A 117,326-nucleotide genomic window follows, 5' to 3' on the forward strand; every position below is an offset into this window, starting at 1 on the left:
GTGATTCGAGTCGGCTGCTTCGTTATTGCCCGACTCGGCCGTCTTTGGTGACGGCTCGACGGACCGACCGATCCCCGTGTCAGCAGCAGCAGCAGCTGCGTCAATAAAGGACGCACGAAGAAGGGGTAAGGCCGTCTCGTTCACGTATTCCTCTCCTCCTCCTCTTCTTCTTGTTGTTTGTTCCACGGCGCTCGGTTCAATGTCACTTCGCCGGACGAAAGTCGTCGTCCTCGCTCGCTCGCTCCGGCACAGCTCCGACGCCGCCGATGTCGGCACCTGGGCCGCGTTTCGGAGCGCGCTGCGCTAACCGCTGCGCCACCGCTCCCCCCCCTCCCGGGGAACCCCGACGCCGCGCTAACCGCTGCGCCACCGCTCCCCCTTCCCCAGAGGAACCCCGGCGCCGCGCTAACCGCTGCGCCACCGCTCCCCCCCCCCCCGAGGAACCACGACACCGCGCTAACCGCTGCGCCACCGCTCCCCCCCCCCCGAGGAACCCCGGCGCCGCGCTAACCGCTGCGCCACCGCTCCCCCCCCCCTGGGGAACCCCGACACCGCGCTAACCGCTGCGCCACCGCTCCCCCCCCGGGGGAACCCCGGCGCTGCGCTAACCGCTGCGCCACCGCTCCCCCTACCCTGAGGAACCCCGGCGCTGCGCTAACCGCTGCGCCACCGCTCCCCCCCGGGGAACCACATGGTGGGGTGGGTTTTAAATGAAAACTAACAGCGAGCCACGACTCGTCTCAACACCCGGGTGAGTAAATTGAGCCGCTTGTCGAGGTCTACGCGGATGTTGCCTTGACCCCCCCGCCCCCCACCGCGTCTCACGTGTGTCGTGAACGTCGTCATCGGCGGTGCTCGATCCACTGCTGGATGAAGGCCTCGACCCGAAGCTGCCGCCGCCGCCTCCTCTCACGATCTCTGCGAGGCGACGATCCATCTCGAGGCGCGTTCCATTCCTTGGCTGCCACTCCGTCTCCATCCTTGACCATCGCTCACCATCCATCCCTCCCATCGATCACAATCCCTCCCATCCCTCACCATCCATCCCTCCCATCCCTCACCATCCATCCCTCCCATCCCTCACCATCCATCCCTCACCATCCATCCCTCCCATCCCTCCAATCCCTCACCATCCATCCCACCCATCCATCCCTCCCTCCCATCGCTCACCATCCATCGCTCACCATCCATCCCTCCCATCGCTCACCATCCATCCCTCCCATCGCTCACCATCCATCCCTCCCATCGCTCACCATCCATCGCTCACCATCCATCCCTCCCATCGCTCACCATCCATCGCTCACCATCCATCCCTCCCATCGCCCACCATCCATCCAGAATCTGAAGTTCTTTATCCGAGTAAATCGCCCATCGAGCTTGATGCAGCTCTCTTGTCCGAGGGCGACTCGACCAGCAGATCGACACGGCGGCAATATTTACAAATGAGCAAACAAACACGATCTGTAAAAAAACCATGTAAATAACGTAGTTTAAACCAAACGATCTTGCACAAAACAACTATTGCGTACATTCGCATTTGTATTGTTTCCACCGCAACAATGTCCGTTTTAAAGTGAGTGCAGAGATAGATAGCGCAGGAGTTGGTGATCACCAGAGAATGAGAGACGGGGGTTGATTTTAAAACTATGTAGCGCCAGATCGACTTAGAACGCTGCTGAATCAAGTTGCGCACGGAATCTTGGAATCGTCAACAAACGCTCGGGACGGCGCGTCGCAGATTTTTCTCTTCCCTTTATGATTTTGTAATGGTGTTAATCAATGTGGTAGATAAAGTGCAGCAGATCTTTGGGTAGTTCTGGCCCTTTGTAAATGAATGTTGCCCAATGACAACTTTATCTCATCGGCCGCCATCCATCATCCCGTCCCGTTCTGCCCAATTCCGCACGCACCTTCCTGGACAGTTCGAATGATGATGATGATGCTGATGATGATATCATGAAATGCTTTTTTGTGCGTTTAGTTTGGTGTCCTTCCGCCGCACCTCCGATTAGCCGTGGTTGGCCATGTACGTTGCTAAAAAGTTTAACATACGTTGCATAGACTCGCACAGAGACCCATAGACACACACAGAGACCCATAGATACACACAGAGACCCATAGACTCACACAGAGACCCATAGACTCACACAGAGATCCTTAAGTTACACTATGTAACACAATTTTTGTTCCTGGGTAGTAAGTGTTATTTCATAATTTCTTATGCCTAAAAAGTACAGACAATGGCTATTATTCCCCACAAACTTTGCTTTCGTGACCAGGACAGTGATATTTTGAAATGTACCTATTTTCACTGAGAAAACGGGTGCATTTGTGTCTTTTCGTTCACGTAAAGTCAGAAAAAAAACATTAATCAAAATAAACATGTATTTATACGAAAGAAATACAAAAATTACTACAAAAGATTTGGAAGTGAGTAGTTTTTCGAGATTTACGATTATACTGTAAATCACTTTCACGAATCAGCCCCCAAATGTAGTCTCCCATCATGTTCTCGTTATACTGTCCTTGGTAGTGGCGTTCAAAGTCCAGTATATCCTGGTGGAAGCACTCGCCTTGCTCCTCCGAGTACGCTCGCATGTTCTTGAATTTATCAAGATGAGCATCAAGGATATGGACTTTGAGGGACATCCTACAGCCCATTGTGCCGTAGGTCTTCACCAGTCTCAACCAGCTCCACATAGTCTTCGACCTTGTGATTGCCCAGGAAACCACGAACCACTGCGATAAAGCTGTCCCAAGCCGTTTTCTCCTTACGAGTGAGCTTCTTGGGGAATTCATTGCACTCCAGGATCTTCTTCATCTGTGGTCCGACAAAGACACCGGCTTTGACCTTTGCCTCAGACAGCTAGGGGAAGAAGTCTTGAAGGTACTTGAAGGCTGCCGACTCCTTATCTACAGCTCTGACAAATTGTTTAACAAGGCTCAATTGATGTGCAGTGGTGGCATCAGCATCTTCCGGGGGTCCACCAGTGGCTTCCACTTGACGTTGTTCCTCCCCACAGAGAACTCAGTCCGCTGTGGCCAGTCCCACCTGTGGTAGTGCGCCTTGGTGTCCCTGCTGTCCCAAAGGGCAAAAATATCAGGGAAACTTGGTAAAACCGCCTTGGAGACCCATCAGGAATGTCACCATTTTGAAGTCTCCGATGACCTCCCAGCCATACTCATCATACTTCAAGGCGTCTAGCAAGGTCTTGATGCTGTTGTAATCCTCTGAGGTGTAGTATGGGTTTCTCTTCCTCAGCTCCACCTCTGAAATCTGGAATTACGTCTTCCTCGCTCTTTGACTTGCTGCTCTCTTCTAAAGACGGCTGCTCTCTCTCCGCCGGAGTGGGTGCGGGGAGCTCATGGCAGTGTGGCACCGGGGCGATGGATAGCAGGTGCATTCTTGCCAGTCCGACGTTTGGAAGGGTCCACCATGCAGGAGGAGCAGTTGCTTGAGTGGTCAGTGGGTTCCCGCCAAATTCTTGGGATAGTGAACATCATGGCTCTCTTTTCCCCTCTGTACCATCCTACAAAAATACATTTATTTCACCCATGACTAATGTGTAAAAGATTATCGCAACATTTGCATACATGATATATTTTTTCAATAACATTGAAAATTGTACAAAAAAATTATAAACTTTTACAATAGAAATTTTTTTCACAAATTTCATAACATAACATTCTGAGCAACAATTGTCCATCTTACCTTTCAGAGTTTTTTTGGCATTGCTCGCCTACAGGGCATGCCGAAATATGTCTTGTAGGCCTCACACAGCAGATGCTTCCACAGAGTACTTTTTCGCTCTTGTCTTCTCTTCTCTTGATAAATTGGCCGCAGACGTAGCAAAATGCATCTGCCGAATACTTGCAGCCTCTTGATGCTATCTCAGAAAAATGCAGATATGTATCACTTAGGCAGCTGGAACTAAACTGAACTGGTGGGCTTAAGGCCCATGTAATTATACTACTATTTATATTACTGGAAAGTTCTAGAATGTTTTAGAAGTTACTCCAAGTTTACTCCGCACTGAATCTATCTGGAATGTTCTGGAAAATAGGTAAATTTCTAAATATAACTGTCCTGGTCACAAAAGCAAAGTTTGTGGGGAATAATAGCTATTTTCTGTACTTTTTAATTATAAGCAATTGGGCAATAACACTTACTACCAGGAACCAAAAAAAATTGTGACAGTGTTATCAGGGTTGGCTATGTACGGTGCGAAAGAAACTCAACATACGGTACATGCGTATATTGACCGTGTGGAACAGGTGTACGAGTGATTGAATGAAGGTGGACGAACGACCGAATGAATGAACCCAATGTAGGCGGTTGTCGTTCGGTCGCCGTGTGGGTGCGGAGTGCGAAGCGTCGAAGAGGCCATGCAGAATCGGCATCTTTATTTTTCGCCGCCTCGCCTCCAATCAGCCCGCGGTTGGCTACGTCCGCAAGTGCGCGAAAGAGGATCAACGTGTACGTACGCGAAACTGCGCACCTTCTCTCATCCACGCCTACCTTCCGATGCATCGGTGTCATTCCTACGACCACAGATAGACATCTCTTCCCGTGCGTCTTTTTTTTGCTCACACTCCACTTTTGCTTCTTTGTTTCCATATTTTTTTTTTATCGCCAAGTCAAACTTCTGATTTTGATTTGAAGCGACCGCGTGATTTTGTTTTTCTGAGAACATATGGTGAGCCCAGCGTTGGATGTTTTACTGGGTAGCTGGCACCAATTACAAACAACGCCCCTACCCTCCTCCCAAGCCAACACGTTGCACACTCTCGTGTGCATGTCCTTTTAATAGGTGCTCGCAAACAACGTGCTCTGTACGAGTCGAGATGCGCTTGGTTGGTGATGCGCATGGGAATGTGCGGCTTCTACCGTACCCGTTGTGCGGTGTGGTTAAACGTCAGCACCGGGGAGACAAAGGCGGCCGGGCGTGGTGCTGGCCCACCTGCCCCCTCGTGTGCCGTGCCGGCCTTCATAGGTGCTACTCGCTAACAGCACTTGCCCCCAGCAGTCTGTTATGGCTATTCGGGGGATCTTTGTGCCAGGCTTGACTTGCGTACACACAGCTCGTGGCGATCGATGCTCAACCCGGATGGGGACCTCCTCTAGGTCACCTCGGACTGAAATGCGTGCACGCGGTCGTGGCGCTGATAGATAACAGCGCTTAGATAGCTCCTTGCAGGCATCCGCATGCCGTCATTGTGTAGATATTGTGTGACAGCGTGTGTGTTGTGTGGGTCATGTAGCCCGCATGCCCAGCCACCGCATGCTTCTGTTCGGCCGGATCGAGGGGGCTAAACGAGCGCGGCACGAGCTAGAGAAGAGATGGAGTGACGTGGTACGGGAGGACGTGGAGCTGAGTGGACTTGCCGATGAGTGGTATCAGCGGTGTCAAGATCGGCCTCTGTGGAGGAGGCTCTTGAAGGACGCTGCTACTGGGCAGTTGGAGGCAGTCGCCCTCCAGCAATAACGGAGGGTGGAGGAGCGACGCTCACAACAACGAGCGGAGCGCCGGGTGGCTAAAGCACAGCAAGTTGGCACAATAGGGGGGCACAGGTGGTGCATCAGCCAGTCATCCCAGTCAGTCGACCCGTGGCACCTGGGTCTGTCCTGTGACCTCTTGTGTGCCGGTACGTGTGTGTGTGTGCGCGTGCGTGCCGGTACGTGTGTGTGTGTGTGCGCGTGCGTGCCGGTACGTGTGTGTGTGTGCGCGTGCGTGCCGGTACGTGTGTGCGCGTACGAGCGTACTGGCATGTTCGTGTGCTGGCCGTGCCGGCCTTTAATAGGTGCTTTCTAAAAACACTCGTCCCAACAGTCTGTTAAGGCTATACGGGGGACCTTTGTCTTTGTACATTGTGTTCAATTCCCAGTCGGGGACAACGGTGACAAGTTCTGTCCAAATCTTCTCCTGGACTTCCTCTAGGTCGACTCCGCCTTAAACGAACACCACGGTACAAATGCATGAGCGTCTGCACAATAGTGATGCTGGTCAGTGGTTTACGTTGGCTGCGCCGACCTCAAATAGGTGCTCACTGATGGCACTTTGCTCAACACGGCCTAGAATAAGGCTACGGGGGTTGGGGGCGGATCTGTGTGCCCTTCCAGATGAGCCGGAAGTGTGCGCCAATGATTATGAATGTGTGTCTGCCGTGCGATGTTCACGCGCGGTGACGTTCATGCACCACCGTGTTGGGGGCTGCCTTGTTCCCGTTCTTGGCACTGTACAAACGTGTGTGACGTTGTTGCAGTACAATTAAGTGCTGTAGTCCACAGACGTTTTTTTATCGTACTAGTGTAAAGACGACTTGGACGCACTTTTCTTGGGAAGGTTTTCTTTTTCTTGGTTCTTTCGATAAAGTAGAAGGGAAATAATAAAATAAAATAAAACATAATAAAAGGTCTGTCGGAAAGACAGCATCTGATTTCCGACAGACCTGTTCTTCACCTGAGGACGGCTGCTTGCGTTGTGGCCGGAAACGTCGTGAGAATTATTTTATTATGTTTTATTTTTATTATTTCCCTTCTACGTGACTTTACCGAAAGAACCAAGAAGATGAATCCCTGCAGTCACGAAAGCTTTAAATCGAAAGGTTTTCTTTATTAAGGACCCACGTGCTCGAACTTCGGACAGGCGGGGAGACCCCACTGCAACAGCCCCGAGTCTCCCGTGCATCTCCCTTTTATAGGGTCGGAGGCCACGCCCCCATTCCCGAACCTTCTCCCAGGTTCTAGTCGGCCCACTTCACCAGCAGACTCCACCGTCCTCTTCCATCATCTGGTCACGCTCCTATTCTAGATCATTCCCGTAGCCACCAGTCCATTCTTACTGCAGGCTGACTCCCCTGGCATTACCTCCTGTGGCCACTAGTCCAGTCGCACCGTAGGTTTACTCTGCTTTCATTACGCATGCACAGCTGTAGATCTTGAAATGTTTTGTGCGGGTGGCATTTACGCGTTTGCTATGCAGGTGTCATTCCTCACCCGTCTGAATGAGATGGATGTATTTTGAACTTTTTTTGCTCGAGTCCAACACCAGTTACGATTATCTGAACTGGTGCTGGGCCTCCCCTAGGTCGACTCGGCCTCAAATGAAGACCTGGTGCGGTGTGTAAAAACATCGCCGCCGTGATATTGGCCGGCCGTGGTGCTGGCCACCCACTCCCTCGTGTGCGACAGTGACGGCCTTAAAAGGTGCTACTCGCTAACAGCACTTGCCCCAACAGTCCATTAAGGCTCTACGGGGGTTCTTTGTCTTTGTGTCAACCCCACACAGAAGATGCAGGTGACCGTGGTGATACGCGATCCGGGGAGGAGAGGGAAGATGTCCTCGTGATCTGCGACTCCGCGTGGACCATCTGGGACCTCAAGCAGTGCCTCCACTCGCACGCTACTCTGCACGCCACGGTGGTTATGTCCGTCCGCGTCTTTGCATCTTGTCAATCGATGATGAAACCCACCCTCCGTCGTCGTAACAGAATAATGGTGCAGGCCAGGAAAGGCGCGCGAGTTTTTAAACGGCACACGCCAAACACGTACGAAAATCACTCGGCATTTTGGGCCACGGGGGCCTGATGTGCTCTTCCTCGCCTGGTATGCAGGAGGTCGTGGGTTTGCTCCCGACCCCTGACGCTTGCTGTATATTTGGAGTTTATGTATCTATCTCTCTCGTGGCCGCGTGGATTTTTCTCCGGGTCCTCCGGTTTTTCCCTCCACATTTAGAATCAACGTCACGTGTTCAGCGTATTTGGCTGCTATAAATTTCCACGGGGTGAGCCACTTCGTTGAGCTATCATTTGTGACCAGGTCGCTTCTGAAAAAGAGCTGTACAGCTCAGCGGAGTGGGCCTTACCTGGTAAAGTAAAAGATTGTTGAATAGTTTAACAGCCTCAATGTTCCTGTGGAAAAAGTCAGTCTCGCCACCTTGCTGGAGAACATGGAGTGGCGCTCCCCTCTATCGGTGGCCGTGACCCAACAAATTTGGAACGTTGGGCCAGCGTTGACCAACCACGTGCTCCAACCGTCGTTGGCCAGACGTTGCGCGTTTCACTGTCGAGCCGGCGACAGGAATTCCGCGTTCGCCCAGCGGTGCCGGTTTCTCCGTGGGACGAGCGCTCTTGCTTTCGCGCAAAGTGGTGCTCGTTTTGGTGCCCCCCAGAGCGACGATGATGTGCCCGAGTCGACACCCGACTCTCGAGGCGATCCAGCTGTGGCCGAGGCGCCGTGCGTGGAATACGGCACGTTCCCGTGCGATAACGAGGGACGCAAATCGCGTCATCTCTTCTGTTTGCCTTGCCGCACGGCAAGAGCTTGTGTCAATAGCCCAGACAAACCCCAGCAACAACAGACCACGGAATCCGTCATGTCGCTGTGCGCATGGCGATGTGCTCAGGAGCTAAATGCCAATGTGGGGATGTGCCGCTAAGCCATGAGAGTGCTGCTGGAGAGAGTTCGTGTAAGTTTTGCCATTCCTCCTCCGTTGAAATAACCCAGTGGTTTACTGTTTGGTTTCAAGTTTGGGTCGCACGGCTCCACTACTTTGTGTTTGCCGTAGTTTGTTGTCCTTCCCCCGCACCTCCAATTGGGCTACGTACGCTGCAAATGAACTTTGGCATACGTACGTACACACTGCCACTTGTCTTCAGTATAGCTTCACGAGTCCCTGTGTGCCTCTATGGGTCTACCATATGGTCCATGGTTTGGGTTGCGTGGCCCCAATCACACCGCTGTAGCTCGAGTTAATTCTTCCTTTGTGAAGGAGACGTGTCCATCGGCCTGCTGCTGAACCCACGACCTCCTGTATATGTGGCTGATGGTTACACCACCGGCGTCTTGGACGGTGAATGTCAAAGCCAGGAGATGTTGCGGGTCTCGAATGAGATGTTTATTCTGGACGGCCGAATGTCGTAAATAATATGATTTTATTTTTATTACTTACATTATTTTTTTTACCAGGTAAGGCCCACTGAGGTTAATAGCTCTTTTTCGTGGGCGTTGAGCTATCATTTGTGGCCAGGTGGCTTCCGAAAAAGAGCTGTAGAGCTCAGTGGGCCTTACCTGGTAAAATAAAAATTGTTAAGTTTAGAATCGGATGGCGTGTAGTATTTTCATGCTTGGTACACCCGCAGCATTAACCAGGGCTGCCCTGGCTTCGAACCGCAAATCTCTGCCACGTGGGGGGGAGGGGTGAAGGCATTTCTGGCATAGCCTCGTCACCGGGGTGTTGCGGTATCGAGATGAACGGTCAACGTCACAATGGGTGAAATCATCATCTAGCTGCGGATCGAGAATGTCGGGCGCCTCATCGTTTGCTGCGTCGCACTGGAGCAATGTGACTTTCTGTCGACAGGTTCCCGCCTCCCAGAAGCTCGTTTACCGTGGGAACCTCTTGGGTAATCAACAGCTGCTCAGAGACGCCTTGGAAAAGGTGAGGGTGCTAATCTCTCTACGTGTTAACAGCACCTGTTTAAACTCGACTGTTTTTTGTTTTACCAAACTTTTTCCACAGGAACATCAAGGCTATTAAACTATTTTTCTTACTTTTACCAGGCTAAGTCCCCACTGAGCTACAGAACTTTTTTTCAAAATTAACCTGACCACAAATGATGCTAAATGAAGTGGCTTATCACGTGAACATTTATATCGGGCAAATGCTCTTAAACGCATGTTGATTCAAAATTAGGAGGGAAAAACCTGAGGACCTGGAGAAAAATCTACGCGACCACGGGGAGAACACGTAAACTCTAAATATACAACAGGTGTCAGGGTTGGGATCGAATCCACGACCTCCTGTATGCCAGGTGAGGTAGTTAACATCTCCTCGCCACCGTGGCGTTATATGTTACAAAATAAGAGCAGCTCGGGTGGGTACCGCTGGGTGGTTGGAGGTCGGAGCGCTGAGCCGGTGCCACTGAGGGACCCATGTTCAAGTTCAGGCAGCAAACCGCCCGGTGACTTTTAAGCAGGACCTCAACAAGTGCAGCAAGTTGAATGCTTTTTCAGCATTTTAAGGCTTTCGGCTGCCGAATGACCGCACGACAAAAAGTCCCCATCGCAGCACCTCCGGTTGGCACGGTTGGCTACGTACGGTGCATACATACATGCATACACACACATACACGTACGGCAAATGTGGTTCTCCACTTGATTTGTTGTGCTGTATCTCCTGAAACACACCTGTGCCCTGCGGCAGCGGTGGCATTAAACCGGCCAAAGCATAGGACGGGCGGCACTGCCGGCGCTCCTCGTCATGGTCGATTTAATATTTATTTACACATTTTATACGGACGGCACTGCATCGTTCCTTGTCATGGCTGGTAAATGTTTTTTTATTTCTTTATTTAATTAAAAAAATTTACACCTCAATGCGAGCCTGATACAAGGCACGGGTCGCCGAACTAAGGAGGGCGGGGACGGGGGGAACAGAAATTCGGCGAACGGCAGCCCCGAGTTTGACACGACAGGGCCCAGGGGCCGGTGGAAAGGGCCTCCTTCACGATGGCCGCGCTCTCTCCCCGCTTTCTCAGAACGAGGAGCGGCACGTCGTGTTCCTGGTGACGGCTGCCCGGGAAACCGGCGACGTCACCGCCGCCACCACCGCCCCTCCCTCCGGACCCGTCCCACAATCCTGTGCTGCTCCCACGATGCCTCGGGGCGGGGGCGGCACAGCGAGTGCGGTGGCGCAGCAGGCACCAACGACGACGCTCACGTAAGAAGACGAGCAGCGAAGGTGGCGGGAGTTGTCGCCACCGTGCACGCTTCGCTCGCGATTAACCGATTAACCGCAGGCGAATTACCTATTAAACTAAAACTTAAGCAAACTTATTTTTTAGTTTACCAGGTCAGGTCCACTGAGCTATGTAGTTCATTTTCACAAGCAACCTGGCCATCACAACTGATACCTCAACGAAGTATATTACGTGAGAAAAAAATATATACACATATATACACATGCTTTGTGTTGGTTCAAATGCAATACTGGACCACTGATAAGTCCTCCAGTGCAGTTTGGTAATTCGATCCGTAGCTTCTCACTATGTGCTACTACGAGTTACGTGCCAGGTTAAGGCTCACTGAGCTGTACAGCTCTTTTCCAGAAGCGACCTGGCCACAATTGATAGCTCAACGCGAAGTGGCTTATCACGTGGAAATTTACAGCAGCCAAATGCTCTTAAATGCATGATGTTGATTCTAAATCTGGAGGGAAAAACCGGAAGAACCAGAGAAAAATCAATGCGACCACGTGGGGGGGGGGGGGGGGGGGAGACACACAAACACCAAATATACAGCAGGCGTCAGGGTCAAACCCACGACCTCCTGTATACCAAGCAAGGGAGTTAACATTTCTTAGTCACCGTGATGATGATGAGAGAGAGAGAGACACGCAAACTACAAATAGACAGCAGGCGTCAGAGTCGGGATCAAACCCATGACCTCCTGTATACCAGGCGAGGTAGTTAACATTTCGCCACCATGGCGCCTGAATTTATAATCAGGAATTTTCATATACGTTAATGCACATGTATCCCTCGATTTATTAACGGATTGCGATGTAAATCGTCATGGCTTGTCCCATTTAATCCAAAGAATTCGGGATGCGTTCCAACATGACGCCAAAAAGCGCACATCTGGTCCAACACCATGTGAGACTAGGCTCTAAGAAGAGCTGTCTCGGGTGTGGACCAATCAACTTCAAGGACAGTGCATACATTATCAGTCTATGCAAACATGACTCCTCGTAAAGAAAGGTGTCAGTTTTGTTGCCAGATAAAAGGGTAAAAAAACAATTATCATATTTTTTTACTGGCGAATAAGGTACCAATGATGTTTTCCCATGTTAAGGTCGCACACGGTGTTGTTATGAACGAACGAGTTTGAGTGTTTATGTTCACTGTGCTTGTGCACCACTACCAACGAAGCAGCAGCAGCGGCGGCGGCGGCGTCACCAAATAACGTGTCCGGCGTATCACTTAACGAGACTTTGGTAAATGGATATTTGGATGAGACTCTTTAACTAGATACCCACATTAGACGAAGTCGCGTGTGCAATGGCGGAGACGGTGTTCAGAATCGGGATCTTTTTTTTATTGGAGGAATCCGATGAGCTCTGAAGCTCTTTATCACAGATGTTGTTTTGTTGGGCGATATTGCGCGAGATTCTTAACTTTGGTACGGTTTTTATGACTGATGGAAGGTTATGGATGTGGTCCTCCTGTAAGCGTATCGTAATAATCCGTGTACGTCATCGGTTTTTGTTCAGATTCTGTTCCGATTACGTACCTGTACATACGTCATCGGAATGGAATCGGAAAAGGCCATGCAGGAGGGAATGTGGCACACTTTGGCGCCAGCTATCACAGTGCAGCGGTCGTGTTGCTATAGTTCTCTGCGGTGAGTACAGTGACTTTAAAAACAGCGGCGTTACGCCTTTCTAGATATAATTAACGCCGAACCACTCGCGCGTTCCGAGATTCGGCGGCGAACGGGACACCCACCCTGCAACTTGCGGACGTCTCGGAGCGGGAAAGGGTTAAGAAGGAAATACCCAGCGGCATGTCAGCCGCACTAATTGGGGACGGGAGGGGGCCGTGTTCGACCTGCCAAACAACGCACTTTCTCATGTTTAGCGCCACGCTCGCTCGCTTCTCTCACTGCAAGGGCCTCGGCTCAGCAGACACGCGTGAAACTTTCCGCATCGTCATTATTATTACTGGACGACGTCAGACTGCGTGCTACCACGTGGTTGTCTGCTAGAGCCATGAGAAATGTTCGGTAAACTCTATTTTGTCCCACCGAGCTTGACGACGTCGCGTTGGTGTCTCCCGTTGCCCCCCCTTGCGCAGGCCGCCGCAGAGTCCGTTCCGCGGGGTGGCCGGGACCGTGCCGGGTTTTGAGAACCACCCGGCATACAGGCAGCACCTGCACTGGCTTCAGCAGGTCTACGCACGGCAGTACTACCTACGATAGTGAGCATTACCCCACCACGCCTGCCCCTACCACCACCATTAACACTACCACCGCAACCTATGATAGTGAGCATTACCCCACCACGCCTGCCCCTACCACCACCATTAACACTAGCACCGCCAACGATGTCGCTGCCACCACCACCGTCAGCACCAGCATCACCGTCACCACCACTGACATCAAAGCCAAAGAATCCCGTTATGGTTTAACAAGCTGTGGGGGCAAGTGCTTGTAACAAGTACCTATTAAGGCCAACATGGCACACGAGGGGGTGGGTGGCCAGCACCACCGTTACCACCAGCACCACCACCATTACAACCAAACAAAGACAAAGATCGCCTGTATAGCCTTGACAGGCTGTTGGGGCAAATGCTGTTAGCGAGTAATTCCCACCACCGTTACTACCACCGCCATCCAGAATCATAATCGGTCTTTATCCTGGAGATATCCGAAGAGCTATGAAGCTCCCTTCCACAGATGTCGACCGCCACCACCAATTGCATCACTACCTTCACCCACCACCACCACCAACTGCATCACCACCTTCACCCACCACCACCACCACCGTCTCCACTGCCACCTATACGGATTGTCTCTCGTGCTGTGTCCACGTGGTTGAGAGTGATTCGCCAGATTCGTGGGGACTTGAGCTGAACACCGTATCGCTTGCACGCAGTCGTCCCCCATACCAGTGGCTCTCAAAAGGGGGTACGCGGACCCCCGGGGGTAATGTCGCAATCTCCCAGGGGGTAACGTGAGGCGATTTATTAATTGCGTGAAATTCTATCGTACATGAGAGTCATCGGTGAATAAATTGCGTTGTATGAATCTGCCCATATAAAATAACTACGATTAAATTAAATCCATACGGCAACCTAGGACGATATAAAATATATTTTTTAACTCATTGATCATAAACAATGCGGTTTCCAAGAGTAACCAGCAAGTAAGAACAAACTATGTGATGCGTGCAGAGCGCCCGTTTAACTTTTACATTCGCTCACAGCTACTTGGCTAGTTTTAGGATTTACCTCACAAAATAGACAATCGGTTACAATATTGATGTCCATTATTCATACATTGATTTCTCATAACCACGTTGGGTCAGGCAAGGGGGGGCGGTGGTACAATATTAAACAAGGGGGGATCACAGTACAGTAAATCCTTGGATTGCGAGCATAATTCGTTCCGGAAACGTGTTTGTAATCCAAAGCACTCTTATATCAGCTGTGATCACCTTCTTGGTTCTTTCGGTAAAGTCACGTAGAAGGGAAGTAATAAAATAATAAAAATAAAACATAATAAAACAATTCTCACGACGTTTCGGCTACAACGCAAGCAGCCGTCTTCAGGTGAAGAATGAGACAATGCCAAGCTAGGAGCTTATATATAAGCTGCGTTGGAGGTGGAGGAAAGAGCGCCTTAACAAAAGAATGTGCATGTGAAGAGGAATTTAGCATATTCATGGAAAATGCGTAGGAGGTGGGCGGGGGGGTTTCAAAGTCATATTATGCCCATGCATTATGCAGGATCAACAGCACCAAGGGGGGGGTGCAGGGATTAGCAGTAACAAAGGAAAGGAATGTTAATGATATGTAGCTGCAGTTACTCAACCACCACGTAGAAAACTAAAGTATAAACTACATAAAAAACTAAAGTATAAATAGCATAGCACCATCAGTATACTTACTATACTCTACACTAAGCTGAGTTACTAACAGCAAGTAATACATTACAATTCTACGTCGTAAAAATTATATAATATGCTTCCATCTAAACTTTATTCTATTGCATCAACGAGCATATACCGTACTATATACTGCCAACATTAAATTATATACTGTATTGCTGTAAACCAACCTATATCTTATACATTTAATATAACACTATGTATTATTCTACCCACCCTAATGTGTGTCGAAATGGTTTATTACGTCCTTCCAATGATTGCTAAGCCAGAATCCATCTTCTCGGTTAAAATTGTCTCTGTGTTTGTATATGTGGATCGCCTCATGAACGAATCTCTCATGATAGCCAGATGGCTTGCAGAGAACCTCTGTCTTGGAGAAGTCAATGTCATGTGAGCCCACTGAATTGTAACAGTGATCTGCCACGGCTGAGGTGTTTGTCCTACCGTGTTTCAGGTCTGCCTTATGTTCACGGATGCGGTCCGAGACATGTCGTTTGGTTTCTCCAATGTAACTGCTACCACAGAGGCAACTTAGTTTGTAGACGCCAGGGTACGATTGTCGATACCAGGACAATCAAGGGGATTGCCCTGTCCCCAGACGACCTGCTTGTCAGTTTCGATGTGGTTTCCTTGTTCACCAAGGTGCCTGTGCCTGACACCATCGCAATCATTGAAGACTTGGTTCATCAAGGACTGAATGCTGGGGTACCCCCCCTGGTGAGACACTGCTTAACCAATACATACTTCACCTGGAATGGAACCTTCTACAAGCAAATTGAGGGCACCCCAATGGGCTCCCCCCTATCTCCGGTTGTAGCCAACATCTTCATGGAGAAATTTGAGACGGACGCCATCCAGACTGCCACTCTACGCCCGACCTTATGGAAGAGGTACGTAGACGACACTTTTGTCATCTGGCCACATGGCCGGCCTGCTCTAGACCAATTTCTCGACCACATCAATTCCATACACCCAGCCATCAGATTCACCATGGAAGTCGAAAATGATGGCAAGCTACCCTTTTTGGATGTCCTAATCAAAAGGAGACCTGATGGTTCAATGAGCCACTCTGTCTACAGGAAAGCCACCCACACGGATGCTTATCTAAAACCGGATTCCCACCACCATCCATCCCAGAAGAATTCCCTCATCAAGACTCTATATCATAGAGCCCAATGCATCTCCGACCATGAACACATTTCCAGTGAACTCAAACACGTACGCCAAGCTCTTAAGGCTAATGGTTACTCCGACTACACAATCCGCAAAGCCATCACTCCAACCATCAAGAAGGATCCTGTTGAGGAGCCTTTCAAGACCATCACCTTACCCTACATTGCTGGGGTCACAAAAAAGATCTCCAAAATCCTGATTAAACACAAGATCCAGGTCCGATTCAACACAGTACATAAAATCCGTGATCTGGTCCCGTCTGTAAAAGATGTGGTTCCAGACATACAGTACCCTGGCGTCTACAAACTAAGTTGCCTCTGTGGTAGCAGTTACATTGGAGAAACCAAACGACATGTCTCGGACCGCATCCGTGAACATAAGGCAGACCTGAAACACGGTAGGACAAACACCTCAGCCGTGGCAGATCACTGTTACAATTCAGTGGGCTCACATGACATTGACTTCTCCAAGACAGAGGTTCTCTGCAAGCCATCTGGCTATCATGAGAGATTCGTTCATGAGGCGATCCACATATACAAACACAGAGACAATTTTAACCGAGAAGATGGATTCTGGCTTAGCAATCATTGGAAGGACGTAATAAACCATTTCGACACACATTAGGGTGGGTAGAATAATACATAGTGTTATATTAAATGTATAAGATATAGGTTGGTTTACAGCAATACAGTATATAATTTAATGTTGGCAGTATATAGTACGGTATATGCTCGTTGATGCAATAGAATAAAGTTTAGATGGAAGCATATTATATAATTTTTACGACGTAGAATTGTAATGTATTACTTGCTGTTAGTAACTAAGCTTAGTGTAGAGTATAGTAAGTATACTGATGGTGCTATGCTATTTATACTTTAGTTTTTTATGTAGTTTATACTTTAGTTTTCTACGTGGTGGTTGAGTAACTGCAGCTACATATCATTAACATTCCTTTCCTTTGTTACTGCTAATCCCTGCACCCCCCCCTTGGTGCTGTTGATCCTGCATAATGCATGGGCATAATATGACTTTGAAACCCCCCCGCCCACCTCCTACGCATTTTCCATGAATATGCTAAATTCCTCTTCACATGCACATTCTTTTGTTAAGGCGCTCTTTCCTCCACCTCCAACGCAGCTTATATATAAGCTCCTAGCTTGGCATTGTCTCATTCTTCACCTGAAGACGGCTGCTTGCGTTGTAGCCGAAACGTCGTGAGAATTGTTTTATTATGTTTTATTTTTATTATTTTATTACTTCCCTTCTACGTGACTTTACCGAAAGAACCAAGAAGATGAATCCCTGCAGTCACGAAAGCTTTAAATCGAAATAGCTGTGATCACGTGACGCTCGGCAGACAAAGCGTATACACGTGCTACTCGTATTGCAAGACCTCGCTCGTTTATCAAAATAATATTTATTTAAATTTTTTGCTCGTCTTGCAAAACACTCACAGACCAAGTTACTCGCAATCCAAGGTTTTACTGTAGTATCCAAACAAATGTTGAGAACCACTGTCCGAGACATCTATCACTGAGCAGCGTTCTGGATGCCGTGTCGTTCTTGGCGGATGTTTGACGATGCTGGGTCTGTGTCGGTTGGCTGGAGATCGAACGTGGGCCGCTGGGTTTGCACCGCAGCGCGTGCCAAGCATTGTTCCACACCACCCCACCTCCAATCTTGATTATCTGAGGAAAATCTGGAATTGATGTCAATTCCTGACCGCCATTCCCCTACTCTATTTAAAAGAATTTTCTACATTTAAAATTATTTCTTTAGAACTGCTTTTTGTGGTTAGTTGGTTGTTTTTCCCCCCTCCCCGCACTTCCGATTAGCGCCGTTAGCTACGTCCGGTGCGAAAGAAGCTCAACGTACAATCGTACATACGGTTTAAAAATGAATGAATTAATTCTACATTTGAAGCTTTCGTGACTGCAAGGATTCATACTCTTTGGTTTTTTCGGTAAAGTCACATAGGTGAAAAATAAAACAAAATAAATGAAAACAACTAAATTAAATCACGACGTTTCGATTGCAACACAAGCAATCATCATCAGCAATCGAAACGTCGTGATTTAATTTAGTTGTTTTCATTTATTTAATTAAATTTTTTACCTACGTGACTTTACCATAAAACCAAAGAGAATGAATTAATTGGCTGAGAATATCTTGATATATATAGAGAACTGCAGAGCCAGGGCAATTGTTGGTCGCAAGGGCTTACCGCGTCACTGCTGCCTTCCCGCTCGTCCGTGGTTCCTGCTCTCGCCCCCCGAGTCGTCCATCTCTTCCTTCGAGAGCGAGCGAATACTGTGCACCTTACAAGTTGAAGTTCGCATTGTTCTTATTACCGCACCACCGATGAGTTCGTGTGCGTTGGAGTGTCACTAACGTGTGAGATGTTGTCCAGTGGCATGGTCCAGGGTTCACCGGCCGTCAGCCACGACCCCTCGGCCAATGGGGACGCGGGAGACGTTGCCGCCCCCGACAGGGCGGCCAATCGAAATGCGGTGGGCGGAGCCATGCTGGGAGGCATCGTCCAGGTGGGCGGAGTCGACGTCGGCCGGCCGGCCAATGGCAACGTGGCGGCTCGAGAGGGCGCCCAGGCGGCGGCCAATGAGAACGACGCGGCGGGGCGACCGGCCGAAGTGGGCGGGGCCGACGTGGGAGGAGCCAATCGGATCGCCGCTGCGGAGGGGGCGCCGGTCGGCGGTGCCAACGCGCGCGGGGCATTGGTCGCGGGCGCCAACGTGGTGGGGGGGGCCAACGTGGTGGGGGGGGGCATTATTGGAGGGGCCATGGGGGGCGGGGCCATGGGGGGTGGAGGAGGAGGGGGAGGAGGGGCGGTGCTCGGGGGAGCTCTGGTGGGAGGAGCCATGGGCGAAGACGATGGAATGGGCCGTGCCGATTGGCTGGACTGGCTGCACTCGCTGGCGTGCGGAGCGGCGCTCTTCGCGATCCTCTACCAGTACTCGTCGCTGGGCCGCATGCTCGTCGTCATGGTCACCGTGCTGCTGCTCTACCTGTGAGTGGTCACGTGACCTGCTCGCGTGGTCTGCCCTCCTCGGCGGATTTTTGTGAGGTCCTTTGAACTTTCACGGTTCTGCAGGTGTTTGCGATTCTATGAAATGCCGCTATTCGGCATCTCCATTCTGATTCGTCGGTGGAAATTTGAGTGAACGATTCAGATTGTACGTAATTATTTTTGTCCCCATTGTACCATCTCATTTCTACTTAAATCCGTAACGAGAAAAACACCCACAATAACATGAAAAAAATAGTGTAGGGCGGAAGATGGTGCAATTCTTCTGGAAATGCCGATGGATTTCTGCAAAACGCACCAAGGCCGAGTGCTTTTCACCCACGTTTGCGTGTTGCTTTGCAACTCGTTTACACTGCATACATCCTGTCTGTTCGTACCACGCCATCTCGTTCGTGCTGTCCGCAGGCACATACAGTTAAATAAGCAAAAAAGTGAAAATATATCGGGATAAAACATTTCCCTTGGTTGTCCTTACCTCCGATTTAGCACAGTTGGCTACGTATGGTGCTAAAGAAGTTCAACATACAGTAAATATATATTGCTAAATGTATCGCAATTTTTAAAATGTCCCGTTTTTCACGATTTGCAGGCACCATGCTGCCATCTTCCCCTTCCGCCGCGCCGCCCCGGCCAACGTCCCCGCAAACCCAAGACACCAAATCGCCGCCGGCGCCGCTGACAATCGGAACGACGTCGTCGCTCGGCCGGCTCCCGCCGGCGCCGCCGCTGACGACGCCGCCGGCGGCCCTGCGGACAGAGCCAGAGAGACCCCCGCGGCTGTCGACGGCGGCGGGGACGCAGCGCTGCCGCCACCGCCGCCACCGCCGCCACCGGCGGGCGCACACGGCTGGACCCGCGCCATCTCCGTCTCTGTTTGCTCCTTCTTCTTCTCGTTTTTCGCGTCGCTGCTGCCCGAGGGCCCACAGCAGGATGGTCGGAACTGAACACCACCACCTCCTCCACGCCCTCCTCCAGCTCCTCTTGTTGCTGCTGCAGTAGCAAGTTGGGGGGGGTTGTTGCTGTGTTTTTGCGCGCTCACTTTTGAAGAGAAGAGCGGCCGCGCAATAACTTAAAATCATTTTTCCGCCCCCGATTTCTTTGTCGAACGTCGGCTTGTTTTCGTGGTTATCTCAAAATCGGACGGAAAATACCGAAAGGCCTGCGCGGGGGTAAGATGATCGCAGGATGGCCCAGTGTGTCACGCGTCCAGGTAACAGTTAAGATCGCACAAAATGCGACACGTTTTGCGAAAATACGCAAGTGACTTAACGATGCAATAATAGACGAGGACGTTTTTGTTGGCAAAAGTTGTTTTTGTTATTTATTTTCGGCGAACGCCCATGCAAATGTAATATCACCGGGGGTTATATTTAAAGGAAGACGCAACCCAGCAATGAACTGGGAAGCTACTAATGGTCATTATCGAAGCGATATTGATCCAGTGAAGTTTGACCGAGCATGTGGTTTTTTTGTTGTTGTAAAAATAGAACAAATTTGTAACACCCATACTTCCAGCGCCCCCCAGCTTCAGAAATACGCGTTGCCATTCTGGAGCTGACGGTTGGTCGTCGTTAACGCGATCCATTTTTTTTGTTATTTCGTCACCTTCGATTAACACGGTTGGCCACGTACGGTGCGAAAGAAGTTCAACATACGTACATCATTCGACCCGTGATGGCCGGTCTGCTACAAATGGCCTACGACGTGCATTGCTGTAAAAAGAAAAACGGCGAAGAATTTGCCGTTACGTCTTCCTTTATATTGTCGCCCAAGCTAGAACCATGGCTTTCATCCAATCGCGAGACAGAGAGATGTTTTCCAGCAGCGCCCACCCTGTTGGAGCCACACAACCACGGAGTGCGTCAAGTCACGATATTTTGCCGCGGCTCAATTCCGCGCTCTGCATCTTTTTTTGGCCGCCGGTCGTAGATTGCTGGTCGCTGACACGCGTCTGGGAAGCCACATCCATAGTAGCGAGGAGGCATCCTGGACATGGTGTGCTCAAAGTTGATATATTTTCAAGAACTCGGTCCCGGGTCGGCTCCGGCCATAATTACAGGCCCCAGGTTGTGCGCCGCCAAAGGTGGGTGCGGGACGGCGAGAGCGAAATGCACCGAACGGGCCCCCGTGCCGAGGCTGTGCGGACGTAGAAACGCGGCTGATGGAAATCCAGAGATGACATATCTTCCTTCGCGATGTCGGAATTATCGTCGTCGGCCGTGCCCTTTCACTCGCGAGCCGATGACGCACAACAAGACGCAGCTACGGGGCTTCGGCTCGGTCGGCGCGCGTCGTACGAAACTTGCTTTTGTGCGTCTTCCGTGTTGCGTACCCCAGGATTGCCAGGCTCGCGAACGCGAGTCGCTGTGGGCCGCCGCTGCACTGCGCTGCGAGCGCCGGTTTCCGCGCTCGCCAACGTGGCCCTCGCGACGCGCCGGGGTTTCCCCATTCGCTCGGTCGCGCGAATAACTGCCGCCATTGATACGAAGAGGAGAAAAAGATTCGTAGAATCGATGAGATCGATGATAAAATAACGGTTTAGGTTGCTCCTTCTGCGACCGGAGCTTTGGGCGCGCGAGTTGGCTTACGCTGCGCTCCTTTAACCCGGCACTTTGTAAGCGAGGGTTGGTGGCTTGCACACAGACACACTCGCACACAGTCGTGAAACTCCCTAACCGTGGGCATTGAGGTCGCCACCTTCCGGCTTGTATGTACGTATGTTGAACTTCTTTCGCACAGTACGTAGCCAACTGCGCTAATCGGAGGTGCGGGGGGAAGAACAACAAACTAAATGCAAAATGAAGCGGTTCTAAAAAAATTAGTTTTCAATCTTGCTGTACTGCCATCATACCCTGGCTTTTGTAGCACTACAGCAAGTGGGTTGATTTCCATCTATACGTGGATTGAGTGTCACCACCCTCACACGCGCGGCTTTTTCGCCGCGTGTTCCGGTTTCCTCCCACGTGTATGAACTCTCGTTGATGCAGTTGGCCAAAACATCCCGATTTTATGAGACCCCAGAGCTTGGGGAAATTGTGGACGCCCGTTTTGGCTGCCTTCTGGATCATTCTTGACCATTCCTGTCGTCTTTCTGAGAGCGAACTACGACTGAGCGCATTACAAATTATATTATTGTCACCAGGCGCAGGCGAATTAAAAAAAATAACACGTTCTTGGAAATATTTGAACGGTTGTAAAGAAAGTGTTTTCCCGACGTTTGGAGTGATGACGATGATGACGATGTTGTTGTTCCACTGGCCTTCGATATTTCCTGAAGAAAGTCGATTGGCTGACACAAGGGGATATTTATTTCCGAAAATTGACGGGATGAAAACGAGGTACCCCGAGAAATGTCATGGTTTTTTTGAGGCTCTCCAATATCCAAAGCCCCGCCCCAAGGTAAATATCTGCAGAAATTCGGCCACGAAAAAGTCAGATTGAAATTAATCCCTGATTTTAAAAACACAAAAAACGGGTGTTATTTTCAGCTAACCACTTAATAATAATAATTGACATGTATTTGTAAGGCGCCTTCCACTAATGTCTCAGGGCGCCTTTGTTCACGAGATAAAATAGACCACTTTTTCAAAATGACCAGGATATATATATGTATTATATACACATCTCTGCGTGCACGTGATTTGTTTTCGGCAAATTGTATAAACTTACAATGCAGGGAATGATTGGGATATGGGTGCCACGGTGGCTAGGAGATGTTAACTATTTCGCCTGGTATACAGGAGGTCGTCGTGGGTTCAATCCCGACCCTGACGCCTGCTGCTGTATATTTGGAGTTTGCGTGTCTCATCATCATCATCACTGTGGCTAGGAGTTGTTAACTACTTCGCCTGGTATACAGGAGGTCGTCGTGGGTTCAATCCCGACCCTGACGCCTGCTGCTGTATATTTGGAGTTTACGTGTCTCTCTCATCATCATCACTGTGGCTAGCAGATGTTAACTACTTCGCCTGGTATACAGGAGGTCGTGGGTTCAATCCCGACCCTGACGCCCGCTGCTGCTGTATATTTGGAGTTTCCGTATTCCCCCTGTGGATTTTTCTCCGGGCCCTCTGGGTTTTCCCTCCATATTTGGAGTCGACGTGCGTTTACAGAGAGTATTTGGCTGCGAAAAAAGTCCACATGATAGGGCCACTCCGTTGAGCTATATCATTTGTGATTGCCAGGTCGCCTCTGAAAAAATAGCTACATAGCTAGGTGGGCTTTACCTGGTTAAAAAGAGAGATATATATATAGTTGAATAATTTCTTTTAATTTAGTTTAACTTTGTTTTCCGAAGAATAATTTCTCCTCCTTGGAATTTATCATGGCCTAGATCCCTCAGATCCGAACCTCAGGGCCACCCTGAGGGTGTGGGGGGGTAAATGGCCTTCGCACAAAAGACGGCCACACAATAGACCTCCAGGAGCCTCTGGGTGGCCGTGCCTCGTTTTAAATATAAATGGAAAAAATATATAAATGGAAAAATATATACATAAATTACAATTTCTAGCTGCTCCGATGAGCTGAGATGGGAGGTCGGGAGGGTGGACGCACTCGTCCTTTCTGGCAGAACTAAGCCACTGACGGACATTCCACATTGCTCTGGCAGCTGCCAGTCCATCCACAGCATGCCTCCCGTTGACTTGCCACAGAGCGACGGGGTCTGCTCAAATGCAAAACCTCGTGGATAGCTCTGCGTGAAGTCCGCGGTGGTGTTTTGTGTTCGAGTAATCATACTGGGCCTTGCCATAGGTGTGTGGAATGCATACATAACTCGAGCGAATTGATGTCTCGGGTCGGGAGGTGAGGTGAGGTACGGACGGTTTACTAAGTTTACAGGCACTTGCCCTTAACGTTGTGTTCTCTACATAAACAGTATATATACACGCCCTCATCCCTGTAAAAATATCAACGTGTTATGTTACAGCACTCCCGTAGCAATTATAATTTGTTAAAATCTGGCTTTAAGCTCCTACTTACAGTATACTTTGTAATTTTTGTAACCATTATATTTCCTTTTAATGTTCTGATTTAAGTTCAAATCCTGCTGCTATTGGCATCGTTTTCAGATTGAGACTTTTTAGTTTTGTTATTTGGAGTTCTAAGCATGGCGGCAGGGCATCGTCACCCTTGCGTCAAAGGAAGTTGATGTACCAGAACTACTTCCAAGGCCCTGCACCATGCCTCTTGTCCTTACGTTCCTCTCGAAAATAGTGTTTGATACATGCCAATCAAATGTACAGTATATATTTTTAAATTCAGCCAAAGCTTAATTATAGTTTTTTCGTGTGTGTGTGTGGGGGGGGGGAGCGGTAGTGTAGCGGTAAGCGCGCTGCGCTACGAATCTAACGACCCAAGTTCTATTCCCGCTCACGGCCACCACCAGTGACGGGTGTCTGAACCGATCCTGGGCCTCCCCTAGGTCGACTCAGCCTTAAATGAGTACCTGGTGTGGTGTGTAAACATCGCCATTGTGGAGACAAAGGCCGGGCGTGGTGCTGGCCACCCACCCCCTCGTGCGCCGTGCCGGCCTTCATAGGTGCTCGCGAACAGCACTTGCCCCTACAGTCTGTCACAGGATACACGGGGGAATCTCTGTCTTTCTCCCAGAAGGATCTGTGACCGGCTCCAATGGGTTGTGTACAGACATTGCATGATGTGGAGGAGGAACACATTGTGGGGGGGGGGGGGGATAGGAGATGGCGTATTTTTGAAAGGAGGCGGCTGAAAATGCTCTTACACTTGGTCTTTGTTTGTGTGCGGTCATTGATTTGGCTGAGAACAATTCACTCATTGCGCTTGAGAAACCCGGTATGATCACGGGCGGCTAAGTTTCATGTTGATTTTGTTGAACTGGGTGAGAGCGCTCGGTAGACCAGGATAGTCTCATCTACAACATTTTGACCTGGGCCACCAAAAATGGCAAAAACAAATTAAACGAACTGTGGCAATGAAAACGAAGGGGAAAAAAACTTACCTGCGTCTCCATGAGGAATCTAAAATTAGCACGCAAAGTTAAATCGGCTCCGGAGACGTTATAACAGATATAGGGTGGCTTTTGTACTAATGTGTAAACCGTCAAGGATGGACGATTCTAAATGCAACTTATACAGAATGAGCAGTTTCGATTCGAATCCAGGATCTCGGCAGCTCTGTGTCTCTTGACGGTGTTATCCCTCTGACTATGCCTGGTGTCTACCGTGGGGATATTTGTCGTTTTCTGTGAATACGATTTACTGCAGAGAGCAGCAGCCTGGACCTGCACCACCACGATGCTTATCAGACGTTGTTTTAGACCGATGGAGGGTGAAGGTGCAGCCTTGAAATTGCTTGCTCAAGCCACTCCTGGCCAAAGGGCCTCGACTTTAAGGTATTTGTGGCGCCACGGTGGCTAGGAGATGATGACTCCCTCGCCTGGTATGCAGGAGGTCGTGGGTTCGATCCCGACCCTGACGTATGTTGTATAATTGGAGTTTGCGTGTGTGTCTCTCCCTGCAGTTGCGGCTGCTATAAATTTCCACGTGATAAGCCACTTCGTTGAGATATCATTTGCGATCGCGTCTGAAAAAGAGCTATACAGCTCGGTGGGCTTTACCTGGTCAAATAAAATAAAAAAGTTTAGTGTTAATAGTTTATTTGGCCTACTCTCCAACACTGGCCGGTCATCGTCATACTTAACCCCACTGCACGTGACCGGCCTGCCGATCGACCGACCGACTGTGATTCCAGTTATTGTTTTCATTTCTTCTTGAGAAGTTGAAGCAACAACAATATTTTTTCGGGGGGGGGGGGGGGATTTTTTTGTGGTTTTATTTGTTGTCGTTGATTATTGTTGTTGTTGCACTTTTGCTTTGACTTTCTCCTTCTGATGAGCAAGTAGAGTTTCTGGTCTCGGTTGGGTTGAAGGGGCAACGGGGGAGGCTCCCAGAATGCGTTTTGCCCCATTTTTTTTGGCACGATTTAAATGTTTCAATTTAAGTACGAAAATGGCAACGATGCTCATTTATGTCATGCGGCGGCTCGCGCGGAAAGGTCAGGGAAGCGCCGTGCGATGCGTGTGAAAATATGAACACACGCACAACAGGGATCAACCAAGGCAAACAAGATACTACAAAATATATAAACAATTATAGTAAAGAAATACAATTGTGGGAAACAAATGAGGATAATGTTGAGCTGCGTACAGCTGATGTGTACAATAATCATAATAAAACTCACGCCCCGTGAAAAAGCCTCAAAAACAAATTGGCTAAACGACAGTTGTGAAGGGAATGTTATCTTCTAGTGAGAATATAGCCACAGTGCAAGCCTCGCCAACTCGGATATTGTATTTGGGAACGGGCGGAGGGGGGGGAAACTGAGGTGAAAATACAAAATAAAGTATCGCCGCTCGGTTTTCGATGTCCGCGCGTGTCAAGACGGCGCGGGTCTCACCTCGCAAGCTCCGCGCAACTGCGGACAGCCACGCGTCAAATTCCTAAAATAATAATACCATACTATGATAAACAGGTTTTTTGGGGTTTTTCAGAAGCGACCTGGTCACAATTGATAGCTCAAATAAGTGGCTTACCGCGTGGAAATTTACAGCAGCCAAAGACTCTAAACGCAGGTTTCTAAAATGTGGAGAGAGAGAGACACGCACACTTCAAATATACAGCAGGCGTCGGGGTCGGAATCGAACCCACGATCTCTGGGTTGTAAACAAGAGATGAGCACCACCTCCCAATGCTCATTTTGAGCAGGAAATAATTAAGAAGTGGAATTTACACGGCCAAAGCCATAGTTGGTCACCCTCCTGCGGAGAACACAACGACCACTGGGCTACAGTTATAAAGTGAACATTTCAGTGGATTCTAATATTCCATTAATCTATTAACCTTGCTGCCCAATGAGCAGATCACCCAGAGAGTGCAGCACCCTTTCTTGTTAGAGCTCAGAAGCTCAGCAGGTTTTGACCCTGGATATAGTTCATGAGCCCAGACCAGAGATATTCACCTGTCGGAACTGCCTGAGGTGACGCCACTTTAGCGGTTTCAATTTGCTTCACGTGGCCAATAACATTGAATTGTGTGATACCCATTTGATATCAGACGGGTAATCGAGTAACTCGCTGCAGTGGCGAGATGTCAACTACCTCGCCTGGTACACAGGAGGTCGGGTTTCTATCCTGACCCTGATGTGGATTTTTGTCGGGGGGCTTCCGGTTTTTTTTCCGCTCCACGTAGAATCAACATCATTTGGCTACTGCTATAACATCTCCACGTGATGATGATGATGACGATACGTCGCTTCGGTGGTCTAGCATTTGTGATAGCCAGGTCGCTTCTGAAAAAAAGCTGTATAGCAGCTCGGTGAGCCTTACCTGGTAAATTTTTGTTATATAGTTTAAATATTACAGGCAGTTCAACTGCACTGGGGCACACAGGCCAGAGGGGGTGGCAGGTGGGGGGGGGGGGCACTGGGTTATGATGAGGGGAGTCATAAATGATGCATTGCCTCGCACCAGGACCCACCAGCGCCACAAACCCTGTAGCCACGCATAGAAAAAAAACGCGTGTTAAGATTTAAAAAAGGGGTGAAAACACTTGTGGTTTAGAACAAACGTTTCCAGCTGGTTGCTGTTATTCAAGAAACAAAACGTGATTATTACGGTAGTGCAATGCCAAATTGTTTAAGAGTATATTTTGAAATGCATAATTTGCACACTGCTTGGCATTAATAAACAGATTTACGACAAACGTCTTGTGTCGTTTCATCGATGACTTTTGAGGGAGCCGCCGTACGGCTGTCGGAACGATAAAAAATCTCTCGGTGTGTTTTGAAAACATTTTTAGCGAGACCACACCGTGCATTCTACACGGATTTAAGAATTATTCGTTTTAATTTCTCGGTGGGTCGACTGCAAACTTAATTTAGTATTCGTAATTTACTTTTGGGTTAGACCGTGTAGGTACAATACCAATTTTCAACGACGCTACTATATACCCTCCACAACCCAAACCCAATCAAATCAAGTTGTCACCTGGACAAATATTCCTATCGATTTGGTTTTTCATTTTAATTACGGATCCTCGTGATCTCCGATTATCACGGTTGGCTACGTACGGTGGGAAAGACGTTCAACCGACTTGCGTACAGATGTAGGGGTTGTTACGGGGAGAAAGGCGGACAGAAACACAAGGGTGTCTGCACCCACACACGGGTGTCTACATCCACGTCCGCATCGGTTAACCCTGGGGGGCCATGGGTGGTGCTGTGATCCCCCACAGCCCCACCCCTCGGAGAGGATTCCTATAAAAGGCGGGGAGCCAGAGGGCTCGAGGCCAGTGCTTGAAGCTTTACCAGTGAAGATGGAAGACCGGCAGGATAGGCCCTGGGACTCCCCTGGCTCGCTGTCCTTGTCAGGGCCGAGCAGGGCAAGCCAGTGGCGCGGCCCCAAGAGCTCCAGGACCGCTGCTCTTGTAAGAGCACGGCCTGGTTAGCTGGGTGCTGGGATCCGTGCTTGACCAGGGGCGGATCAGATAGCCTCCCATAGCACTCGTAGTGGAGGACTGGGAATAGGACAGTCAGGGAATAGTGCTAGGGGTGTTTCCCGTTTAGTATGGGTGAAGGGGCCGTTACCCCTTCAAGTGTTGTTACCGCCTTTTGGTTAAATAAACGAGTGTGCCTCAACTACGGCGTCTGTCTCGCTGAGAACCCACTACACATACATCACAGCGGTCGTTTAAAGTGCAATATTAGCGAATACCGTGATGGAGGCAGTACTAACACCTTGTCTACGACGGAACTAGATGGGCCATACTAAAAGTTTTTTTTTGGGTTACATCACGTGAATATAAATGTGTCGTTAAACCAACCACCACCACCACCCGACACGGCCGATTTAGTAAGGTTTGTCACGTAGACAAAACGTGCCAATTAGTTACAACTTCAGCACACCGGTCTAAACCCACATTTCAATATTGATGCTGGTTGTAATCACCAGAGTCGTTAACTCATTGTAAATGGTGTGGGTTTACTCTCCAACTCACAACCGGTGTGTTGAAAGGGTTAACGAATTGGCACGTTTTGCTTACGCGACAAACCTTACTAATTGGCTGTGTCGGGTGGTGGCGGGTTTAACGACATATCTACGCGATCTAACCCAACAAAAATCTTTGGTATGGATAATGTTGGTTGCGAAAGCCTACTACGACTACTACTACGTGTTAAAACAACTAGATGGGGCACTTCACTGGTTATGGCCCTTGGGAATCGGTGGCCTCGTTGGAGGCTGAGAGGAGAGGCAAGACTTAAGAGATATCCTGTAAATGAGAGACAATCGCAAGGTTAAGACGTTTTATTGCATCACACATTGCATACGAGGGGGGTGGGGTGGTGTGGGGGAGTAATCCAAATCTAAATCTTTGTTTATCCCGGACAAATCTGATGAGCTCTGAAGCTCTTTTCCACAGATGTGCAGGCAAGGTAGTTAACATCTCCTAGCCACCGCGGCACCCGTGTGTACTTTGTAACGTTAAAACTCCTGCACGTGCACAGGACGAACGCACATGCACCCTTCTTCTTTGCGTGAACGGAATTGAAGTCACCCGAGGTGTGTCGCAATCAAGCGTTGTGCATCATCAGGTACGAAGGTCATTGGAAGGAATCGAATAAACAAAGAAGGGGGCAGGTGGGGGGCTGCCCCCCCCCCCTCCCAAAACTATCACAGCCCTGGGCCTTTATGAATGAAGTGACAGCAGCGGTGGGAAGGTGATGGGAAGGCGGTGGGAGGGGGTGAGGTTCAGTTTTGGCAGGAGCCCGTGTGCTGGAGCGACGAGCCGTTGAGCCGGTAGAACTCGGCCCGCACGATGCCAACGCGGGCAAACTGCCGGTCGCTGGGGTCCACGAACACCCTCGGCTGCCGCCCGTACTCGGACGACGACAGCACGGGCACGTCTCGCGCCATCTCCTGCGCGACAAAGACAAAGGTGCCCCACCGTCGTGGCCCATAAAAAGTGTCTCTTCGCGAGCACCGACAAAGGCCGGCGCAGAGCACCAGGGGGCGACGTGGCCAGCAACCGCGCCCGGCCGCCCTTGTTTCCCAACGCGTCGGATCTTTACACGCTGCACCAGGTACTCGCTTAAGGCTGAGTCAACCTAGGGGAGGCCCAGTGTCGGCGGAGGTGGTAGTGCCAATGGTGGCAGTAGTGGCGGCGATGGCGGTGCTGATGTTGGTGGCGGCGGTGCTGGTGGAGGTGTTGATAGAGCTGATGGTTGTGGTCGTGGTGGTGATGGTGATGATGTTGGCTGTGGTAGTGGCAGTAGTGGTGGTGATGGAGAATGTAGTGATGAGGTGGTGAAGGAGGAGGTGGCGGAGGCCCCACCTCGGCGTGCACGTTGAGGCCCCGCGACTTGGAATGCTGGCGGTCATCCCGGTGGAGGTGTGCGTCGTAGCCGCTCGGCTGGTGGAACAGCACGTCGTACATGCACACGGCCGGCCTCTGCGGACAACCAGGAGCCACGCGGAGCAGTCACACCACAGCAGACGGTCACACCACGGTGGAGAGATGTTAACGACCTCGCCTGGTATACAGGGTGTCTTTGGTCCCATCCCGACACTGACGCCTGTATATTTGGAGTTTGCGTGTCCCTCTTCCAGTGGCCGCGTGGATTTTTCTCCGAGTCCTCCGCTTTTTACCTCTACGCATTTAGAGTATTTGGCTGCTATAAATTTCCACGTGAAAAGCCACTTCGTCGATCTATAATTTGTGGCCAGGCCACTTCTGAAAAAGAGCCAAATAGCTCAGTGGGCCGTCCCTGGTAAAATAAAAGTTGTAGTTTTGGTTTAGTCACGTCCTCGGCATGTCCTTGCAAGAAAGGCACGTCCGTCATAGCAGTCACGCCACAGTTAAGTTCATAAGTCACGCGATCGTTTCATGTCGAGTTGGCTTTGTGTAGCGAGGTGCGAAATCGAGAGGCCAGGATGAGTCTCGGTTGCGAGAGTGAGCTGTGCGCGAAGATGTGGCACAGACCTGGGAAACTTTGGGTATTAGTCCGGCAGTCGGGAGCCGATGATTTGCTCTTTAGTAATTTGCTCTGTGATTTTCGAATTTGGCAAAATTTGGCGAAATTCGAAAATGGTAAAGTAAAAAAAAATCTAATTTGGTAAAATTCGAATTCGGCAAAATTCGTACCCTGACGTCGGCCCGCGATGGCACTACACTTGAGGATGACGTCAGGGGACCTTTAACGTCCACTGTAAAGCAAATGGCTACGCGGGGTTATCATCATGGTCGATACACACCGCAGTAGTATTCACCAGGACGGCCGTTAGATTCCAACCGTGAACCTCTCTGCAACAAGCGGCGTAGGCGCTACAGCTGGTCGCACACATCACACACAAAGCGCTCGCCACAAATGAACCGCAATGCCTCGCGCATCTCGTCAGGGAGCATAAACCATCACGCGAACTCCGCTCATCCTCTCAGCAGTGGCGGCTTTTGGCTCACCATCGGTCTGGAAACGCTCCTCCTTCCGATATTAGGAAGCCACTGGAGCAACAGAAACATCATCTGGATTGAAAACTCATTTCTTGAGAACCGCTTTTGTGAGTGTTTAAGTGTTCGTTGTCTCCCCTCCCGCACCTCCGATTAGCACAGTGGGCGACGTACGGTGCGAATGAAGTTCAACACACAAACATACACACAGCTGGGCCGTGTCACCGCTCAAGGTACCTCCATAGCGCAGAGTGACATCGTGGGAGACAACACAATGAGAGTTAAGGGGCCGTCCATAAATGACGTCACGCGATTTTGGCCGATTTTTTTACCCCCCCTCGTCACACGGGGTCACAAAAAGTCAGACCCACCTAAAATATGACGCCACAAAGCTCTGCCCCCCCCCCCAAAAAAAAAAACACATTTCCATTTTGAACATAAAACATGCTTCAAATCACTTTAAACTATTGTCATTGTAGTGCGTATTTAATGTGGCGATGCACTCTGATGTTGTAGGAGAAAACATTTATTAAAAAGGAGGCGTTGGAAAGCTGAAATGTAGCATAAAATTCACTTGAAAATATTCAACGTCTAACTAAAACTGCAGATGTTCAGAATATTATATTGAAATTCTCTTATAATTATAAAATATTAAAAGTAATTATAACTATGAAAAATACTTGAAACTTTGTAGTAGAACGAAGCAAAATGGAGAGTCCAATTATAACAATCACACATTCATTCCACAGAATGAAAAGCCCTGGTAGAATCATTGGAATCAAAATGTTTAATAGCAATCATTAAAAAAAATTACAAAATGTATGCTTCTCCATTCTCCCATGGAGAAGCATGCAATAAATAAAAGGTGACCTTAGTAAATTTAAAGAATCAAATAGTTAATGAAAATTAATCAAAATTTGTGTTATAATAGTTCTATTTATTTAATATTTATTTAAAGTTGCGCATTTTTGTGTGACGTCACATTTTTCAACCCCCCTCCCCCCCTCGTAACATATGTCTGACCCCCTCCCCCCCTCGATGTGTGACGTCATTTATGGAGGCCCCTAACCAACAGCCACGGTCAGGGCGCTCACCACACCATGGCAGCGGTGACAATTTCACAATTTTGTGATGATGACAGTAACTCTATTTTATTCTCGGTTATTGGAGTAAAAATACATTAATGTCACCCCTGAGCCGCTCAATCACTGCGCCACCGCTCCAGACCCCGAATATTGCTGCTAATTAACCAAAGTCAGAGAAAACTAAATATTGACTTAAAGCTTTCGTGACTGCATTAATTCATATTCTTTGGTTTTAGATAGGTTCAAAGGAAATAACAACGACGACGTTTCGATCACAACACAAGCGATGGCTTGTTGTGATCGAAACGGCGTTATTTCCTTTTAACCTATCTATCGATCACAACACAAGCTATGTTGTGATCGAAACGTCGTTTTTTTGCTATTTTTGTTATTTTCTTTGAACCTATCGACGGGACTTTACCAAAAGACCCAAAGAATACAAAGTCAGAGGCTTTAATTTCTCAGCAAATATTTCCCCGGTAACCTCCCCACCACCACCACCACCTACCCCATCACCAACCCCGGACAAACTCCCTGCCGAGATGAAATCCCTGACTCAACGTCACAGCAAAACTTCCCCGCGCCATCAATCATGAAGTGTCAGTTTCATTCCATGTATTCGGAGGTATAACCTAATAACCGCAACGAACAAAACCATGAACAAGAAACATCTTCAAGTGACTACACGCAACAGAAACACCCACCAACTCCACCATCATCGTGGGTGGGGACTTTCCACGTTCCCGTGCCGGGACCGAGCAGCTCACCTCCTTGGTGGTGTTGAAGTAGCTGCTGCTGCTGCTGTTGCCCGGGTCTTCAGTGTGCGTGGCCACGTTGCCCTGGGTGGTCGTCTGTGTCCGCGGAGCGTCCTTCGCTGCCTCCATTACAACAACAACAACCGCAACAACAACAGCAGCAGCAGCCACCACCAGCCACGATGCTAACCAGTTGTTGTTGTTGTGATCGTCGTCTTTGTTGTTGTTGTTGTTTGCGATGTGCCCGCGGTTGTAAATTCTCTGCTGCGCACGCGGTCGCCAAGGCAGTAGGCGGGGTTTGTTGTGCCGGAAGCGTTGCCTAGCGACCGCCACACAGCGCCCTGATTGGCTCGCTCCGAGTGACGCACGAGGCTGCTGATGAGTGGCTGCGTGTGGAAACCGGTTCGGAGTTTTGTTTGTGTTCAATGGTTCAAGCAAAGTCCGAGCTTGCTGAGGAGTCGATATGTGTGGAAACCGGTTCGGAGTTTTGTTTGTGTTCAATGGTTCAAGCAAAGTCCGAGCTTGCTGAGGAGTCGATATGTGTGGAAACCGGTTCGGAGTTTTGTTTGTGTTCAATGGTTCAAGCAAAGCCCGAGCCTGCTGATGAGCACTAAATGTGGAAACCGGTTCGGAGTTTTGTTTGTGTTCAATGGTTCAAGCAAAGCCCGAGCTTGCTGATGAGTCGTTGCGTGTGGAAACCGGTTCGGAGTTTTGTTTGTGTTCAATGGTTCACGCAAAGCCCGAGCCTACTGATGAGCACTAAATGTGGAAACCGGTTCGGAGTTTTGTTTGTGTTCAATGGTTCACGCAAAGACCGAGCTTGCTGATGAGTCACTGCGTGTGGAAACCGGTTCGGAGTTTTGTTTGTGTTCAATGCTTCACGCAAAGCCCGAGCTTGCTGATGAGTCACTGCGTGTGGAAACCGGTTCGGAGTTGTGTTTGTGTTCAATGGTTCAAGCAAAGCCCCACCATGCTGATGAGTCGATGTGTGTGGAAACCGGTTCGGAGTTTTGTTTGTGTTCAATGTTCAAGCAAAGCCCGAGCCTGCTGATGAGTCGTTGCGTGTGGAAACCGGTTCGGAGTTTTGTTTGTGTTCAATGGTTCAAGCAAAGCCCGAGCTTGCTGATGAGTCACTGCTTGTGGAAACCGGTTCGGAGTTTTGTTTGTGTTCAATGGTTCAAGCAAAGCCCCACCATGCTGATGAGTCGATGTGTGTGGAAACCGGTTCGGAGTTTTGTTTGTGTTCAATGGTTCAAGCAAAGCCCGAGCCTGCTGATGAGCACTAAATGTGGAAACCGGTTCGGAGTTTTGTTTGTGTTCAATGGTTCAAGCAAAGCCCCACCATGCTGATGAGTCACTGAGTGTGGAAACCGGTTCGGAGTTTTGTTTGTGTTCAATGGTTCAAGCAAAGCTCCACCATGCTGATGAGTCGATGTGTGTGGAAACCGGTTCGGAGTTTTGTTTGTGTTCAATGGTTCAAGCAAAGCCCCACCATGCTGATGAGTCACTGAGTGTGGAAACCGGTTCGGAGTTTTGTTTGTGTTCAATGGTTCAAGCAAAGCCCGAGCTTGCTGATGAGTCGCCCAATGTGGAAGCCGGTTCGGAGTTTTGTTTGTGTTCAATGGTTCAAGCAAAGCCCGAGGCTGCTGATGAGTCACTGCGTGTGGAAACCGGTTCGGAGTTTTGTTTGTGTTCAATGGTTCACGCAAAGCCCGAGCCTGTTGATGAGCACTAAATGTGGAAACCGGTTCGGAGTTTTGTTTGTGTTCAATGGTTCAAGCAAAGCCCGAGCCTGCTGATGAGCACTAAATGTGGAAACCGGTTCGGAGTTTTGTTTGTGTTCAATGGTTCAAGCAAAGCCCGAGCCTGTTGATGAGTCGCCCAATGTGGAAACCGGTTCGGAGTTTTGTTTGTGTTCAATGGTTCACGCAAAGCCCGAGCCTGTTGATGAGCACTAAATGTGGAAACCGGTTCGGAGTTTTGTTTGTGTTCAATGGTTCAAGCAAAGCCCGAGCCTGCTGATGAGCACTAAATGTGGAAACCGGTTCGGAGTTTTGTTTGTGTTCAATGGTTCAAGCAAAGCCCGAGCCTGTTGATGAGTCGCCCAATGTGGAAACCGGTTCGGAGTTTTGTTTGTGTTCAATGGTTCACGCAAAGCCCGAGCCTGTTGATGAGCACTAAATGTGGAAACCGGTTCGGAGTTTTGTTTGTGTTCAATGGTTCACGCAAAGCCCGAGCCTGTTGATGAGCACTAAATGTGGAAACCGGTTCGGAGTTTTGTTTGTGTTCAATGGTTCAAGCAAAGCCCGAGCCTGTTGATGAGTCGCCCAATGTGGAAACCGGTTCGGAGTTTTGTTTGTGTTCAATGGTTCACGCAAAGCCCGAGCCTGTTGATGAGCACTAAATGTGGAAACCGGTTCGGAGTTTTGTTTGTGTTCAATGGTTCAAGCAAAGCCCGAGGCTGCTGATGAGTCGCCCAATGTGGAAGCCGGTGTTGGAGATGTCTCACGGATGAGACTCAACACCCCGCCATAGAAAACGTGGAATTTCCACCACTGGTCCGGGGCTTGTGAAGCGATTCGCACTGCTGATCAACGCTCATTAGGGGCCGTCCATAAATGACGTCACGCACTTAGGGGGGGGGGGGCAGACATTTGTGACGATGTGTGACGAGGGGGGGGGGGTGAGAAATGTGACGTCACATCAAAATGCGCAACTTTAAATAAATGTAGACAACACGTTCTACTTAATTAAATAGACTTTTCAATAAATGTTTTCTCCTACAACTTCAGAGTGCAGCGCCACATTAAATACGCACTACAATGACAACAGTTTAAAGCGATTTGAAATGTAAATATGGTTTGTGACGTCATATTTGAGGGGGGGTCTGACTTTTTGTGACGCCGTGTGACGAGGGGGGGGGGGGGTCAAAAATCGTCCAAAATCGCGTGACGTCATTTATGGACGGCCCCTTAGACCTCTGTGACTTTAGCGAAAGAACCAAAGAGAACGAGGAAATCAACTTCAACAACAGTCCTGACTGCTTCTACCAATGATGGCAAGATTACATCACGTGCTCTGACGGTGGGCCATTTGTAGACGTAGTTTCCCCCATTGTAAGGCCACAGTGTCATTAACAAATGTATTGAGATGGTTTGTGCTTTACTGGCAACGCAGCAGAATCGCCAAATGAATTTGATAAATCGTCATAACGTATCATTAAAAAGATACAGCTATCGTGCTGTGACGGTTCCACCTGAAGACGGAAGCTTGTGTTGCCTCCGAAACGTCGTGATTTTTATTTTTATTCTACTTTTATTAATTTAAATTTTTTACCTACGTGACTTTACCGAAAAAACCTAAGAATAATTAAAAAGAATATTATTTCCATTCTACGTGACTTCACCGAAAGAACCAAGAAGATCAATCCCTGCAGTCACGAAAGCTTTAAATCGAAAATTAAAAAGAAGTCAAAGCCGGAACTTAATGCTTGCAGAACCTAACTTCTTAGGGTTGGGGGGGGGGAGTCGCATTGTTTCCAGCCGGATCTTTTTTTTCTTTTGGCTTGGGGTTGTCGCGACGGACTCGTGGTGGGAGGGAGGATGGGGGGAGGGGTGATGGGGGGAGGGGTAATGGGGGGAGGGGGGCGGGGGCAATGGGGGGAGGGGGGCGGGGGTAATGGGGGGAGGGGTAATGGGGGGAGGGGGGCGGGGGTAATGGGGGGAGGGGTAATAGGGAGAGGCGGGGCAAAGCGGGGAGGGGCGGCGAAAAGGGGGGAGGGGCGGAGTAAAAGGGGGGGGGGGGAGATGGGGGGGAAGGGGCGGTGACAGTAGACGGCGGGCCGGCAGTGACGTCACGCGGCGCGCGACACGGCAGCGGCGCGCGCCGGGGCCCGTGCGTCGTCGCGCCTTCTCCTCCTCGCTGCTGCCCCCCCGCCCGCCCCGCCCCCCGCCGTGACCCCTCGTGACCCCGCTCGTCACGATTCATCATCAAGACGGACCGCGTCGTTGTCGTCTTCATCGTCGTCGTCGTCGTCTTCAAATCATCGCCGTCGTCACCGCCTCTGCAGGCAACGTGAGTTCACCCACGGGCCCTCGAGCGAGCGCGCGTGCGACCCGAGCCGATCGTGATCCGGAACCGATTAATCGATTTGGGGCCGCGCTGAATGCGACGAATCGATCGTCGCGCCGTTCGTCCGCGTTCGTGGACTCGCGCGGTCGGTAATCGATGAGGGTTGTGATCGATTGTTGGAGCGGAAATCGCAATGCAAATATCGAATCCTGGAGAAATCCGATGAGCTACGAAGCTTTTTTTTGTTTAAATGCCCATTAGGAGGAGGGGCACGGGTATCAGAAAGTGAGCGAATCACCAAGTAATCAATACATTGAATAGACAGACGTACAGGCGAGGCAGAGCCGTACGAGTTTGTGGAGTGTTGTTGTTTTGTTGTTGTTTACCCGGGTGAGAACCCGCGAGACGAGGATGGTGGTCATCAGCGGAGTTGGCCTGGTAACTTGAATCCAAATTGTCTTGTGGTTGTCAGTGTTTGACTTGCATCACACTGGGATTTTTGCACACAACGTTGTAACACGGTGGGGGGTTTTCTCCTGGAAGATGTGCTGGTTTATCCCAGGATGTTTCTGTTTGCGTGTCGTCGTCGCTTTAAGATGTTCTCTGTTAATATTTAGTTTCTTTGCGGTTGCACCAGACTCAAAGAGCCACATGGCTCACAGGGATCTACCTAATCAATGCAACTTGAATCTACGGTTGCAAGAGTGAGCTGGGGCTCAAAGTGACGAGACGGGCAGACGTGGTGGGTGCCTGCCACACGTCAGACAGAACAAATCAGCGTTGGGAGTCACACCGGCACGGTCACTCTACGGGACACGCGGCAGACGAGAGGGGACAGATCGACACACAAACACACGAGGTGGTAGGTAAACACACGAGGTGGTAGGTGATTGAGACGGTAGGAACTCGGCTCCGGACGAGACGGACAGTCCGTGCGCTACACACGTGACAGCAGGGCCCATCATCACGTGAAGCGGAACGTATGAAGTCGGAATATGAATGTAAACTGGAGGAATCCGATGAGCAAGTAAGCTCTTTTTAATCCCACATGTCCAGTAAGGGGGCACGGGGTCATAACGTCACAACAACAAACAAGACGGTTGAGCACGGACGATAATAAAGGCATTGTAGAGACAAGACGGAACTCACCAATCCAACAACAACAACAGACGAGACGCGGAAGAGTGTTCAGGACGTTACTCACGAGACAGGAAATAACAACAGTGTCTACCTGAGTTGGTTACCAAGGACAAAGATAACAGTGTCTGCCTGAGTTGTTACCAAGGACAAAGATAACAACAGTGTCTACCTGAGTTGATACCTAGGACAAAGATAACAACAGTGTCTACCTGAGTTGATACCTTGGACAAAGATAACAACAGTGTCTACCTGAGTTACCTACTACAAAGATAACAGTGTTTACCTGAGTTGGTTACCTACTACAAAGATAACAGTGTCTACCTGAGTTGTTACCTACTACAAAGATAACAACAGTGTCTACCTGAGTTGTTACCTAGGACAAAGATAACAACAGTGTCTACCTGAGTTGTTACCTACTACAAAGATAACAACAGTGCCTACCTGAGCTGGTTACCAAGGACAAAGATAACAACAGTGCCTACCTGAGTTGGTTACCTAGAACAGAGATAACAACAGCGTCTACCTGAGTTGGTTACCTAGGACAGAGATAACAACAGTGCCTACCTGAGTTGGTTACCTACTACAAAGATAACAACAGTGTCTACCTGAGTTGTTACCTAGGACAAAGATAACAACAGTGTCTACCTGAGTTGTTACCTACTACAAAGATAACAACAGTGCCTACCTGAGCTGGTTACCAAGGACAAAGATAACAACAGTGCCTACCTGAGTTGGTTACCTAGAACAGAGATAACAACAGCGTCTACCTGAGTTGGTTACCTAGGACAGAGATAACAACAGTGCCTACCTGGGTTGGTTACCTACTACAAAGATAACAACAGTGTCTACCTGAGTTGTTACCTACGACAAAGATAACAACAGTGTCTACCTGAGTTGTTACCTACTACAAAGATAACAGTGCCTACCTGAGTTGTTACCTGTACCTAGGACAAATATAACAACAGTGTCTACCTGAGTTGGTTACCAAGGACAAAGATAACAACAGTGCCTACCTGAGTAGGTTACCAAGGAGAAAGTAAGAGAATGGGTGATGTAGTTTTCTGTTAGATACGACTCCGTCAGCCTAGGTTTTTTGGCACTCCCCAACACATTTATTTTCTCCTACATATCCGTCTGCGTTCAGGGTTGTTTTCCTTTCGGTTTTAATGTTCAAGGGGTTTTTTGTTGTTGTTGCTGCTGGGATTGTCTTGTAAAGGCGCTGCGAGGCCTCGGTGTGAATGGCGCCACGACCTACAACGTGTTAAAGAGGGATCACACACCGCAGTCGCTAGCCACGATACACGGACGGTGCAGACATCACGGGCCAGACAGAGCTAAACATCGATTGGGGGGTACGGACGAGACAGGATCGATTGCACGAACGATTTGAGCGGCGTAGTGGATACAATTAATATCAAAATGAAGGGACGCCTCGCACCCCACGGGCGCGACACGTGCGTGCTCACGCTTAGACGTTCGGTGGTCTCATCAGCAGCGAGACCATCGGGGCCGCAGGTTTGGTTGGCTTGCATCGAAGCAATGCTGCTGATTTAGAATGCGGCGCCTCCAGAAGGCTCCGAACTCGTAGCAGTGGTGAGCGCGGCGCGCTACGAACCCGGCGGGTCAGAGTTCGAATCCAGCTCACGGCTAACATAGGTGAGGGGCCGTCCATAAATGACGTCACGCACCTGTGGGGTGGGGGTTTGAGAAATGTGACGTCACATCAAAATGCGCAACTTTAAATAAATATAGGCAACACGTTCTAATTAATTAAATAGACTTTTTAATAAATGTTTTCTCCAACAACATCAGAGTGCAGCGGCACATTAAATACGCACTACAATGACAATAGTTTAAAGCGATTTGAAGCATGTTTTATTTTTTGAAGGGGGCGGGGGCAGAGGTTTGTGACGTCATATTTGAGGGGGAGGGTGTGACTTTTTGTGACGCCGTGTGCCGAGGGGGGGGGGGGGTGAAAAAATCGTCCAAAATCGCGTGACGTCATTTATGGACGGCCCCCGACGACCAGTGATGGGCCTTGCCTAGGTCGACTCAGCCTCGTATGAGTACCTGGTGCGGTGTGTAAACATGATCAGCACTGGGGGATACAAAGGCGGCTGGGCGTGGTTGCTGGTCACCCACCCCCTCGTGTGCAGTGCCCGGCCTTCTTAGGTGCTCACTAACAGCACTTGCCCCAACAGTCTGTTAAGGCTATAGGGGGGATCTTTGTCTTTATCACAGAAGGCTCTGTGACCGTCCCCAATGGGTTGTGTACAAACATTGTATTATGTGTGGAGGAGGAACACATTGTGGATGGGGGGCACATTGTGGGTGGAGGAGGAACACATTATGGGTGGAGGAGGAACACATTGTGGATGGGGGGGGGACACATTGTGGGTGGAGGGGGGACACTTTGTGGGTGGGGGAGGGACACATTGTGGGTGGGGGAGGGACACATTGTGGGTGGGGGAGGGACACATTGTGGGTGGAGGGGGGGACACATTGTGGGTGGAGGAGGGACACATTGTGGGTGGAGGGGGGACACATTGTGGGTGGAGGGGGGACACATTGTGGGTGGGGGAGGGACACATTGTGGGTGGGGGAGGGACACTTTGTGGGTGGAGGAGGGACACATTGTGGGTGGGGGAGGGACACATTGTGGGTGGAGGAGGGACACATTGTGGGTGGGGGAGGGACACATTGTGGGTGGAGGGGGGACACATTGTGGGTGGAGGAGGGACACTTTGTGGGTGGGGGGGGGGGACACTTTGTGGGTGGGGGAGGGACACATTGTGGGTGGAGGGGGGGACACTTTGTGGGTGGGGGAGGGACACTTTGTTGGTGGGGGAGGGACACATTGTGGGTGGGGGAGGGACACATTGTGGGTGGGGGAGGGACACATTGTGGGTGGAGGAGGGACACTGTGGGTGGGGGAGGGACACATTGTGGGTGGAGGGGGGACACTTTGTGGGTGGGGGAGGGACACTTTGTGGGTGGGGGAGGGACACTTTGTGGGTGGGGGAGGGACACATTGTGGGTGGAGGAGGGACACATTGTGGGTGGGGGAGGGACACATTGTGGGTGGAGGAGGGACACATTGTGGGTGGGGGAGGGACACATTGTGGGTGGGGGAGGGACACTTTGTGGGTGGAGGGGGGACACATTGTGGGTGGAGGAGGGACACATTGTGGGTGGAGGAGGGACACATTGTGGGTGGAGGAGGGACACATTGTGGGTGGGGGAGGGACACATTGTGGGTGGGGGAGGGACACTTTGTGGGTGGGGGAGGGACACATTGTGGGTGGGGGAGGGACACATTGTGGGTGGAGGAGGGACACATTGTGGGTGGGGGAGGGACACATTGTGGGTGGAGGGGGGACACATTGTGGGTGGAGGAGGGACACTTTGTGGGTGGGGGGGGGGGACACTTTGTGGGTGGGGGAGGGACACATTGTGGGTGGAGGGGGGACACTTTGTGGGTGGGGGAGGGACACTTTGTGGGTGGGGGAGGGACACATTGTGGGTGGAGGAGGGACACATTGTGGGTGGGGGAGGGACACATTGTGGGTGGAGGAGGGACACATTGTGGGTGGGGGGTGGGACACTTTGTGGGTGGGGGAGGGACACTTTGTGGGTGGAGGAGGGACACATTGTGGGTGGGGGAGGAACACATTGTGGGTGGGGGGGGGACACTTTGTGGGTGGGGGAGGGACACATTGTGGGTGGAGGAGGGACACATTGTGGGTGGGGGAGGGACACATTGTGGGTGGGGGAGGGACACATTGTGGGTGGAGGAGGGACACATTGTGGGTGGAGGAGGGACACATTGTGGGTGGGGGAGGGACACATTGTGGGTGGAGGAGGGACACATTGTGGGTGGAGGAGGGACACATTGTGGGTGGAGGAGGGACACATTGTGGGTGGAGGAGGGACACATTGTGGGTGGGGGAGGGACACATTGTGGGTGGGGGAGGGACACATTGTGGGTGGAGGGGGGACACTTTGTGGGTGGGGGAGGGACACATTGTGGGTGGGGGGGGGACACATTGTGGGTAGGGGGGGACACATTGTGGGTGGGGGAGGGACACTTTGTGGGTGGAGGGGGGGCACATTGTGGGTGGGGGAGGGACACATTGTGGGTGGAGGAGGGACACATTGTGGGTGGAGGAGGGACACATTGTGAGTGGGGGAGGGACACTTTGTGGGTGGGGGAGGGACACATTGTGGGTGGGGGGGGGACACATTGTGGGTGGAGGGGGGACACATTGTGGGTGGAGGGGGGACACATTGTGGGTGGAGGAGGGACACTTTGTGGGTGGGGGAGGGACACTTTGTGGGTGGGGGAGGGACACATTGTGGGTGGAGGGGGGACACATTGTGGGTGGGGGAGGGACACTTTGTGGGTGGAGGAGGGACACTTTGTGGGTGGGGGAGGGACACTTTGTGGGTGGGGGAGGGACACATTGTGGGTGGCGGGGGGACACATTGTGGGTGGAGGGGGGACACATTGTGGGTGGGGGAGGGACACATTGTGGGGTGGGGGGGGGACACTTTGTGGGTGGAGGGGGGGACACATTGTGGGTGGAGGACGGAACCACTTTGTGGGTGGGGGGGGGACACTTTGTGGGGGGGGGGGGAGGGACACTTTGTGGGTGGGGGAGGGGGACACATTGTGGGTGGGGGAGGGGAACATTGTGGGTGGCGGGGGGACACATTGTGGGTGGGGGAGGGACACTTTGGGGTGGGGGAGGGACACATTGTGGGTGGGGGAGGGGACACTTTGTGGGTGGAGGTGGGGGACACTTTGTGGGTGGAGGGGGGACACATTGTGGGTGGGGGAGGGACACATGTGGGTGGGGGAGGGACACTTTGTGGGTGGGGGAGGGACACCTTTGTGGGTGGGGGAGGGAACATTGTGGGTGGAGGAGGGGGACACATTGTGGGTGGAGGAGGGGACACTTTGTGTGGGTGGAGGAGGGACACTTTGTGGGTGGAGGGGGGCCACCTTTGTGGGTGGGGGAGGACACTTTGTGGGTGGAGGAGGGACCACTTTGTGGGTGGAGGGGTGACACTTTGTGGGTGGGGAGGGGACACTTTGTGGGTGGAGGGGGGACACTTTGTGGGTGGGGAGGGGACACTTTGTGGGTGGAGGAGGGACACTTTGTGGGTGGAGGAGGGACACTTTGTGGGTGGAGGAGGGACACTTGTGGATGGTGGGGGGGGTATATTTGGAAGGAGGTGGGCGAAACGAATCTTACACTATTCCTTTAATCTGGTCACGGTGTGGGAAAAGAGCTTTTCAGCTCATCGGATTCCTCCAGGCAATAAACATACACATTCTGACATCGCACAGGTTTGTGTTTTTAAATACTTTATATTAAGTTCGCTTGCTTGCTTAGGACCGTGCAAATCTTTCTGTCGTTTTTTAACCCACTTCCTGTGATCCAATCGAGCTGACATTTTGCACACATACTCCTTGTGCGTGACAATTCATTTTCGTGAAAAAAAATTCCCAAATTTTACACTGTTTAGGGGGAAAAAATTAAATATTTATTACCAATTGTTTAATGCTGCCAGACAATCATCTGACCCATAGGTGGCAACCATCTCAAGCCAGAGGACGAGAGGACTCTAGCCGCCTGGATGCCACGCATATAAAGGATTTATAGTGAAAAACTTTGTTTTTACGGTTTAATTTTTTTCTCTCTCGCGGCCTCGGCGGTGGAGCTGGTGGGTCGAACTTGGCAAACCCGGGTTCGATTCCCGCTCACGGCCAACACCGGTGACGATTATCTGACCCGGTCCTGGGCCTGCCCTAGGTCGACTCGGCCTCAATTGAGTACCTGGTGCCGTGTGCAGTAAACATCGCCACTGGGGAGACAAAGGCGGCCGGGCGTGGTGTTGGCCACCAACCCCATCGTGTGCCGTGCTGGCTTTCACAGGTGCTACTCGCTAACAGCACTTGCCCCTACAGTCTGTCACAGGCTATACGGGGGATCGTTGTCTTTCGGGAGAGAGGCGAGAGTCGCGTGGCTTAGTGAAGAAGGGAAGTTGGTTTTTGGGCAATCGCTGCCTCGCCGGTGATTTTTGTGGTCGCGATCTCAATCATCCTCCTCCTCCCGTCTCTGCCGTATCTCGCCGTGGTCGTGTCGTGTCACCCACTCGTGGCCACGTGCTTGTGGAATCGTCGCGAGCACGACGCGCTGTGCGCTTGAGCTGCTCACGGAGTGAAATCTTCTCGGGGGCCAACGCGGCGGTCACGGAGATTTCTGTGATCGCTCGCGGACGCGGAGCGACTGCAGGAGATTTTTTTGCCGGTTGCGGTGGTGATCGTGGTGGTGATCGCAGGCTCGAGTGATTTACGGTAACGTGCGGCTCTCACAGCGGTAACGGTACACGACTCGGGGGAGTTGAGGCCACCACATGTTGATGGTGATCGTCATGGTGGTGGAAATTCATTACAGCACACTTAATCATGATATTGTTAATACACGGTGTAGTAATCATACTAGCAACCGTGTAGTGTACACCACATGCCGACGATGATGCCAATTCAACACAGTACACTTAATCATCATTATATTCTTGATACGTATGTTGAACTTCTTTTACACCGTACCGAGCCAACCGTGCCAATCGGTGTAACGATAATATTCACAGCCATGTAGAAACACCGCATCGTGACCTGGCAATGTAATCAGTCATCACATTGTTTGAATGTGACATTGCTGCATCATGATAATGATCACAGTGCAATGCTCTTCGTTATAATTATAACCCCGTGATAAACGTTGGGTTATTTACAAGAACAATGTAAGCAATACCGGCATCTCATTTAACGCAGCAGCAGCAGCAGCATCGATTGTATATATTTTTGTTACACATAATACAACATTACTAACAACAGCTGATAGTGGTGCAGTGCCTTACATTTAAATAACAAGTTGTGATCATCGTAGAGTCGCGAGAGAGCTGGGGATGGCTTTGGGAGTCATGTCCGATGATGATGGGTTGGTGGTCGTGGTTATAGGGGGCTAGTTTGTAATAAGTAACAATGGAGTACATCATCACAATCCCTACAACGGCGACAATTTGGTTTAAGCGGCCGTCCATAAATGACGTCACGCACCTAAGGGGGGGGGGGTCAGACATTTGTGACGATGTGTGACGAGGGGGGGAGGTTTGATAAATGTGACGTCACATCAAAATGCGCAGCTTTAAATAAATATGGACAACACGTTCTACTTAATTAAATAGACGTTTTAATAAATGTTTTCTCCTTCAACATCAGAGTGCTGTGCCACATTAAATACGCACTACAATGACAAAAGTTTAAAGCGATTTGAAGCATGTTTTATTTTTTGGGAGGGGGCAGAGCTTTGTGACGTCATATTTCAGGGGGGGGGGTCTCACTTTTTGTGACTCCGTGTGACGAGGGGTGGGGGGGTCAAAAATCATCCAAAATCGCGTGACATCATTTGTGGGCGACCCCTAACGCGTAGGCTTTGACAACCCTGGCTGTCGCCTGATGATGCTGGTTGTTGTTGTTGTAATCACGGGCGAAACGTCACGGTATTCAAATTGTAAGCGGTGTGCTGAACTAGTAACGAATCGGCACGTTCTGTTTACGTGACAAACCTGACTAATTGGCTGTGTCGGGTGGTGGCGGGTTTAACGACACATTTATATTTATGCGATCTAACCCCAAATTTTTTTTTTTATTGATGCTGACAATGCAGTACGGTTTCTTACTTTATGATACGTGTCAACCCATACTGCTTACCCGTATTCTTGTACTGGGAAATGTAGTTTTCAGGTCCATACGGCATACAGTGGGACTTTGTATAGGATGAACGTTGAGATTGATAAGGGCACGGGGTGACCAATAAGGTCGGAATTGGTCTGCAATCAAGTAGGCACTCATAAGGGGTTGACAGGTTTGCTTTATAACAGTAATAATATAACAGCGGTGATGATGCCCTGTTTGGTAATGCTCCAATACACTCATTCGCAGTCGCCATCGTCATCGCGTGGTTCCGCACGTGCCATTGATACAGTTCCATCCACTTATAATCTTTAGCCGCATTCTCTGCTGTTGCTATTGTTAGATCCCATTGTGCCAAGTCTCTGTTGACTCTCTTCCCATCTGGTTCTATGTCTTCACATCTGATCCTGTGTCTTCCCACCATGTCCTATGGCTTGCCTTCTGGCCCTGCGTCGTCCTGTGTAGTTGTATGTCTTCCCGTCTGGCCCTCGGTCTGATAACAATCATTAATTTGGGATTTGCAGTTTCACGTTTTAATTCAAATAAGCGTCGTTAATGAGAATAAAAATTGTTTGGGAAACTGACGGGGCCCAATAAAAAGTGCGTACGACCTCGCTCATGAGCACGATAAAAATAATGTGACGCATTTTTAACGTTGCATTTGAATGAATGCGTTTGCGTCGCAGTGAATTAGTTTTTGATTTCAACTTAGCCGCACGTGGCGGTTTTTGTCCAGTCGCTATAATCAGGAACAAACTGTTGCACCATTCCGTAAACCGCAGCGCACGCAACCGCTCGCGGTTGTCTGTGCACGAGGAACGATTTGGGGAAGTGAAACAAAAGATAATAATGAAGTGGCATCGTGGAGGATGTTGGTAACAATAAATAACGTCTACATCCCATCTTTGTTTGCGCCACATCAAAAATAATTGGGTTATATTTTTTTTTGTGCAGCCTATTGGCCGCACGGCCTTCTAGGAGAGGGCATCTATCAGCAGCATTGCTTCAATACAAGCAAACTCTGGACCTATCTTCGACATTCAGTGTCTTCGTCAGGTTTGCTTGAAGGTAATGCTCTGTGAACTGCCTGACATTTGTAGCAAAGGACTCTTTCTGTAAGAAATGGTTCGTATGTACGTATGTATGTTGATCTTCTTTCGAGCCGTACGTAGGGAGGCGCAAGGATGACAAACTAAACACACAAAGCAGTTCTGAAGTTTGATACGCAGCGGTATAATACACAGCACAAAGATAAACAAATGGCAGGTGACCCAACTTGTACGAATGCAAATTGACGAGAACATTGCCGAGTTATTTCCCCTACTTCTCATTGGAAATTTATTGAGAGAGTAACGTGCATCAGAGGTCGCAAACGGGTTTGGATTCCTTACCCGTACCCGGCCGCACCAGGGTCGCAAACGGGTACCCGTACCCGTACCTGGCCGGATATGGGTAGCCGGGTATCGGGTAGGGTACGGGTATCGGGTACCCGATTGCGACCTCTGGGATGAAGCCATGTTGCAGGCGCAGGTGGGTTGATTCTAGTAACGTGAATTGTGAGAAGAGACAAGACGTTGGGAAATGAGTGACAAACGGTTACTCACCAGTGACTCACGGCCTTCTCACTCATTGGTTGGGGTGAGTCGCGTGCGGCTACCCGTACCCGGCCGCACCAGGGTCGCAAACGGGTACCCATACCCGACTGGGTACGGGTAGCCGGGTATCGGGTAGGGTACGGGTATCGGGTACCCGATTGCGACCTCTGACGTGCATTAAATTTTATCTCGTCACTGTTTACATCACATCCGTTGAAAGCAAGTCAGTCGATGCCTGCAACCCAGCAGTGGATTGATCATGGATGATGATGTCGGACGACATCTCATCCGGATGTTGTACCTGTGGTTAATTCCGATCCCACTCATCGATTCACTCGACATGAAATCCCTCCTCGGGTCAATGAATTCAAGTGTCGTCTGATAAGGATTGGCCCCTCCACCATGCCGAGTGTGGAATTTGGACTGTTGGCCCCCCAAGGCCATAAAGCCCAAGGAGCTACCTCATTACTTGGTTGGGTACCGATAAACTTTGGCTTCTCACTCAACATTTATTGTTACCTAGAGGTATAATAAGATGCACATATTTAGTGTTTTTCATGATATCCACTCTTGTTACTACACCTTGCTTAAACATCCAAAAGGTCAATCCGAAATGTCAAATGTGCAAAGATTTGCCCCGCAACACAAATCATTTACTTTCCACAAAATGTAACCTAATGAATCGACCTTGCAAAGATGATGGGCCGAGACGACTTTTTGACTGGGATTTGAACTCTCATATTTCTGATGTGGGGAGTCGTGTGCTCTTGTAACCTGAGCGCCCCAGCAGCAGTTAAAGTAAACACTGCTGGATCATCATCACGAGAACCTTACTGGTGTATTTTGCACGAGCTGGCATTCGGCCGTGAATTTACGCGAACAAGTTGGGGAGAATCAAGATGTGCGAGTTTCAGTTCCGTTATGCAGGACACGCTATGCGATGTTCACTACCTCGGCTGGTGTACAGGAGCTCGCGGGTTCGATCCCGACCCTAATGCCTGCTTTATATTTGGAGTTTGCGTGTTCTCTCCGTGGCCGCGTGGAATTTTCTCCACGTGCTCCGGTTTTTTCCTCCACTTTAGAAACGTGCTTCGAGTATTTGGCTCCTATAAATATCCACACGATAAGCCACTTCGTTGAGCTATCATTTGTGGCCAGGTCACATCTGACAAAGAGCTATATAGCTCAGTGGGCCTTACCTTGTCAAATAAAATTGTTTATAGTTTTAAAGAATTAAAAAAAAATTTCCCTTTGCATATCACGGCTTTTCTCTCATTTTATTAAGTGATGGGAAGACTATTACGTTTTCAATACGGCAAGAAAAGGAACGTGTCCAAGAGGAAGTCCACCACAGGCATATGCAAGTGCTCGTTATATTGTTAACATTGCAGTACCGTGAGATCAGGCGACAGCTTGGGGTAACCGTCGACGAGTAGTGGATTGATCATTTCTCGTGATAACTAAAGAGAATGCACTACTTTAGGAATGTAATGAGGAGAGGCCAGACCTGTTGAGTTCTCAGAGTTGAGGCTAACTGTCGCATTTGGGCCTGGAAGATTGCCGCGATTAATCGCACAAGTCATAGCGTCGCACGACACAAACTCACAATGGGGCTGCGCTCGCCTTCATCGGTAGCCTTGGTGGAGGTTCCACAGTTCCATGGCAGGGAACTGACCCTCGATGGGGCTACCAACCACTGTTGACTGCCCGCAAAGTGTCGACCGCTTCCTGTAACCCCTGACGGTCAATGACCCAGGGTGACCCTTAACCCGGGGAGACCCCCTCACCGGGATTTGAACTTGCCACCTGTGGGATTGCTTGTCTCGCGCCCTCACCGCAGCGACACCGGGTCGGGTTACCCGTGTTAAGAGCAAAAAAACTCGACACGCTCGTCAATATTATTAATAGAAGCGGTCAATTAGCCATGCTGCCTGACCGGGAGGCTGTGGGAGATTCGGTCAATACATTGAGGTGGCTTGGTTTGGCAGGCTGCACATTCACCGCAGGGCAACTGGCATGGGAGTCGATGCTTTGATGCTTACAAGCCATGTCGTGATATGCTCTTTGGTTCTTTCGGTAAAGTCACGTAGGTATAAAATAAAATAAATCATGAAGTTTCGGGCGCAACACAAGCGTCCATCATCAGGTGATCAGGTGATGACGGATGCTTGTGTTGCGCCCGAAACGTCGTGATTTATTTTATTTTCTACCTATGTGACTTTACCGAAAGAACCAAAGAGTATGATTCCTGCGGTCACGAAAGCTTCGAATTAAGAATGTCGTGATATGTTTGGGGCATTGTATCAGTATGTTCCATCTGCTGCATTGTGGATATTGAAGACGCTGTCATCAATAGCAAGAGCATGGCGTTGTGTTACAGCGTAGCCAAAGTTCAAACGCGGTAATGACAGGATAACCAAAAAGTTTGAAATATATTTATTAATTTAATGGGGAAATCCACATCGAGTGCCAAGACTTATTCAAAAGGGCCTTGCAGTCGAATGTTTTGGCCAATTTTTTTTTGGAAAAGTGTTATTCCATTTGAGTGCCCAGAGGAAAGCAACGTATATTGAGAGGATGGCACGTAGGTGGGTTCATGAATCCGCTTGCTGTACTGCCAGCTGTGCATCCATTTGGGGTTTAGAGAGTTTTACAAACTAACATATACTGGTGGTACATCGGTAGGTGCGCGGTATAACAACAACACAAAGCAAATTTTTCTCCTTAATAATTATTTTTTTCCCACGATTCGCAACCCCGGTCAGAAAATCTTGCGGGATTGTTGATGGTGCGTTAAAAATCAGTTCTTGTGATGTCGACGCAGTCTGATGACGAACGTTAATACGACCGGCTGAACACGAAGCTTCACACAGTTTGTTGCCGTACAGCAGCACCCAGCCCTGATGACGATTGGCTGTCTCCGTGTTCCAAACTCATTTTTGACTCCTCGTGCCCTGGATGTGGTCGGACAGTTCCTCGACTCGTTTCCGGAATAATTTCTTGGCAGACTTTGGCATCAAAAGGTGACCAATCGTGGTGGTGTCACCGCCGCGGCGGTCGATTGGGAAAGCTGCTGCGGAATCGAAGGGCGACTTCTGATGGAGAAGTCTGCAGCTCTCTCAAGGGCAACATCGACATCGTCAGACTTGTTTTTTTATGAGGACCAGGTGTGTTGTTATGCTGCACTGGTGTGCCGCCAATACGTCCAAATGTTGCGTGAGTTACTAACCCCGGTGGCTGCAGAGCGCTGGGTCGCAGCCGGGTGCTGCCACTACACCTGGTTCAATTGCATCTTGCTCAAACAAGACGCCGTCACTCAACTCCTTTATGCAGCCCTGAGCCAATAGTGGAAATTCCACATTCCTTTGGTGGGGAGGAGGGGTTGGTGTGGGGGGTGAGTCGAGCCGCTGCTTGAGACGGCTACTGTTGGGCTACCCACGAAGCGCCGCCCGCTTATTTTGTAAACTCCCCAGGGGTTGTTTGTGAGACGTAATGATCTCGTGTGAATCGTGACGCTCATTTGATCTCCGCTCCTTAAGCAAAGTGCTATTTTAGTTGAATCGATTGGCAGAACGTTTTTTACGCCCCCCCCCCCGAAATCACTCGACGTGAATGACACGGTAAGCGTAACAGTAGCGGTGAAATAGCGACCGGTTCTTGTGTCACTCGCCACTGATGGTCGGCCGACGGCTGGGTTATCCAACGCAGGTCGCCGGGTTCATAGTGCGGCGCGCTGACCGCTTGCGCCACCACAAGCGGTTAGGTGCGGCGAGGTGCACCTCGAAGTTCCCGTGATGCTTTGAAGGCTCAAATAACCGTCTTGAAGCCGTTCGTTTTACAACGTTATTACACAGAAGCAAAAGAATATTAGCATCAGAATATTTACGTATGCTGGAGGAATCCGATGAGCAATGAAGCTATTTTTTTACAGATGTCCAGTGGGGGCACGGGGTTAAGAACGTGACAATGAAAAACAGTGCAAATACACGATAGGAGTGCAAAGTACAGGAAAGGTAAATAAATCACCCAAACACATACACAAATACAACACTAAACCACCCCCATCCTACCAGGCAAAGCCCACTGAGGTATTAACTTACTTTTCAGAAGCGACATGGCCACAAATTATAATTATTGCCCCTGCAAAGAAAGAGGACAACACTGACCTAGTTTCGAAAATGCACGAGAACCCATCCGAAATTGCCAGGGTAGAGGATTACTCCCACTCCGGGCAAAAGAAGTAGTCGGCCTGCGGCATTGTGGGATTTAGAATGACGTCATACGGGATAATCTTATACATCCTAAAGTGTCGGAACATTTACCCAGCAACTGCAGTCCTAGGCCGGTGTTTCTCAAAAGCAGTTCCCCCCACCCCACCGGCCCTCCTGTGTATCTTTCCGCGATTATCAAACATCGGGTGGTGAGTGCAGCGTGCGACGGCTTGATTGTCGCGGCAATAGGAAAGATTCATAATCGCGGCAAGGCAGCGTGCGGTGTTGCCACGTGGGGTTGGGTGTGGTGCTCGCGAGGCTACGAGTTGAGAAACGCCGCTCTACGTCCCTTGGTTACCGCACCGCGCCCGTGTGCGTAAGAAGAATACGGAGCCCGCTTTCATCGGCGTCAGCGGTTCCGCTCGCGGGCGTGGAGGTGTTCGTCGACGAGCCAGACCAGAATTTCGGTACCAAATATGTCGTGTGCTTTGTTGCTGTATGTGGCTCATGAAAAAAAAAACGTTGATTACGTGGTAACTTACTTATTCTATAACATCACACATTTTGTTTAAGGTGTTGGTAAAACTCAAGTTTTGCCGTTGTAGATGTCACCAACAAGTGAAATATTTGGTTTGGGCCCATGGACAAAGTTCTCCCGTATAGCCTGTGACAGACTGTTGGGGCAAGTGTTGTTAGCGAGTAGCACCTATGACGGCCGGCACGGCACACGAGGGGGTGGGTGACCGGCACCACACCCGGCCGCCTTTGTCTCCCCAGTAGTGATGTTTACACACCGTGCCAGGCACTCATTTGAGGCTGAGTCGACCTAGGGGAGGCCCAGGACCGGTTCAGATAATCGTCACCGGTGTTGGCCGGAAGCAGGAATCGAACTCGGGTCGCCAGGTTTGTAGCGTAGCGCTCTAACCGTGACAACCATGCTCGCCACTATGTACCACGAGACGGATGTGGGCGGTTCCTCCTGGCTGTAGCGGATATTACTGATCTGCCACTGACACTGTGATGATGCGACCCGTGTAATAATATACTCGACGCAAGAATACGGGAAGTCGGGTCAATCAATCAATCGGGCCTTTCTTTTCCGTGCCGATATCGCCCTCAGTAAAGTAGTTCATCGGTGCACATTACAGCAGAATGGGGAGCGCTACGGGGGTGGTGGGGGGGGGCACGGAACGACAGGGATGAGAAGGGGAACCCGCCACGACCTCGGCGGCGTTTGAGGGCAAAATCGCCCTTAAACGGATCCGCGTAAGAGGTCGTGCTTGCGCCATGAAGCCACAAGAGTTCAACATGGACAGCTGTGGCCACTGCTAGAAAAGGGTTTTTCTTCTCCCCCCCCCCCCTTCCCGTAACTGTTGCCTATAAATCCCACCGCCGCCTTTCAAAGATTAACGTTGTGCGTTAATTGAAATCGTTGCCGCCTGCATTGATTTTCTGATCGAGTTTAACGGTGTGCGTGATTGGCTTTTGTTGAACAACAATAGAATTTGTTTTTGGTGAAGATTAACCCTTCAGCCTGCGGATGTGGGTGGGGCCTTGTTTTATCGCTGCCATTCGCAGCGCAAAGTCGGCAGGCGCCTTGCAGTTATTTTGCCACGGTATTTATTTCTGCCGTGATTACCGCATCGCGATCTCTTGCGGAGGTGTGGTCGATGAAATTGCGTTGGCGTCAACTGGGGCATTGTGAACGCGGCGATCGAACTTTCAGTTCTGAGCTCCTGCTGGGATTTATTTTTCTTATGAACGAGTTTGGTTCCAGAGGTCTGTTCGTAAGTCGATTTAATCGTAAGTCCAACTTTACTCCTGTAGATTCCAAACATGGTGGACGGTATGTCCACTAAACATGGGGAATGGCTTTAAAAGTTGTATAATCTGCTGTAGATGTAGATGCCACTGGTTTTTTACATTCTGCAGATGTAGATGCCACCACCACCATCTATTGCACAGCCGTTGAACTTACGGCTCTCTGTTCGAACAGGCAACTGCACATACGGACAGGTTTGTTCGTATCTCTGAAAGTTCGTAAGTCGAGTGTTCGTAAGTCGTTTATAGGCTTGACCAAAAAAAACCTCGACGTCCACCCTGACAACAACCACACACCCGCCTGCGCTCATTCAAAATGCCACTTTCTCGTCGTCGTCGTCGTCATCATCATCACGACCCGTGGGCAGATAGCCACGTAGGTGTCCACTGCAACATTTCGTCTTTTCGATTTAAAGCTTTCGTGACTGCAGGGATTCATCTTCTTGGTTCTTTCGGTAAAGTCACGTAGAAGGGAGATAATAAAATAATAAAAATAAAACATAATAAAATAAATATTCAGACACTGTCTTTCCGACAGACCTGTTCTTCACCTGAGGACGGCTGCTTGCGTTGTGGCCGAAACGTCGTGAGAATTGTATTTTATTTTATTGTTTTATTTTTATTATTTTATTATCTCCCTTCTACGTGACTTTACCGAAAGAACCAAGAAGATTTCGTCTTTTGTTTCCACTGTCTTGTAGTAGTGGCCACATCTTTCTGGCACCAATCTCTTATGATGTCTTTGTCAAGCCATTCTCTGTTAGGTCTTCCTCTCTTTGTGGTTCCTTCCATTTTTCCGAACAACACGCTTTTAATTTCACTGTTGTTGTCCATCATACATGTGTCCAAATAGTACCAGTTTTATTCTCATCACTGCCTGCATCATGAGGTCGTCTTCCTCGATGTGCAACCATTTTTCTTACATTCACGTTGGTCACTCTTTGGATCCAAATTCGATGCGGCAGTAATCCTTCTATAGCAATACATTTCTAGTGCCAATATATTAGCTCTGTCAGTGTTTTTTTCAATGTCCAAGTCTCGCAAGCATACAAGCTGTCCTGAACACGCGTGTGTTCTTAAGACGTTCGGTTTGGTCTCGTCGCTGATTTTGCTTGCTTCTCCAGATGTTATTGAATCCTGCCGTTACTCCCTTTTGCCTTTGTGATCCCGGCTATTGTGTCTTTCATGCAGTCGTTGTCCCATGGACACAAATCCCTTCACATTTCTATTTCCGTCCGTCTCATTTGTCGACGCTGCTGCTGCTACTACATCGGCAGTGGTGCACCAGCGTAATTAGCAACAACAACAACAATTAACAACACGGCCGTCGATAACCCACAGCTCACCATGTGCTATGAAGGCAGGGCATTGCCCAACACGTCGCCTCTTACATCACGTTGTTGTTTTTCTTCTGCTAATGCCGCACGGCGTCGTCGGCGAATGCGTCGAGTTTATATTTGTAACCGTCGGCTTTCTTTCTTCGTGCTAAGATTTCAGCTCCTGTCCCAAAAGCGCACATCAATCGGCTAAGTGCTTCAGAAGCTGCACAGCCTCCCCCCCCCTCCATAGCTGGGGACTAGACACACGCACACGCAAAAAAACACGTACGCTCCCAAATCGACCTACATTTTTGGGGGCTATGGCGGCTATGAGATGTTAACTACCTCGCCTGATATACAGGAGGTCGTGGGTTCGATCCCAACCCTGACAATATCTGTATATTTGGAGTTTGCGTGTTCTCCCCATGGTCGCGTGTATTTTTCTCCGGGTCCTCCGGTTTTTCCCTCCGCATTTAGAATCACATCACGCGAGTATTTGGCTGCTATAAATTTCCACACGATGATAAGCCACTTTGTTGAGCTATCGTTTGTGGCCAGGTCGCTTCTGAAAAAATTGTTATAGCTCAGTGGGCCTTATCTGGTCAAATAAAAATAGTAAAACAAAATTGCATAGCTCATAGGAGTAGTGGTAATACACAGTGAGATGCTTCGGATCTAATTGATCAAATTGCACTATAGGGTATATCATAGTGTATTTGAAGCAATATCACACATTCAGAGTATTTGGCTGCTATATATTTCCACACGACAAGCTGCTTCCATGAGCTATCATCTGTGGCCAGGTCGCTTCTGAAAAAGAGCTACGTAGCTCAGTGGGGCTTCACTTAGTAAAATAAAAGTTTGTTGAGTTTTTCATTTCAATAACGACCACGAGGAAACTCGCGCGCCATTCGAACTCTCCGGTGACGTCAGTCACGGGTTACTCGGTTGTAAGTTTCGCGTCTTGTTCATTTCTCCTAAATGTAACTTCGTTCCTGTTTTTCTTGTTGTTTCCATGTAATCGCCTCTTCCCCAAGCTGGTGTTGCAATTAACACCCGCTCGGTTCATTCAGCCACGTGCTCTGTGCGTTGGATATAAAATAACGGTTTTGAGGTTGCTGCTTCTGTGATCGGAGCGTTTGGCGCTAGTTGGCTTACGCTGCGTTCCTGCAACCCTGTCACTTTGTAAGCGAGGGTTGATGGATCACAACAACAACAACCGCCATTCGCCACTAAGTAGGCGGTGACGTCACCACGACGCTTGTGCCAGGCCATGTGCACCTTGAGGCCACGTGAAGTATCGAACGCCCGCCGGCAGGAGGTCACGGGGCAGACCCAGGTGCCACCGGTCGACCGACTGAGATGACCGAGATGACTGGCTGATGCACCACCTGTGCCCCCTACTGTGCCAACTTGCTGTGCTTTAGACACCCAGTACTCCGCTCGTTGTTGTGAGCGTCGCTCCTCCGCGCTCCGTTGTTGTTGGAGGGCGACTGCCTCCAACTGCCCAGTAGCAGCGTCCTTCACGAGCCTCCTCCTCCACTGGTGGGTTGGTGGAACACACACACAAGACACAGTCGTGAAATCTCTCTCCCTACCCGTAGGCCTTGAGGTCGCCACCTCCCCGGCTTGTACGTATGTTGAACTTCTTTTGCACTGTACGTAGCCAACCGTGCTTAATTGGAGGTGCGGGGGAAGGGCTGACAGACTAAATACAAAAAGCAGTTCTAAAGAAATTAGTTTGTCAATATAAATGATTTAAAAGTGCATAGCTCCGGTGACTTCCCTAATATCGGAAGGAAGAGCGTTCCAGACGGCCGCAGAAGCGTATCTGAAAGCGCCGTGCGATGCGGTGACCACCTTTGTTCGACAGTGAGCCGAAAGCCTCTGCTACGAGGATGACCGGAGTTTGCGTGATGGTGGTTTATGCTCCTTGACTGAGGTCGGCAAGGTATCGCTGATTCATTTGTGGCAAGCACTTGGTGTGTAAATGAGCGAGACCTTGCAACGTATTTGTTCGGTAACTGGAAGCCAACGCAGCTTGGCGAGCACTGGGCAGTACGTGTAAGGACTTTACTCACGTGAGCACTGCCACCAGCAAGTGTTGTGCAGTGTGAATGCAGATCGGCTAACGAGTTGACATCAGCAATTGCCAACATTAAAAAGTCCCTTCGGTGCAAAAGTCACATTTTTAATATCTTCTTAAAGTGTTAACAGCTACGCCATATAGTTCTCAGTGTCTGTGGGTCATGCATTCCAGTCCAACCATGGATCGCGGAATGATTAACAAATGTGTTTATCCTGTTCGTGTTGCAAACAGAATAATTTCGGTTCCGTTCCAGGTCTTTTTTAATTTCACTCTGCTCCAGGTCCAGCGTTTGCTTTTGTATTTTACCAGATAAGACCCACTGAGCTGTGGAGCTCTTGTTCAGAAGCGATCACAAATGATAGCTCAACCAAGTGGCTTAACGTGTAGAAATTCGTTGTAGCCAAACACTCTAAACGCATGATTCTAAATGTGGAGGGGAAAAACAAGAGGACGTGGAGAAAAATCCACGCGACCACGATTAGAACATGCAAACTCCAAATATACAGGCGTCAAGTGCCGAGATCGAACCCAAAACCTCCTGCATACCTGGCGAGGTAGTTAACATCTCACCACCATGGCACCTCGTCTAAAGCATACTTCACCTTTTCTTGTTCCAAACAGAATAATTATGTTCTGTTCCATCCCGGGTCTTTTAGAATGTCCAGTCGAGGGTCTACAGCATACTTCACGTATTATTGTTCTAAACAAAAGTATTTAAAGCTTTCGTGGCTGCAGGAATTCATATTCTTTGGGTCTTTCGGTAAAGTCACGTAGATAAGTTCAAAGAAAATAACAATTATTTAGTTCCGTTCCGGGTATTTTTGAAAGTCATTCTGTTCTGATCGAGGGTCTAAAGTATACTTCACCTTATTCCAAACAGAATAATAATGTTTTGTTCCATTCCAGATCTGTTTGAATGTCATTCTGTTCTGGTCCCAGGGTCTCAAAGCATGTTCCGTAACATTCCTCCGAGTTACTCTTAGAGCGGCCCGAATGGGACAAAAATGATTGTTCTTTTACATATTTGTATGTAAATTGTAATTGAACAAGAGGCCGATACAGAGCATACACCACGACATAGCGAGCATGGCCATCGACGGACGGGAGGGCCCCGGTGACACTTGCCGATGGCCCGGGGACGTTTTCTGAAAGACATGTGGTCACACCATTCCTCGGAGAAGTCGAGGACGAACACGAGAACGAGGATGAGAAATGTACCCCGACAATCGGGGCTCCCCGCGGTGGCTAGGAGGATGTTGACCACCTCGCCTGGCATGCAGGATGTCGTGCGTTCGATCTCGATCCCCGACGCCTGCTGTATACAGTAACGTGTCAGACTACGCTGGACCCGCACGTATGCGACCGACCACGATTCATACTAAAACTTTGTGTGACTCGGTACTTTCGCTACACCCACGGGGCGGGAAGCGAGGAGTCAAATCACCCTCCGCCATCACGCGAACGTGGATTTGAGAGCGTGGAACCGTATCGCCCGCACAAGAAAGGAGTCCAAAACTATAGCGTTCTAATATATCGTTAATATAGTATAGTGTTAATAATATAGTGTTAATAACACATTCCTGCCGAGGGAGCTGGTAGGAACGTTGGTTGCTCGGTCAATGGCCAGGGTCAACGGCGGCGTGGTGTATTCCGCAAATATGCCCGATTGTGAGGACGGGCACAAGCCGGCGTGAGTAGGTTAAACGTTGAGTTTTATAAGGGCACCATGGGGTGACCAGCCCCTCCCCACTCATCCCCACCCCTCCCACCCCCCACCCAGCCCCTCCCCACCCTCCCCACCCAGGCCCTCTCCACCCTCCCCTCCCCACCCAGCCCCACCCTCCCCACCCAGCCCCTCCCCACCCTCCCCTCCCCACCCAGCCCCTTCCTGCACAATGGACGGACACAATAATCCCCTGTGGGCTGGTGTAACCAGAGGTTCCTACCTGTAAGATAGTGTTAATAATATAGTGTAACAATCTATATATATAAAATCGCAAATCTGTCTGTCTGTCTGTGTGTGTGTCTGTCTGTCTGTGTGTCGCCGGACCATACGCAGTTTCATTGGACGAAATGTGAGGGATTTGCGAGACACGATTGGTCCGTTTGGTTTTCCACGGCGGTTGCCCCTGGCAACGGGTAGCGACGCATTCGCTGCGGGGTGGACGCCATTTTTAATTCCCGTTAAAAATATGCGCACGCATTAACACGCGACTCTGAGGTAAATTCATCAAAGTTTCACGTCCTCTTCACTCCCCCCCCACCCCAATGTGTGCAATTACTATTATAGGGTCGGTAGATAATAAAATTATAGCGATTAGACAGTAACCCGGGCAACGCCGGGTACTTCTGTTAGTATAGTATAACAATATAGTGTAATAATATAGTGTTAATATTAATATAGTGACCTGGATGCTACCGATGGTTAGTGAATAATTTCCTGTACAGTACTTCACCAAACATTTATGTACATTTTATATCTACACACGTATAGTATATACTAATATAGTAGTTTCTAGTACTATATAGTTTCTAGTAATATATAGTAGCACTAGCAGAAGTACCCGGCGTTGCCCGGGTGAAAAATATATTTCTTAATAACCTTACATATATACACAGATGGGCTGCTACCCCTGCGCCCCCCCCCAGCCACGATCTCCTCGGCCGCTGTGCAGTAATATGTACGGCCTATAGTGTGGTGGGGTGTCGAGGCCTAGTACCATGCAGAGCCTCCGGCCTCGCCTAAATTGCCCACCCGGCTGAGGCTGGGTACTCGGGCCGTTACCCCCCCCCCCCCCGCGCATCAATAATACTGTCTAATCGCTGTAATTTTATTATCTACCGACCCTATAATAGTAATTGCACACATTGGGGTGGGGGGGGGGAGTGAAGAGGACGTGAAACTTTGATGAATTTACCTCAGAGTCGCGTGTTAATGCGTGCGCATATTTTTAACGGGAATTAAAAATGGCGTCCACCCCGCAGCGAATGCGTCGCTACCCGTTCCCAGGGGCAACCGCCGTGGAAAACCAAACGGACCAATCGTGTCTCGCAAATCCCTCACATTTCGTCCAATGAAACTGCGTATGGTCCGGCGACACACAGACAGACAGACACACACACAGACAGACACACACAGACAGACAGATTTGCGATTTTATATATATATAGATTGTATAGCATAAACAAATGGTGCTTTTTCTGGAAGATTTTATTGTTTTTCTAGGTGATGTTTCAATTTGCGTACAGTAAATGTTAAATGTATCTTGTAATTGTATTGTTTGTTGCGGTTGCACCCGAATCAAGAGCCGAATGGCTCGCAGGGTTATTCCAAATAAATGAAACTGAACCCCGAAATACGCGAATTCACGCTTACGGGTGGGGGGGGGGGGGGCGGTACGCGGAACCTAACCCCCGCCGCGTACTCTGAGATCTCGCAGTCTTTGGAGTGTGAGCATACTCTCTCCCCGTGGTCGCCTGGGCCGTACGCTCAAAACCCGACCTTCATTTTGGAGTTCCACAGTAGCGAGATTTTAACTTCCTCGCCAAGTACACAGGAGGTCGTGGGTCCGATCCCGACCCTGACGCTGGTTGTATATTCGGAGTTTGCGGTGTCTCTCTCTTCCCGCGGTCGTGTGGATTTTTCTCCGGGTCCTCCCGTTTTTTCCCCTCCACATTTAGAATCAACAACACCCGTTCAAAGTATTTGGCCGCTGCTATAAATGTCCACGCGATAAGCCACTTCGTTGAGCTATCATTTGCGATAGCCGGGTTGCTTCTGAAAAAGAGCTGTGTATAGCTTAACCTGGTAAATAAAAAAGAGCTTAGTTTGTCCGTTAAAGGAAATAGGGATTTTTAGCATGCGTAACGTGGCCAGGAGAGCGGGGAACGGAGCGAACGGATGTGTGACCACCAAACGCAACCGACGTTGGGGAAACGGATTTGTGTCAGAAGCTTTGGCATGATGTGAGAACAGCGGCAGGCGACGTGCGTACTCGTCGCGACGATGCAAAGCACCGGCAATCTTCGGTTCCAGCGCGACCTCAAGCCGATGCGGCGTTTTCTTATTTTGAAGGTACGCCTTCGTTAAACGTTACCATCCGGCGCTCGGGACGACGCGATTTTTTTAAAAATCCTTTAAATTAAGTTCACTTGCTTGCTTGCTTGCGGGCTTACGACCGTGCACATCTTTCGGTCGTTTTTTTTATCAAATCCTTTATATTAAGTTCACTTGCTTGCTTGCGCGCTTACAACTGTGCAAATCTTTCGGTCGTGTTTTAACCCACTTCCCGTGATCCAATCGAGCTGACATTTTGCTACACAGTCTCGTTGTGCGTGACAATTTATTTTCGTGAAATTTTTTTTCAAAAATGTTCCACTTTTTAGGAAAAAAAATAATGTCATATTTTATTTAAAATACCAATGTTATAAAAATGAAACTCTTACTCAAGAAAAACAGAAATGAATAATAAAATCAAACCGATGCCACGCATATAAAGGATTTATAGTGAAAAACTTTGTTTTTACGGGTTAATTTATTTTGGGTCGAACTCCGGTTAAAATAAAAACCTCAACGCGTCGGCATCCGCGGCCCGTGAATTGTCGAGGGCGAGGTCGATCTTCTGACCCTCGCAACGCTGCCAGCCACCCGGGAGAGGAGGGGGGGGGGGTGCGGGGGAACTGTCGGCGTGGCACGAGTCGGGCGTTGGTGGAGATCTCGTGGGTGGCAACAGCTGCCCGGCAGATGCCGTTGCCATCACGAGCAGCTGAGCATGCGATAGCGAGCTGTTTTTCCTCCCCCGCGTGGTTTAGTTTTCTTTTTCTCTCCCCTCCCTCGTTTCTTACGCGATTGGCGTTAGACCTCCTGGCACGTGCCCTTCCTCCACCGCTTGCTCAGTAAGCCCCCCCCCCCGCCGCGCGCGTGCCCCCCCCCCCTTCCCTCATTTGACTGATTAAAGTGGCTCTTTTATAATTGAAGTCGTCACTTGCTCGGATTTTGATTTAAGCACCTGGACAGGAGGAGGAGTTCTTTTGTTTACAGTTTGTGGAAGTGGACTGCGCTCCCCATTCAAGTGTGAGTCTATGGGTCTCTGTGTGAGTTTATGGGTCTCTGTGTGAGTCTATGGGTCTCTGTGTGAGTCTATGGGTCTCTGTGTGAGTCTATGGGTCTCTGTGTGAGTCTACGGGTCTCTGTGTGAGTCTACGGGTCTCTGTGTGAGTCTACGGGTCTCTGTGTGAGTCTACGGGTCTCTGTGTGAGTCTACGGGTCTCTGTGAGTCTATGGGTCTCTGTGTGAGTCTATGGGTCTCTGTGTGAGTCTATGGGTCTCTGTGTGAGTCTGGGTCTGTGTGTGAGTCTACGGGTCTCTGTGTGAGTCTATGGGTCTCTGTGTGAGTCTGGGTCTGTGTGTGAGTCTACGGGTCTCTGTGTGAGTCTGTTGGTCTCTGTGTGAGTCTGTTGGTCTCTGTGTGAGTCTATGGGTCTCTGTGTGAGTCTACGGATCTCTGTGTGAGTCTACGGGTCTCTGTGTGAGTCTACGGGTCTCTGTGTGTGAGTCTATGGGTCTCTGTGTGAGTCTATGTATGTATGTTGAACTTCTTTTGTACCATACGTAGCCAACCGTGCTAATCGGAGGTGCGGGGGAAGGGACATCAGCTGTGGCATAGCGCTCGCCTTCTTGTAACACTGGTAGAGCTCGTGGATGGGGAGGGGAAATCTGTATTCCCATGACTGGGCCGAGTCTCTCCGTAGTCACTTAAAGAAGCATTGACAAAAAAAACCACTAACGTGTGGCAATTCAGCAAGTAAAGTATCGAATGTGTGACCGCGTTTCAACACTCGCTCAACCGCGTCCCCAGTCATCGCTGCAATTAGTGCGGCTCTCCCCTCGCCTCGGCCTCCTCTCCCGCCCCGAATGTATCCCTCACCCGCAAATTCCACGCGATTCAACAATCCACGCGTACTCAACCGAGTCGCATGGCCACGTAACCAAGTTGTACTATCATGTAACCAAGTTGTGTGCAACCGAGTTGCGTGCAACCGAGTTGCGTGTAATCAAGTTGCACTGTCATGCAACCGAGTTGTGTGCAACCGAGTTTCACGGCCACGTAACCAGGTTGGACCGGCGAGCGAGCGAGCTGCCCGGCACACTTGCCCCGGTGTGTGGGCGCGTCTCTGACGACGCGCGGGTGACCTTGCGGCTCGACGTCGCCTGCCTCGGCGGTTGTCCTCGCCCCAGCGAGCGCGAACTCGAGTCGGCGTGCAGAGCGGACGCGGCACAGTGGGAGCGGTGTCGTGCACCCTCCCGCGCATCGCAGTTATCCCGGGGGCGTGCTCGGCCGATTTAATAAAACGAATATTTTTGACTTGGCTTTGTTTTTCCAATTAAATTCCAACAACTGCGTCTTGGTGATGAGACAAATATACGGCCGAGCAGTTTAACGCCGCGCCTGAAGAGTGGCTTCTGCGGGTGACGTCAGATTAACTTTGTGACGTCAATCACACGGGCTTCTGGGCCGCGTTCGGTGGTCTGGGAAGAGTGCTGCTGCGGCAAAACAACCAATTTTGATTTTCGATTTGAAGCTTTCGTGACTGCAGGGATTCATCTTCTTGGTTGTTTCGGTAAAGTCACGTAGAAGGGAAATAATAAAATAAATAAAATAAAACATAATAAAATACAATTCTCACGACGTTTTGGCCACAATGCAAGCAGCCATCCTCAGGTGAAGAACAGGTCTGTCGGAAAGACAGCGTCTGAATGAACACTACCAAGCTTGGCAGCGTATATATACGCTGCCAAGTTTTACCGAAAGAACCAAGAAGATCAACCAATTTTGGTTGAATCCTCGTAGCCAGGTCGTGGCAATGGCAGCGAAGGCAGAGTTTACGCCGATGGATTTTTCAATCTCGTTATCATCGGGTGACAACGGTTGAAACCCTGCACTCTTGAGAACCTGGTTTAATCGTGGGTGGCAGAACCGTGGATTTGACCCGGCGTTCTCACACGAGGGCCCCAAATGAGCCACCCAGCCACCTGTGAGTGCTTTGTTTTCAACTGTTTGTTGTTGGCACGCAATCGGCAGCCGCGTACTCAAAGGCACGGAAGTCGGGGGGCGGGGGGGGCGGCAGCGGCGAGGGACGATGCACTGCAGCTGAGCGCTTGAGAACGCTGCCCCCAATAAAAATCCGTGCGAGTCGCCGCCGCCGCCGCCGTCTTCGTCTTTGGTAGTATTTACATGCGCTGGGCTGGCACGCGGTGCCACCAGCCTGCTGCCTCCGTGTGCCCACGAAACCCGACCTGATGAGTGAAGAGACTCACGGGGGGGGGTGGAGGGGGGTGCTTCACGATTCCTTGTAATGCCGTCTTGTGCTCTCTCTCTCCCCTCGTAACCGCGGTCATATGTGCGCGTGTTTCTGTGCGTGTTTGTGAGTCGGCCCGCTGGGGGAGCGTGCTGGTGTGTAGCGGTTAGCGCTACTCTGCACCGCCAAGCTCGGCGGCCCGGGTTCGTTTCTCGCTCACGGCAAACACCAGTGAGAATAATCTGAACTGGTCCTGGGCCATTTTCTAGGTCGACTCAGCCTCAAATGAGTACTTTTCGTTGTAAACATCGCCACTAGGGAGACAAAGGCGGCCGGGCGTGGTGCTGGCCACCCACCTCGTGTGCTGGTGCCGGTCTTCATAGGTGCTCGCTAACAGCAATTTCCCCAACAGCCTGTTACAGGCTATACGAGGGATCTTTGTTTTTGTCTCTTGTGTCAGCCCGCTGGGAGAACTTGCTGTCATCTGCATCCTTTGCCCTCTCTACATTCGGTTGGCACGCCGATTGGCACTGTGGTGAGCGGGGGCTTGACTCACGTTTGGAAGATTGTGAGTTTACATCTCAAGCAGGAAGCCGCAGTGGCCAGTCACCCTTCCTGGCTCGATAAAGTGATAGCAACGTGCCTGTAGCCTGACTGCATGTGGGCGTCGCGAGTTTTACTCTCCCTCTCTCTCTTGCCTCTGCTGGGGTGTACGAACGGGCCAGCGGCCATCAACTGTTCTCTAAATATTTTTTAAAATTTCATTCATATTTTTAACAACAACAGCAAGTACGGACGGGCAAAGACCCAGGATGATCGGCGTCCAAACGACCGCCGTAAAAATAAGCGTAGTTACCGGAGCCTTGAGTTACCATCTAAGGCGGGGGTCGGCAACCGGCGGCACCGGAGCCGCATGCGGCGGCTCTTCAAGGACTGCGCAGTGGCGGCTGTTGAAATGTAGAGGGGTGTTTTTTTTGTTACCAAATTCGAAAAAAATGTCTCTTGTTGTTATTTTGGTTGCCGACTCCTGACCATGGGAGTCCAGTTTACTATGTGAGTGCTGTTCACCATGGGAGTCAAGTCTATTATGGAAGTCCAGTTTACCATGGAAGTCCAGTTTACCATGAAAGTCCAGTTTACCATGGAAGTCCAGTTTACCATGAAAGTCCAGTTTACCATGAAAGTCCAGTTTACCATGAAAGTCCAGTTTACCATGAAAGTCCAGTTTACCATGAAAGTCCAGTTTACCATGGAAGTCCAGTTTATCATGAATATTCCAGTTCACCATGAGAGTCCAGTTTACCATGGCCGATAGATGTTCAGTTTACCATGGCCCATGGTCTCCGGTAGTGCATGCGGCTGTTTATAAGGGCTGCTCCGTGACGTTTATCAAGCGCCACCGTCTCCTATTCGCATGAATTGCGGCTCTTGAAATATATATGTATTTTTTTTACCGAATTAGAAAAAAAAAATTCTCGTTCTTGTTATTTTGGTTGACGACCCCTGATCTACGGGAGCGGTATAAGAACAAGTAAATAGCAAGAGTGATAAAGGGACGGATAGGGGAGAGAAATAACATGGAAGAGAAAATTCTGCCTTAAAGGCAGCCTTTAATCAAATTATATTATTTTCTTCTGCAACTCCGATTTGCACCATTGGCTACGTACGGTTCGAAGGGAGTTCCACGTACATATGTACGTGATTGCAAAATGTTCAAGAACCAATTGCGAATGTCAAGGTCTGTTAGACACGACGAGATGGCGTCAGGAGAGAGAACGTTTGTGTGGTTCTTCTGTTCCTCCTCCTACTACATTGAATGAGCGCAGACTTCGAGGTTTACTGTATGGTCTATAGTTTGGGCTGCATGGCCACAATCGCACGAAGTGATTTAGCTCTTGGAGACATATTGCCGAGACACACTGTGTGAGTTTGTTTCGCAGGCTCTCTGGCACACAGTTGAATCTCCGTTAATGAGACTCAAGTACTCAAATGTGCCGCACTGCGATACGAATCCGGCGACCTGAGCTCGATTCCTGGCAACAGTTAACCATCAGCGGTGATTGATATCAGAATTGGACCTGGTCCCACCTTTCCACCAACCCACAGTGCCTGACCAACACGGTGTCGATTTGCAGGGGGGGGGGGGCTGTAAATTTGGCATCGGGCGCGCACCTCGGCAGTATGCGAGACGTGGCGCTGTGACGCTCTGATATTGTAACTGCATTGCCATCGTGTTGAAGGGTCGCCGCATCATCGTGTCTTAGCAGGCCCTGACCGTAACCGTCCGCTCATCTAACGTGAGCGCGCCAGACTTTGTTTTGGACAGCACCCAGCCTCAAAATACGCGTCTAAAATACAGGAGCGATTGAGTTTTATAGAATTGACGTTTTTTTTCTTCTCCTCTTTAAAATCGGTCCGAGCGGTGCTGACGTTATGTCCCCCTTCCGTTGACAGCGCGCGTAGAGAGAGAGGAGGACGCAGAAGGGCCCTGCTCCGGCCTCCCCACCCGGCGGCTGGCACGATGCCAGGCGCCCGGCGCAACCCGTCCACAGAAGCGCACGCCGAAAGCACCGAAGCCGCCGCCGCCGCCGTCACGAGCAGCGGCGTCCCCGCGCCGCTGGCGCCGCGACCTCGCGCCGCCGGCACCCGCGCCGCTGCTACCGCGCCTTATGATCGTGCTGGCGTGGCTGTTAGTCAGTGAGGCGCTGCCGCTGGTGCTGCGCTTGGCGTGCGCGCTCATGGGCAACTCGTGCGTTTGCCGCCAGGTAAGGTGACGCGCGCGTGTGCGCGTAGGTATGTGCGCGTGTGTGTGCAGGTGTGTGCACGTATGTATGCAGGTGTGTGTGTTCGCGCGTGTCTTCGCGTGTGTGCAGGTGTGTGCAGGTGTCTGCTGGTGTGTGCACGTATGTTCGTGCGTGTGTGCTGGTGTGTGCACGCGTGTGCGTGTGTGTGCGTTTTCGCTGCACGCCACCACCCACCGCCGAGAGACCCAAAATACGGGCGGTCCCTTGACTTACGAACACAATTCGTCGCTGACGCCCGTTCGTAAGTCGAACAGTTCGTAAGTCGGAACACAATGATGCGCTCGTACGTAAGTTTCCATACGGCGGCGGTGTTATGAAATGTTATACATTGTGGTCACTCATTCACGTATCGTCCAGGCTCAAGCCCCCTGCTTGGCTCCTAACACCTGACAAGAGGGTGATTTCGGCTCCGGGCACACCAGTGGACGCGCGTGGGTATCCGGCGAGTGCACCAAACGCACCACGGCGTTTGCAGTGGAGCATCGACGAGTAACACAAAAAAAATAATTATAAGAAAAAGGAACTCCATTTTGCATTCTCTGACGTATGAATAAATATACATTCAAGTTTCAAGTTGACGTTTACCCAGCCGAGAACTCAAGACGTTGGGACGAGTCTCATTTGCGGGGGTGACCCCGGGTCGCGGAAACAACAGGAGCAGTGACAACAAAGGGGAACAACTATGAAGCAAATAGAAATGAGACCCAAAAGCAAACCGACGGAGGTGTGCGTGTGTGCGTGTGTGTGTACGTGTGTGCGTGTGTGTGTACGTGTGTGCGTGTGTGTGTGCGTGTGCGTGTGTGCGTGTGTGTGCGTGCGTGCGTGCGTGTGCGTGCGTGTGTGCGTGTGCATGCGTGCGTGTGCGTGTACGTGTGTGTGTGCGCGTGTGTGTGTGCGCGTGTGTGTGTGCGCGTGTGCTTGTGTACGGGGAGCAGTGGCGCAGTGGTTAGCGCGTTTCGCTGCGAAGCCCGGCGACCCGAGTTCGATTCCTGCTCACGGCCATCACCAGTGACGATTATCTGAACCGGTTCTGGGCTTCCCCTAGTTCGACTCAGTGTGTAAACAGCGCCACTGGGGAGACCGAGGCGGCTGGGCGTGGTGCTGGCCACCCACCCCCTCGTGCGCCGTGCCGGCCTTCATAGGTGCTCGCTAACAGCACTTGCCCCTAAAGTCTGTTCAGGCTACACGGGGGATCTTTGTCTTAGTTTTTGTACGTGCGCGCGTATCCAGGAGGAGGTGGACGAGCAGGACGAGGGTAGCGGCCGTGACGGGGGCTCTCCGGGGGCCCGTGCCGGTGGCGGTGGGGGTGGTCGGGGGGCCCCTCCCTCCGCCGCCGCCGGCGTCGCCAACGGGGGCGGGGTGACGCGCTCGCGCTCGCGGGACCTGAGCCGCCCGCCGCGTCGCGGCAGGGGGCCCGGCGACCCGCCGCGCAAGAAGCTCAACGTGGACGGCCTCGTGCTGGAGACGCTCAACCTCATCCGCACGCTCGTGGACAAGTGAGGGCAACCACACCCACACCCCCCACCCCCCCGCCAGACCACCGGCTCAGCGGAACTGAATGTGCGGCCGTAATGTCGTCGTCGTCGTTCAGAACCGCCAACTCATCGCGCGGCGCTTCCCGCGGCCGTCTGGCACGCTGTTTCGTCCGATATTAGGACGCCACTGGGAGCTGTGCACTTTTACATCATTTAGATTGACAAACTCTGTTTAGAACTGCCTTTTGTGTTTAGTTTGTCCTTCCCCCGCACCCCCGATTAGCACGGTTGGCTACGTACGGTGCTGAAGAAGTTCAACATAGTCGAGAAAACGTTGCCCTCCCGACGGGCAGCAGCGACACAAAGACACAACCGTAGACGAGTTTCATCCTCTTTAGGACTCGTCAGAAGAGCACAGTGCAGTCGTGAAAGTTCGCTGCTGCCACGTGCCTCTGGGAGCCCTCTATATGGAGGGGGCTTTCACCTTCAGGCTAGGGCAGTGGTCGGCAACCAAAGTAACAAGAAGAGACATGTTCTTCTAATTCGGTAAAAACGACCCCTCGATATTTAAAGAGCCACGATGCACTGTGGTGGCGAATACGAGACGGTGGGCCCTTGGTAAATAACGTCACGGAGCGGCGGTCCTTGAAGAGCCGTGAGCGGTTCCGGAGCCGCAGGTTGCTGACCCCGGGGCTATGTGGACACCCGCTCACACTTGCCTGCTAATGAAAGAGAAAACCCATCACAGGGCCATTACATCTATTTGTTTTCTGCACTAATGTTTCTGTTCCGATGGGTTTGCCCGTCATTTACAAATTTGAATTCTCGTTGCCTTTGGACAAGTAAGGGCGGGCGCAGCTGACGCGTGTCTTCTGTGTGTGCGCTTGTGTGTTTACAGGTGTGGGAGCGGGGAAAATAGTGTGTCTCTATGTGTATGTGTTTGGATGGAGCAGGAGTGTAGCGGTTAGCGTGCTGTGCTACGAACCCGGTGACCCAAATTGGATTCCCGCTCACGGCCAACACCAGTGACGATTATCCCCTAGGTCTACTTAGTCTCAAATTAGTACCTAGTGCGGTGTGTAAACATTACCTTTAGGGAGACAAAGGCGGTTGGGCGTGGTGCTGGCCACCCACCCCCTCGTGTGCCTTGCCGGCCTTCATAGGTGCTCACTAACAGCACTTGTCCCAGCAGTCTCTTAAGGCTATACGGGGGATCTTTGTCCATGGGCCCAGACAAAATATTTAACTTGTTGGTGGCATCTAAGATGGCAAAACTTGAGTTTTCACAACACCTTAAATAAAATGTGCGATAAAAGTGAGTTACACGATAATGTTATGTAATAAGTAAGTCTTTGCATACGTGTTTGTGGGTTGTGGTGAATGGTGACATATTGTACTACGCTGCACACTTGCTTTGCTTGCGGCCAACATCACTGACATGTGTCTGGACCGATACTGGGCCCTTCCTTAGGTTGACTCGGCATTAAATGAGTACTCTACCAATTCCGTGCACGTTTCCGCACCACTCCAGATGTGTGCCGTGCCAGCCCTATACGGCTGCTCCCTCGTGGCGATGGCCCTGACACTTTACAGACTCGGATATTGCAACCGCTGCACCGTCACGTCGTTGACATTATCTTCTATAATGAGCCAAGAATGTCTGTGTGTCCCGCGCGTGACGTCACTCCACGTCGGCCAGCCCCCCTCATTAATAATCATGAGCGAGTGACGTCACTCCACATGTAGCACGACCCCCTCATTAATAATCATGAGTGGGTCTCGTCACTCCACATGTCGCACCCCTCAACAATAACCATGAGGGAGTGACGTCTCCACATGCCGCACCCCTCCACAATAACCATTAACGGGTGACGTCACTCCACATGGGGCAACCCCCCCTCATTCATAATCATGAGCTGAACATTTTTTCTATTGAATATTTCAGATTTACTGCAATCTACACACGTCCTTGGACGGGCAAAGCAAAAAAAAAGTAAATAATAATTAGTGGGTGACGTCACTCCACATGGGGGCGGGGGGGCGAGGCGCCTCCTCCCCCCTCCTCAGCATCAACTTACAACCCTCACTACAAAGGCAGAACCCTCACTACAAAGGCGATTTCCGTAACGCTGTTGAGACATCAAAGTAAAAAGGACGTCATGATGAATATGGGATTATAACCTTTACATGAAATAAGTCTGTGCCACCGCGGCCTTACAATTTGCACACGAATTGATGCAATGAATATGACGTCGTGGTCTGCTTTTCGCTTGCAAGTTTCAGATTTACTGGGACCGGCAAAAGGCTGGTTATGTATAATAACCATGTTCACCGCCGCTGTGCCATGTGCCATCTTGCAGTGACCAGGAACCCCCGTACTCCATGATGGCCCTGCACGAGCTGGCGGAGCAAGGTGAGGTGTTTCCCCACCGTCGCTCTGTGCACCGTATGTACTTAAATGCATCATTCTCAGACCAATAAAACGTATTGTTGGGTCTAAGAAAGAAGCCCCCCCCATTGCTCACTCAATCCCTGCAGGTAAACATTAGCCTTACGGAGTACCGTTATTTTATATATGAGGTGAAAGGTCATCGAGATTCGCCGTGCGATTATTTGGGATCTATAAAATTAGACATAGGGGGATAATGAAAGAAATCGGAGGGTAAAAATACGGCTTCACTGTGCTCATTTTTATCGAACCCTAACCTACAAATCTCCAACTGGGATTTGAACTGGTGGCATGCTTTATTCATAGCACCACAGAACTCCCCAGCCATTTAGCGAGTCTGTGGTGGTTTTCAAGCCTTGAATTTGTATGGGTGCATGTTGAACTTCTTGCGCGCCGTACATGGCCAACCTTGCTAATCGGAGGTGCGAAATGGGAAGGTCCCGCAGGAAGACGCGGCCCCAACAAAAACCCCTTCGACTCTGTACCTCGCAGATGTGACCCTCCCGGGGATGTGCTCGCTAACAGCACTTGCCCCAAAAGTCTGTTGAGGCTATAGGGAGGAAGCGATGTAGAGCCGGGATGGCTGGGGATCTCTTAGTCTATGTGTGACGTGGGGCAGGGATGGCTGGTGACCTCTTTGTCTGTGTGTTGCTTGATGTAGAGCCGGGATGGCTGGAGCTGGTGCAGTCGCTCATCCGCGTGATTCCTCTGGACGATCCCCTGGGCCCTGCCGTCATCACACTCCTGCTGGACGAGTGCCCTCTCCCCACCAAGGTGTCAGCAGAGACAGTGACGCGATGTCCCCATCCACACATACGAAGGAGACGTCACAGAGATACTAAACTTTAAGCTGAACTCAACTTTTTAATTTACACTGAGCTATGTAGCTCTTTTTCATAACCGACCTGTCCACAAAGATAGTTCCACGAAGTGGCTTGTTACGTGGAAATTTATCGCAGCCAAATGCTCTAAATGCATCTTTACTAAATGTAGACGGAAAAACCGGAGGACCCGGAGAAACCACAGGCATTAAGGGTCGAGATAGAATCCACGACCTCCTGCATACCAGGTGAGGTAGTTAACAACTTGCCGACATGACGCCCCATCTCGCCACCATGACTCCTGATGCGGTTATCTGGGCTTGACCAGCAACCTTACAGAAAGAAGAGAAGACCAATGTGGTCCGCCACCCGGGGGTCCCATGCCGTCTCCCTTGTTAGAGCGCAGAGCCACCGCTGCCACCGCCACCGAGGTCCCGGCTCGCGATACGTGGAGGCCGCACGCGATCGAACTGGTTTAGCCGTCAGAAGTGCGGAGAGTCTACAACCCTCTCCCATCAGTCACCACGGTCGACTCGGCCTCAAATCATGAGTACCCGGTGCGGTGTGTAAATGTCGCCACTGGGGAGGCAAAGGCGGGCGGACGTGGCTTTCGGCCACCCACCCCCTTTGTGAAACCGTGCCGGCCGTCGTGGGTGCTTCTTCTCCCTAACAGCACTTTCACTTGCCCCGAAATGTCCGTTAAGACGATCGTGGGTGATCTTTGTCTTGGCGCAGGAGTCCCTGCTGCGCCTGTCTGAGATCCTGCAGCTGGACGAGCAGGTGGCACGCACGGACCTGTCCAACCCGGCGCGCCACCGCAACACCGCCGCCGTGCTCGGCTGCCTCGCTGAGAAGCTCGCCGGTAAGCGCCCGCCCCCTGACCCCCCGTCCCCACCCGCCCCGCAACGACGCAGCACCGCGCGGGCGCTACCATGCCCACCCTGCCCGCAGCCCTACGCGTCTAGGCCCGGTCGCCTTATAGCAACTGAAGCGGCAACATTCGCTCCACTCTTCCTCCCCTTTAAATCAGTGTTGGTTGAGGGCGATTTGAAGACGTTGCACGCGACTGGCCACTGGCACTTTTTGAGGACTCTTAACGGGTTCCTTGGACATTCCCGAGGCACGCAGAGGAGGGAGTCGCTCTAAAGGCAACGAGGGTGGCAAGGCGGTCAACGCTCGCGCCTCGCATCAAGAGAGGGTGGGGGTGCCTGGGTTTGATTCCCGACTTGGTCACCTTTATATGTTGGAGTTTGTATGTCCTCCACTCCTTCCACTGTGTTCTCTGGTCTGTTGTAGCAACAACAAAAAAACATACAGTCATTGGTTTAAAGCTTTCGTGACTGCAGGGATTCATATTCATGGTTCTTTCGGTAAAGTCACGTAAAAGGGAAACAATAAAATAATAAAAATATAAAACAATACAATTCTCACGACGTTTCGACTGCAACACAAGCAATCATCATCCCTTCTACGTGACTTTACCGAAAGAACCAAGAATACAAAGTCATTGGTGTTTGGCCAAACATCCCAATGTAGCAAGATATCTGCTGCAAATCGTGTCTTTGGACTCAGCACGGCTCTTTTGGGCAAATAAATTATTACTACTGTAGTGTTGTAAAGGACGGACTTAATACACAGTCCCTATCACAAAAAAGGGGTATACGGTCCCCTTACCCGTTACCCTGAGGAGGTACAGCCTCCGGACCTTGTACAGCTCCACACTCACGCTTATCTCATCTTCTAAGGAGGTACAGCCTCCGGACTGGGCAGACTATCTAATCTCCCTGCTAACCTAGCGTCCTCTGGCTGAACCTAGGGGAGGCACACTGACCCACCGCTGGCCCGGCGGGTCCTCGACCTCTGGTCGCTCAGGACCTTCGCCCTCACAAGGGCGGGAAGGCTGGGAGCCAGGGTCCTAGCTATCTCGGACCTAATCTCCCCCGACCACTGGTTACACTGAGCCCTAGCCCTGACAAGGGCTGGAAGGCTTGGTCCAGGGTCCTAGATGTCTTCGGCCGACTTGGGTCTTCGTGTAGCAGAACTGGCCAAGAGCTCTCAGCGCTCTGGCTTTTATACCGGTTCGTGGTCGGGTTGTCCAATCCCCGGCCACCTTGTAGAACCCCCCGATTGGTCCTTCCCAATCTGGCGTTTGGATCCTACCTCACCCCATTTGACCCTGACCATTTGATCGAGCGGGAAAACGTTGTTTACGATCCACTCTCTCACAGCTTGCGAACAGCGAGTAGTTATCACCACTACACTACTATTATAATTATCATCGTAAAATGAGAAAGACACTGGTCTTCACACCGGATTGGCTCTTAAGCGATGACATCACGTTTATCCCGTTATTTAATACTGAAACTGGAGGATGTCTCCACAAATCTGGCTGTCGCATGATGAGGCCAGTTGTAATCACCGGCGAAATGTCACGGTACTGGAATTGTAAATGTTGTGGGTTTACTCTCCATCACACCGGTGTGCTGAACTAGCAACTAATTGGCACGTTTTGGTTACGTGACAAACCTTACCAATTGGCTGTGTCGGGTGGTGGTGGGTTCAACTACACATTTATATTTACGCGATCTAACCCACAAAAAAACCTCATGTCTTGATTTCAAGCTTTCGTGACTGCAGGAATCCATTCTCTCTGGTTCTTTCGGTATAGTCACATAGGTAGAAAATAAAATAAATCACGACGTTTCGGGCGCAACACAAGCGTCCGTCATCAGGTGGGAAAGTGCCCGAAACGTCGTGATTTATTTTATTTTCTACCTACGTGACTTTACCGAAAGAACCAAAGAGTATAAACCTCTTATGGATAATATTGGTCGCGAAACCCTACGACTAACACGTGTGAACCCGACGACAAGGTTAGTTAAAGGAACGGTGTGTGGTAATGTGTGCCATCCTTTGGCAGGCTTCCCTGGGTTTACAAGTGGAACATTAATTATCTGTGTTTTATTGACATGTCCTTGCAGGTCCCACAAGCATCGCGCTGCTGTCTCCGGGAACACTCGGCTACCTGCTCGAGAGCCTGGTAAGCTCCGTATCGTTACGTTGATGCTCTGCAATTGTTCATGTTGCCCCGTTCAACATATAACTATGTATGTACCACAACCTGCCCCAACGCTGGTTTTCCCACCACCGATTTGATCGTTCGCGCAAAATTTATAGAGGTACAGATTGCCGATCGCACCCCCCGTGGTTCGACCATTTGCCGTTGACCGCGACGTTCGTTTCTATTTTACGGATCGCGTATTTGCCAAGTTGCGGCTATTTTCTAGAACGCAAGCCCCTGCCTCAATGGGCAAGGTTTTGCCATGTATATATATAAATTTTAGCTTTTTAGCAGCACAAACAGTCACGTGATAGCGCACGAGTAGACATTCCGCTCTAGTCTCTGGCCGTGATGTAGCAAAATGAGGGGTGAGTTGAAGAGCCACAAATGATAGCTCAACAAAATAGCTTCTGTGGAAATTTATAGCAGCCAAATACTCTTAAACGCATGGCGATTATAAATGTGGAGGGAAAAACCGGAGGACCCGGAGAAAAATCCACGCAACTACCGTGAGAGAGACACGCAAACTCCAAATACATAGGCATCGTCAGGGTCGGGATCGAATTGACGACCTCCCGTATACCAGGTGAGGTAGTTAACATCTCGCCACCGTGGCGCCCCACAGCGTATGCACAGTGGAGGAGCGGCTCAGGTCGTGTTACCGCCGCAGTGTTCGCTGCGACGCACTAACGCTTTCCCGCAAACATCATTCGGTGAACTCTTGGTGGTGACTCAACGGGCGTCCGTCCGGCTACGAGACGGCGTGTCTCCGTCTTCAACCAAGCATCTCTCTCTGTTGTGAAGGCCCCGAGCCATTTGGTGAACTTTCTCATGGTGGGATCCACGTCTATCTGTAGGAAAATCACTGTTGACCTCCCACAAAGTGGTGCATTTTTATCCAGACGGATGATCGGCTGACTCCAACCCCCTGGGTGGGATTTGAACCTGTGACCGTGCGGGTTGGGACGACGTCAACTGAATCCACGGGTCGCCCTCGCAAACGAGACTCATCCTGGCTTCTACGAGTCCGCACCTGGTTCGGCAAAATCAACTTGACTCTGGAACTGTCCACGTCATTCTTCCCGAAAATCTGTGCCAACTCCCATCACCTGTGCGCGCGTCCTCATCATTCAACGCCCCGCTGTCCTCCAGCAGCTTGTTGAAGTGAAGAGCTCGCCAGATCTACACCGTTCACACCACACGCCTGCATCACGGCTACTTGTAGGAGGCGTGCTTAGCAAGCAGGAGTCAGCAGGCATCTCTAAAGTAGTCGTTCAGAGACCAGCACGCAATGCTGGTCGAGTTTGCTGCTGCATATTGCACCGCTGTTGGTAATTTTAAGCTGTAATGAGTGTCACTTGTTTAATAATTTAAGATGCTCCTGCCTACTTACATGAGTGGATATTTATTATTAATAGACTCGAGGTAGTTAAATGTTTTTTTGAAAGACTAATGCTTATGTATTATTTTCATCGCGTTGGGAAAACGTGTGCTATCAAGTATCCAGTGGGGAGGGATTTTCTCGTGCATTCCGTTTTTTTTGGCTGCACAGACAGGTGCCAGTCAGCTGTTGTGCATTTCAGACGAGGAGGGGTTGGTGGACTGCTTTGGTTTCAAAACTCCCCAATGATTTGCACAACAATAACAACAACAATAACAACAACAAAAGTGCACGTTTGTAATGCGCCCCATACCAGAACAAATTCGTCGGAGCGCAGACCATTAGCTATTTTTTGAAACTATAAACATTGTTCATTTTACCAGGCAAGGCCCACAGAGCTATATAGTTATTTTTCAGAAGTGACCTGGCCGCAAAGGATCGCTCAACGAAGTGGCATGGACATCTCTAGGAGCCAAACACTCTAAACGCATGATGTTGTTATCTCCACAGAACCTGCAGTCCCATCCCACGGTGATGCTCTTCTCTCTCATCGCGCTGGAGAAATTCGCTCAAACGAGTGAGTTACCCTCGATTCACGATTACCACATGTTCCTGGCATGTACGTATGTATGTAGAACTTCTTTCGCATCACATGTAGCCAACCGTGCTCATTGAAGGTGCGGGGGAAGGACAACAAACTAAACACAAAAATGATTTCTAAAGAATTGCGTTTTCAATCTAGATTTAGAAGTGTATAGCTCAAGTGGCTTCCTAATATCGGAAGGAAGAGCGTTCCAGACGGCCGCAGAAGTGCATCTGAAATCTCGCGATGCGGTGGCCGTCTTTGTTCGATGGTGAGCCAAAAGCCTCTGCGGCGAGGATGACCGGAGTTTGCGTGATGGTGGTTTATGCTCCCTGACGAGGTCGGCAAGGTCACGTGGTTCATTTGTGGCATGCACTTGGTGTGTAAATGAGCACGACTTTACAATGTATTCGTTCGGTAACCGGAAGCCAACGCAGCTCGGCGAGCATTGGGCAGTACGTGTAAGTACTTTACTCAGGTGAGCACTGAGGCAGTACGTGTAAGTACTGTACTCACGTGAGCACTGGGCAGTACGTGTAAGTACTGTACTCACACTAGCACTGGGCAGTACGTGTAAGTACTGTACTCACACTAGCACTGGGCAGTACGTGTAAGTACTCTACTCACGTGAGCACTTGGCAGTACGTGTAAGTACTCTACTCACGTGAGCACTGGGGCAGTACGTGTAAGTACTCTACTCACGTGAGCACTTGGCAGTACGTGTAAGGACTTGACTCACGTGAGCACTGCGGCACCTCGTGGCATTGGTAGTGGTCACGTTCGTCGAGTCTGTCTGATTCCATATTCACTTGATTTCTGTCCCCGTGTTTGTTTGCCGAGTGGTGGCACTTCCATTGTACGTACGTATACGTACGTTGAACTTCTTTCGCTTCGTATACGGATCCAACCGTGCTAATCGGAGGTTACTGTGGGGGGGGGGGGGGGGGGGGCGGTGGCAGGAAAACAAACTGAACGCACAAAAAGCTTCTTAACTCGGCACCTTGCTCGGGTGAGGAGGGGGAGTTCCCCGTTTCTTTTTTAATGACGGCGTGATCACGTGCGGCAACCTCCCCCCCCCCCCCCCCCCCCCCCCCCGGGCCTGTCCTGTTAGTGAAGCCTGTCCTGTTAGTGACCCATGCCTGCGCGCTGTTGTCGCTCCCCGCCCCTCCCGACCGCCAGCGGAGAACAAGGTGACGGTGGGTCGCTCGCGGATCTCGGAGCAGCTCAAGGTGCTGGAGGCGTGGGTGAACAGCCCCGAGTTCGCGCGGCGCCAGGTCGGCTTCTGTGCCCAGTGGTGCCTCGACAATCTCTGTACGTACCAAGGCCCTCAACACTTCCCTGTCGGATCCTGATACACTTGGTCGATCATCGATTATCAACTTACGGAGTCGATAATCGATTTTCAACTTACTGTCAATCATCGATTATCAGGCGGCTTTGGAGGGGGAAGGACGTGCCGGATTTTAAATAAGTATAACCCGTAAAAACAAAGTTTTTCACTCTAAATCCTTTATATGCGTGGCGGCTAGAGTCCTCTCGTCCTCTGGCTTGAGATGGCTGCCACCTATGGGTCAGATGATTGTCTGCAGTATTAAACAATTGGTAATTAAATATTTAATTTGTTTTCCCTAAACAGTGTAAAATTTTGGAAAAAAATTTTCACGAACATTAATTGTCTCGCACAACGAGTCTGTGTGCAAAATGTCAGCTCGATTGGATCACGGGAAGTGGGTTAAAAAACGACCGAAAGGTTTGCACGGTCGTAAGCAAGCAAGCAAGCAAGCGAACTTAATATAAAGGATTTAAAAATTATGGGGTCCTGTGGAAGGCAAAACGTTCACCTAAAAACCGTCACTGTTAACCGAGGGAGTATTGTATCATAGGACTCACAAATACATATTTTACGGGGCCGCACGCTAACACGCACCTCAGCGGCGTCCAATAATAACGTGGAAACTTTATTGAGGCGAAATATTTGTAACGTATACCGATGTAGACGCCCGGCTGACAGTCATCTGTGAAGAGTCACCGACTCTGCTCAGCTGTGAGGTGGCCATGTTCGTGTCCACGCGACGTCTGCGATTCCTGCGGTATAAATACAGATTCTGATTTTATGTCGCCGCCTCGACGCTTTGCACTCCGCACCCACGCAGCGACCAATTGACACCACCTACTTTGGGTTAATTCACTCATTCATCCGTTCGCTATCATTCAGTCACTCGTGCTCCTGTCCGCAAGGTGAATATACGTAGGTGTGTTGAACTTCATTTTCGCATCGCACGTGGCCAATCGTGCTAATCGGAGGTGCGGGGGGTAGGACAACAAACTTAACACAGAAAAGCAGTTCTAAAGAAATGAGTTTTAAATCTAGATCTAATGAGAAATAATAATCGTTAAAATTTATAAAGCGCATACTCTTTGGTTCGTTCGGTAACGTCACGTAGGTAGAAATATAATTTAAAAAATCACGACGTTTCGATAGCAACACAAGCCATCGCTGCCCTGTGAAAGGCAGCAGACATCGTTGCTGCTCGCAGCAGACATTGCGGCTGTCGCGATTTTCACCTGAAGACGATGGCTTGTATTGCTATCGAAACGTCGTGATTTTTTTATTTCTACCTACGTGACTTTACCAAAAGAACCAAAGAGTATGGATTCCTGCAGTCACGAAAGCTTAAAATCAAGATTTATGAAGCGCCCTTAAACAATTGCTCTCAGGGCATAGCTCCAGTGGCTTCCTAATATCGAAAGAAAGAGCATTCCAGACGGCTACAGAAGCACAGCCGAAAGCGCCGCGCGATGCGTTGACCGTCTTTGTTTGATGGCTCGGCAAAATCCGCTGCGAGAACAACCGGAGTTGGCTTGACGGTTTATGCTCCTTGACGAGATGAAACGCGGCCGGTATTAATTATCGTCCTCGAGTAACCGATGAGTGCGGCTAAGATCCCCACACAGAAAGCAAAGCTGACCTCACTCCTGCCTTGCGCTTTGCGTTCCTTCCTTGGCCACGTCGCTGCACGCGGACGCAGTCGTGAAGGAGGGGCGGCAGTTCACGTACGAGCAGGTGGACCTGAGTGGGATCAGCGCGATGCTCAACAGCAACGACGTGAGCGAGTACCTCAAGATATCGCCACACGGCCTCGAGGTAGGGTTCACTGGGATTCACTCGGCACACATGCAACGCAATGCAACGCACGCACGGAACGTACGCACACGGCGTACGCACGCAACGCATGCACGCACACAACGCATGCACGCACACAACGCATGCACGCACACAACGCACGCACACAACGTGCGCACGCACGGCCTCAAGGTAGACATCGCTGGGGTTCACTCAGCACACACAATGCACAAACACAACACGGTGCGTGCACACAGGGCCTCAAGGTAGGATTCGCTGGTGTTCACTCAGCACACACACAACGCGTGCACGCAACACAATGCGCGCACAGACCGCATCGCATGCACACGATGCATGCACACACGCAACGCACGCAACGCAGACAACGCACGCAACACGCGTGAGCAAAGGAAAAAGAACCAGGAGTGTATTTCCCAAGTCAAGCCGTAGAGCTAAGCAGCTTTTTTCAAGAGCGGCTCGGCCGGTAGACGACATCAAAGCGTTCCACAGTAACATATATATATATTTTTTAAACAATAGCAGTCATTTATTAAATTACATTCACACTTAAACTTTAATGGTTTAAATGAGAACAGGGTAGAGATGCCAAGAGACCAATCTGAGGTGGTTACATTAAATAACAATTTTTATTTTATCAGGTAAGGCCCAGAATCGACCTGACCACAGATGATAGGTTAACAAAGTGGCTTATCACGTGGAAACTTATCACAGCCAAATACTCTAAATTATTATCTCGAGGGAAAAACCGGAGGACCTGGAGAAAAATCTACACGACCACGGGGAGAGACGCATGCAAACTCCAAATATTCAGCAGGCGTCGGGGTCAGGATTGAACCCACGACCTCCGTGCTATCCTCCGATTAGCACAGTTTTACTTCTTTCGCACCGTGCCAATCGGAGGTAGGGAAAATAAATTCACACGTAGCAGGCTTTTGTGACCAATATTATTCATAATAAAGGTTTTTGGGTTGGATTGCGTAAATGTGTCGTAACTCTCTCGACCAGTCGCAGCCAGTCAGTAAGGGATTTGTCACGTAACCAAAACGCCACCTAGTTACTCCTTCAGCCCACCAGTGTGTTGGAGAGTAAATCCACAACATTTACAATTTGAGTACGACATTTCGCTGGTAATTATACATGCAGCATCATCGGGTGATTTGTATGTGGCAATCCCTTGTGTCTTGGTTCGGTTCGTCTCCAAATTTGGTCGGTAATAATAATGTATATATGTGTCTGTGATTACATGTAGGCCTCGCACAGGAAGCCTTTGCTTCCTCGGGAAACTTCGTACGCACGCGTTGCCCCGTGGGGAGCGGTGGCACGCTGCCTTGGCGTGCCGCGTTGCGAACCCGACGACCCGAGTTCGAAGCCCGCTCACGGCCACCGTTAGTGACGAATATCTGAGCAAGGTCCTGGGCATCCGCTATTTCGACTGGGCTTTAAATGAGTAAACGTCGGAGACACAAGGCGGCCGGGCGTGGTTGTTGGCCACCAATCCGCTCGTGTGCTACTCGCGAACGGCACTGGCCCCAAAAGTCTGTTTCAAGCTGTTCGGGGTGTATCTTTGTCTGTGGCAGGCGCGGTGCGACGCGTCGTCGTTTGAGAGCGTGCGCTGCACGTTCTGCGTGGACTCGGGCGTGTGGTACTACGAGGTGATGGTCGTGACGTGCGGCGTCATGCAGATCGGCTGGGCAACGAAGAACAGCAAGTTCCTCAACCACGTGAGCTGCGCACACGCACACACGTAACGGCGGCGCGGAACCTCTATGGAGAGGGAGTGTGTGTGCGTGAGTGTGTGTGCGTGAGTGTGTGTGCGTGAGTGTGTGTAAGATTGTCTGTGAGAGTGTATGTGTGTGTGTGCATGGGTGTGGGGAGCGGTGGTGTAGCAGTTAGCGCCGCTGCGCTACAAACCCAGCGTCTCGAGTTCAATTCCCGCTCACGGCCAACACTAGTGACGATTATCTGAACTGGTCCTGGGCCTCCCCTAGGTCGACTCGGCCTCAAATGAGTACCCGGTGTGATGTGTAAACATCGCCACTGGGGAGACAAAGGCGGTCGGGCGTGGTGTTAGCCACCCACCCCCTCGTGTGCCGTGCCTACCTTCATAGGTGCTCGCTAACAGCACTTGCCCCAATAGTCTGTTAAGTCTATACGGAGGATGTATGTAATATATATTTATACATGTTCTGCTGTGTTTTTCGGTTGTGCCTCTCCAACAATCGTTATATCTTGATTACAAACGGTTTCGTACGTGACTCGAAATTGATCTCAAGTCCCAACAGGATGCATTAACCATGACGCCGCCATTCCTTTTCTCCTTTGAGGCAGCATCATTGGAGGCAAAAATGCGGAATTGTTTGCCTTGAGCCCAGTGTCTCGCTGGCGAGCTGTTGATGAATCGCGGTCCTTGCTGCTGTTGCTGCCGCTGCTGTTGTTGCTGTTGCCGCTGTTGCTGCCACTGCTGCTGTCGCTGCTGTTGCTGCCGCTGCTGCTGTTGTTGTTGCTGCCGCTGCTGTTGTTACTGCCGCTGCTGTTATTGCTGCTGCTGCTGTTGTTGTTGCTGCCGCTGCTGTTGTTGTTGCTGCCGCTGCTGTTGTTACTGCTACTGCTGCCGCTCCTGTCGCTATTGTTGCTGCTGCTGTTGTTGTTGTTGCTCCCGCCGCTGTTGCTGCTACTGTCGCTACTGCTGCTGTTGCTGTTGTTGCTGTTGTTGCCGCTGCTGTGGCTGCTGCTGCCACTGCTGTTGCTGCTGCTGTTGTTGCTGTTGTTGCGGTTGCTGCCGCTGCTGTTGCTGCCTCCGCTGTTGCTAATGTCACTGTTGCTCCCGTTGTTGTTGCTGCTGTTGCTGTTGTTGCTGCTGGCGCTGCTGCTGCTACTGGTACCGCTGCGCCTTCAGGAAGGTTACGGGATCGGAGATGACGAATACTCGTGTGCCTACGACGGGTGCCGTCGCCTCATCTGGTACAACGCCAAGAGCAAGCCCCACGCACACCCCTGCTGGAAGGAAGGTACTAAACTTCAACAAATGTTTTTATTAAAAAAAAAATGTAACCAGGTTAAGGCCCACTGAGCTACATAGCTCTTTTTCAGAAGTGACCTGGCCACAATTGATAGCTCAACAAAGTGGCTTATCTGGAATTTTATCGCATCCAAATACTCTGAATGCACATTCAATCTAAATGTGGAGGGAAAAACCGGAGGACCCGGAGAAAATTCTGCGCCACCACGGGGAGAGAGACACGCAAACCTGCTGCGATATGGAGATGATGCCAGATGGGACCCATCGTGTGCCGCTGTTGTCATCGCAGGAGACACGGTCGGCTTTCTCCTGGACCTCAACAAGAAGCAAATGGTGTTCTCCCTCAACGGCACGCCGCTGCCGCCCGAGAAACAAGTCTTCGGATCGGCATCGTACGTTTACCAAGTGACGCACAACGCTTTGATATAACCGGGACGCAACCACAGAGAAGCAATTGTGGGCGTTCCGCGCAATCCACGCCGGGGCTGTGCCAAGCCGGCGTGGCACGAAGCAAGGGTGGATTTTAGAGCCGGACCGATGCCAGATTTTTGGCTCTGATGCCGATACCGATTGGAGAGTTCTTGTCCACCGATTGCGGATATAGTCGACCGATATTTTGTCAAAAAATGCAACATTTTCTAATCAATTCTAAAACTTATGTTATTAAGCTTTCAATATTTGAGGAACAATTTGCTTAATTTTAAACGCACATTTTTGCAAGGCTGGTTGTTGTAATTACCGGCGAAACATCGTACTAGAATTGTAAATGTCGTGGGTTTACTATCCAACACACCGGTGTGCTGTACAAGTAACGAATTGGCACGTTTAGTTTACGTGAGAAACATTACTAGTTGGCTGTGTCGGATGGTGGCGGGTTTAACGACACATATTAACGCAATCTAACCCGAATAAACCTTTATTATAGAGCTCCCTATCCCGGATCATTTAGCAAACAGCAATACCAACTTGTCAAACGTAGATTTACAGGAGCAAGAATCTATTTTTTTGGTTCATTACGCATGTATAAAGCATCGGGACACATCAGTTGGCATAAATTCCGATACCGATATTTTTTAAAAAGCCGAATATCGGCCGATACATCGGTTAAACTTCAAATCAATACTGCCCAGTGAGCATAATGATATCTTCCACTGAACGAATAATTTCACGAAGCCAAACAACAATGGACTCCGCATCGGTTAAAGCGATGCAACGGTCGGGGCTCCGGTTGATTTTTTTCCACCGCACGAGCCGTGCTGGCGCCGTGCCGAGCAGGCGTGGCACGAAGCACGGGGTTTGTTTTTCTCCGAGACGCGCGTAGCTGACGCGACTGTGTGTTGGCACCTTACAGGCTGACGTCAGATGCATTACGCACACTAGCACACACTAGCACATACACTAGCACACATACACTAGCACACATACACTAGCACGCACACAACAACAACAACAACCGCCATTCGCCACTAAGTGGCGGTGACGTCACCGCGACGCTTGTGCCAGGCCATGTGCACCTTGAGGCCACATGAAGTGTCGAACGCTTCACGTGGCCTCAAGGTGCACGCACACACACACTAGCACACATACACTAACACACTAGCACACATACACTAGCACGCTAGCACACACACACACACACTAGCACACAACAACCGCCATTCGCCACTAAGTGGCGGTGACGTCACACTAGCACACACACACAGGCACACATACACTAGCACGCACACACACACTAGCACACATACACTAGCACACAAACTTATTTTTCTTCTGGGATCCCGCGTAGTCGAGTGATGCCCCTCCAGGTGTAACTTGTCCGTGTTGTGAGGTGGACCTGGCTGGCCATGGGTTCGGAGATGGCTGAATCGGCCAATCCGTGACCTGCAGATCTTGGCACAGTGGGGGCACCAGGATGGTCCACCCTGGAGCTCACACTCGTTGTTGTCTCTGTCTCTGGTGTGTGTGTGTGTGCTTTGCGGCGTGCTCTTCTCAGGGCTATAAACTCTCTTCTTTCAGCCTCAAAATGCTGAGTTCCATTGTTGATTTTGGCCCTCCACGATGGTCTATCAAGAGCATTGATTTCCCAGTTGTTTGGATCTATGTGACTTGGCTTGAGGTGCATTTTAAGGTTGTCACGGAAACACTTCCTTTGACCTCCGGGGGCAACGTGATTCGTCCCTGAGCTGGGAACAGAAGCTTTGCTTAGGAAGCCTCCAGTCATTCATCCCCACAAGGTGACCTGCACATCTGATTTGATACTTCATCATGGTGGCCTCTATGCTGGATGAGTTGGATCGCTCTAGGACACTGATATTAGTTCGTCTTTCTTCCCAGGTGATGTTGAGTATTTTCCTGAGACAGCGTCGAGGAAAGATTTCGAGAGATTTTACGTGTTTACGATAGGTGGTCCAGGTTTCTGCACCCATATAAGAGGTTTGGAATGATCACAGCATTATACACAACCACTTGGGTCTCGGCCGTAATGTCGTGGTCTTCAAAGGCCCTGTTCTTCAGTGTTCCAAAGGCAGCACTAATTCGGGCAATCCGATGTTGGATTTCATAATCGATGAAGACATTGCTAGAGAGATGGCTGCCTAAGTATGGGGAACTGGGAACAATTTCTAGAATTGCATTGTTGGTAGTGATTGTAGTGGGTGGGATCTGTCCTCCCGGAGCTTGTTGGAAAAGGATCTTTGTTTTGCTGGTATTCAATCCTGCTGTAAGCGTCTGTGAACATGTTGACGATGACCTGAATGTCAGCTTCTGAGCAGGTGCTGACTTGGGCATCATCAGGATATTTGAATTCAATAACGGATGTGATTGATGTTTTCGACTTGGCTTTGAAACGGTTGATGTTGAATATGTTCCCGTCCGAGATGTGATATTTATGCCTCTGGGAAGTCAAAGAACACAAACACACATTAGCACACAAACACACACGAGCACACGCACGCTAGGGCACACACAAAAAGACAAACATCCCCCGTATAACCTTAACAGACTGTAGGGACAAGTGCTGTTAGCGAGCACCTATAAAGGCCGGCACGGCACACGAGGGTGTAGGTGGCCAACACCACGCCCGGTCTCCCCAGTGGCGATGTTTACACGTCACACCAGGTACTCATTTGAGGCTGAGTCGACCTAGGGGAGGCCCAGGACCGGTACAGATAATAATCGTCACTGGTGTTTGCTGTGAGCGGGAATCGAACCCGGGTTGCCAGGTTCGTAGCGCAGCGCGTTAACCGCTACACTACCACTCCCCATACACACACATACACTCCTAGCACGCACACACACACACACACTAGCACACACACACTAGCACACACACACATACACACACCCCTAGCACAGACCTGCCCCCCAGCCAGATTTGGATGTTGAAGGCCAGCTTCCGTTCCGGTTCAACTCGGTTAAATTGCCGCTGGCAAACCGCCTGTGCCGTGCTGGTACCCGTGCCGGTTTCTCCACCGTGCTCAGCGCAATCCGTCGTGCGTGCGTTCACGCGGCCATGTCGCGTTCCCCCACCCCCACCCTGTGCCTCCCGACAGGTCGGGGTTCTTTGCGGCCGCGAGCTTCATGTCCTACCAGCAGTGCGAGTTCAACTTCGGCGCGCAGCCGTTCAAGCACCCGCCCGCCGTGCGCTTCTCCACCTTCAACGAGTGCGCCACGCTCAACAGCCAGGACAAACTCATCCTGCCCAGGCACGGCCAACAGGCTTGACCTCTCGCGGAGGTCGTGTCCTCCATCGACCCGTTCGTCCGGCGCGCGGCCAGCCACGCTCTCGAGCGTACTTGTGGTGGTTGTTGCTGCTGCTGCTGCGCCTGTTGACCCCGATCAGCCTCGCCGAGTCTCAAGACAATTTTTTGAGGAGGGTCCTGCCAATTTGTAGTTTTTTTCCAAGCCCCACGGTGGCTAAGGAGATGTTAACTACCTCCGCCTGGTGTGCAGGAGGTCATGGGTTTGATCCCGGACCCCCGTGCCCGCCGCCTCCTGTATATTTGGAGTTTGCGTGTCTCTCTCTCCGTGGTGGTCGCGTGGATTTTTCTCCTGGTCCTCCGGTTTTCCCCTCTGCATTTAGAATCAACATCGCGCGTATTTGGCTGCTGCTATAAATTTCCTCGTGACGATAAGCCACTTCACTGAGCTATAATTTGTGGCCATGTTGCATCTTCATACCTGGTAAAATAAAAATAGTAAAAGAGTGAAGTCACGGACACCACTAAACAGTCTGGCGGCATCGCGGAGCATTGCACGTCGCCATCGGGAAGGCGCCGGCCGTTGCGCTAACCGGAGCATGCGGGCTTCTACCGTGTCGGCGAGGGCTGCCTGCGGCGTTGTCACGACCCCCCCGTGAGCGGCGCTGGCGGTCGTTGATTTTGGCGCTTGCGGTCACTGACTTTGGCGCTCGCAGCCGTAGAATTTGGCGCTCGGAGTCGTAGATTTTGGCACCCGCGGTCGTTGATTTTGGCGCTCGCGGTTGTTGATTTTGTTGCGCGCGCCGCGTGTCCCGCCAGGCACATGAAGCTGGCCCTGCTGCGGCAGCTGAGCATCAAAGAGAACTCGTGCTCGCTGTGCTGCGACAACATGGCCGACACGGAGCTCTTGCCGTGCGGACACCGGTGAGGACGATAGGGGGGTGGGGGAGAAGGGGGGGGGGGAACACGCGATCGCCAGCATGTCCAACACCATCATCACCATCAGCGACACCTTCACCGCGACCGTCATGGTCATAACGATCGTCACGATCGTCGTCATCACCATCAGGGACATCTTCACTGTGACCATCACGGTCGTAATGATCATCATCATCACCAGCAGCGACACCGACACCTTCACCGTGACCGTGACTGTCGTAAGTAGCACCGACACCGTCACCGATGCGGCGATCAGGCCGGTGGCGTCACCGCGTGTGTGTTGTTCGCTTGGCCATGTGCGCAGGGACCTGTGCATGCCGTGCGCCCTGCAGCTCGAGGTGTGCCCGCTGTGCCGCAAGGACATCAAAATGCGCAACGCCGTGCAGCCCTGCTCCTCCTAGCGCCTTGCCTGTCCGGTCGGGGTGAGGGCTGGCACTCGTTCGCTCACGACCACCCGCACTGCCGCTCGCCCGATCACCCAAGCGAGGACCGGCCACTTGGTGCAAGCTTCGCGTGAAGGCTCCCTCGTGTGCCGGGAGGGGTCGGTGCGGAAACGGCTGAGCGATGCCTGAAGGACTCAACTGAAAGTGGCAGCTCCGGGCCGCCTCGTTTCTCAGTCGGCATTGGCGCAAGACGGAGCGGCGGGGCGAGGATGAGGACGCGACACACGGCACGTGGATGCGGGCGGTCGACGCACGTGGGGCCAGTTTTTCCCCCGGCGAGTTGCGTGGAATTTAGCGTTTTGTGCGTGCGCCGAGCGGCGGCTTTTCCGGCCGTTGGCCGATGGGACCCGGCGATCCGGTGGACCGCGTTGGCGCCCGGCAGGAATTGAAGCCAACGCAGGTGGCCCGTGTCGCACCGGTAGCCATCGCTTCCGGTTCCGTGGGACATTCGTCAAATACACACATGATATACGTATATATTACAAAAACAAAAACCAGTGCGATTATTTTCAAGCGGGTCTGCAACTTGTGGCCACCCGAACAGCTTTCCCTTTAGGACCAAATTTTCAAACGCCTGCTTCTCTTCCGGGACACAGTGTGACCCCCGGGACCTTATCCGGAGGGTGCACGAGCACAGATGACGTTCGAATGATGGGCGCGGTGGACTCTTAATGAAGAAAGCCTTAAGTTGTGACTCCCTCCCCCGGTGGAAGCCCGCGTTCTAAAGATGTCACTTATATTTTTGATGCAAATAAGCGGACGAGCGTCGTCACATCGGTGTCGCATGTCCTCTCCGTGTCTATCCGTATTTTGAGTTTTTGTAAACCTTTCGGCCTCTCGCCCGTGTCTTGCGCAATCTCTCAAGCGGTTTTCTGTTTTTTTAAACACATCGTCTGTTCTCACCACTCGCTTGTTGCGTCGAAGATGTTCACAGCCTCTCCGCGCTCACGCCAATCTTCTTGTTTCATTCCAGCCAGTTCCGGCCACCGTTACGCGCCACACAGCCACCAACCGATGTTTCCAATTGGCAGATTCCCCGTTTGCCTTCTCCGAGAATACAGGGTGCTTCAAAATGTCTTGACACTTCTGAGAATTTGCAACCACGCCACAGGAAATGTGCTGCCTCCGGGCTCTGGAGACCACCTGGAGAAGATTCCAGGCACGTGTTGACAATGATGGCGAACAAGTGGAGACTATTTGACTTTTTGAAGCTATTAACATTACATTTGTTATCATGTTTCAGTGTATTATCCGTAATTTGTTCATTAAAAACGATAGTCCCATATAAGTGTTAGCATTTTTCTGAAGCATCCTGTATTGCCGCAAGCGTTCACGTCCCAGTTGTGAAACGTCGAAAGATAAAAATGACTCGGTTTTATTTTTCATGTCGATACCCATAAATTATCACTTGGCTTGCTTCTTTTGTTTACTTTACACGAACAAAAGGTGAAAAAATATATACCGAAAAACTTTTCAAAATGTGGTTCACCTTTGTTCAGCGATCAGGGCAGATGCTAAACCCGATTTTGTTTAGCACGCACGCCGGTGCTAGCTGGTGTCGCTCCAATTTAACCTCTCTAAAAGTTTTGTCTAGAAGGCCTGAAGAGGATTATTACGACGCTTGTTTACCCAGGAAGGAAGTCTTGCCAAGTTTTTTCGCAGTGGTGGGGTTGGGGGGGGTGATGATTGTTGCGTATATTCCCTTTGAGTAATCTGCAGTGTGATTGTTTCACAATTCGGGCAAAATGTTTGACCGTGACCCCCGCCGGTGGCACGATGCGGCCCCCGACTCTTGCGAATTACATCGCGTGATGTTTTTCTTTACTGTTGTTAGTCCTACCGTGAAGCGGACGTCACGTAGTATGTGTTTAGCGTTCATAATAACACCGCCCACGGGGTTACGATCGCTGGATTGGAGCCGTTAACCGAGTGGTGCGATGGGGCGGCGATCGGTGCTTGCCGACACCGGGGCCACGTCCGCCAGCGTCTCCCGATATCGGGAAGAAATGGGCTAAACAACCAGGCCTGAGCCAGCGTGTTTGTCGGTCGCGGAACTACGTTTTTAAATGTCAGCGAGTAAAAAAAACATCGACTGTTGGGCGCGTCTCGTCCGCGGTGTGCTTTGGCTTCGTCAAGCTGTACCCGTACGAGAACAACCACGGAGGGGGGGGGGGACTGCTGCTGCTGCATGTAAAATGCGAAAGTGAACGCGCGTGCCATGGGTGTGCGTTTTGGTTTGTTCACAACAACGGCGGCGGCGCTCGGTCGTCAAGGGGGTCCTCTGTCATCCGTGCAGGGATCCTGATCGCTCCCAGCGGTCGCTCAGGGGTGAGCATTAGGTTATCTGGGTAGGGGGGGGGGGTTAGGTGTCCTCTGAGAGATGGAAACCCCTGGTTTACAAGACGCTCGGTTGGTACGCGAGTGTCCGTTGTGAACACAAGGTTTGGGGTTCAGTCGGGTAGCTTTCTTTTGAGTTTACAATAATTGTTTTTTACATTCGCTTTGGGAATTTGACTCTTGTTCGTTCCACAATGCCATAATTTTACACTGGATGTTCGCAGGCAGCGGTTTCCACGCCCGAGCTCATTTGCAAGACGGAGATGCCTGTTTGGTTCAAAAGTCAGCAGTCCCGACCCATCGGCAGCTTGCTGTGGCTGGGTAGATTTAGCTGAGAGCTGATGGCGTCACAACGTAATTGTTGGGGACATTTACACCTGAACCGTTAATTTAAGAATCCTCTTGTGTTGTTCAACTTAATCGATACCGTTGCACCAGCGATCACGTGTAAGGCCAGAGGTTGAAGCCGGTGTTTAAAAGTACAACATTGCAACAATGTATAAACCGTACACGGAATGAACATCTCTCCGTGATGAAACGACGCTAGAGTGTGCAGCAAAATGCAAATTTTTGATTACGCCAATTTGAAATAATTTCTCAACAGAGATAATCTTTCGCATCGGGCCCTCGCCTGGTTCGATACTGGACGTTGAATAGACTTGCTATCGTTTTTTTTTACAAATGCGTATAACTGTAAATGCAGTCTAGTTGAACACGTGGGCTTTCGCGACCAATATCCATCAAATGTTTTTTTTGTGTGGGTTACATCGCGTAAAATATAAATGTGTCGTTAAACCCACCACCACCCGACACAGCCAATTAGTAAGGTTTGTCACGTGAACAAAACGTGCCAATTACTTACTGGCACAGCACACCAGTGTGTCGGAGAGTAAGCCCACTACAACATTTACTATTGGAGTACAGTGATGTTTCCGCTGGTGATTACAACAACCAGCTTCATCAGGCGATCAGCCAGAAAAAAAGTGAAGAAGTCCTCCTGTTTAGGTCTTTAAGTACATTTAACGGCACATTTATGGTTCACACGATTTCAACCAAAACATCTTTATTATGGAAATGCAGCCTATTCAAAGGGATGGGATTGTACTTGTGAAATGAAAAAAAATGCATCTTAGCCTTATTTATACCGTAATCGTTATCAAAGCAGTGCTGTATTTGGTGTTGGTGTATTTGGCATATGTCCGGCTGTTCATAAATCCACACTAACTAATACGACAACACTTAATACCCGCGGGTTCATTCTTGGAGTGGTCTTAAGGCCCCCCCCCCCCCCCCCCGCAACATCTCTTAAATTTCTTTAGCGTGCTTACTTACCTGCCTTTTTGCGGCCATACAAGTGTTGCCCCCTCTCTCTGCAGCAGCAGCAACAGCAGCAGCGGTATGCAGCAGCAGCAGGTCTGCTTGGCAGGCAAGACTCGCCGTTTTTGAGGCACAGCAATGGGAAGAATTGGAGCACGCGGCGGGAATACGACAGGAGCCGGCAACGTTAAAAAGAAATCCCGATTTCAAAGCAGTAAACAATTCCAGGACACAACAAAATGCAGCTGGAAATTTCCACACCCACCAAACAAAAACTAAGAACGCCGCAGCGTGTTGCAGTTTAATGAACGCACTTTGGGATGCAAGACGCAGTTGGCGTTGCGCCCCTAATGTTCTAAAGGCCGTAACTTGAATTCCCATTCGGAGCCCAAACTCCTCTCGGGGACGCATCCACTTCATACGAATCGACGCGGCCGTTCGCTCCGCATCGCGCTGTGTCGCCTCGACAACCCGAACTTAATCTCTAAGCAGCAGCAGTAGCTGCAGTAGCTGCTGCCCCTCTTTTTCCGATTCTCCTGGGGAAAACGACCCCCGGCCAAATTTGACCGCGTGGTTCACAACCCATTGCCGAGTGCTCGGCTGGCCCCGCGTCGTCGCTCCGCTGGCCAAGCTTAAGTTGCACACGACTCGTGGTTTTAACGTCGCTCCGCTTGAGTTGCACACGACTCGTGGTTTTAACGTCGCTCGCAACTTGTTGCGCCCATCCGCTGCTGCCTCTGGGCCGATCTCGGTGGGAGCGATGACGACGATGACGCCACGTGTTTGTCGGCTGGAGTTGTGAACGTGGGAGGAGGAGAGGAGCAGGCTAAACGTTGGTGGTGTGATGAGTTAAGGAAAACGGTGTTGTGTGTGTATGTGTGTGTGTGTTTTAAGTTATTGATTATTGTCAATGCACAGCCTGTAAAACACAATTGCTCGATGTTGTGATGAGCCAATGCCCGTTCGACCGGTGACCTTAAAGTGTACCAGTGTGCAAAACAAAATGACCACATTTGTGAAGTGCTTTCGGGACAGTTTATCACATTTACGTACGCGAAGGTATTCCCATTGGCGCTGTGCGGAACGTGAACGGGTGGCGTATTTTATTTAGGTCGTTCGCTCGCCATCGCTTATGTGTTGTTTCCTCACTTTCTCGAGGGCTCGTTCAGCATCATTCGGATTTACAAAATAATCCACAGGGTCAATTTCCCCATGATTTGTTGTCCCCTCCCCTCCGCCCCCACCCGCCCCCTTAAAAAGGAGAGTGCAGTAAAATGTTTGATTGTCAAGAAAGCGAGTTTAGACCGACGTTTTAAGTGATGCCGAGAATTCACTCCAGGTAGGGACTGCGCTTACCCAACCCGGTAATGTTGCGGTGAGTTTATGCTGGAGGGAGGGCGAGAGTGGAAAATAGGTTGTTGGATGGAGGGGGTGAGGGTCGGGGAAGTTTCTCTTTGAACCAAACTCATCCACCAGTTCGTCGCTGGTTCGTCACCAAACGCGTGGAGCGTTTTCGCACGTGGCCCGGCACCCATTTTGTCGAGCGCCATGGTCCTCTGCTCCGCCTTTACAACGTCACTTCCTGTGACGTGAAACCCCGTGACCCTGTTTGAATCGCGCGGAGACCGCCCATGATGCTTCGTCTCTCCGCGTGGTTCAACTTCCATCCCACGCCAGTTCCGCGTCTACTGTGACGTTGCATCGTGACGAGGAGGAGGAGGAGGTGAAGAAGCACTCCCTGGAGATGCGGAATAATTTTATTGTTTCACATTTGTGTAGCACAGCAGTGTTGTTTATGTACAACAAATACTGTAACAAAAATTATTTGTGATATTAAAAAACAATGACCAACTATTGTTTCTTGTTTTTTGTACTGCTATTAATTGTTTTACTATTGTACGTAAACACTTTGATTTTGCGTGCATGCGTTTGACGAAAGCGATACATTTTTGACAATTGAAAACACCGCAAAGATCCAGAGGTTTTAACAGCACGCATACATTCTATGGAAATATATCGAAAAAAATCTCATCTCCGGTAAACCACGTTTCAAGTGAGGCGGAGGAGCTACCAGTGGTCACACGAAGAGAAGGTCACCACTGCCCTGCACACTGAACAAGTCATGGAGAGCCAGATCAGACGGCTGAGACCATGGGCTCGCTACAATGGGGGACCTGTACGCATGTCTGTTGAACTTCGTTTGCACCGTACTTAGCCAACCGTGCTCATCGGATGTGCGCGGGGAAGGACAAACTCAACACAAAATGCAGTTCTAAAGAAATCCGTTTCAATCTCGGTGATTTTAAAGCGCATAGCTCCCATTGGCTTCCTAATATCGGAAGGAAGAGCATTCCAGACGGCCGCAGAAGGGCATCCGAAAGCGCGCGATGCCGGTGGCCGTCTTTGTTCGATGGCTCGCAGCCAAAAGCCGCTGCTACCGCGAGGATGACCATCGGAGTTCGCGTGATGGTGGTTTATGCTCCATGACGAGATTCAACGCAGCCGGTGTAAGTTGCCCTCTAGTAACCTGATCAGTGACCGACCTCTTGCGGTCAGTGTGACGGCCGGTCTGCCCGGGACCTTTGGCGTGCGGTGGGTTGGTGCCTTGGCATTAGAAATGGGTGCTCTGTGAACGGGGATGTGTCGCGGTGTGGGAAAACGATTAAATAGCTTGGGGGCCGTCCATAAATGACGTCATGCACCTAGGGGGGGGGGGGGGTCAGACATTTGTGACGATGTGTGACGAGGGGGGTTTGAGAAATGTGACGTCACATCAAAATGCGCAACTTTAAATATCGACAACACGTTCTAAATAAAATAGACTTTTAAATAAATGTTTTCTCAATCATCAGAGTGCAGCGTCACATAAAATACGCACTACAATGACAATAGTTTAAAGCAATTTGAAGCATTTTTATTTTTTGGGGAGGGGCAAAGCTTTGTGACGTCATATTTGAGGAGGGGGGGGGGGTCTGACTTTTTGTGACGCCGTGTGACGATGCGGGGGGGGGGGGGTCAAAAATCGTCCAAAATCGCGTGACGTCATTTATGGACGGTCCCTTAGCGCGAGGCTTTTCGCTCGCCACGGAGGGAGACTGACGGACGCACGGGACACCGACCGACGACATTTCCACGTGGGTTCTATTGTCTCTGCACCTGACGACAGCACGATTGGTAGACATTGCGGGTTGAGGGGATGTGGTGGGGGGCGAGGTGGGGGGGGGGAGAGACCCAAAAGAAGAGTGGATGATGGGGGGGGGGGTCATTGAAGAGAACCGCACCCCACCAAATAATTCAATTTTTAACACCAGTTCAGGACCTCGTATGGAAATTATCAAATGACCATCGACTGCCCACGACTTCTCATTTTGGCTTGAGGCAACAAACTAATAAATACATCGTGGGGAACCAAAAACAAAGCGTGAATACTGATAGAAAATGATGGGTACAATACGGGGACGCGTCAACCAATGCACTCTAAAAGCCGCAGCAGGGTTCTTTATACGGTCATCGCACCAGCGGGGTGGATAGAAGTCCCGTCTTGTGGTACGTCAACAGGGCTTGTGCTGTGTGTGACATGGCCTCGAAAGCATCAATGAGCAGGGGACCGACCCTGCCAGCGTGACCACCCCAAGGCGACACGATAGGTGCCCTCGAGGCGCGCTGGGCTTTGGGCTGAGTCGACCGAGAACAGGGATCGGTCACCAAAATAACAAGAAGAGACATTTTTTTTAAATAGAATTTTTGGTCGTTAAGCTCAACACTTCAAGAGGCGCAGTGCACTTCGTGAATAGGAGACGGTTGGGGCCTTTACAACGTAATGTCATGAAGCGAGTCATCTTGTTTAGATAAACGTGGCCTGTAGCCCATCCAAGAACGGGTGGTTTGCAGCTAATCTGAAATCAATCGAAAAAAAATTAACCCGTAAAACAAAGTTTTTCACTATAAAACCTTTATATGCGTGGCGGCTAGAGTCCTCTCGTGCTTTGGCTTGAGATGGCTGCCACCTATGGGTCAGATGATTGCCTGCCACCATTAAGCAATTGGTAATTAAATATAAAAAAAAATTCCTAAAAAGTGTAAAGTTATGGGAATTTTTTTTCACGAAAATAAATTGTCACGCACAACGAGTCTGTGTGCAAAATGTCAGCTCGATTTGGATCACGGGAAGTGGGTTAAAAAACGATCGAAAGATTTGCACGGTCGTAAGCGCGCAAGCAAGCAAGCAAGTGAACTTAATATAAAGGATTTAAATAATGACCCGCTCTTGATTATTAATGAAGGGGTGGGGGCGGGGTCCACGAGTGACGTTATCCGCTCATGATTATTGATGAAGGGGGTGCTCCATGTAGAGTGACGTCACCCGCTCATGATTATTGAGGAAGAGCTCCATGTGGAGTGACGTCACCCACTCATGATTATTAATGAGAGGGGGGTGCCCCATGTGCAGTGACGTCACCCACTCATGATTATTAATGAGAGGGGGGTGCCCCATGTGCAGTGACGTCACCCACTCATGATTATTAATGAGGGGGGGGGTCCTCCACGTGAGTGACGTCACCCGCGGAGTTCGCGTGACATCGGTGTTCTGGCTTTTAATATATTGTAGCCGTGCGTCTATTCCACATCCTCACGTCATCATACATTGCAACATCCCGACGTCCTGGCCGGCATTGCCAGGGGCATCGACGATATCGGTCAAAAAACAACGGACGAATCAGAGAAGGCGGAGGGGGCTTGGGGGTTGTGACGAAGCATCAAGGCCTTCAAGAGCCGCCGCATGCAGTGCCGGATTATCCTCGTCGCGAAAGTAGCTGCACAAGTAGCTACAGATGCTACGGGCCCCGCACTTTCAAGGGCCCCGCGCTAAATGCTTTCAAGCTATCAATTCCGCTTCAGTGATTCTGCACTTGCTCTATTACTATAGTACTATACCGCCTTCTACTTTTACGAACGAATGGGTGTTTAAGGTTAACGATTTGTCGTATTTTCTGGCTGCATAGCCAATTAAAAAAATCGAATTACTGTACTGTGCAAGTTAAAAATGTGTGTCCTAATATTTACGTGTTTTTTTTATTAGGGCCCCTTTATAACATCGTGCTACAGGCTCCGCATCAGCTTCATCCGGCACTTGCCGCATGCTTCTCCGGAGCGAGCCGCAGATGGCCGACCCCTGACCCGAGAGAACATCGCGCTCTGACCACAGCGACACCTCGCGGACGCCGAAGGGCACGTGACTGAGAACACGCGGTCGTGGTGGGTGGGGGCGGAGTTGGAGACAAACACGTCACTGAAGCCCCGTGGAACGCGTCACACCGCGTGTCACTGCGCGTCACCCACGCGTCACACCACGCGTCACACCGCGCTCTGGAAACGTCTCGGGCGAGATCAAGGACGCGGAAAACGTCGACGCGAGTGGCGAGTTTTAACACCGCACCGCTTGCGATGTTGAGTTGTGGGGTTATTGTCGTCGTTGTTGCAGAGCCGGCGGGGTGATTTTTACACTACACTATAATCTACTTTTTAGTATTTTACCAGGTAAGGCCCACTGAGCTACGTAGCTCTTTTTCAGAAGCGACCCGGCCACAAACGATAGCTCAACGAAGTGGTGGCTTATCATCACGTGGAAATTCATAGTCGCCAAACACTCTAAACACGTGTTGTTGATTCTAAATGTGGAGGAAAAACCGAACGACCCAGAGATTAATCCACGCGACCACGGGGAGAAAGAGAGAGAGACACTGCAAACTCCAAATATACAGCAGCAGGCATCGTCAGGGTCGGGAATGAACCCACGACCTCCTGCATACCAGGCGAGGTAGTTAACATCTCCTAGCCACCGTGGCGCCCCACTGACACCGCATTCTACCCTAGGCTTGAGTTATGTTGGCAGTAGCGATGTAGTTCAGGCGCTAGGTGGCAATGTCGAAGTCTGCTGCTGCCACGACGAGAGGGGGCTTCAGCAGAGATAGAGACTGCGTCGTATTCTGTTGAAGGAGCCGCGAAACCGGTTTATAGTTTGTGTTGCATGGCCTCAGTGGCTCGTCTGTAATGTATCTCATTGGGTCTCTATGTATCTGTATGAGTCTCTATAGGTTCCTGTGCATTTCTATGGGTTTCTATGCATCCCTATGATTCTCTGTGGGTCTATGTATATATGGGTCTCCATATATCTATATGGTTCTCTATGTATCTCTATGGGTCTCCTTGTATTTGTATGGGTCTTTCTGTATCCCCATGAGTCTCTATGGGTCTCGGTGTATCTCTATCGGTCTCTGTATCCCGATGAGTCTCTATGTATCTCTATAGGCCTCTATGTATCTGTACGAGTCTCTGTGGATCTCCTTGTATCTCTATGGGTCTCTATGTGTCTATATACCTCTCTATGGGTATCTATATGAGTCTCTGAATCTGTGCCATCTCTATGGGTTCTCTCTGTTGGAGATTCCTGCCGAGTTTTACGCAGGAGGCGGCGATGCTGATGCAGGTGCTGCGTGTGATCCCATTTGAGTTTCAGTTTTCAGTTTCATTTATTTGGAATAACCCAGTGAGCCATTCGGCTCTTGATTCGGGTGCAACCGCAACAAACAATAACATTACAAGATACATTACAAATTTGCTGTACGCAAATTGAAACATCACCTACAAAAACAACAAAATCTTCCAAAAAAGGCACCGTTTGTTTATGCTGCGTACAAAATGTGCAAAAAATCCCATTTTGATGTTAGATCACAATAACAATCATAATACAATGTAGATTAAAATGTTTAAGTATAACTCTATACTACATAAAAAAAATCGGGCTAAACTAAACCTTTCTAGAAATTACTAAAATAATGCTATAAAACAATGTAACAGTGATCATAAGAAATGTGATTGAAAGTTTACAATAGCGATATACATAACACATTAGTAAACCTAGCATCCTTCGCTAGCGGCATGAGTCAATCCATAATAGCAGGAGTAACAACAGTAGTAGCAGCAGCACACTCTAATCAAAATACATGATAACTTCTCGCATTGGTCATCTATAGCTATAGATTTGATTTCAGGCCACTGGATAGCATTGGCACCTCGGGTTGTACGACTCCTCTAGAGCAGTTTTGAGTGATGGTCTTGTAGGTAATCATCCAAGCTGGAGTTGTCAGCAGCATTGGGATGTTGTTTGGTTGCATTGTGCGTGGTTTGGGAGGAAACCCACGAAGAACAGGGGAGAGATCGTACAAACCCTACACAGGAATCCATAATAAAGGTTTTTGGGTTAGATCGCGTGAGTATAAAAAACAATTAGTAAGGGATTTGTCACGTGAACAAAACGCCAATTAGTTACCACTTCAGCCCACCGGTGTGTTGGAGTGTAAATCCACAACAATTACAATTTGAGCAGATCGACGTTTCGCTGGTAATTACATCCAGGGCGATTTGCCAGAATAGAGACTCATACTATTATCAATAATATTGGTCGTGAAAGCCTTCTACGTGTTAAACTCTACACAGAAAGATCGGGAATCGAACCCAGGGGCTTCTTATTGTGAGGCACGAGTGGTGAAATATGGACAAATATATTGTAACTAGAACATCATGTATTGTAACATCATCATCTTCAGCCACGGCCGATCTACAGCTGGATGAATGCACACCTCCCCGATCCATGCAAGTAAACAATCCACCCAGCACCCGCTGGACACGATCTCATTTCATCGCTCCATCTCCAGCTGGGATGCGGCCGTGACGTCACTCCAATCATCCACGACCGTTTTTGTCCCACAAAACCCGCGACTCCAGGGGGGGGGCACGTTGGGGGGGGGGGGGGCACGTGGAGGGGGCACGTGGGGGGGGCACGTGGAGGGGGCATGTAGGGGGGGCACGTGGGGGGGCACGTGGGGTGGCATGTGGAGGGGGCACGTGGGGGGGCACGTGGGGGGGCACGTAGGGGGGGGGGCACGTGGGGGGGGGGGGGGCGTGGGGGGAGGATCTCGGAACTTCCCAAAAGGGGGGCTGGGAGGAGGGGACCGGTCCCGAGATGTCAAACTTTACAATAGGGCCCCCTACATTCATAATCTTTGTTTAGATTGGAGGAATCCGATGAGCTCTAAAGCCTTTTTCACAATGTCCAGTAGTTCAGAGATATCAGTAGTTTTCACAGTCGGCCAGTAGACAAGTAGAACGTTCAGTGCACATCGTCCGGCAAGTATCAACAGTCGCCCCGGGCACTGTACGTCGCATGTACATCAAACTTCTGTCGCAGCGAACGTCGCCCGCTCGTGCGAATTGTAGTGGAGGAAGACCCCAGCAGGAGGAAGACCCCAGCAGGAGGAAGACCCCAGCAGGAGGAAGACCCCAGGAGGTCTTCCACGGCTTGCTGGAGGAGATCTCCCGGGTGGGGAAGGGGGGTGGGCGTGGAGGGGGCGCTAGGTGGCGACCCCGCACATGAGTGCCAGCCTCTCGAGCGCGAGGTTCCTGGCCGCGGCCGCCGGCCCCCAGCACGCCGGGCACCGCGGGGAAGGCCCCGCGGCGACGGTGCAGGGGGTGCACGCGAGGTGGCCCCGGGGGCACTGGCGGATCGGGGGCCGCACGCGGCCGGAGCACCCGGCGCAGGCCAGCAGGCCGGCCACGTCCAGGCACGGCGCGCCCGGCCTCACCACGTCAAGGGACTCCTGCTGCCGGGGGGAGGGGGGAGGGGGGTGGAGAAGCAAGGCTGAGTCGACCTCGGGGAGGTCCCGGAGCGGTTCAGATATAATAGCCACCGGTGTTGGTCGCTGAGCGGGAATCGAACTCGGGTCGCGAGTTCGTAGTGCGGCGTCGTTAACCGCTACCGCTCCCCGCACACGTACACACACAGACTCTCACACACTCACTCACACACTCTCACACACACACTCTCACACACTCTCACACACATACACTCTCAAACACGTACACACACACACTCTCACACACTCACACACGCTTACACACGCTCACACACACTCACACACTCTCACACACACTCACACACACTCACACACTCTCACACTCACACACACTCTCACACACTCTCACACACACTCACACACTCTCAAACACGTACACACACACACTCTCACACTCACACACTCTCACACACATACATTCTCACACACACTCACACGTACACACACATTATCACACACTCACACACGTACACACACACACACACTCTCACACTCACACACTCACATACTCTGCAGAGCAGAGGGAGACCATGCAAATGGATAGCACTGTCAGATGCGCTTCTGCGGCCGTCTGGAACGCTCTTCCTTCCGATATCAGGAAGCCACCGGAGCTATGCACTTTTAAATCATCATCTACATTGACAAACTCATTTCTTTAGAACCGCTTGTGTGTGTTAGTTTGTCGTCATTCCCCCGCACCTCCGATTAGCGTGGTTGGCTACGTACGGTGCGAAAGAAGTTCAACATGCAGGTCTCATGAGGGTCGGGATCGAACCCACGACCTTCCGGTTTGTTTAGGCACAGCACGGACCTCACCGAATCTCAACTCCCTTTCAAGGGAGGGGTTCTGTGAAAACAGCTTCATAGGTCATCGGATTTCTCTCGTCGAAATCGAGATTCTGATGCTGACCCTTGTTATGAGCGTTTCCCAATTGAGCAGTGGCGCGCGCGGGTAAATGTTCAAGCAATTTGGACCAAAAATGAAACTCGTTGCCATCGGTGGCGAATGCAAACGCGGCTTTTTTTATCGAATGCCGCAAACATTGGCGTAGTGACGACGCTGTCAGATCAGCGGGGTGCGACAATGGGTCAAGTGAGGCCCCAATGTTCGATTCGTCACTTTGCACGGTCGCGACTCGCATCGTCATTCCGCTCACGGCCTCGAACATTTGTAGTGACGACGGGGACGGTCGAGCTAGAGGCCACACCCGTGTATTAACTCTTGTGTAGCTACAGCGTATAACTGAAGAGGTAGCGGCCTCTCCACGCGTGTATTAACACTTGCGTAGCCACAGCGTATAACTGAAGAGGTAGCGGCCTCTCCACGCGTGTATTAACACTTGCGTAGCCACAGCGTATAACTGGAGAGGTAGCGGCCTCTCCACGCGTGTATTAACACTTGCGTAGCCACAGCGTATAACTGAAGAGGTAGCGGCCTCTCCACGCGTGTATTAACACTTGCGTAGCTACAGCGTATAACTGAAGAGGTAGCGGCCTCTCCACGCGTGTATTAACACTTGCGTAGCCACAGCGTATAACTGAAGAGGTAGCGGCCTCTCCACGCGTGTATTAACACTTGCGTAGCCACAGCGTATAACTGTTTATTAGCAGTAAGCACTCCCAGGCTAGCTGCCACCCGTCCTCTCAAGGAGACGAGCTGATCTGGCCCTGGCTAGGCACAGATCCCGACCACCAGCCACACGAAGTCGGCACTTAGAAGGACAGCGACCAGAGGGAGTTCCAGGGACTAGCTAAGCTGGCCTTCGATCTTCACTGGTTCTTCATCTTGACCCGTTCCCAACGTCTGCCTCGAGCTCTCTGGCTCTCTGCCTTTTATACGAACTTGCCACCGAGGGGCAGGGCTGTGTGGGATGATCTAGGCCTCGGCAAGGTAAGGTAAAAGTTAAAAGGTAAAAACAACGAGCCTACCTTTTACCTTACCACAATACCATCACTCTACCCTTACCTTTTACCCTTTAGCAGGTAAGGTAAAAAGCAACGAGCCTACCTTTTACCCTTACCCCATACAAATTACCCGCTTACAGGGTAATTACTGGGGAACTACTACACATGTGTAATAATCTTCCAGGAGACGGCTTCGGAATCAGTCCTTTTTATTTCCACTCCACCATACACTTTCCTCACTCACTCTCCGTTGCTGGCAGACAACGGAGAGAGGACAGACTACGCACAAAGTCCCCTCCGCGCACGTGACAACCCGAGGCCCCGTCCGCGCGTGACCCTGCTCTTGTTAGTTTCAGTCTGCTCGCGATCGCTCCCTCTCGCTCGCTCTTAAGACCTTCGTCACGTGGTTCCCCCAGCCAATCGTGTATGGACAGCTTCGACCCTTCTCGATGGTTCCCTGTCAATCCCGGGACCACGCTCCTCATCCGGCTCCCCATTAGCTGGGGCCCCGAATGGCTAGGCCAATCACTTCTGATGACCTGTCGTGATGACGCATGGGCCATGGTCCCAATCTCAACCCTTATTGGCTACGAGCAGGACTGGCAAGCCAATCCCCACGTGAACCCTCTATGGCTGTTATTACACATGTATAACGGTAAATGCCAGAGGTGTGGACTCGAGTCATGTGACTTGGACTCGAGTCAGACTCGAGTCATGAATTTGATGACTTCAGACTCGACTTGGACTTGCATAACAATGACTTTGTCCCACCTCTGGTAAATGCTAGGTAGAGCGCTTTTATCATATAGAATACTCTCGATTATTCCAATTTTACACGTTCGTTGTTGTCGTCGTCGTTGTTGTATCCTCAAATCTTGTAACTAAATTTTAACCCACTTCCTAATGTGGTATCGATTGCAAACTTGGTATACTTATGTCATACTGATGACAACACTATATTCTATCATAAAAAAATAGATATATTTTTAAACATTATTTTTTCTATGTTATGTTTCGGCTTGGCTCTAATTGTCCATGCTCAACTGACGTTGGCTGTAATTGTCCACGGTCTCTTACGTTATGGCAAGCCTCGGGGCCACTTCCTGGAGTCGTGGAGTTCTGCCATTACGAGTACATTTAATAAAAGCGTGTTTTTAAAAAGTTTTTTTTAAATATTACTTATTAAATGGAGGCCACGGCCTGCGCCACGGAGCTTTAATGGGTAAACAAGGTACCGTATTTACCGAGTAATTCTTCCGAGCTACCTTTACCCTGTACCCTTTACCTTACCCCATGGCATGTCGACACATTTACCCTTTACATTTACCCTTTTACCCGGTAAAAGGGGAAAATTACCTTACCTTGCCGAGGCCTAGTGGGATCACAGCATCCCCCCACAGCCCCCCAGGGTCCGTTTTCCTCCCATAACACCCCTACACATTCAACGGTGTCGGGGCGCTCCGTTTTAAATCAGTGTTCGTTGTTCTCTTGACACTGTTGTTGAAAACAAATCTCATGGTGGATGTCAAGGGGTGGGGGGGGGGGGAAGGTACCCCCTGGCTGCCCGCCCCCGCTAGCTACGCGACTGGCGGCCGAAAGGCAACATCCACCGACGGTCGACTCACCCGCGGTGCCGGGTGAGAGCTCTGGTGGTGCTGCTGCTGCTGGAGGTGGTGGAGGTGGTGGTGGAGGTGGTGGTGGTGGTTGTGGAGGTGGTGGAGATCTCTCCCATCCGTGCCGTCCTCTTGGCTTGAGCCTTCAAGAGAGCAAACACGGCGGCCTTTGTAGACAAAGACAAAGATCCCTCCCCCACCCCGTGTAGCCTTAAGAGACTGTAGGGGCAAGTGCTGTTAGCGAGTAGCCACAATGAAGGCCGGCACGGCACACGAAGGGGTGGGGTGGTCAGCACCACGCCCGACCACCTTTGTCTCCCTAGTGGCGATGTTTACACACCGCACCGGGTACCAATTTTAGGCTGAGTCGACCTATGAGAGGCTCAGGACCGGTTCAGATAATCGTCACCGGGGTTTGCCGTGAGCGGGTCTCGAACTCGTGTCGCCGGGTTCGTAGCGCTGATCGCTACACCACCGCTCCCCACCCACACACACGCAGACACACACACACACAGACACACACACACGCAGACACACACACACGCAGACACACACACGCAGACACACACACGCAGACACACACACACGCAGACACACACACACGCAGACACACAGGCACACAGACACACACGCGCAGACACACACACACGCAGACACACAGGCACGCAGACACACACACGTAGATACACACACACGCAGACACACACACACGCAGACACACAGGCACACAGACACACACACGTAGACACACACACAGACACACACACGCAGACACACACACGCAGCCACATACACACGCAGACACACACACACGCAGAGACACGCGCAGACACACACACAGAGACACACACACGCAGACACACACACACAGATACACACACACAGACACACACACACGCAGACACACAGACACACACACGCAGACACACACACGCAGACACACACACGCAGACACACACACACAGATACACACACGCGCAGACACACACACGCAGACACACACACGCAGACACACACACGCAGATACACACACGTTGGTTGGACAAGACGCGCTAACACCGGAGATTCGTAGAGAACCATCGCAGCTGCATTGAAAGTGGAGGGCAGTCCAGAATCGTCAAGCATTTAACACAGCGCCCTAGATGCATACAAAGCATCTGGTCAATATCAATGTAACATCAATTGTGTTGCCATTGGGTGACATCGGTACACAGGGTAACATCGGTAAACAGAGTCAAATCGAGGGTAACATCGGTACACAAGTCCAGGTGATTCTTTTTTTTCAAATAAACAAAAATCCTGAAAAGTTTGAATCCACAATTGGAGTCGTGGTGGCAAGAGGCGGCGGGGGGGGGCTCTGTGATCGTGACTGTCGCAGCGCCACCACCGGCGCGCCCGAGTGGTCTGGGTGGCGCTGTGCGGGATGAGTGGAGGTGGCACCCTCCTGCCTGCCAGATGTCCACGCGCGGCTGCGAGGGGTAATTAAATAAGATGCCATGTGGCCCACATGTGTGTGTCTCTCTGTGTGTGTCTGTGTTTGTGCGTGTCTCTGTGTGTGTCTCTGTGTGTGTGTCTGTGTGTCTCTGTGTCTCTGTGTGTGTGTCTCTGTGTCTGTGTGTCTGTCTCTGTGTGTGTGTCTCTGTGTGTGTGTCTGTGTGTATTGTGGTGACGTCACCGCCACTTAGTGGCGAATGGCGGTTGTTGTTGTGTTTGTGTGTCTGTGTGTATGTCTGTGTGTGTGTCTGTATGTGTTTGTGTGTGTGTCTGTGTGTCCTGTGTGTGTGTCTGTGTGACTAGCTGTGTGTGTGTCTGTGTGTGTCTGTGTGTGTGTCTGTATGTGTGTGTCTGTGTGTGTCTGTCTGTGTGTGTGTTTGTCTGTGTGTGTGTGTCTGTGTGTGTGTCTGTGTGTGTATGTGTGTGTTTGTGGGGAAGCGGTAGTGTAGCTGTTAGCGCGCTGCGCTACGGACCCGGAGCCCCGAGCTAGATTCCAGCTCACGGCCAACACCGGTGACAATTATTTAAAGATGTCATGGGCCCTCCCCTAGGTCGACTCAGCCTCAAATGAGTACCTTGCGTGGTGTGTAAACGTGAGCTGGGCATGGTGCTGGTCACCCACCGCCTTGTGCGCCTTTCGGCCTTCGTAATCACAGAGCTTTGCCCCGACAGCTTGGTGAAGGCTACACGGGGGACCTTTGTCTCTATCTGTGTGTGTCGGTGTTCCCGCAGGCGACACCGCTGCTGTTCAGGCCACGGTGTGAGCCCACGGGTCTGCGGCGGGCGTGATCCCGTGTGAAGATTAAGAGCGGACACCACATGGACACCACATGCTGAGACCCCAGACAGTCACGTCTCTGTGTCTGTGGGTGTGTGTCTGTGGGTGTGTGGTATCTGTGGTGTCTGTGGGTGGGTGTTTGTGGGGAGCGGTGGTGTAGTGGTTAGCGCGCTGCGCTACGAACCTGGTGACTCGGGTTCGAAATCCCGCTCACGGCCAACACCAGTGACGATTATCTGAACCGGTCCTAGGCCTCCCCTAGGTCGGCTCAGCGTTAAATGACTACCTGGTACGATGTGTAAACATCGCCACTAGGGGAGACAAAGGCGGCCGGGCGTGGTGTTGGCCACCCACCCCCTCGTGTCCGTGCCGATCTTCATCGGTGCTACTCGCTAACAGCACTTGCCCCAACAGTCTGTCACAGGCTACACGGGGGGAGTAGTGGCATAGTGATTAGCGCACTGCGCTATTACCCAGTTTGCAAACTGGGTAGCATCCATCCGCGCGAATGGGGCCCTGGGTGAACCCAGCCTGAAGTTGAGTACCCGGTGCAGTGTGGAATCAAAGTGAGAATCGTGTATTTATCCCGGAAGAATCCGATGAGCTGTGAAGCGCTTTTGTCGTTGTTGAAGTTGTCCAGTACGGGGCCGGTTTAGCGAGTTGCATCAACAAACAATGCAAACGGCCACGCGAGTGGAGGTGTGAAAGTCGCTCAATGGGAATCAATGAGTGCACATTTTAAAACATCGGAACTGGGGGAGACAAAGGCGGCCGCTGCCTTGACCTCGACAGTCTTGACATCTCAAGTATTGACACGCACACACTGAGACAAAGATCCCCCGTATAGCCTTAACAGACTGTTGGGGCAAGTGCTGTTAGCGAGTAGCAGCTATCAAGAAGGCCGGCACGGCACACGAGGGATTGGTTGGCCAGCACCACGCCCGGCCGCCTTTGTCTCCCCAGTAGCGATGTTTACCACATCGCACCGGGTACTCATTTGAGGCTGAGTCGACCTAGGGGAGGCTCAGCGCCGGTTCAGATCATCGTCACCGGTGTTGACCGTGAGCGGGAATCGAACCCGGCTCGGCCGCTTCGTAGCGCAGCGCTAACCCAATGCTCTACCACCGTCTGTACACACAAAGACAAACACACAAGCTACACACAACTACACACACACGCACTGGCCAGATGGTCCAAACATCAACTCCCCTCCACTTCACACCTCCAGACCCCATCGCTCTTCGCGGCCGCGTTATTGCAGTGGCTCTTCCCAGCCACACGCCATCCTGGGACCTTTTATTTAACCAGGTGACGTTCTTCGCTGCGTCCTGCACACAGAGTGGATATAACTCTACCCCCTCCCCCCCTCTCTATCTCTATATGCCCCCCCCCCTCTCTCCCCTCTCCCTCTGCCCCCCCCTCTCTATGTCCCTCTCCCCCCCCTCTTTTTTACGATCAGAGGAAACAAGAAGATGCTCCTCGGTGTAGTCAGCACTTTGCTTCGTTCATCATTTTTTTTTCAATGCTTTGCTTTATGTGCCCCCCCCCCTGTTTAAAAGAAAGATTTAACCAAAGATTTCAAGCTCTGCTCCTTCTTGCCCCAACCCTCTCTCTCTACCCCCCCCCCTCTCTCTCGACCCCCTCTCTCTCTCTACCCCCCCTCTCTCTACCCCCTCTCTCTACCCCCTCTCTCTACCCCCCCTCTCTCTCGCCCCCCTCTCTCTCCCCCCCCCCCCTCTCTCTCGACCCCCTCTCTCTCTCTACCCCCCCTCTCTCTACCCCCTCTCTCTACCCCCTCTCTCTACCCCCCCTCTCCCTACCCCCCCTCTCTCTACCCCCTCTCTCTACCCCCTCTCTCTACCCCCTCTCTCTACCCCCCCTCTCTCTACCCCCTCTCTCTCTACCCCCCCTCTCCCTACTCTATGTCTATGCCCCCCTCCCCTCTATCGCGATGTAGACTCGCGGCTCAGCAGAGTCACTGGCCTCTGCTGAGCTGCTGTGAGGCGGCTCAGCAGAGTCACTGGCCTCTGCTGAGCTGCTGTGAGGCGGCTCTGTCCGTGCTCACTGGACGCCTGGGCGCGCGAGAGAGAAACTAAAGAGCTTTGCAGCTCATCGGATTCCTGCGGCACGGACGCAGATCGCGACCCCGCGTCGCCTCGTCGACGTTCCGCACTCCGCGCCAAGCGAACGACCGAGACCGACAACCGCCTCCATTGGGTTCGTTCGCCTTCATTCAGTCCCTCGTGCACCTGTGTGTGTGTGTGCGTGTGTGTGTGTCTGTGTGTGTGCGTGTGTGCGTGTGTGCGCGTGTGTGTGCGTGTGTACGTGTGTGTGTGTACGTGTGTGTGCGTGTGTACGTGTGTGTGCGTGTGTGCGTGTGTGTGTGTGTGCGTGTGTGTGTGTGTGCGTGTGTGTGCGTGTGTGTGTGTACGTGTGTGTGCGTGTGTGCGTGTGTGTGCGTGTGTACGTGTGTGTGTGTACGTGTGTGTGCGTGTGTGCGTGTGTGTGCGTGTGCGTGTGTGCGTGTGTGTGCGTGTGTGCGTGTGTGTGTGTGCGTGTGTGTGTGTGTGCGTGTGTGTGTGCGTATGTGTGCGTGTGTGTGTGTGCGTTGGAAGCGGTAGTGTAGCGGTTAGCGTGCTGCACTACGAACCTGGCGACCCGGGTTCGATTCCCGCTCACGACCAACACCAGTGACGATTATCTGAACCGGTCCTGGGCCTCCCCTAGGTCGACTCAGCCTCAAATGAGTACCTGGTGCGATGTTTAAACATCGCCGCTAGGGAGACAAAGGCGGCCGGGCGTGGTGTTGGCCACCCACCCCCTTGTGTACCGTGCCGGCCTTTATAGGTGCTCGCTAACAGCACTTGCCCCTACAGTCTGTTAAGGCTATACCGGGGGAATCTTTGTTTGTCTTTGTGTGTACGTACGTGCGTGTACGTGTATGTGTACGTGTGTGTGTGTGTGCGCCGGCCGTTTGACTTCAATTACGTGCACACTTATTGACATTCCTGAATCCATTCATTCACCGATGAATGAGTTCATTCATCATCATCATCACGTTCCCTCGAGAGCCCTCCGGCCACGTGGCCGCGCGGGCCAAGGCGGCGACGACGCCTCTCGTCTCACCGTCGAAAGTGTCGCGGGGGGCTCTCAACTCCCCGTCAGGGCCCCCCCGACTCGTACCACAAACTCCGCCGGAGTCGTCGCTACAATTCCATCGAAGAGCCGAACCCCCCGCCGGGAATCGAATTCGCGAGGTTCCTCCTCATTGCGAGCCGAACTCTGCACACCGCTCGGTTCCTATCGACCTTCACTGGAGCACTGCAACCCATTTGCTTCTCAATCGCTAAAAACAAACGAATAATGTCAGGAACCGCGTCGGGGTTTGATGACACAAAGTAAGTTGTAACTTACGTGGCCGTGTGCTTAATTTGTGTTTTCGATGATTAACCTTCTAAACAAGATGTGGCCGTGGCTCGCACCCCCACAGAGGGCATCTCGAGATGCGCCCCAGGTTAAGAAGAAGAAGAACGGCTGCTCTATACCAGCGCTCAACTCCCGGGCCCTCTCCTCGCTGAGCAGCAACACAACAATAGAGCACGTGTACAATACCTAGCCCACGCTTAGCACCGAGCCCGTCAAGTAGTTGGTTGTTGTAATGATCAATGATGTTGGTTGTTGTAATGATCAATGATGTTGGTTGTTGTAATGATCAATGATGTTGGCCATTCAAAGATGCTGGTCGGTGCAAGTGCCCCGATCTCACGCGTCACCAGCACGCAAAATTCTCGGTCTGAGGTCACGTGGACTCCCTTAGCAGGCACGAGTCACACACACACGTGACACACACACACGTGACACACACGTCACACACGTCACACACACACACGTCACACACACGTCACACACACACGTCACACACACACACTTCACACACGTCACACACACGTCTCACACATCACACACATGTCATACACACGTCACACACACATCACACACACGTCACACACACATCACACACACGTCACACCCACGTCACACACACACGTCACACACACGTCACACACGGACACATACACACACGTCACACACACACACGTCACACACACACGTCACACACATCACACACACACGGACGCACGCACACGTCACACACGAAGCGTTGTATTCCTGACGGCGTCTCCCTCGTTATTCGCGAGGGCGACTTCCTGGAGGATGCTCGTGAACAGCGAATGTCGTGGGCGACGACGTCGACGACGTTGGCTCTCGACGAAGACGGTGCACGCGCTGCGTCCGCAGATGCGTCGGAAGCTTCGAGAAGTGATCTCGCTATCTCCCGTCTCTTCATCTATTTATCTCTCGTCACTTTATCTCTCGTCTCTTTTTATCTCATCTCTTTATCTCTCATCTCTTTATCTCTCATTACTTTATCTCTCATCACTTTATCTCTCATCTCTTTATCTCTCATCTCTTTATCTCTCATCTCTTTTTATCTCACCACTTTATCTCTCGTCACTTTATCTCTCACCACTTTATCTCTCGTCACTTTATCTCTCGTCACTTTATCTCTCACCACTTTATCTCTCGTCACTTTATCTCTCACCACTTTATCTCTCGTCACTTTATCTCTCGTCACTTTATCTCTCATCTCTTTATCTCTCATCTCTTTATCTCTCATCACTTTATCTCTCATCCCTTTATTCTCATCACTTTATCTCTCATCACTTTATCTCTCGTCACTTTATCTCTCGTCACTTTATCTCTCGTCACTTTATCTCTCGTAACTTTATCTCTCATCACTTTATCTCTCCTTACTTTATCTCTCGTAACTTTATCTCATCACTTTATCTCTCATCACTTTATCTCTCGTTACTTTATCTCTCTTCACTTTATCTCCCTTCACTTTATCTCTCGTCACTTTATCTCTCGTCACTTTATCTCTCGTCACTTTATCTCTCATCACTTTATCTCATCACGTTCTCTCTCTCTCCCGAGACGCAGCAGTCGTGTCGAGCTCCAGACGCGATATCCAGAATCGCGGATAGCAAGCTCGTGAATAACGAGAAAAAACATCGCCAAGTAATTTCGACAGGAAAACTTCTCAATTGCCAAGGGTGTCCCTGGTGGAGATGGACGCGTCCATAGAAAGCGAGGTCAAAATACAAAGATCCCCCGTACAGCCTTTAACAGACTCTTGCGGCAAGATTGATGTTAGCGAGCGCCTATGACACGAGGGGGGGGGGGGGGGGGTGGCCAGCACCGATCAGGCACAGGTACTCATTTGAGGCTGAGTCAACCTAGAGGGAGTTGCAGGACCGGATCAGACATTCGTCACCGACGCTGGCCGTGAGCAGGAGTCGAACTCGGGTTGAGTGCAGCGCTGACCACCACACTACCAACTCCCCATGGATACTGTAGCAAAGATAAAGATGCCCCCGTATAGCCTTCAAAGACTGTTGGGGCAAGTGCTGTTAGCGAGGGGGTGGGTGGCCAACACCACGCCCCGGCCGCCTTTGTCTCCCCAGCAACGATGATGCTTACACACCACTGCACCAGGTACTCATTTGAGGCTGAGTCGACCTAGGAGAGGCCCAGGACCGGTTCAGATAATCGTCACTGGTGTTCGCGGTGAGCGGGAATCGAACTCGGGTCGCTGGGTTCGTAGCGCAGTGCACTAACCGCTACACTACCGCTCCGCACACCGACACACACAAGACACACACACCGACACACACCGACACACACACCGACACACACACAACAACACACACACCGACACACACACCGACACGCACACCGACACACAAACCGACACGCACACAACTACACACACACTGACACACAGACACCGACACACACAAACCGACACACACAAACCGACACACACACTGACACACACACTGACACGCACAACAAGACACACACACACCGACACTGACACAAACACACACCGACACACACTGACACACACACACCGAAACACACTGACACACACCGACACACACACTTACACGCACACACCGACACACACACCGACACACACACACGCACGTTTAAAACCAAAGTCTGTTGCGCGCGAGAGATTCGGGTCCCTTACCGCCCACGGCGCTCCGCTTGCTCCGGCAGCTGTGGACGAGTCTCTGGCTCGGGGAGGCGGCGGCCAGGTCACCGCGCTTCGCCAGGCGACAGCGCGCAGAATCCATTCTGCTGCTGATGCTGCTGCTGATGATGATGCTGCTGATGCTGCTGATGATGCTGATGCTGCTGCTGATGATGATGCTTCTGATGCTGTTGCTACTGCTGATGCTGCTACTGCTGATGATGCTGCTGCTGCTGATGATGATGCTTCTGATGCTGCTGATGCTGCTGCTGCTGCTGATGCTGCTGCTGATGCTGCTGCTGATGCTGCTGATGCTGCTGCTGCTGATGCTACTGCTGCTGATGCTGCTGATGCTGCTGCTGATTGCCGAGTATGACAGAGCCCAGCACCCTAACGTTGGAATGTATTGCTGATGTTGTCGCTGATGCTGTTGGTGATGTTGCACTGCGGCCCCGAGTTGCGTGTTGCGCGATGTGCGTACGGTGAACTTCTTTCGCGCCGTACGCAGCCGACCGTGCCGGCAGAAGCGTCAGGGGCTGACGACTGTCCGCTGGGAGCCAGACGAGCGGGCGGCTTTAAGGGGGTCGCTCAGTGGGGGTGTCAACAGCTCCCTCCCCTCCCTCCCCTCCCTGTCTCTCTCAGACGATTCCTCACCGGGGTACCACAACTCGTTCTGGTGACTCCACCACCACCCAACTACCACCACCACAACCAACCACCCACCACCACCAACTACCACCACCCACCACCAACTACCACCACCAACTACCACCACCCACCACCAACTACCATCACTAACGACCACCACCCACCACCAACTACCACCACCCACTAACTACCACCACCACCCACGACCACCACCCACCACCACCCACCACTACCCACCACCAACTACCACCACCACCCACCACCACCCACCACCAACTACCACCACCATCCACTAACTACCACCACCACCACCCACGACCACCCACCACCGACTACCACCACCACCAACTACCACCACCACCCACGACCACCCACCACCACCACTACCCACCACTAACTACCACCACCCACGACCACCACCCACCACCACCCACCACGACCACCCACTAACTACCACCACCACCCACGACCACCACCCACCGCCACCCACCACCACCCACCACCACCAACTAACTACCACCACCACCACACACTAACTACCACCACCACACACGACCACCACCCACCACCACCCACCACCAACTACCACCACCCACCAACTACCACCACCACCCACCACCACCCACCACCAACTACCACCACCACCCACTAACTACCACCACCACCCACCACCACACACCACCACTAACTACCACCACCACCCACCCACCACCACCCACCACCACCCACCCACCACCACCAACTACCACCACCACCACCCACTACCACCCACCCACCACCACCAACTACCACCACCACCACCCACCACCACCCACCCATCACCACCAACTACCACCACCACCCACCCACCACCACCAACTACCACCACCACCCACCCACCACCACCAACTACCATCACCCACCACCCACCACCACTACCCACCCACAGCGCGAATGGGCGATGTGGCGGCTTCTTCTCGTTCGCAGCACCCCACGGGAGCAAACTGAGGTTCACACGAGCGAAGGGTGCGAGTCGTCACGTGGGCAGTGCTTCCTGTCACTCGATGTGCTCACGAAGCGGAAATTAACACTCGAATGTTGGAGCTGGAATTTGTCACTCGAACCCAGTTGTGAATGTAGGTTTTTTTTCAAATCCACGATAGGTTAGCGCGGAAAAAATGCTTAAATCGGACGATTCCTCACCTATCTCATCACCGAATGTGTGTGTGCGACACAAACACAAACTGGTGAATCTGCCCAAGCAAGACGATAATCGATAATCATCAGCAACCCTGTGAGGCTCGGTGAGGACTTTGAGAGTAACCTCCCGATATTTATCCCTAAATCTCGACAGGCCCCGAGCTTCCGCACTTTCGTCAACGACTCCCAGTGGAACTCTCCGCGTGTCGTGCTCGAGTCGCAAACTCGTGGCCAACGCAGCTCTGCGGCTGATTAACAAACAAACAAAAATGCCAACGGTGGAGGGGAGCGATAATCGGCGCAGCGTGGCCACGCACAGAGCGAATCCGTGGGCCGGACGCGGAGCGGAGTTTAAATACCCGCGGCCGATGGGTGGAGGAGGATGAGGATGATGATGAGGGAGGAGGAGGAGGAGGGGGGTCCACCCCGTCGCTCCGTGACTTCACCGGAGTTCGCCGTGCTTATGAGTGGCAATGAGATGTCATTTCCCTCGCCTGGTATGCAGGAGGGCGCAGGTTCGGTCCCGACCCTGACGACCCCTGTGTTTGGAACACGTGGAGTTTGCGTGGTTTTCTGCCGTGCGGAATTATTTTCTCCGCGTTTTTTTCTCCCCCCCCTCCCCCTCCGCATTTGCGTTCAGGGCATTTGGTCTGCGATAAAATGCCACGCGATGACGAGCCACGCCGTTGAGTTGTCATCGAGTGTGTGGCCCAGGTCGTTTCTGAAAAAGAGCCGCCTAGCTCGGTGACCTTTTTCGTGGTAACATATTAAAAAGAACGGGGCCTTCATGTGAGTGGTTTTTTGTTTTTAACCCGGGAAAACCACCTAACAACCCCTGGCTTCACGGGGTTGAGTCTTCCAAGCGATGCGTTTAGAGCAGATGTCGCAAACGGGTTTTGATTCCTTACCCGTACCCGGCCGCACCAGGGTCGCAAATGGGTACACGTACCCGGCCGGGTACGGGTAGCTGTTCCCTACCCGTACCCTACCCGAAATGAGTGACAAACGGCTACTCACCAGTGACTCACGGCCTACCCGTACCCGGCCGGGTACGGGTAGCCGGGTATCGGGTAGGGTATCGGGTACCCGGTTGCGACCTCTGGTTTAGAGTATAGCGCATTTGGCTGTCATTCATTTCCAAGCCACTTCGTTGAGCCATCTATCATTTGTAATGGCGGCCAGGTTGCTTCTGAATTAAAAAAAAATACTCTTCAAAGGCGGAGAGGAGGGGGCCACGTGGTCCGTGGAAATCCGGGGGCGGCTGCGATGCAACGGCGAGCGGCTTTGCGTTTGGTTTGGCAATTTATTTGCTTGTCGCTGTCCCAGACAAAAATCGGTGAGACATTTTTGTTGTTCACAGAGACAGTCAAAGCAGTGGCAGATTATCCCAGTAGCGAAAGTCGCTACAAATGTAGCTACTACTACATGTGTAGTAGCTACTACTACTACATGTGTAGTAGTAGTAGCTACTACTACTACATGTGTAGTAGCTACTACTACTACATGTGTAGTAGTAGTAGCTACTACATGTGTAGTAGTAGTAGCTACTATTACTACATGTGTAGTAGCTACTACTACTACATGTGTAGTAGCTACTACTACTACATGTGTAGTAGCTACTACTACTAAATGTGTAGTAGCTACTACTACTACATGTGTAGTAGCTACTACTACTACATGTGTAGTAGCTACTACTACATGTGTAGTAGCTACTATTACTACATGTGTAGTAGCTACTACTACTACATGTGTAGTAGCTACTACTACTACATGTGTAGTAGCTACTACTACTACATGTGTAGTAGCTACTACTACTACATGTGAAGTATGGGAATTGACGGCAGGAACTTCTTGACGGGTAACACACTTTTATTAAATCCTTTAGGTATCACAATACAACGTGTGGTCTCTCTTCTTCCTCCGACACACTCCACTAATCTCGTGTAAGCTCTAGGCCTCTGGCTACACCCGATACACTTGACTCGTGTAGACCCTATGCCTCTGGCTACACACAATATACTCGACTCGTGTAAGCCCTATGCCTCTGGCTACACAATACACTCGACTCGTGTAAGCCCTATGCCTCTGGCTACACAATACACTCGACTCGTGTAAGCCTATGGCTACACCCACTACACTCGCCTCTGGGTTACACAGAGTCCCGGTCCCCTTAGGACAGCGGGGCTAGGTACCGCAGGGCTCTAGGTCTTCATCCCCGTCTTCCTTCTTCGCTGGTTACACACTGCCCTTACGCCTGTGTGCATCCCCTTTTATAGCCCCTGCTCACGAGGGACGGAGCTGATGCGGCGTCGACGTGAGCGTCGTTCCTTAATGACCCAATCACGACGCACTCTCTCTACGATCCGCTTTCCCCAGCGCGTGTTAACATTACTCCACCAATCACACTGCGCTGCCACCTGATCACTCCCTCTCAGCGCGTCACCACCTACACAGCCAATCATCACGCACTGTGCATACGATCCTTAATCCCAGCGCGTATCACCTCTACATCACCCCCTCCCACATAGCTTGCAGCCGGCCCGGCTGTTAACCTACAACACAACATAACGCAACGCAGTAATAAAGAACTCCACATCCCAGTGTGCCCCGTAACACAACAACAACAACATAACACAACCTTAAATATGAAGCAATATACAGCCCGACGAACAACACAATAAAAGCGAACACCGTAAAACGAACGCGCCAAGTGTCACTGTGACCCACGCAGTGCCGAGGCGCTCCGGCTGCCTCGACTCCGCACGTGGTAGGTTACACAAAGTAGCGCGACCTAGCGCGAGTCCGTCTGGCCGGTCCGTCGTATGGAACGGGACGTTGGCGACCGTCCGGTGTCTCCGGCAGCTCTAGACGGCACGGGTCGGGCCTGGAAGGACCGGCCCCGCCGTGAAGATCCGGCCGCCGGTGGTCGG

The 117,326-nt window shown here is 50.9% G+C and overlaps 4 protein-coding genes across 9 annotated transcripts; 2 read left to right on the forward strand and 2 right to left on the reverse strand.

Moving 5' to 3' along the window:
• The first annotated feature begins 18,676 nt into the window (after window positions 1-18,676).
• LOC133355846 (homocysteine-responsive endoplasmic reticulum-resident ubiquitin-like domain member 1 protein) lies at window positions 18,677-28,421 on the forward strand. 2 transcript variants are annotated; one of them, XR_009756794.1, is made up of 3 exons: window positions 18,677-18,867; window positions 19,475-22,750; window positions 22,868-28,421. XR_009756794.1 is itself a non-coding variant. In XM_061573253.1 (2 exons), the coding sequence occupies exons 1-2, from the start codon at window positions 18,719-18,721 to the stop codon at window positions 19,827-19,829; spliced, it is 504 nt and encodes a 167-aa protein (XP_061429237.1). In that variant the 5' UTR covers window positions 18,677-18,718; the 3' UTR covers window positions 19,830-28,421. The 2 variants fall into 2 exon arrangements, 1 of the variants encoding a protein (XP_061429237.1); XM_061573253.1 differs by having other exon boundaries at window positions 19,475-28,421.
• A 788-nt stretch (window positions 28,422-29,209) lies between these two features.
• On the reverse strand, window positions 29,210-33,507 carry LOC133355848 (cilia- and flagella-associated protein 90-like). The gene is made up of 3 exons (XM_061573255.1): window positions 33,217-33,507; window positions 30,252-30,368; window positions 29,210-29,836 (listed from the first exon to the last, which is right to left on the reverse strand). Exons 1-3 carry the CDS (start codon window positions 33,331-33,333, stop codon window positions 29,669-29,671), a joined length of 402 nt encoding a protein of 133 aa, XP_061429239.1. The 5' UTR covers window positions 33,334-33,507; the 3' UTR covers window positions 29,210-29,668.
• Window positions 33,508-37,153: 3,646 nt separating this feature from the next.
• On the forward strand, window positions 37,154-93,832 carry RSPRY1 (ring finger and SPRY domain containing 1). 5 transcript variants are annotated; one of them, XM_061573180.1, is made up of 16 exons: window positions 37,154-37,278; window positions 66,969-67,279; window positions 68,549-68,814; window positions 71,154-71,206; window positions 71,904-72,016; window positions 72,799-72,925; window positions 75,045-75,103; window positions 77,016-77,082; window positions 78,268-78,399; window positions 80,118-80,233; window positions 81,811-81,954; window positions 83,130-83,241; window positions 83,542-83,644; window positions 86,804-86,956; window positions 87,770-87,874; window positions 88,194-93,832. In XM_061573180.1, the coding sequence occupies exons 2-16, from the start codon at window positions 67,184-67,186 to the stop codon at window positions 88,288-88,290; spliced, it is 1,743 nt and encodes a 580-aa protein (XP_061429164.1). In that variant the 5' UTR covers window positions 37,154-37,278; window positions 66,969-67,183; the 3' UTR covers window positions 88,291-93,832. The 5 variants fall into 5 exon arrangements, with proteins under 5 accessions (XP_061429164.1, XP_061429167.1, XP_061429165.1 ...); XM_061573183.1 differs by having other exon boundaries at window positions 37,201-37,278; window positions 66,978-67,279; XM_061573181.1 differs by lacking the exon at window positions 37,154-37,278 and adding an exon at window positions 44,764-44,779.
• A 6,565-nt stretch (window positions 93,833-100,397) lies between these two features.
• Window positions 100,398-112,672, reverse strand: LOC133355887 (uncharacterized). The gene is made up of 3 exons (XM_061573302.1): window positions 112,567-112,672; window positions 104,210-104,340; window positions 100,398-100,643 (listed from the first exon to the last, which is right to left on the reverse strand). Exons 1-3 carry the CDS (start codon window positions 112,670-112,672, stop codon window positions 100,398-100,400), a joined length of 483 nt encoding a protein of 160 aa, XP_061429286.1.
• Window positions 112,673-117,326: the final 4,654 nt, after the last annotated feature.

Source organism: Lethenteron reissneri, chromosome 52 (assembly GCF_015708825.2).
Source record: "Lethenteron reissneri isolate LAM-NWPU_2019-01 chromosome 52, ASM1570882v1, whole genome shotgun sequence".
Lineage (NCBI taxonomy): Eukaryota > Metazoa > Chordata > Hyperoartia > Petromyzontiformes > Petromyzontidae > Lethenteron > Lethenteron reissneri.

What these genes read in the sequence shown, in the direction of transcription:
- LOC133355887 (XM_061573302.1), bottom strand. Translation starts at nt 112,672, where the DNA reads ATGGATTCTGCGCGCTGTCGCCTGGCGAAGCGCGGTGACCTGGCCGCC. An exon ending in CAAGCGGAGCGCCGTGGGCG is followed by an intron (nt 104,341 to 112,566) that starts GTAAGGGACCCG and finishes GCTCTCTTGAAG; the next exon opens with GCTCAAGCCAAGAGGACGGC. An exon ending in GCTCTCACCCGGCACCGCGG is followed by an intron (nt 100,644 to 104,209) that starts GTGAGTCGACCG and finishes CCCCGGCAGCAG; the next exon opens with GAGTCCCTTGACGTGGTGAG.
- LOC133355846 (XM_061573253.1), top strand. Translation starts at nt 18,719, where the DNA reads ATGGGCGAAGACGATGGAATGGGCCGTGCCGATTGGCTGGACTGGCTG. An exon ending in ACCGTGCTGCTGCTCTACCT is followed by an intron (nt 18,868 to 19,474) that starts GTGAGTGGTCAC and finishes CACGATTTGCAG; the next exon opens with GCACCATGCTGCCATCTTCC.
- LOC133355848 (XM_061573255.1), bottom strand. Translation starts at nt 33,333, where the DNA reads ATGGAGGCAGCGAAGGACGCTCCGCGGACACAGACGACCACCCAGGGC. An exon ending in ACTTCAACACCACCAAGGAG is followed by an intron (nt 30,369 to 33,216) that starts GTGAGCTGCTCG and finishes GGTTGTCCGCAG; the next exon opens with AGGCCGGCCGTGTGCATGTA. An exon ending in GCCTCAACGTGCACGCCGAG is followed by an intron (nt 29,837 to 30,251) that starts GTGGGGCCTCCG and finishes TTTGTCGCGCAG; the next exon opens with GAGATGGCGCGAGACGTGCC.
- RSPRY1 (XM_061573180.1), top strand. Translation starts at nt 67,184, where the DNA reads ATGATCGTGCTGGCGTGGCTGTTAGTCAGTGAGGCGCTGCCGCTGGTG. An exon ending in AGTGCCCTCTCCCCACCAAG is followed by an intron (nt 72,017 to 72,798) that starts GTGTCAGCAGAG and finishes GTCTTGGCGCAG; the next exon opens with GAGTCCCTGCTGCGCCTGTC. An exon ending in GGAGAAATTCGCTCAAACGA is followed by an intron (nt 77,083 to 78,267) that starts GTGAGTTACCCT and finishes CCCGACCGCCAG; the next exon opens with CGGAGAACAAGGTGACGGTG.